At 43.4% G+C, this 140,169-nt stretch overlaps 6 protein-coding genes across 13 annotated transcripts in view; 2 read left to right on the forward strand and 4 right to left on the reverse strand.

Moving 5' to 3' along the window:
- asph (aspartate beta-hydroxylase) overlaps window positions 1–5,280 on the forward strand; it is a 28,661-nt gene extending 23,381 nt beyond the window's left edge. For 5 of the 6 annotated variants that reach the window (XM_076975909.1, XM_076975906.1, XM_076975910.1 and 2 more), the window contains 6 exons: window positions 841–894; window positions 977–1,003; window positions 1,109–1,141; window positions 1,308–1,352; window positions 2,013–2,051; window positions 3,114–5,280. In XM_076975909.1, coding sequence (XP_076832024.1) covers window positions 841–894; window positions 977–1,003; window positions 1,109–1,141; window positions 1,308–1,352; window positions 2,013–2,051; window positions 3,114–3,121 — 206 coding nt within the window. In that variant the 3' untranslated portion in view covers window positions 3,122–5,280. The remainder of the gene's footprint in view (window positions 1–840; window positions 895–976; window positions 1,004–1,108; window positions 1,142–1,307; window positions 1,353–2,012; window positions 2,052–3,113) is intronic. The other variant, XM_076975907.1, reaches the window with a different exon arrangement.
- Window positions 5,281–10,511: 5,231 nt separating this feature from the next.
- Window positions 10,512–16,986, reverse strand: LOC143478249 (uncharacterized). 2 transcript variants are annotated; one of them, XM_076977222.1, is made up of 9 exons: window positions 16,397–16,986; window positions 16,056–16,174; window positions 15,842–15,964; window positions 15,605–15,670; window positions 14,894–14,982; window positions 12,479–12,584; window positions 12,077–12,182; window positions 11,423–11,496; window positions 10,512–11,344 (listed from the first exon to the last, which is right to left on the reverse strand). In XM_076977222.1, exons 1-9 carry the CDS (start codon window positions 16,941–16,943, stop codon window positions 11,252–11,254), a joined length of 1,323 nt encoding a protein of 440 aa, XP_076833337.1. In that variant the 5' UTR covers window positions 16,944–16,986; the 3' UTR covers window positions 10,512–11,251. The 2 variants fall into 2 exon arrangements, with proteins under 2 accessions (XP_076833337.1, XP_076833338.1); XM_076977223.1 differs by lacking the exon at window positions 12,077–12,182.
- Window positions 16,987–23,305: 6,319 nt separating this feature from the next.
- LOC143478281 (uncharacterized) lies at window positions 23,306–39,230 on the forward strand. The gene is made up of 4 exons (XM_076977245.1): window positions 23,306–23,312; window positions 23,408–23,531; window positions 23,815–24,227; window positions 39,103–39,230. Exons 1-4 carry the CDS (start codon window positions 23,306–23,308, stop codon window positions 39,138–39,140), a joined length of 582 nt encoding a protein of 193 aa, XP_076833360.1. The 3' UTR covers window positions 39,141–39,230.
- Window positions 38,677–103,012, reverse strand: efna2a (ephrin-A2a). The gene is made up of 4 exons (XM_076975706.1): window positions 101,701–103,012; window positions 46,702–46,994; window positions 42,180–42,245; window positions 38,677–41,113 (listed from the first exon to the last, which is right to left on the reverse strand). The coding sequence occupies exons 1-4, from the start codon at window positions 101,808–101,810 to the stop codon at window positions 40,983–40,985; spliced, it is 600 nt and encodes a 199-aa protein (XP_076831821.1). The 5' UTR covers window positions 101,811–103,012; the 3' UTR covers window positions 38,677–40,982.
- Window positions 103,013–103,230: 218 nt separating this feature from the next.
- Window positions 103,231–118,570, reverse strand: ptbp1a (polypyrimidine tract binding protein 1a). The gene is made up of 17 exons (XM_076975705.1): window positions 118,461–118,570; window positions 118,157–118,321; window positions 117,203–117,256; window positions 116,890–116,920; window positions 114,834–114,897; window positions 114,553–114,725; window positions 114,280–114,426; window positions 113,925–114,074; window positions 113,692–113,802; window positions 109,000–109,177; window positions 108,779–108,862; window positions 108,460–108,605; window positions 107,531–107,564; window positions 106,663–106,755; window positions 106,291–106,507; window positions 105,373–105,450; window positions 103,231–105,271 (listed from the first exon to the last, which is right to left on the reverse strand). The coding sequence occupies exons 2-17, from the start codon at window positions 118,162–118,164 to the stop codon at window positions 105,139–105,141; spliced, it is 1,701 nt and encodes a 566-aa protein (XP_076831820.1). The 5' UTR covers window positions 118,165–118,321; window positions 118,461–118,570; the 3' UTR covers window positions 103,231–105,138.
- An 8,008-nt stretch (window positions 118,571–126,578) lies between these two features.
- The window catches only part of palm1b (paralemmin 1b), a 24,046-nt gene continuing 10,455 nt past the window's right edge, over window positions 126,579–140,169 (reverse strand). For both annotated transcript variants that reach the window (XM_076976816.1, XM_076976817.1), the window contains exons 4-7: window positions 130,605–130,726; window positions 129,766–129,829; window positions 128,515–128,536; window positions 126,579–128,204 (exon numbers count right to left, since the gene is read on the reverse strand). In XM_076976816.1, coding sequence (XP_076832931.1) covers window positions 127,807–128,204; window positions 128,515–128,536; window positions 129,766–129,829; window positions 130,605–130,726 — 606 coding nt within the window. In that variant the 3' untranslated portion in view covers window positions 126,579–127,806. The remainder of the gene's footprint in view (window positions 128,205–128,514; window positions 128,537–129,765; window positions 129,830–130,604; window positions 130,727–140,169) is intronic.

Raw genomic sequence — 140,169 nt, forward strand, 5'->3', positions numbered from 1 at the left:
AGATGAGTGACAAGCACATCAACAAACATTAAATACCTTAACCTAAACACATAACCTAAACACATAACCTAAACACATAACCTAATCACATAACCTAAACACATAACCTAAACACATAACAATAACTGGACAAGTTATTGAGCACATGAGCACATGTAGAATCACACCCAAAGGAAATACATATATAGACATGATTAGACGAATGCACACTCACACACACACACACACACACACACACACACACACACCCGAATGGAGGGGTCAGGGGCTGTACTATGACAGCACCTTTTAAGGAAGACCTACAAAGTGCACAGGGCTGACAGCCTAGTTCCTGTTAGGAGACGAGCAGCTGCCTTTTGAGCTAGCTGAAGTCTTGTCAAAGCTCCTTGACTAAGGCAAGCATATAAGGCATTACAATAGTCCAAATGAGACTAAACAAATGTATGGATAACTCCCTCTAAAATCTTGGAAAGGTAGAATCTGTTTAATCTTTGCAGTATTTCTCAGTTGTAGAAAACAGGTCTGAATAAGCTTCTTAACATGTATTTGATTCTCATTTACAATTCTCAGTACAACACCCAAATGATTCAATAATTAACAGAAATGGCAGCATTCATCAATATTAAGGAAAATCATTGTACATGGTATACAGTGTATCTTTGGACATAATGGTTATGTTCTTACAATCAAATATGTGTGCATTTGTCAATAACACACCACATAGCCAATAAAAGGCTTATTTAAATGTCTTAATGCCTTGGCATATCTTCTATAATAATAGATACTTAATGCCTTGGCATATCTTCTATAATAATTTGACTGTCAAATCTGTCCTGTAAGCAGAAATATTACAGAACACAGAGGCCGTCACAGGATCAGAAACAGAAGAAACAGGTGAGATTTTTTTGAGATTTTAAAGAAATGTGATGTCACTTGTGCGTGAGATTAATTTCTGCTATTTCTCCCTAACCTCCAGATGAAGAGACAGAATCACCAACAGAAGGTGAGGTGAACTCTTCTGTTTGTTTGATACTGTTAAATAAAATTAGCTTTAGAATACATTACACAGAAGAGGATATCAACACCATTGTCATTCTTTTCCTAACAGTGTTTGAAGAAGAACAACCACCTGAGGAAACAGGTAGAATATAGACCAAAAAGTGTTGGAAGTTTTTTGTAATTTATTTCAACACTATTGTTAGTTTCCTGATCTTAAAAGTAAAAATGTAGTTTTTGAAACACTGAAATGTGTAGTGGTGTTCATGTCTGCTGTCATGATGTCACTGAAATGATCTGTGATGTTACAGAAGAGGAAACTGCTGATGTAGACGATCAGGACGAGGAAGCTACAGGTTGGTCAACAAGTTATTAAGACTGTTGGTGGGGGTTCATGCATATTCATACAATATATTAAAAGCTTTAGTCAGACTTGGGTAAGTACCAAAGGTAACGCACACCAAAAAGTGCTGATTAGGAGAAAAAGGAACCACTTTTATAGAAAGTGGAGGTTTTCAGGACTCTTTTACTAAATGTACAGTTTATGTTTATTTGATAGTTAAGTGGTTTGTCCTAGTAATATAGAGCATGTGCTGACTTCTTGCCTTGCTCAGCTGAACATTGATCTATAATGAAGCCCTAACCTTTTCAGTCACTCAGATAGTTTTCCTTGATTTTTGTGCTAAAGAATAACACTTGTTTACATATTGCAGCCTGATTTCACTGTATGAAACTACTGTAAATGTAGCTACTGTTGAGTCCACGCTAAATGAACGACTGCAATTAAATAACTCGTATAAATAGCTCATATAACAGCGGCATCTCCAGTTTTGTTGAGGGATTGCAAGAATTTAAGGGTCTTTCTCACAATTTAGTGCAAGTAAATTTGGCTGTTTGGAAGACGACTGACCAGGATGGAGCTATGAGTATACATGATCTAATGTAAATGTGAAGGAACAAGCTTACATTTTGTACATGTTGTCAGTAAGGTTTTGCTTTCCATGATATTTTAACAGAACACTTTGAACAAGATGAGCCTCAGGATGACCCAACAGGTAAAGTACCATATCTGCATTAATGCCATCTGCAGTTTTTATTTGGATGTCTGAACATGTAGATGTATGATGAAGATTCCAGGGATTGAAGTACACAAGGTTTCTGGAGGGATGGAGAGAGGGAGGAAGGGAGAGAGAAATAAAGAAAAGAAAGAAGAAGGGGGAGAGAGAAAGGAGGGAGAGAGAGAAAGAGGGATGGAGGGAGAGAGAGAAAGAGGGAGGGAGGGAGAGAGAGAGTGGGAGGGAGGGAGAGGGAGAGCTATGTTGTTTGTCATGTATTACGACAATAGATAGTCATCTATTACACAACCATAAATCAAACTTAGAAAATGGTTGTATTGAGATGGTTATGTAGATAAATCGATCATTTTCATTACAGAACATTTTGGCAACACTTCTGCCCTCTTGTGGCTACTGAAATATTACACAGGTTCTTTTATTTGAGGATTCACAATATGAGTCCCAGAATGTTAGGCCACTATTTGCCAACCTACAGCGTTATAGAGCTTAATTTAAACCCAATTTAAAGGCTTTTGAGCCTCTCAATGTACTTTTACTCTTAAATTCTTAATAAATTGTCTAACTAATTGTCTAATAAATTGTCTTAATAAATTGTCTAAAATTCTTGTCTAAATTGTCTAGTGAGTAAAATCACTGTGTAAAATAAATAGCAATAGTATATAATAGTTCATTATTTATAATATATATATTTATTTATAATCATTATTATGATTAGTGAGATCATTTTAAATGTACCTGGCCACCCCCCCCCCCCCCCCCCCCTCCCCCACAATACTACATTCCCTGGAAACAGAGGAAAGTCTATGTAGCGCTTGTCAGAGCAGTCAAGCATGGTGACTTCTTCTACAAACACTGATTCATGGTTCGGTACATCTCGAGTATAAGACAGAAGCTTCTTGTATTCAGAACATATTAACATGTAACGAGTGTGCCTGGGTATAGACAAGAATGGGTTGGAGTTTTGTTTGTTTGTTTTGTTAAATTTGAGGCTTGGTATACTGCCTGAGACCTTAAATCAAATCATGTTGTGGTTTGCCACAGAAACGTAAGACTGCCGGGCTGTGTGTGGGACCGGATGCAGGCGTGCGCTTGTCTGTGGAGGAAGAACACCACGGATGAAGGCAGCATCTGGTTGTGCTTGTGTGGTTTTTTCTTTTATTACACACTCGAATATATCCAATGGGAATATGTGGTTTCTTATGTATATGTTAAGGATGTGTTTTTTTAATCCTTTAAGTTTTTTTCTCTTTTGGATCTTGCTGTATTTTATTACCCTTCACTGAGTTTGATCATGAACTCTTCCATTTCCCTCTGGTTTCTGGTCAAAGCCTTTTGTATTTGTAGAGTGGATGTCGAGCTAATCATTTTATCACCACTATGTGTGGCTTGGTTTTCAAATAGATATCCTTTCCTGTGTATACAAGCAGAGCTACATGTTGCTTTGTGTGATTTTGAATTCTGTGCTGTGGAGTCTCTTGGAATATAAAACCCTCTGTTTTAATGTGAAGGTTCTATGCAATGCTGCACTGATCTTTGAAAGTGGTTTCACTTTAAAGTTTAGTATTACCAGGATGTATTGAGGTGACTCTTCTGATGTTGCATATCAAAGGCAAATTTATGCTGGCAGGTTAACTAAGACAATTGTCGGTGTGTGTGTGTTTGTGTGTGTGTGTATGTTAAAATGCATCTTTGCTGAACAATCCTATGAGCCATGTTCCAGTTTGAATCTTTCTTTGTCCATGATCTAATTTGTACCTCCTTTAATACTGTATGTTTTGCACAGAACTAAAGCCAAGGAATGAGCATTGTTACATTTCACATTAAGTAGGAGGGCACCTATTTTACAAGTGTCTAGGGGCATTTGTAGACTTGTTATTCCCTCTTTTTTGTTTCCTTTGTACGCTTTCTGATTACTTAGATATGTGGGACAAGTTAATGACTATGGCACTGCACCTTGACTTATATAATGCGGGAGGCCAAAGATCCCAAGTACCTCTTTTAATCGAGTGTTATGTGTATATTTCAGCCACGCTAAGCAGCTCTGTTTTAAACACACACTCCAGCTGCTTTGTGTATGAAGATCTGAAAGACATTGAATAGGAAAGAGATTCTGTGATGAGAGTGAATCATTCAAAACTCAATGGATTTAATAATAGGGAGGAACCATTACTTTCTGACATATGGAAGACATGTATGTATCAACTTGTGTCAAATTATTTTTCTGTTATTCTTTGGACATGGGATATATCATTCAGAACTTTGTGTTGATTTAAATGAATTTGTTATATGTTAAGGGATGCCTGTGTGTTTTTAGTAGGGTAATCTGTAAGCCCTTGTGAATACAGTAATATTTGTAAAAAGCAGTGCTGTAAAATCCATAAGGAATTATGTCTAGTATTCTAGGAATTATGTATTTGATAACTTTAAAATATTAAGAAAGGCCTGTGTAAGTTGTTTAGTATCAACATTAATGTCATGGAAACTGTCACTACACAATGTCTCTCACTCAAAAACTGAAACGTTTGTGAGGAGTTCAGTCGTGTCAGCTGTGTAACTGATGCGTTAGCTGATTTTGTCTGCTTCGTTTGTGTAGAGTTAAGTTGTGTATACGTTATGGTCATACGAGGCCTGCCAGGATAAATATTGTTTGTTGAGACAAGCTATGATTTTCAGAATACACACAACAGTTGCAAAATAGTTTGTAGGGGATTTTTTTTTTTTCATTTAAAAAACACTAAAGGGTCTTTTCTATTCAACACTTTTAAAGGCAATGTGAATTTTTTAAGTGCTTTTACCTTTGCATAATACAAAATTACAAATAGATTTTTTAAAAGATTTTAATGCCTTTATAGTCAGATTTTTTTAATTGAAGAAACAAAGTGTTAGCTTTTCAAAGCCATAGGTTGTCAGTGGGGTTCAGCACCTTGCCGTATATGAGATGTAAAGAGAGATTTCAGCAGTAGGCCTGTCTATTGCAGCAGTAGGTTGGTCTACCTATAATAGGTTTATTGCGTTGCTGTCAATGTTTAAAACAAGAGTTTACACAAGTATGTGTTAAATTAACAGGTTTACATGCTATTCTGCTGTATAGGCTAAAATGTTTTAAGTTATTGTGATTTTAGGGACTTTTGGGTAACTGTTCACAAATCTGTAAAACACTAAAGTTTCTGTTTAAGTGCTGCAATAAAGGTTTGGACAGATACCAGTCTTTATGTCTTGAGTCATTTTTTATTTGTTTTTGAAGGAGGATTTTAACATTTAAAATAGCATATATTCAAATCATTTAGTTTTTCTCGATTGGTTTGGCTCATTTCTTGAAACCGAAATTACATTCTCGAAACTCTAAGATCATTTGGCACAACTGTCTTACAGATCAGCACAACAAAAGAGCTGACTTGCAAAAGTGTATATCTGTCCCAAAACTGTTCACCTATGCTTCAACGCTAAATTACTTTTTTATTTAAAGAGTCAGTGCCACCAAATTAGTAAAGATTGGCATGTAAATGCTTTGGCCCATTTCTCGAAACAGACTGGACATCCTCAAGCATTTGGTGCTTTTATCAAAATAACCTGGATGGATCAGCACAACACCATGGTTTGCCTTCAGAAGCCCATATCCTTTCCAAAACAATTCACCCATGTGTCAAAACTCAATTCCCTTCTCGTATGAATAGTCAGTGCTACCAAAATGCATTGACCATTTGGCATTGTGTGAGCACTTCGAGTCAAAATGGTTAGATGTGTTGTCACTATGGCAAAGGACTAACTAACAGAATACTGTATAAAACAGAAAAAAGGACTTTACAAAGGTTAATCACACATGAAACTAATGACGCCAATGGAAGTTGAACCCATTTTTATTCAAACAAAAAGTTGCTTACAATACTATAGTGTAAAAAGGAAATGTAAACATAATGCCCATAATACAATCAAATAAAAATAGTCCTGTAAATAAAGTGGGGGGTGTGGCTTCACTTCACTGGTCACTGTCCTGACCCTCCCTCACCTGGCCACCATCCTCAACCTCCTGGCCACCATCCTCAACCTCCTGGCCATCCACACGCTGCTCTCTGTCTGGCCATAAATTTTCATCCACGTCACAACGTATGACCTCCCTTGCAATGTAACGAGGGTAGAAGCAGCGTGCATGTCACAACCTCCCCCTACACTGATTCCCTGTAAGGCCTTCACATGCAGCATACATTGCATGGAGCAGGGATCTCTGGTCTTGAGGATGATGGTCATACACTCTCCATCTTCAAGTGGAAAAAAACTCTTCAGTGGGATTGAGGAAAGAAGAGTGAGGGGGCAGGAACTCCATGAGCATTCTTGGATGGGTAGCAAACCAAGCCCTGATGAGTTGACTATGGTGGAAATTCACATTGTCCCATACAATGACGTGGTGTGGTAGGTGAGGCCCTACGAGATCTCTCTCATTTTCAGGGATCAAATTGATGTAAAGGTGATCCAGGAAAAAGAGGAGCTTCTCTGTATTGTATGGGCCAAAACCGGGGATATAGGTGGCCACACTATTCTCAGAAATGGCAGCACACATAGTCAGATTGCTCCCTCGCTGGCCTGGGACATCCACTGTGGCCCGCTGGCCAATAATGTTATGGCCACATCTTCGTCCCTTGGTGAGGTTGAAGCCAGCTTCATCCACAAAAACGAAGATGTGAGGGGTCTCATTTCCCTCGAATGCCATAATTCTCTACAATATAGTGCAAAAAAATATAATCCTGTCTGTCATACAGAAGAGTCAAACACAGCTGTAACGGACACTTCCATAAGAATGTTCTATGTTCTCCACAATTTCAATATACTACTACAAACTTGGGGTACATGTAGCCCTTGTAATAGGCCTATTCAAAGGTACTGTCAGAGCCGGCCCTGACCAATGTGGTGCCCTAGGCGAGATTTTGGTTGGTGCCCCCTGCATCATCAATCATTGTGTTGATTGTGTCACTATTAAAGAAACAAATAAAAAGCAAATGACTTAAATATTACCATATAACAAGCAATAAATATAAAGGTGTTGCACAAAAAATATTTTAAAACTATTTTACATAACGTAGTGCAGAGAACAACTTTTAAATATAAATAATAAATGTAAAAAAATAAAAAACAACTACCACCAGTGCAAATCAGGGCAATTTGCCTACTGCAACATTATTATTTCAAAAGTGCATCTGCAATGAACAGAGGAGCATATGTGTGTTTTAATATATATTTATTTTAAAAACTTGCTGAGCTAAGCTAATAATAGGATTGGGCAGTATGATGACAGTGGCGGTTTTCATTAAGATCATACAGAGGGGAAAAGCCACAATGACGATTGAGTGTTAGTTGTGAGTCAAGAGAGCTGGTTTAAAAGAAAAACACAACAGCTACAGATTGGCAACATTTTGGATTTGTTTCAAATAAAAATGAGAGACAATTGGAGCACGCCCCCACGATTCTAATTCGATAATATGATTGGTTGATAAAACTGCCAATCTATAATAAAAGCTCTCAATGTAAAAGACAAGGGTAGGTGACAGATAAACAGAAGTTCCTGGGGGAGGGCCTTTCTCTCTTCTACCTAGAAACAAGAAATTTTTTTTTCCCATCACATGCACGAAAAGTGGATTTGAAAGCCGATTTATAGGGAAAATACAAATTATTGGTGAAGCGTTATTAACATATATTACATATAATAGATAAAGCATCCTTTTAAAGATCAATTAACCTTCAGAGAAGGTGTTGAAGTCCCTGACGCCAATGGTATAGTGTTAATTCACCACATATTACCATTATATTACCTGTTTTTTTGCCACCTTTCTTCCTCCACTTTTCTCCTTTTACTACCCTGGGCACCAGAGGACTTCTGCCTTTTTGACGTCTTTACAGGGAGATGTCACTCACTCTGTGGTGTCTTTTTCCCCCACAGAGAACGAGGTGCGCAGAGCGCGCGCGGGAGGGCGGGTTGGCGCGCGGGTGAGAGGTGTCGTGTGTTGTTATTATAAGAATTATTAATTTGACTAATATTATTAAATAATGAAATTATGATTATGTGGACTTTGCTTGTTTTCACATTAATTAATTGTCCATTTGTAAAAAAAAAAAAAAAAAAAACGCATGCACGCGAGCGCCCCCCTGGACAGACGGCGCCCCTAGCATTTGCCTATGTCGCCTAATGGAAGGACCGGTGTTGTGTCCGATTCAGTTCCCCCTCCAATTCATGTTTCTTGTGCTCGCGGGCGCGCGCATTCACGTAAAAATCAAACCAGCGACAGATTCCTGAAACTACGGAAGCCGAAACACAACAAGATGCTTTTAAAGTCGTATTACGAAATCGACTTTGACAGAGAACGATTTATGCGGGCATTTCCTTATTATAATGTTTTGACTATGGCAACCAAAAAGCTAACGGCATGATTTGCCCGTTTTACTAACAACAAACATGTTAAAGGGGACACGTATGGATTTTAATATTGGTAAACGTTAGTCAACTGAAGTGAATGAAACCTTTACACGCGGCTATGTAATATTACTCCGAGATTATTCTCATAAAGGAAAAAACATGTCCCTAATTCGGTTTTATTAAGTTCATATAATAGACGATGTTATGTAAGGTGGACCATTTATTTACTGATCATGAGTGGGTTTCCCGAAACGTTCGTAGCGCTAAATACTTCGTAACCTCGTATGAAACGTGTGAGGTGAAGAAGTACTTAGCGCTAAGAACGTTTCGGGAAACTCACCCCATTTAAACAAGCTTTGATTCATTTCAGTGAGTGCAAGAGACCAGCTTCTGTAGGGGGGGAACATTTTCAGATAGGCAGAATAGCTTGTCTAGATCCGTTCCCCTGTCATATTAACCTTACTGTACACAGAGAGGATCCACTACTGGTGTGAGTGAAACATGTATTCACTAATAAATAAAACAAGCTTTGATTCATTTGTGTGAGTGCGAGAGACCAGCTTCTGTAGGGGGGGAACATTTTTAGATAGGCAGAATAGCTTGTCTAAATCCGTTCCCCTGCCATATTTACATTACTGTAAACAGTCAGGATCCACAAATGGTGTGAGTGAAACAAGTATTCACTAATAAATAAAACAAGCTTTGATTCATTTGTGTGAGTGCGAGAGACCAGCTTCTGTAGGGGGGGAACATTTTCAGATAGGCAGAATAGCTTGTCTAGATCCGTTCCCCTGCCATATTTACATTACTGTAAACAGTCAGGATCCACAAATGGTGTGAGTGAAACAAGTATTCACTAATAATTAAAACAAGCTTTGATTCATTTCAGTGAGTGCAAGAGACCAGCTTCTGTAGGGGGGGAACATTTTTAGATAGGCAGAATAGCTTGTCTAAATCCGTTCCCCTGTCATATTAACCTTACTGTACACAGAGAGGATCCACTACTGGTGTGAGTGAAACATGTATTCACTAATAATTAAAACAAGCTTTGATTCATTTGTGTGAGTGCAAGAGACCAGCTTCTGTAGGGGGGGAACATTTTCAGATAGGCAGAATAGCTTGTCTAAATCCGTTCCCCTGTCATATTAACCTTACTGTACACAGAGAGGATCCACTACTGGTGTGAGTGAAACATGTATTCACTAATAATTAAAACAAGCTTTGATTCATTTGTGTGAGTGCAAGAGACCAGCTTCTGTAGGGGGGGAACATTTTCAGATAGGCAGAATAGCTTGTCTAGATCCGTTCCCCTGCCATATTTACATTACTGTAAACAGTCAGGATCCACAAATGGTGTGAGTGAAACAAGTATTCACTAATAAATAAAACAAGCTTTGATTCATTTGTGTGAGTGCGAGAGACCAGCTTCTGTAGGGGGGGAACATTTTCAGATAGGCAGAATAGCTTGTCTAGATCCGTTCCCCTGCCATATTTACATTACTGTAAACAGTCAGGATCCACAAATGGTGTGAGTGAAACAAGTATTCACTAATAAATAAAACAAGCTTTGATTCATTTGTGTGAGTGCGAGAGACCAGCTTCTGTAGGGGGGGAACATTTTCAGATAGGCAGAATAGCTTGTCTAGATCCGTTCCCCTGCCATATTTACATTACTGTAAACAGTCAGGATCCACAAATGGTGTGAGTGAAACAAGTATTCACTAATAATTAAAACAAGCTTTGATTCATTTGTGTGAGTGCAAGAGACCAGCTTCTGTAGGGGGGGAACATTTTCAGATAGGCAGAATAGCTTGTCTAGATCCGTTCCCCTGTCATATTAACCTTCCTGTACACAGGTGGAATGTCTCTCCCATTGAAAGCACAGAAAAGTATTTTTCAATACACATAGTAAGGGTAAGCATGTGTAACTAACAAATCAAGGGGGGGCAGGTGACACAAACGCAAGTTATTCAAATAATTTATTAAATAAAGGAAACAAACACTAAACAAAGGAGAGCAAACAAGTAAGGGGATGAGTAGACTGGGGAGAACATGCAAGGACTAGATAGGAAAACAACCAACTAAACCTACCAGGACAGAATATAAACATACTACAACAAACGCTTGGGATAACGTGAACACCATACGAACAGGATCAGACTACGCACGAGCATAAGGGCTAAGACATCAGTAACACAGGGAGCACCATACAAACATACAGTAAACTCACACTAGCAGTAGCACAATATCCAGAACCACTGAACACCAGACAGAAAAACGGGACAGAACAAGATAGAATATGAACTACGTACACATGGGCAGAGATACACTAACCGAGGAAACAGAGAGGGAACTACAATGGCGAAACCAAACTTACTAGGGGTAACACGGACAATGGACTAACCGAATGAACAAACAAAGAGAAACACGAACCCAAAACCAGGAAGATGAAACGGGACAGACCAGATCAGCACGTGAAAGCAGCGACAGTAAGGTACAGGTTACTGAACGAGAGGAATAAACCAGCACGGGGAGAACGGACACAGGGGAAACACAAAGACCGACACAGGGGAGTAAAACTGAGGGGAATATTTACTGTGAACAGGAAGGAGAAACGAGACGCAGGTGAAACCATTTGGGCAGGGGTGTGACAAACAGAATGGAAAACAAGGTAACAGGGCAGGGCTAGGGCAGACGACACAGGACTGGGAAGGAGGGCGGAGCTGGACATGACAGTAATTTTAATCAGTAAAACAAATTATTTACATGTTCACATTCAAATGCATGCTGTGCATACATAGTCATTGTCCAGTGGTGGATTTTTCACACAGGTGGTGTGGAACCACCTTCCACATCTGTCACAAGCAATCTGTGTAGGATATTCATTTGTTGAAAGTCATGTTCAAAATAAAACATTATTTGACATTATTTTGACATTATTACTTACCCACAAAGTTTCTGCAGTTAAGTCATCATGTGCTTCCATCTCCCCACAGAAGTGACATAGGCTGCTAATGTCATCTAATGAAATAAACAATTTTAATGTCCATATATATTTTGAATATTTGCAACACAATTCTTTTTAATTATTAATAGTTTATCTTATGAGGATGTGATTTATTTAAACTATATTTAAACATGTGCATATGAATGTGCATGAAACATTGCACATTCCTGTAACGTTGGCGGGTGAGAGCAAGGATGAGACACGGATCCTGCTTTGCAGCCAACGTAACTGCTTTATTATACACTTAACACAGCAACACACACATGACGGGCACACTAAAGACAACGACAAGCACTCGACACTGCGTTTACGCACATTAAATAGACAGACCACATAAGCCCAGAGTGATTACGAGACGAGCCACACGTGGGACGGATGAACACACGCAGACACAACCACACCCACGAGGATCCACAGACGCAGATGGCAAGACGCAGACGACGTAAACACACGCCCACAGGGAAGGGTCCGGAGCTGAAGCGTGACAATTCCAAGTATTGCCAGGTTATTAAAAATGTGTATATGTAATTCCTTCACCCTAGTCGTAATTGAAAATACATTTTTTAAACTCTGTTCCAATTTACCACCACATACCAGACTCACGCAGCAGTGTGGTTGCCATTTCCCATCTCAGTACATCTACTGAGCTGCATTCAGCTGCAAACATCATGGGCTTTGCAGCCAATACTTGCTCTGCAAACTAAATGAATTTAATGAGACTATAGGCACATTACTTAAATCAAAGTGACAAAACTGATTTGAGTTCATCCAAAAAAGTAAATAATTATCTATCTTTCTACAGATTAATGTGCAACAAGTAATTATTACTCTTCCTTTAATTCATCTTTGTTCAATTACTTACATTTTTGTCAAATAAGAAACCTAAATGTCTAAGCCAATTGTAGTCATTGAAAGCAATATTACGATGATCAAACAATGGTAATTAATTTAACAACAAGACTATTTTGGTAAATTAGCAGAAAATTCAAGGAATACCTTCAGTGCAAAAACGCCACATGATGTGCCATCTTGTTGGAGAGGATGGGGGAGTGTTTCGCACCTCCACCTTGAGACTGGCATCCCTTTTTTTCTCATGAAGGCTCTGAAATTATATAAATATATACTGCTCAAAAAAATAAAGGAACACTAGAATAACACATCATAGATCTCAAAATATTCCAGTTGAAAATCTTTATTTATTACTTAGTGGAATGCATTAAAAACAACATAACAAAAAATTATCAATGTAAATCAAATCATCCCATGGAGGTCTGGATTTGGAATCATACTCAAAATCAAATGACAGGCTGATCCAACTTCAGTGGAAATTCCTCGAGACAAGTTAAAATCTCAGTTGGAGTTAGAGTCTCATTTGTGTCTGTGGCCTCCACGTCCCTGTATGACCTCCCTATAACGTCTGGGCATGCTCCTGGTGAGGTGGTGGATGTTCTCCTGAGGAATCTCTCCCCAGACCTGGATTAAAGCATTAGTCACCTCCTGGACAGTCTGTGGTACAACGTGGCATTGGTGGATGTTGTCCCAGATGTGATCGATTGGATTCAGGTCTGAGGAACGGGCGGGCCAGTCCATAGCATCAACGCCTTTATCATGCAGAACTGCTGACACACTTCAGCCAAATGAGGCCTAGCATTGTCATGCATCAGAAGGAACCCAGGGCCCACTGCATCAGCATGATCTCACAATGGGTCTGAGGATCTTATCCCGGTACCTAATGGCAGTGTGGTTACCTCTGGCTAGCACATGGAGGTCTGTGTGGCCCTCCAAAGAAATGCCTCCCCACACCATTACTGACCCACTGCCAAACCAGTCATGCTGGAGGATGTTGCAGGCAGCAGAACGTTCTCCACGGCATCTCCAGACTCTGTCACATCTGTCACATGTGCTCAGTGTGAAGCTACTCTCATCCGTGAAGAGCACAAGGCGCCAACGGCGAATCTGCCAATCTTAGTGTTCTCCGGTAAATTGTTGGGCTGTAAGCACAAGCCCCACTTGTGGACGTCAGACCCTCATACCACCAACATGGAGTCTGTTCCTGACAGTTTGAGCAGAAACATGGATATTAGTGGCCTGCTGGAGGTCATTTTGCAGGTCTCTGGCACTGCTCCTCCTGTTCCTCCTTACACAATGGAGGAGTTAGTGGTCCTGCTGCTGGGTTGTTGCCCTCCTTCGGCACCCTCCATGTCTGCTGGTGTACTGGCCTGTCTCCTGGTATGTGCTCCATGCTGTGGACACTGTGCTGACAGCGTGATGATGTAGACATACACATCACCCATAAAGGTTGATGTATGGACATATTATGCTTATACTTACCTGTGACTAGTCTGTACTTGGTGGGCCAAAAAGAAGTTCAGGACTCAGGCTTTTACTTACCTGGACAGGTGTAACCTCTGCAGAAGAGGAGGGATGTACATAAAATGTAGAAAACGGAATTTTTTTTGTGCATATGTGAAGGAGACTCAGACAGCGAAGTCATGACATGCAAAGAAGTAATCAAAGGTGTTTATATGAATATGTATTGATTGAAATTGGAATTTTTTATATTCATTGTCCATGTATTGCCTGTTACATGAATTGAATTTTGTTGGGGAGGGGCTGATCAAGTATAAAAAGGTGCAACTGGCCTAAAGGGGATGTTTTTTACTAGCCCCAAGGGCAGGCTAGTGTAAGGCTATGTGAGATCCATATGACTTTGCAGTCATTGATCATGATGCTCATGAGTTTGTTTTATACCGTTTTATTTGTTGTTCAGTGCACACTTTGTAAATATGTAAATTTCTGTGTGGGTGTCCTATGAATAAATGTGAAAATACAATCAATCTTCAACTCTTGTATGAACAACTTATTCCTGACCACAAGACCCCTTGCCCGACACTACCCATAGAGTGCGACTCTCAACTTCTGCACACTTCAGGGGTTTTTGGCTTTATCACAGACAGACACAGCAAACCTTCTTGCCATAGTTCACATCGATGTGCCATCCTGGATGAGCTGCACTATCTGAGCAACTTCTGTGGGTTGTAGACACCACATCATGCTACCTCTACTGAGAGAACTGACAAAATGCCAAAGTGACCAAAACATCAGCCAGAAAGGATGAGACCAGAGAAAAGGTCTGTGGTCCCCACCTGCAGAACCTCCTTTATAGGGGGGGTCTTGTTAATTGTCTCTCATTTCTAACTGTTGTCTGTCCCATTTGCACAACAGCAGCTGAAATTGATTCATAGTGTTGCTTCCTAACTGAATAGGTTGGTTTCACAGAAGTGTGGTTGACTTGGAGTTACATTGTGATGTTTACGTGTTCCCTTTATTTTTTTGAGCAGTGTATTTGCAAAGTGACATTTTATACATTTAATGTTATATTATAGTGTAGTGTAATAAAGAAATATTTACCTAGTTCTCTCCAAACAATGTCTCAGCTTCAGTTTTGATTCACCCATTGAGTCAAGGAGAATGGTCTTTCTCTCATTAGGGTAGATGACCTGCAGTACAGGGTTAGTAAATGGATGATTGATGTTTCCAAAAGGAAAAAAAAGCAATCAGCATTCATTTCAAAGTAATGCCTGAAGTTTTAGAATTACTTTGGAAATAGAGTGAGTGTATAAACAGCACTTTTCTACAGTTTCTTCACAGTCATTAAGGGAAATAGGCACAGATCTACACTACACTGCATAATCAAATGCAATTGGACATATTTGACATTTGGATGACATTCCATTCTGAATCCATAGGCATTACAATGGAGTTGGCCCCTTTATTTCATTATTCTGAGAAGATTTTGGTGTTTGCCTTTGGGAATTTTTCCAATTCTTCTAGAAGAGCATTTGTAAGGTCAAACAGTGATATAGGACAAGAGGGCCTGTCTCACAATCTCCATTCTAGTTAATCTCAAAGGTGTCTGATGTGGGTCATCACAGCTCTGCCACACAACACAAGGCTAATATATAATACATTAACGTATAGAAAACAGCAAGACATAAAACAGTATATAAATAGTAACCATACAATAAAATAATAAGTTTTAACCAAGAATTAATGTGTCTCTGGACAAAAATGTGTATCTGTTATGAGAGGCTCAGTGATGCCATTACAACACATACTTACAACCAGAAACCAGTGATGGTGATCATTTACCACACCCAAGATGATCTTGTATCTTGATGGATCCCACTGTTGAAATCAAGATACTTTATTATTAATAATAATAATAATAATAATAATAATAATAATAATAATAATAATAATGTGTTAAGACACTTTTATGTATTACACTGGCTGTTTGAGAGCTTATCCTGTCATATAATTATAGTTAACTGAAACATTGATCCTCTGAACTGATACCTTGATTCTCTGAAATTTGGAATTCCAAATTGCTGTCATGGCAAAGGAATCCACAAGGAATGCTTCTTCCTCACAACACTTGTTGTGTTCTTTAACCAAAATTGTGAGATAAGCGTTGATTACCTGTTGAAAAAAAAACAAATAAGCTTTTACTACATGCCAGACATAACCACAACAGTAGAAATATCATGATTGATTCAAGAACAGTTCATACCTCACTTTCCAGTTCTTTTCCGGGGCAAAATCTCTCAATATCTGAGTAAAATATTTTGTATGGGCCTACTTTGGACAGCAGGACATAGCAATTTTTCCCAGACCAGGCTTCTTGTACAGCTATGCAGAATAACAAGATAAGTCACATGGCTTGAATCGTACAATTTATATGTCTTAAACACAAGATTTAATATATAATATAACGTTTCACCTTAGATATATATGTTCTTTTAAATATTTTAAATCATTCATAATTACCAATACCTTAACTTTATTTTGGTTCAATGCATTTTGTTACAATGCCTGTTGTTACAAGTGCAATTAACTGAAAAGTCAACTTACAGTTATGAATTCTGTCCGAAGTGTTTCTAATATCAACACCAGACTGTACTGCCTGTGCAGTGCTTTCGTCAGCTGCAGGCAACGGGCTTGATGACTCTCCTTGGACAGTAAGATCTTGATCTGCTGCAGGCAACGGGGTTGATGACTCTCCTTGGACAGTAAGGTCTTGATCTGCATCGATCAGTGAGGTAGACAGTCCTTGCAGTGCTGTGTTCTCCTCGACTGTACTTGAAGCAGAAAGGCGTGTCTGCACTTTGGAGGAGTGAATTCTGTGAGGCACATGAGGCACATCCTCTCTGTAGTGCTTGAGCAAATCAATATTGATTTTTTTAAATTCGACTCCCTTGTCATCAATAATGTCTGCACTCTTTCCCTCAATGGCAGTTACGGTGAAGGGGCCAAGCCATGATTTCTCCTGTTTGCCACCTTTTCTCTGTGGTTTTCTTGCATTGAACCTCAACACTCTGTCATCCACATAAAAATGTGGACTCTGCTGTTGTGGAATTTTCTTTTTTTCTTGTTTCCTTTGTTCTTTTTCTTTGATCATCTCATCAAAATTTTCCCTCAACTTTATGGCCCTGGAAATAGTTTCTTCACCAATAACTGATTCCATACTGTTGTCCACCTTTGTAATTTGAGAAATAGGAATAAAATACATATGTTCAAATTTTATTATTCCAATACAATCTACAAATATATAAAACATGTAGACAAGAGCTTTTGTAATAATGACAGCCACTAAAATACCTCATAGATTTCTGGGACTTCGCAAGGGTAGCGTGCCTCAACACCAAACAGCATGAAGAATGGTGAGAACTTTGTTGTTATTTGTTTTTTTGTTCTCAATCCAAACATAACTGATTGGAGATACATATCCCAAGTATCCATCCTCTCAGACGATAATTTGCACAGGGCCCTAAAGTAAACAAATGAATACAAACTAAAAGACTAAAAGTTTATAATGACTATATAATACCATTTTATTACTTATACAATAACATATATAACATATATATATATAAAGTATAACCTTTGAATTGTCCCATTCATTTTTTCAACCAACCCATTAGTCTGAGGGTGGTATGGGGCACAAAGACTTCGCTTCACTCCCAGGAAGCTGCAAATTTCCCTGTTAATCTGTTTATAAATATATAAGTTTCCAGCAATTAGTATTGTGACTCTGTGTATGTAAAAAGTATTATATGATTTATAAAAATGTAATATATAAAGATCTATTATTGTACTTGTGTTTAACCAACCTGATTAACAAATTCTGTTCCCTGATCTGTTAAAATTCTCTTTGGTGCTCCAAATCTGTAGAAGAACTGCACAATACATTCTGTGACCTTCTCTGCGGTTTTGTTAGGGAGGGCAAATGCTTCAGCCCATTTAGTGTAGTAATCAATCATTACACAAATGTACTGATTGCCACGTGCTGTCATTGACAGTTTTCCAATTAAATCCATCCCAACAAGCTCAAATGGATGCTGTACCTTAAAAATGTAATAATAAAAAAAGATTAAAAACAGCTGATATTTAAGACAAAATGAAGGAATATGTACATGTGTTGATTGCATTACACATACTGTAATGGGGATGTGACTATGTTCCTGCTTAAGTGTCACCCTCATGAACTGGCAATCCTGGCACTGTGAAACCTAACACAAAATATTATTATATTATAACACTACAACTCAATTAAAAAGAAATATATTTTTAAAAAGATGATAAATCATACCCAATTTTCGATGTCCACACCCATGCCAGGCCAAAAAAATCTTCGGGATATGGCATCCTTTGTCTTGACAATTCCACAGTGTGAGCCTATGGCACTTGCATGAAATTCTGTGAATATCTGATTGGCCTCTTCAGGACCAAGGACAACTTTTCTTTGCCTTTCCGAGCCGTCTTTCATTTTACTCACATGAAAGAGTTGGCCATCTATTAAAAAACACGCATATTGTGGACACTATACCGGACATAAAACACACAAATAAAATCTTATAAATATATAAAATATATATAGATATAAATAAAATCAAAATATAATCGTTATTTATATTTTGGGGGATACACTAATAAAACTATTAGTTTTACACACTATTCATTAAAGAAGTACCTTAGTCAGATATTTAATGTCCATTAAATCATATGCTGTCATGTTAGCATGACACATTTTATAAGGCTAATATCGATGCAAATTAGGCCGTGAAGGTGGTTAATATATCTCATTGTATTACAAAAAAATCTTACCGATGACCTCAAAGGTTGAACACCGCCTGCGAATTATGTATTTTTCGTCTTTTTTCACATTAGGCGGATAAACACCACGTGTTTTATAATTAACAATCTCGGTGTACATTGTAGGATCCATCCTGACAATTCTGACGCAGTTTTTATTCCCCTCAAAAACAGGCCAGCAAAGACTCGCCAGTAAAGATCCACAAACAAATTGACTCTTTGAATCGAGTCACAAATCTGTTTTAAGCCAACTCACTTTTTATTTTATACTGATAAGTTATTTCTATAACACATGATGCTTAGCTGTTTCACCTGTCTAAACAAGTTCCCCTCCTACAGAAATTTGTTTTATACTCATTTAAATTAATCAAAGTCTATTATTAATGAGCAACTACACTACTGCGTGAGTCTGGTATATGGTGGTGTGCATATCGATGTAGTAAATTGGTACACATAGTAAATTGGTACACAATTAAATGTATTTTGAGTTGTGATGAGGGCGAAAGAATAATGCTACATGAAAATTTTTTAAATAAACTACCTATACTTAGAATGAGCAGTGTTTAAATATAGTTTAAATAAATCACACTCTGTAACGATAACGAGGCGGACGCAAGTGCTGAGTAGATAGAGATTTATTAAGGGGAAATCCATATAGGCAGAATCGTAAGAACGGTACAGGGTCAAATTATGAGGCCAGTCTGAAACATAAACGTAACAAGCACACAAAGACATGGAAAATCATAGTAGCCACGACAGAAACAAGAGCAAAATAAAGCTATAATACAAATAACATGAAGCAGGGATTGAACTAAAAACAGGTTAAAGATACAGACCGGGCTAAAGAAATACAGACCTGTGGAAGCATCAACATGAACGAACAACCAGCATCCGAGAAAACATGAACAATGACTATGCACAGCATGCATTTGAATGTGAACATGTAAATAATTTGTTTTACTGATTAAAGTTACACATGCTTACCCTTACTATGTGTATTGAAAAATACTTTTCTGTGCTTTCAATGGGAGAGACATTCTACCTGTGTACAGTAAGGTTAATGGCAGGGGAACGGATCTAGACAAGCTATTCTGCCTATCTGAAAATGTTCCCCCCCTACAGAAGCTGGTCTCTTGCACTCACACAAATGAATCAAAGCTTGTTTTAATTATTAGTGAATACATGTTTCACTCACACCAGTAGTGGATCCTCTCTGTGTACAGTAAGGTTAATATGACAGGGGAACGGATTTAGACAAGCTATTCTGCCTATCTGAAAATGTTCCCCCCCTACAGAAGCTGGTCTCTTGCACTCACACAAATGAATCAAAGCTTGTTTTAATTATTAGTGAATACTTGTTTCACTCACACCATTTGTGGATCCTGACTGTGTACAGTAAGGTTAATATGGCAGGGGAACGGATTTAGACAAGCTATTCTGCCTATCTAAAAATGTTCCCCCCCTACAGAAGCTGGTCTCTCGCACTCACACAAATGAATCAAAGCTTGTTTTATTTATTAGTGAATACATGTTTCACTCACACCAGTAGTGGATCCTCTCTGTGTACAGTAAGGTTAATATGACAGGGGAACGGATCTAGACAAGCTATTCTGCCTATCTGAAAATGTTCCCCCCCTACAGAAGCTGGTCTCTTGCACTCACTGAAATGAATCAAAGCTTGTTTAAATGGGGTGAGTTTCCCGAAACGTTCTTAGCGCTAAGTACTTCTTCACCTCACACGTTTCATACGAGGTTACGAAGTATTTAGCGCTACGAACGTTTCGGGAAACCCACTCATGATCAGTAAATAAATGGTCCACCTTACATAACATCGTCTATTATATGAACTTAATAAAACCGAATTAGGGACATGTTTTTTCCTTTATGAGAATAATCTCGGAGTAATATTACATAGCCGCGTGTAAAGGTTTCATTCACTTCAGTTGACTAACGTTTACCAATATTAAAATCCATACGTGTCCCCTTTAACATGTTTGTTGTTAGTAAAACGGGCAAATCATGCCGTTAGCTTTTTGGTTGCCATAGTCAAAACATTATAATAAGGAAATGCCCGCATAAATCGTTCTCTGTCAAAGTCGATTTCGTAATACGACTTTAAAAGCATCTTGTTGTGTTTCGGCTTCCGTAGTTTCAGGAATCTGTCGCTGGTTTGATTTTTACGTGAATGCGCGCGCCCGCGAGCACAAGAAACATGAATTGGAGGGGGAACTGAATCGGACACAACACCGGCAAACATGACATTGTTCATTGCGCTGAGGCGCGGCGCGCGCGAAGTTACAAAATTCGAGAGGTGCACGACAGCGCGCGAGGCTGCTCTTTCCCCCGTGCAAGCAGTCGCGGCTCACGGTTTAAACCACATATGTCAAAGTCAAAGCCCGCGAGCCAGATCCGGCCCGCGAATTGATTATCTATGGCCCCCTGGATGATATTGAATTACTATTAGAACCGGCCCGCAGGCCACAGCCGCCCGATGGTGTTTTGTACGCACAAACACTACATTCCCCACAATGCAACGGTAGCCCGCGAAGTCACTGCAGCGCGAAGCGTCGCGAGGGTCCGCGCGGCGAAAATGACGTAATCGCAGTGGCTCCGCCAGCGCAATGAACGAAGTCATGTCTGCAGGGTTCATACACCTTTATAAGGTGGAATTCAAGCACTTGTACGTCACTTTAGAGGTCCATTTCAATATTTTCCAGCACGTTAAACTTAAATATGTTAAATATTTATACATATACTCGAAATAATTCGCTTTTTATTCACATTATTTAATGGTTGTTTATTTTCCCCAATCTTAACGTCTTCACGTTCTCTCATGTTTCGTCCTGGAATTACAAGAGGCTCGTATTTGTTAACCTAACACAAGAGAACTGTTCAGTCAGACAGATATTTGTTGTGAAACGAAGTAGTTACAATTTAAAACATTTTCAAGTACTTTAGCCTAAATTGCAGCACTTTTCAAACCTGCAACACAAAGCAACATTAAAATTCGGAGTCGCGCACTATGGTCACTCGCGAAAGTATAAACCTAAATCAGCAGTCAGAGCAGACATCAACGTTCAGCTATCCCCCTTCTCAAAAATGACTAAACGTAAGGTGGACACTGAGAACGGGTTTCAAGCCAGGTGGGAGGCAGAGTACATGTTCACGGAGGTAAAAGGTAAACCTGTGTGTCTTCTGTGTGTCTTCATGTGATTTTTCTTTGAAGGAAGTTTGCTTTTATCTGTTTGCCTGTTGAAAAATGTTTTCACTTGAAATTACTGACAGATCCATAAGAAAATAGTGCTTTATTCATTTAAACATTAAATAATATACACTGTGTTAGGTCTTGGTTCAATAGGCTATGTGCAATCATTTCAATATGTTTTAATAAACATTGAACCAGTCCGGCCCTCGGCTTGTAGCAAATTTGTTTTTTTGGCCCTCTGTGTTTTTGACTTTGACATCCCTGATTTAAACGATTCCTCGCCATCACAGCCAGTATTGTTATACTGTGCATAAATACCGCATTGTACCAGTACGTTTCATAACATCAATAAAAACTTCAATACTTTACCAGATTTTTTACCATTAAAGTGCAGTAGATAGATTTCTTATTTTATGTACTTTCATATTTTTTTCTTTTTCAAAATAGAAATGTGACGAATACTCCCTTTTATAACAGAATTTGTATTCTTTTGTTTTCTTTATATTTTAATTTCCCAGTAATATAAATATTCTCACTCATTCCTATTTCCATGTTTGAATATTCTCAGTCTGTGTATAGGTACATTTGTCAGCCTTTCAAGAAATAGAGTTGTTCTATTAGTAATGAAATGAAATACAATTAGATAATCTTTGTTCTCCATTTACATAATCAACATGTATTTTTTAATCATTGTGTTTTAAGTTCGAAAATGTGCATTTTTATTTCTTTACCTAATACATCACTTTAAGCCAGTATCAATAGTCATCATTCATGCACAAATCAAGCCTTGAATATATTTCTGGCTTCATAAACATGACTATCAACATGCCCCCTCATTATGTTTTACTGCCCCCCCAAGCAAAGCAGTCCAGAACCGGGGCTGCTATATATGTCTTGTCTTTGTACCAGTTGACCGCTGGTCATTATATCCTTAATTTGTTATTTAATAACCATTAAATAATGTGATAAAAAGCTAATTATTTCGAGTCCTAATAGCCTCGAATACGTTCACGAGCTAACACATCTCCACCTGTGTGTGTGGAGGCACTGTTATTGACGCATACGCTCTCCGTGTACTGCACTCATTTCCTAACCGGTAGGTGTCGCTCTCTGATCACAGATTCGTCTCCCCTTAAGGGGGGAGGGGGCAGCGAGAGAGCAGCACTGCATGCCTTTCTGAAATCTCACGTAGTTGCGGTTTATTCTCATGTAAACAAATTTGCGCGGAAACCCAATGGCCAATTATTGACATCATAATTGACATAATGTAATTATTGTGACAGGCCTATACCTTTCCTTTCACACCTTTGGCTGCCACATGAGACTGCAAGCTCTCTTGCAAGAAGTCTCCTCATCTACAGGACCATATGTTTGAGATTTGATTTGTGAAAGGTTGAAATAATGTAAAATCGACACAAACATAATATTTGAATTATAGTGGCATATAAGTGGCAGATTGTTAAATGGCCAGTGGAAATGAAGGAGTAAAAAAACACTTTCATTCCCTCTCCACATTGGGGCGTAACCTAAGGTGTTATCTGATTGTGCCTTCTCTCCTCCTCCAGGTGAGCTGTATTACCATACTCAGGCCCACTACCAGTCTTCAGTGCCCACTACACCCATCATATTCAGTTCTGCCCAGCAGCAGCAGGCCCTGCCCCCCCAGCAGGCCCCGCCCCAGCAGCACAGGTGAGAGTGCCAGCAGGTGAAGAGCTGGAAAGGTTGCCTGCTTGAGAGTGCCTCATGAACCTGGTCTCACTCTCAAAAACCATGTCCCACAGATTATAATACCAGACCCCAAATTAGGGTGGACGTGATGTCACGTAAGAGACTTTGTCCGGGGCAAGAAACGCATCTACGCCCACACCCCTTCAGCTGAGCTCAATACGAATGGCCTATGTATATGCTTACGTTACGTTAAAATGTTTGTAATTGCTCCAAATTTGACAACGTTCCCCACTCTTTTACTCAGACTGTGGTCGCAGTCCAGACCGATGATGAAAGCACGCCACCTACAGCTGGTGGTTCCTGCAAAACTGACAACAGAGCCTATCCTGTCCCAGGATCTCCAACTGGCCTCACCACTGAGCACAGTGCCTGTTGGACAAGACTCCGATTTCGGAGCGCCTGCCTCCCCGCCACCTCCTCTGATGGACCTTCCTCCAGCAGACATCCCTGCTCTTGAGCCCAAGATGGGCGACAGTATGGATGCGCCACTGCTACTTGAAGCAGTGCCCCAAGCAGAGAAGGAGCCTGTTGAGACTCCTTTGGACCCACCCCCTGCTGATGTGGAGAAGGCGGAGTCAGAGGTGGAGAGGGAACAGGAGCCCGATGAAGTCTCCATCCTTTCCTCGAGCTGCTCTGTCGACGAGAGTACTATGCACGGTAAGGCCACGTGTGGGTTACAAACAACAGAATCTGAATAGCAATTATTGCGGAGGGCTACCAGATTAATACGCATCAATCGAACAAAGGTTGTTAAGTGGGGGTTGGGGGGGGGGGGTGTTAACGAAAGGTGTGCGTGTGCGAGTGTCAATTGCTAAGCGGGAAGACCGCTAGCAACCGCGGACAATCTATAATAGTAGCAAAAACATAAACGATGCAGCGCTTTGGTGCATGGCGCTATAGTGAGCTATTTTTAAAACAAGCCCGCGGGCGACTTGTGACGTCCTCGCGGGCGACACGTTGGTGATCCCTGGCCTAGGTCATTACATGCAAAAGTGCTGAACATGCTGTCATAATCTCTAAGGCAGAGGTTACCAACAGGCGGACCGCGGTCCGGATCCGGACCGGAATGCAGTCCTGTCCGGACCCAATCTCATTCCTGATTAACTGGATACGGACCCAAATGCCATCCCAGAATAAATTGTTTAAAAATTTCTTAATTTTGATGGGAGAATAAATTTTAAACCGCAGCATTTATTTCAGCACTATTGAAAAAAACACTCCGTCACGAGTTTTACGTTCGCCCCCCCCCCCCCCCCCCCCCCCCCCCCCCCCCCGCTCAACAACTTACGTTCGCCACTCCCCCTCCCGTCCCCCGGACCGGTGGTCAGAGCTATCTGCCAAATTTGGCCCGCGGAACAATGTAGTTGATTACCCCTGCTCTAAGGCATCATTTTACTTTTTTTTGTTATACTTTGGTAATTTTATCCTAACTTGATTAAATTATTCACAGGTTTACATTCAGTTACAGTAAAAAAGGGAATTTGTGAAGGTTTAGATCAACCAATGGTCTCAACCATAGGTCAGATGTGCGTCTCATGAACCTTCACTGTAATTGGCAAACATTTATAGACGCTGAACACTGCAGTATCACAAAGTCTCATAATGGAAACACGAGGCCATGTACAGGGTGAACAGCCAAGAAGAGGCATAAGACTGTGTGGTGTAGAGGGGTAAGACTGTGTGGTGTAGAGGAGTAAGACTGTGTGGTGTAGAGGGGTAAGACTGTGTGGTGTAGAGGGGTAAGACTGTGTGGTGTAGAGGGGTAATACTGTGTGGTGTAGAGGAGTAAGACTGTGTGGTGTAGAGGGGTAAGACTGTGGTGTAAGGCTGAGGGGACAAAACAGTGAAATAAGGGCAACAATTGTGGACGATCTTTTATATGTAAGTCATGGTCTCACAATGGCTGAAGCTGGTCGCAGCTGAATATTGGAATAACAACTGTGTCTTCAATCGTTCAAACATTTCATAGAGAAAACATGTACTGTATGTAAATTCAGAAATGTGCTCTCTGCTGTAATGCTGCACTGACATAAATTCTGACGTTATTCAATTTTTTGTATTGCATTTTTGCATTCTTATATCATATAGAACATCAAAATGAGCTCATGGGGGGAGGGGGGGCAGAGGTTCCATTTTCACACCTCAACAAGATGAGGCTGTATGTGCTCAGGTTGTTTTAAATGTGTAGAGTAAGTTTCTAATTTTGCAGTTTTTCCAGTCAGTTGTCTGTATTTTTGGAATTTCAATCAGATTTGTTTTTGTCAACAAATTGCAGTGTGAACAATACAGTCAAACAATATTGCTGTACAAAATTTAACACAACACTGAAGAAACAACCAACATCAGTGGTGTCTCACAATAACAGGCAGACTATGTTAGAATATTCATTTAAATCCTAGCTACATCGTTAGATTTGGCTGTTTGACCATTTGTTATCAAAGTACAGGTCTAGCAGAGCTAGCTCAGACACAACTGTGAATTCCACGTGGCAGTTTAGATGCAATTGGTACTCATGCACTTCAAATGTTTGTGTTCTGATCCAAGGTAGGTTAAAAACAAACATGAACAGGGAATGTGGACTTCATGGACATGCTGACACTAACCTCTATGTCAGCGATGGAGATGTATTTGAACACCCTGAAACACAGCGCAACGCACTCCTGCACCTTACTGACGATACTGTCGCGGCTCTGCCAGTGTTGCCGACTCCTCAGTAAAGAGAGTAGCTATTGGTTGTCCTAAAAGTCGCTAGAAGTCGCTAAATGACGTCATCACCTAATTTGCATAATACATGTTTTTGAAGCTGTAAAGGAATAACGTTGGGAGAGAAGAAAATTAGTAAAAAAACACCCTAAATATGTTAGAACTACAAATGAACAACATCTGTTGCCTTTGAAATAGGCAGTCACTTCTCAAAAAAACTACATGACTTTAATGCTTTGTATAAATAATTTTTTACGTAAATTGCATAAATAGTTTTTTTGCTGTGTTGTTAAATGTTAGTATAAGAGTAGCAGTTAGCAGGAACTAGTTGGCATAGAAATCAACCTTACAATACAGGCAGTATGCCCGTGTATTATCTCCAATACATGGCTTTAGCCAGCCTTTAAATTCAGGATTTGATTCCCACTCTTTCCTGTATTTTTGAGAATAGAGTTTAGAGTGAGACATGATGAGCAAGTTAGCTAGATGTTAAGCTTTCACAGAGACGCACATACTGTGGAGTTAGCTAAATGTTTAAGCTAGATCATGGGTTAAAGTTCTCCGTCACTACGACGGATTTCCGTCATTTGAATTTTTTGGGGAAAAAATCCGTCAAATCATAATAAACCACACAGGCGTGCTATCTGTTTTGTGTCCGAAATATGATCCTCTCACTGGATCGTCAGCGCTGGATGGATGACGGCGGTGTCATTTGATTGACTTCCCGCCTTCTGATTTTCGGACATTACGTAGAAAAGTTACCTCCCTCCTGCCTGGGTGATTATACTTTCGCGAGTGACCGTAGCGCGCGACTCCGCACACCTGCACAAACGGCGGAGGCTACTTGGCGCGTCGCATTCTTTGCAGTGTTGTCCGAAACGATATGTGGTAGTATAAAGAAACAGCCCTCAAAAACTGGGGAGGGAACATTCACCTGACCAATTTTAATGTTGCTTTGTGTTTCAGGAAAAAAAAGTGCTGGAATTTAGGCTAAATGAACATGCTTGAAATTGTATCTACTTCGTTTCACAACAAATAGCTATCTGACTGAACAATTCTCTTGTATTACGTTAACAAATACGAGCCTCTTGTAATTCCAGGACGAAACATGAGAGAAGACGTTAAGATCGGGCGTTTTGAAAATAAACAACCCCTAAATAATGTGAATAAAACGCGAATTATTTCGAATCGTTTCGAGTATATGTATAAATATTTAACTTTATTAAGTTTAACGTGCTGGGAAATATTGAAATGGACCTTGAAAGTGACGTACAAGTGTTTTAATTCCACCTTGTAAAGGTGTATGAACCCTGCAAACATGACTTAAGCCTGGTTTATACTCGACGCGCCGCGAGCGGCGCGAGGGTCCGCGCGGCGAAAATGACGTAATCGCTGTGGCTCCGCCCGTGCGCGAGGGCCTCGCGCGCTGTCGCGGCGCGAGGTCGTGCACCTCTCGAATTTTGTAACTTCGCGCGCGCGCCGCGCTTCAGCGCGATGGACAAAGTCATGTTTGCCGGGTTCATACACCTATACAAGGTGGAATTAAAGCACTTGTACGTCACTTTAAAGATCCATTTCAATATTTCCCAGCACATTAAACTTAATTAAGTTAAATATTTATACATATAGTCGAAATGAATCGAAATAATTCGCTTTTTTATCACATTAGTTTATGGTTGTTTATTTTCAAAACGCCCAATCTTAACGTCTTCACGTTCTCTCATGTTTCGCCCTGGAATTACAAGAGGTTCGTATTTGTTAACGTATCGTTTCGGACAACACTGCAAAGCCATATTTACGTTTGATGCCTGATGTGTATATATACGGTCTCTGGTCAGGTAAAAATGTTCTTTCCCCGGTTTTGCAGGGGTTTTTTATTCTCCACTGCCGCCTATCGCCACCTATCGTTTCGGAGAACACTGCAGCGACGCTCGCGAAAGTATAAACGCCTACACCGCTCGCGCAGGGTCGCGCGAGGTGGGCGGAGTCGCGCGCTACGGTCGCTCGCGAAAGTATAAACCAGGCTTTAGTTCATTGCGCTGAAGCGCGGCGCGGGCGAAGTGAAGTTACAAAATTCGAGAGGTGCACGACCTCGCGAATCGCCAGCGCGCGAGGCTCTCGCGCACGGGTGGAGCCACCGCGATTACGCCATTTTCGGCGCGAGGGCGACTCGTATGGAAGAAAAATAGTTCCATCGGATTTTGAATTCGTATTTGAAGCACTGAATTTGTTTGCCCTTGAATTTGAAGCTCTGAATTTTTTTTGCACTGAAATTATGCATCTGAATTTTGTTGCCTTTGAATTTAATGCTTATTAAAATACAATGAAAAAAAATTCGAGCGTTAAAAAATTCAAAAGATTTTTTTTCAAGTTGCTCGAATTCGATTGGTCAAATTTGGCTCACAAAATACGCGTGCAAAATTTCGCGTGCTAAAATACGAGTTCAAAGATATTCAGAGTAAACATCCGGGACACAAAGGATGAGCAATCGATTCAAGACTCCAATCGAACCAAATCCAACCAATCACGCTCCACTGGTCACGGCGCTGTTTGAAGCCACAGGCGGAGAGAGAAAGTGAGTTATGTCGGCGCACGGGATCGGCTCCTCTTCGGTGAGTGTATTTACTCCTTTATTTGTCTATTGTGGTGTTTTTAAGATTCAGTAAGATACAGTAAACGACGTGTTGCACATCAGAGGTTTGCGCTGGACTGATCTTTTTTTAACTCGCTCTGAACTCGCTATGTAGTCAACGTAGCTGCGTATGTGTGTGTCCGTCAGTCCACACTGTGCTTTATGATATTATATTTATCATAAAATCATTACATTCGTTTATTATTTCCTTACCAGTCGAGTAGTTTACAACTGTTTTTAACTCTCCGTGGGGTAATGGTTAGTGACGAGAGCTTCGGACAAAACGGGCCTGGGTTCGATACCCGCGACTGACGAGCGATTTGTTATAATTAATATTTTTTATTCATTTATATATATACTGGACCGGCGCCAGGACATATACAGTGGGGGTGGCGGCGTGTGACGATTGTTAAGCGGGCAAGGGGGCGGTAGCAATAGTAAAATAAATGGGTCTTATTATTTAAATTGAGGGGGCGGGACACCTCGCCTGAGGGGGCGACGCCCTTTTTTGAAGTGGAAGTTTCAGAACTTGAGTGCAAGTTGTTTTGTTTTTTTTATACAAGGTATTTCAGTTTGATCATATTCCAGGATTGAAAGGTTGTGGTGAGATCTATGGGTAGCTGTAACAAGCATCTACTATGATGTTCTCCATTACCTTGAAGGAGAGGGCTCAGCATTTCCAACATCACACACATCTTCTGTTGCCACTATGTGTTCCTACCACGCCTGCAGGAAGACCTAGATACTTTTTGTAGTGGTTGGGACAATCATCCAATAAGAACAGAGAGCCACATGACCCCTAATCAACTGTGGGTGCTGGGTCATTCACATCACCCAATTCCTGCAGCAGATAGCACAGAGGTACATGCAAGTGTAATATGATTTTAACAAATAGTATGGTTTATGTATAAAGTTTGGAAGTGGCTATTTTATCCACATAAGTGTATACAACTTATTTGTAGGGAATGGAGATTCCCAATATTGAGTGGGACAACACTGGACTTCCCATTGATGACCACTCAAATATCATTGTCCCACACACAGAATGCCCACTGACAGATGAACAGATGACAGCTTTGAGAGATGCAGTTAACCCAGGAGCTGCATCCCAGTCCTCTGGCTGTGATCTTTACATTTCTGCTGTCCAGTTTTGTGAGAATTTCCTGTCTATTTGAAACAACTGGTCTGAGAATTGGAATAAAATAACATCTTTACAAAGTTAAGACCATATGAATGAAAAATTAATGGCAAATTTTGTCATCAGTTTTAGTTTGAGTAATAAAAAAAACAATAAAAAACTGAGCTGCAGCTTCATTAATTTTTTTAATTATTTACAGAGTAGGAGACATTGCAGTAAATGGATACAATCAAAAGTTGTTTGATTGCCCAATTTTGTTATTCTGATGTTTGACATAAAGGTAAAAATTATACACCACAGAAAATAAAACTAATTAAAACTCATGCTTGACTCACTTTCATTTTATTAAGAGTTGAAATTTTCAAAAATGAGTTAGTCAAATTCCCTTCTGCCTCTTTTGGAAAAAGCAAGGCCACTGTCAGGTCGTCGAGTGAGCACTGTCCACATTGGGGATTCTTTAATCCCTCGTCTAATGCCCGGTTCACACTACACGACTTTTCAGTCGCCAGGTTTTTGTGCCGTTCGCACTACACGACTGGTCGTGCTGTAATCGCGAGTCTGTCAGTTGTTGTGGCTTTCACACTACATGACTGATCGGCGACGCGGGCTCACGAATTACACGACTGGGGAACTGGGGAATCGCCGACTCATCTGGCTGCCGTCCAAAAACACGAGAAAACGAAACTCTCGCCAGAACCAGCAACACCACATAGAAGAAAAAAACAATGTACATGTACTCCACATTTTCGTTATTATTATTATTATTTTACCGTTTAAACACTCCATAGTCCCAAGTTTCCAGATTTCATCTCTCCGTTGCAGTGAACATAGATATAATCAATCGCACTATTTCTCCAGTGCTGTCACAATAACTTAAACACAGTGTTGTAGTAAAGCTGTAAGAAAGGTGAGGAGTTTGTGTGTTTACTGGGTTACTGTTTTGAAAGCATTCTTGAAAGTTTTTTACATTCTTCAGAGATATCTTCAGCGGTGCCGTGGTTCTCTCTCCGCGTTCCCATTGGCTGTAGCTAGACGCTGCTGCCGACTCTCAGTCGCCGACTGCTAGATATTAAACATGCTAGATATTAAACACGCTAGATATTAAACATGCTAGATATCTGCCGGTCGTCTGCGACGAGTCGGCGACGGCTCGGCGAGCGTCTTTCAGCAGTTCACACGAGTGATCGCCGATTTGCCTCTGACCACAGTTTCTGTCGCCGATCAGTCGGCGACTGAAAAACCAGCCTAAAATCGTGTAGTGTGAACCGGGCATTAACTGCTTGATCTGTCTTGTGACACATCCAACTACCTGTTTAGAGTAATAAACAGAAGAGAAAATGAAAAAATAAATTCCTTATCCAAAAGTAAACTCAGAGAGAAAGATTTTATACATATAATAATAATTTAAAAAAACAAATCGCTCGTCAGGCCCGTTTTGTCCGAAGCTCTCGTCACTAACCATTACCCCACGGAGACAGTTGAAAACAGCTGTAAACTACTCGACTGGTAAGGAAGTAATAAACGAATGTAATGATTTTATGATAAATATAATATCATAAAGCACAGTGTGGACTGACGGACACACACATACGCAGCTACGTTGACTACATAGCGAGTTCAGAGCGAGTTAAAAAAAGATCAGTCCAGCGCAAACCTCTGATGTGCAACACGTCGTTTACTGTATCTTAAAAACACCACAATAGACAAATAAAGGAGTAAATACACTCACCGAAGAGGAGCCGATCCCGTGCGCCGACATAACTCACTTTCTCTCTCCGCCTGTGGCTTCAAACAGCGCCGTGACCAGTGGAGCGTGATTGGTTGGATTTGGTTCGATTGGAGTCTTGAATCGATTGCTCATCCTTTGTGTCCCGGATGTTTACTCTGAATATCTTTGAACTCGTATTTTAGCACGCGAAATTTTGCACGCGTATTTTGTGAGCCAAATTTGATCAATCGAATTCGAGCAACTTGAAAAAAAATCTTTTGAATTTTTTAACGCTCGAATTTTTTTTCATTGTATTTTAATAAGCATTAAATTCAAAGGCAACAAAATTCAGATGCATAATTTCAGTGCAAAAAAAATTCAGAGCTTCAAATTCAAGGGCAAACAAATTCAGTGCTTCAAATACGAATTCAAAATCCGATGGAACTATTTTTCTTCCATAGACTCGTCAAGTATACAGGCTTTACTTTGCGTAGTGTGGGTGTTTGCTTTAACCAGGCTTTGTCGGAACAAAGGTACATACTGTACGCGAATAACGTACTGCACGCAGTTATCGTATCCTGACGCCGTCCTCCTCGGTCTCGAGCCGCATAACTGTGTATTCTTCCGCCGCGCACACCAAACACCAAGTTCCGTGTACGACGCACGACGTCGTAATAACCCGGGGATCGCCTGTACTTCAGACATCCGAAGAGCTTCAGAGGTAGATGTAAGATAAATTCAGTATTTTATCCTTATTCTGATAAAGTTAAATTTTTATCAGAAATATAAGAGTGTTTTTTTTTGAGCCGGTACAGGTGGTCAGACCGTAAGGCGTAATACAAAATCACATAATTTATGTCCTAATAAACCAACACGAAATATTTATAAAATATTTTATATATTTAAACTAACTATAATCATAATAGTTGCAATACTTTTAAACTTTATTGACATAATTTCTTTGAGTTGTCTTGTATCAGATAATTTTAATAACAGTAATAAATAAATAATGAATTAATCATGCCTACACGCCTGTTTTTATCATATTGTGTCTTAATTGTGTTAACAGAATCTTTAGGTTACAGCGTTTTCTCAGAATATTAATAGAAATGTAGTTTTTTTTATTTCACCATAATGATTACCTGAATTATTTATTAATTAATTTAAAGATTAATCATTAAATATTCATTTGTTCATTCATTTTGAATATTATACTGTCATGTCCATACTATAAAGTGACTACATTTCAAATTTTATTTGAATTTGTAGTGAAATATAGAAGTTATGGTTATTTATACTGAAGAATCTCTCCACCGATCACAGACTTTTCTTCGTTTAGCTTTAATAGTCGAAGAAAAAAGGCGCATTTCTTCCATTTAAAATGTCAACTTTTTTATTTCTAAGCCAGTTTAACATGGATGGTGTTGTTCTGTTTGTATTTAAAAGCTCCATCCAGTGGTGCAATTTAATTTGCCATTTTTGGACATTAAATTTTTTTGTAAGATAAACCAGGTAATCTTACTGCTTATGTTTTTGCGATAGTGAATCTGATAAAAACAAGAGAGCTTCATACCATTTTAAAACTCACCAGGATTCACTAAATTTGACTTGATCTTTAAACAATGTTCTGGAAGAGGACCCCCAGATAACTCCATTATAAAAACATTTATGTACATTTATAGCTCAGGTGTTGCATTTTGTCGCTTCATAGATTCTCTCTTCTCTCATTACACAGGCTATTTAGATAAATATACTTTATAAATGTGTTTATTGTGTAGAATTAGACAAAAGAGGCTACACCACATTTTCAGTAATTGCTGGCATTGTCTTTTGCCAGGAAAAATTTTCAGTCAAATGAAAATTTCTTGCTTTAACCCATGAGCTAGATGTTTAGCTTTCACAGAGACTCACATACTGTGGAGAGTTAGCTAAATGTTTAAGCTAGATGTTAAGCTTTCACAGAGATGCACTGTGGACGAGTCGAGTGACCGGCTACGTGGTGAATGAGGTGAAGAATGACTGAGACTGTGTGAGTTAAATGCAGTGATTTCTTTTCGTGTCTTACTAATGACTAAACCATTTATATTTACATCCCCGTCGGCGGTAGCTTTGGGCATGCGCAGTTCATGTCCAAAAGTCTCCAATAACAACACAAAAAGTCGCTAGATTTGTCGCTAGTCGCTTTTTACTACAAAAAGTCGCTATAGGGTCTGAAAAGTCGCTAAATATAGCGACAAAGTCGCTAAGTTGGCAACACTGGGGATACTGAGTAGGTAGGGGATGGCTATGCAGACACGCTCTTCTTTTCATCCTTCCTGTCACGTTGAGGACCCTGGCCCCTCCCTTTTGGGCGTGTGTTTACGTTGTCCACGTGCATCGTCTGCGTCTGTGTATCTCTGTGGGTGTGGTTATGTCTTGTGATAATCCGTCTCACCTGTGGCTCGTCTCGTAATCACGCGGGGCTAATGTGGTTTGTCTATTTAATGTGCGCTCGCGCAGTGTCCTATGCTCGTCGTTGTCTAAAGTATACACGTTGCTGTGTTTTTCATGTTCTTCGTACGCTATATGCGCTATATGTAATTAAAATAAAAGTGACATCTGTCACAACAAAGGGATCCGTGTCTCGTCCTTCGCTACGCTCCCAGCGTCACACTTCCAGCAGCTCAATTATTTTCATTAGTCCAACTCACAATTTGTCCGTTGTTGCACTGATGCAAAATTATGCATTTAAAAAAAGATTTAAAATTGCATCCAAATAAAATTTTCATTTTAAATTTGGCTGAACTCACAATTTCAATTAAATGTAACAAATGTTTTTTTATATGGAATGGACTCTTCTTATTATGTTTTATTTACTAATGCCCCAAATCATTTTTAAGAGTGTACTGGAGAGAAAGACCTAAAGAGAGAGAAAAGGGTCAAACAGATCAATGCTGCTACTGTGCTGAACACGATCTTCTCAGCAGATTTGTAAAGAGCCATGCCTGACATTAACAAGAAGTGCGCCGCTCACTTAGGTTTTGTCTTTAGAACATAATACTTGTTTTAGTTTACTATTTCCACACAATAGACAAATTATTCGTTTGGTCTTGCCGATATATAGATGTCCATCAGCGCCCTCACAATATCTGCATGCCTTCTGCGCGCAACGACCCAGTAGAGGATGATGTTGGCACACACTCTGATGAATTCAATGTACATCCGTATGTCCAGTCACACATGAGCGCTCTGCAAAATTAATGAAGTCCAGTATAAAGGAATCAAATTCCTCTGCTGTAGCATTACGCAGGATAGTCCCGAGCATTGTATACCAATCAATCAATCAAATTTTATTTATATAGCGCTTTTTACAACAGTTGTTGTCACAAAGCAGCTTTACAAGTGCCGAGTCCTAGCCCCCAGTGAGCAAGCCAAGGGCGACAGTGGCAAGGAAAAACTCCTTAGTTTTTTTTACATGAGGAAGAAACCTTGAGAGGAACCAAGACTCAGGGGGGGAACCCATCCTCCTCTGGCCGACACCGGTCACCATGACAACAACAACAACAATTTAGAGAGCGAGACAGAAAAAAAAGAAAAGGAAAAGATGTGAGTGATAAAGTCAATCTTGGTTTAGATTTATAAACATGAGTTCTTTATGTAATTCCTGTTTAGTCCTATCCATCATCCTTTATCCATCATCCACACTGGTTAGTCAGGGCAGTGGGTTGATCCTCCATCATATCTGGTTAGGCAGGAGGTGGCCGGCCCAGGATGGATCTCTGGAAAGGCTCGTCTCTCCTCATCTCAGTGTTCCTCGAGTAGGCGGGCAGCCATGTGGAGAAGATAAAACAGGGAAATTAGCTCTGTATAAGGACATATACAGGACATATGAGATTATAAACATTTCTGGAGTGTGGCAGCAACTCCGGCATTAAGTTAAATTATTACAGCCTAGCGAAAAAGGCAGAACCAGAAGGTAACATAGACTTGGGAGCATTCTAAGACAATGGCATCCGTCCACTGCACTGTCAACAAACTTGAGTGACCTCGAGCAGTGACAGGATGACAGCACCAGCGCCCCAGTCTACCATAAAACCCTTCGTCTATGAACCCCTGGATCTGTACCTTTATCTAAGGGGAGATATTAATTATCAAACGCTAAACTAAATAAGTGGGTTTTCCTAAACTTAAAGATTGTGACTGTGTCAGAGTCCCGGACGCATTTTGGAAGGTTGTTCCAAAACTGGGGGGCCTTACAAAAAAAGGCTCTTCCTCCTGCTGTTACCTTATTAATTTTTGGAACTAATAAGAGGCCAGCACCCTGTGATCTTAGTGGACGTGGGGGTTCATAATAGGAAATAAGTTCCTGGAGGTATTCAGGAGCAAGCCCATGCAGTGCTTTATAAGTCAATAAAAGAATTTTAAAACCAATACGGAATTTAACTGGGAGCCAATGCAGGGCTTATAGGACTGGTCATGGCCGGAGTGGGCCACTTTTTCAGCCCGGGGGTTTCATCCCCAAATCCGGCCCAAAATTATTTTTCCATCCCAATCGGCCCAAACTAGAGATTGACATGAGCCGGCCCATCGGGAATCCTCCCGAATCTCCCGATTAGCGTCTCCGGCTCTGGGACTGGTCTGATGTGATGAAATTTTCTAGTTCTGGTCAGAACTCTGGCTGCAGCATTTTGAACCATTTGAAGTTTATTTAGATTCCTATTTGAGCATCCTGACAGTAGTGAGTTACAGTAGTCTAATCTGGAGCTAACAAAGGCGTGCATCAATTTTTCTGCATCATCCTGTGATAATGCATTTCTTAATTTAGCAATGTTGCGGAGATGTAGAAAAGCTATCCTAGTAGTATTATCTTGTTAGGGCACACGAAACATTAAATAGCACTAGTATAGTGTAGAGTACATAATTAAATAGCACTAGTATAGTGTAGAGTACAGGGAATGGAATTACATTACTCATAAGTGAAGATTAATGTCTGTCCCAGTAGTTCCTGGACAGAGCACAATGTTGCTGTACGTTGTTCAACGCGTTAAGCCTCTAGCTTAATTAAATCATGATTATTATACCAATATGATTCTCAATGTAATTACCATAACTTGGCTTCAAATAGCAAGCCAATACAGTGTTCTCATTATATGCCAATAGATTTTACAGGTAAAAATCATATTCTGCCATTTAAGCTTTGCCCTAATTAATGAAGGTCCTACTGTGCACTTGCATGTTTAGAGGAAACACCACTGCTGTATGTGGAAGTGTTGCTGACATCTGGCCCTGCTCTCCTGGGTCACACTGGCTCTCCTGAGACGTGTAAAGGGCTTGAGACAGAGGAGAGGAGGTTCATCCCTCCATCCTAATGCGGGTAGTGTGGCTGTGTTCTTGGTTTGAACCTGAGAACGTTCCCCGCATTTTGGGATCTTAGGAAATAGACGCTTCTTTTTCTCATTCAGCTAATTAAGAGAGTAAGAGCTCAACATGTTCTCCGCATTGTCTCAAATGTCTTTTAAACTTTCATCAAACATTGTCAGAGCTTTGGTCAACAGACTAGTCTTTACTTAATAACATTTAATAACACTTACTAACATTTGCACCATGGAGCCAGACTCACAGATGTGGATGGAGCTGTGTTGACAGACTTCAGCATTGTTGTCTTACCACATCTGATTTTCAGCAGAACTCATCTTCAGCCCATGGACAATCTTTAGGACATTAGCTAGGTTACTGAATGATGCTACTTGTTTTAGAGTGTCCCATATCAGTTTTATATTATTTTCCAACCTGAATTGAATTGCCAAAAACGTTTCAGTAGTTAATGGTTTTTTGTTTTGAGTGGGCGCTCGAGACCACCACCCGCGTGTGAATCACTCTTCTGCACACGGGTACAAATTACTTTGAGACAGACTGCATAAAAATGTGTTCCATTAAAGCGAAGTTTAGAAAGTATTTGGAAGTTCGTGCCAAAGGTAATCAGAAAGAGCCATTCATATTTACGCTACTATCTACGCTACAACGACATATTTAACTTTGGGTCGATAGTGGCATTTAGAATAGGTTATTTAGTGCATTATAAGGAGCCATAGTTTTCAAAGCCATGTTTTCGAGTTGCAATCACAAGGGGGCAGTAAATGTCTTTTACATGACACAGGGAACTCTCTCTCTCTCTCTCTCTCTTTCGCTCTCTCTCTCTCTCTCTCTCTCTCTCTCTCTCTCTCTCACACACACACACACACCACATCACAACGCATGTTTTGGGTGCATTTAAGAATAGCTCTAATATAATGTCAACCTGAAATAGAAACAGCTGTGTCAAGGTCCCCCTTAAACAAGAACAGTAGTAGCACACACAGGCATGTTTAATTTGCTTTATAGACAGACACTAACATCTCAAGCACAAAGCTGAGAGACTCTTCTCCCGTATTCAAACCCTCACTCACAGGATAACAGATCTACCTGGAGGTGTTTTACGAGGTCTCCAGCTATGTCACTCCACGCTGACCACCTGGATAAAGAGTTTCTACAGCGCTGCCCCTCCAGGAGACGGCCCCATACATTCCTTGCCCATGTATTTTTTATTACAGTCTACCCTGCATAAAATATTCAGACAGGACCTTCACATTCTCTGGGGCCAGACCATGATCTCTCATCTAGCAGCTCAGTGAACAGGTCGACCACAAGAGTGATTCAAACACACTTTACCTACATCAAAGCCGCTGACTGAGGGTTGAGTCATTCAATATCATGAAGCTTACAGCTGAAACGGAAATGTCAATGTGCAAATACTTTAAAAGTAACTTATTCTAATACATTATTTTCAAGTTGCAAGCTCTCATTACTAGCAGCAATTGTGTTTTGGATTGATATGTTTTGTAACATTACACTTTGATACTGAAACTTAATCAGGGTGGCATTCTAAGATTCTCATGAATATGTTTAATTCAAGGCTAGATAAAAGGTTAAAAACAAGAACATACAACATAATACGGGAAATGAAATCATATATGATGTGGAGAAAATGACAAACAAAACACAGACCTTTACAGTACAGCTCATTAAAACAAAAGCAAGTTTTCATATGCAGAACAACATAAAAGTTAATGGCAAATATATTTTATGGAGCCTTGGGCCAGTCCTGGCTAAGCATGATGTATAAATAAATTGAAGAGATCTAAAACCATGCGTATCCCTTTACATTATCTAAAACCACGCGTATACCTGATCTCGCGTCCCGAGTTGACAGTTCAACGATGTTAATGATTGCCTGACTTCACCATTTACAGCATTCTACAACATACACGAGTCCTGGCATCTTGTAGACAAAACGTTTTATTTTCATTCTCTCCATTTCTGTACTTTACTGCAGATCGACAAAACAGGTTGGCTGTACAAAATGTCACATGAGAAAGAGGACACCACTCTGATCAACGTGGACACTTCACCTTTTTACATACTGAATCGTTGGACAGGAGCACAATGGAGTGTGAGGGGGAGGACGTCTTCACCGCCTGCTGACTCACTGCTGGATCGTCAGTCAAGACACTAAAACCCATTCCCCATATCACATGAATAATTGATGCTGCTTTTAAATGCTACAAAAATAACATGAAATAGAATACAAAAAAATCCCTCTCCATTTTCCCCCGGTGATTCTGGCGCAGTCTCATTACTTCAGCGATTTTCACATTAAATGGAGACATGTCCCTGGTCTCTTCCTCAAACACAATCAGGTTTGGTCAGCATCTTCCTGGCTGCCGTGGAGCCCAGGGTGTGGTGGGAGAAGGACGAGGCTGTGTGGGGCTGTGTGGGGCTGAGTGGGGCTGTGTGGGGCTGTGTGGGGCTGAGTGGGGCTGTGTTGGGCTGTGTGAGGCTGTGTTGGGCTGTGTTGGGATGAGTGGGGCTGTGTTGGGCTGTGTGGGGCTGTGTTGGGCTGTGTGAGGCTGTGTTGGGCTGTGTTGGGATGAGTGGGGCTGTGTTGAGATGAGATGGGCTGTTTGGGGCTGAGTGGGGCTAAGTGGGGCTGTGTGGGGCTGTGTTGGGCTGTGTTGGGATGAGTGGGGCTGTGTGGGGCTGTGTTGGGCTGTGTGAGGCTGAGTGGGGCTGTGTTGGGCTGTGTTGGGCTGTGTTGGGATGAGTGGGGCTGTGTGAGGCTGTGTGGGGCTGTGTTGGGATGAGTGGGGCTGTGTGAGGCTGTGTTGGGCTGTGTGGGGCTGTGTGAGGCTGTGTTGGGCTGTGTGGGGCTGTGTTGGGCTGTGTGGGGCTGTGTTGGGCTGTGTGGGGCTGTGTTGGGCTGTGTTGGGCTGAGTGGGGCTGTGTTGAGATGAGTGGGGCTGTGTGAGGCTGTGTTGGGCTGTGTGGGGCTGTGTTGGGCTGTGTTGGGCTGTGTTGGGATGAGTCATGCTGGGGTCTGTACTGATCACACACCCTCCCAGTCCCCCCCGGGTTCCTGCAGCTCAGGCCTTCACGGCTGTTGCGGGACCGTAAGGAGGGATGACGTCGTGCTGCATCCAATGAAATCTTTTATCAGTAAAATCAGGGCTGACAGCAGCATGGCTAGAATGTCTGAGAGGATTCGTTCATTTTTCCACCGATAAAAATATATAATTGTTATTGTAACAAGATCAGTTTTATTCCTTCACAGTGTTTCACATGCATGTGAATAGTCTACAGCTATTTGTATAGGTGCTGGTTCATCAAAAGAAGGTTTCTTCCATTCCTTCAACTGCTAATGCAGAGAAAAATGTAAAAATATGTCCTTTGGTGTCATTTGTCATAGGGAGACAGTGTGTCAGGTGAACAGGGTCCCAGGATGCAATGACATCAGAAGAGAACCTTCCTAGCAACCTAAATCACAACATACGTTTTTTGGAAATGTCATGTCCTTGCTGGATCCTGGATAATAAACTGACACATGAAAATGGGCTTTGATTACATAAAAAATGCCGACCAAATGCCAAAGTCATGTTCCTCAACGGGGTCCATCACCATCCAAACATCATCAGAGCTGCAGACTCAACCAGTAGGTCACCAGTCACCAGTCGTGAGTTTGAGAGGGGAGCAGCATCTCTGTCCCCCACAGGGTCCCCGCCAGCAGAGAGCTCTGGCCCGCGTCCACCTGTCTGCTTGCATGGCTCTGCCTGTGTTGGCCCGTGGGCCAGGAGGCTGGCTGAGAAGGTTTCCCTGAGGGGTGGAGGGAGCAGAGGCAGGCGGGGGGCAGGCGGGGGGGTGCAGACCCTGCTGCACCTCCTACAGACGGGGCAACAACAAGGCCAGCATGCCGGCCAGCAGGGGCGGCCCAGTGGTGCCGGGACCCTCGGCCCAACCGCTGGGGCTCCGGTCCGTCAGGAATGGCTCTGGAGACTCGTAGACGGAGCCATCTGAAACACAGGAGCAGAAAGAGACAGAACCAGGAGGGGAAGCACTGGAAACACATTGGAGCTGGGGGTGGGGGTGGAACTGGGGTGGGGGGGGTGGAGCTGGGGGTGGGGTGGAGCTGGGGGTGGGGGTGGAACTGGGGTGGGGGTGGAGCTGGGGGTGGGGTGGAGCTGGGGGTGGGGGGGGTGGAGCTGGGGGTGGGGGTGGAGCTGGGGTGGGGGTGGAGCTGGGGGTGGGGTGGGGGTGGAGCTGGGGGTGGGGTGGAGCTGGGGCTGGAGCTGGGGGTGGGGTGGAGCTGGGGCTGGAGCTGGGGATGGAGGTGGAGCTGGGGGTGGGGTGGAGCTGGGGGTGGGGGTGGAACTGGGGTGGGGGTGGAGCTGGGGGTGTGGTGGGGGTGGAGCTGGGGCTGGGGTGGAGGTGGGGGGGGGCAGATCGCTGACCTAATTAGAGTTTAATTACTGAGGCGGAGGATCTTGTACACAGCTCACTCCAGCACTGCACACAATATTGCTGTAGATCCTGAGGTTCTGTGAGATGTGTGCTGAAGCGTTTAAAAGGCCATCATGAGGGATTTTTCTCTTTGTGTGTTGTGTGTGTGTGTGTGTGTGTGTGTGTGTATTGGGGGGGGGGGGGGGGGTTGTTCCATTTCATTGACCAGGCACTGGCAGACACATCATTAGACACTCAAGGCAGCTGCGGAGAGGTGGAAATGTGTAGGTGTTTAAGAACTGAACTGAACCCCCAGTGGCCACAAGTTAACAAAGTGTTTTCAGGCAAAATAAATCCTTAATGAGAAATCACTCATCATGTCTTGGATGCTTTGTGAATACATTTGAGGTGCATGTGTGGTGAGCATAGATATTTATATAGATATCTTATTTAGATAAGTATTTCCTATATACATACAAATACATGCAACATATGATAAACATGCAGGATATTAGAGCTGTTCATGTGTCAGCCTGCTGTATCTATTAGCAGGTCAGAATATACACATACTGTTTTAGGATTATTTAAATGTTTATTCATGGTGAGCGAGTCAGTCAAGGAGCTGAAACAGTAACTTACTTGTTGGCTTGACGTAAACCTTTAGTTTCAAACACGGTTTTCCGGCATGGTTGGGATGTGGAGAGGCTGAGAGGAGAGAGGGGAAAACAATCAAAAATTAGAACTAGAAAAGTTAGAAGTAATGACTTTTAATGAATCTATATCCTGACTCCAGAGTGGGTGCTCAGAGTTTCTTAAGACTGAGAGTCTGTTTGACCTCCTGACGTCCAAATCAAGAAGGAAGTGTGATATTTGCTCTTTCAGGAGGAAATTGCTCTGACCTTCTCTGACTCGTTTACAATGGCCTGTCACGCACGGTGTTCCCATAGCAAATTACTCCCCAGAGCAGCCGCTGACCCGAGAGCCCGGAGCAGATTGCCCCTGTTGAGTGGACCAGGTCTTGCCCATTATGTGCCAACAGTCCAGTTGAGTATCAACAGGGCTCATATGCTCCCACGCAACAGACATAACAGTTCACTCCACGACTTTGCCGCCTTGCAGTTTTAAGTGTTGCCAGGCAGGTGCTGTGAGATGGATTTGGCAAAGCTGACAAACAGAGGAATGAATATTTATATGCCCGCTGTCAGGCTATGGCAGTAAAACTCACAGCCGGTGCATCCTTGTGTTTCTCATGCTCAGATTGGCTCCCTTGCCAAAACCATTTCTGCTCAGGCCATGTACCCACACCCCCCACCCCCGACCCCCCAAAACAAAAACAATCACCCCCTCCCCCCGGGGTCATTGTGCATTCCTGCCGTGCATCACCACAGCAGGTCCTAGTTCATTGAAGATCACCCAACCTCGACCGACGGCAGCTGTGTGGGAGACGCCTGTCAAGATGTCATCGCGGCCAATCAATACTGGCGGAGAGACGTGGAGATGGGGGTAAAGTCTACTCGCCACTGATGGACGTGCTCTTTTATCAGCACACAATCGAAGGGCGGGTCCATCTTCCACCCTGATAACCTCTCCAATGCATCGCTACTCAACCCGCCCAACACCGATCCCCCGGGGACTGTAGCAGTGCGGCTGGTGTCCTAACGTGCTGTGTAGGACCTCCGCTGCTGATGAATGGAGGTCTGTGGGGAGGGAGCTGAGGGGCTGAATCTACAGCCTTCACAACGTCAGGCCCGGCAAGGACCTGACGCCAGGCATTAAAAAACAGTTTGCTGGGAACAGAGTGCAGGCGGCTGCTGAAGGCTATCTCTGAACTTTTTGTCCGCTCTGTTGTCGTTGTCTTTGTCTCTTGCTTTTGAAAGGAGACGAGACTGTGAGACTTGGATGATAAGCAGCACAACACAGTACCGGTCTAATGGGGGGGGGGGGGGGGGGGGTCACCTCTCAACTGCAAACTGGCTTTTAGAGTCTGAGCTGTCACTCAAGTGGAGACCCGACACTGAGAGCCTGTAGGATATGCGTCCGCGTGTCTGGGAAAAGCTTGTCCCACGGCTTTGAAAATGTAGAGGTGGGATTGTGGATACAGTGACTTCAGAGCTACTGCCCTCCATACTGTACCCAGAACTCAGGGATGGTGACTACCCCCCTCTGCACCTCCCGTGTCATGAATCATAATTGTCGTCTAAAGTGGGGGTTTGCTTGACATTCTGTATTATGTCTGAGTACCACGCAGTCCTGTCCTGAGAAGCTCAGAGCAAATATTTCAGTTATATGTCTCCTTCTGTTGTACATGTGTGGAGGAGTTGAAGAGTCTTTAGATAGGACATTAACCCCAGTCATTAACAGACAACAGAATGTCACAGCTGAAATGACTTCGAGGTTAATGGAGATATGATTGCTGAAACTGTTTGTACCACTCTGTAATAAAGCTATAAAGCTCTGAACCTTATTACGACCTGACAACCTGTCTGTGTTTCTGTCTTGCTCTAAGACTGTTTCTCATTCCAGTAGTTAATTCCTCCCTTCTTGCATCAGGCTGTGACCTTGCTGTGCTATTTGTGTTGCTTGACTGAAACTGCAGTCTGAATATACATTCGACGTCTGATTATTGCAGTAGAGTACTGGACATGGATAAAAGAAAACCCCAAAATGCTAACAGGACTAGAATCAAGTGTAAACTTATAATCCACATGAACTTACTGGCCAGTCATTATGAGAGAAGTGATCTCCATTCATTATGAGTGATCTCCAGTCATTGTTAGAGAAGTGATCCATATTCAGTATGAGTATTCTATTCATTATTATGAGTTAGGAGTTTTGTTTTAAAACCAGGTGAATGTGTTTTGTGCTCCAATAGACCCAATTCAAACCACTCAGTAACTGGCGGCCCATTTCACGCACTGAGGCAGGTGTGTTAGGGCACTGAGAACATGAAGATGTGGTGTGTGAGATCCCCAGGGAGAGTACTGGGAACAGTTGCTGCGAGTTTTATTTACACAGCCTGACAGCCTTCATTTTATTTACAGAGCCTGACAGAACGTTGAGCTTGACAAACGTCTGTCAAAGGAGTCCAGGACTGCTACTGTCCCGTGTGGCTCACACCTAAAATCACTACTGTTCTCTCCAGGATTTCTGCCATATTGAAAACGAATCCAAACCCAAGTCCAAAATGACCGTGGTACGGACGACGTTAAAGTACCAGCCACTTCATTGTAAATGGCTACAAAACACCTGCAAAGCAATGAATCTCATAGATGAACTGTGCATTTTACAGAATATAATCTAATGTGCAGCGTGCAGGCTTGTTTTCATGCCCAGTTTGTCAGACACTCTATCGCACTTATTAATGCTCATATTCTGACCACAGGCTCCACAAGTGATGGGGAGATATAAGCACAGCAGCTCCATGCTGGAGTCACTGATGTACTGAAGTATCGCTGGACTTCTAGTGTGGTTCAGAGGCTGTTGGCCGGGGAGATGGGTGCCTGCAAAACTACACTCATCTGACACGCTGTCACTGACACTGCTCCTGTCGTCAGAAACTGACCATTAAGATGTACATCACAGCAGCTAACAGCACATGTGCAAGGTGTCTAATTAAGAAAAAATCTCAAATAAAGTGTTTGTGAGATATTTGTACATCTGTAAAGTAGTGTGAGCCCCCCCCCCCCCCCCCCCCATCCTTATTTATAGTCTTAACACAGAAGGTCAAATTACCTTTTCTACTTTAGTCATGAAAGTGATATTCCAGTTCAGTATCAAACTGACTACAAAATACAGCGTCTCCCATATAAATGTCCAACAGGGCCGTGTTCAAAAATACCTCCTGATATTCTGATTCCTACCAGCCTACATGAAATTTAACATCAAGCAAATCTGGATCACATCTTGCACTGAGAATACAGAGGCTCTCCGCTGCACTGCTGAGGACCGTTAAAGATTCTGCCGACTTCTCAGCCTCCTCCCCCCAGCCTCTCAGACTCCTCCCCCAGCCTCTCAGACTCCTCCCCCAGCCTTTCAGACTCCTCCTTCCAAGCCTCTCAGACTCCTCCCCAGCCTCTCAGACTCCTCCCCCAGCCTCTCAGACTCCTCCCCCAGCCTCTCCTTCGTTGATAGTCTCCCATTGCTTTATCCCATCATTCTGATGTTATCTACATTATTGATTTCTCTATATGAGTTATGGTATTGATTTCATCATAAGAATGTCCTCACTCACTACCTTTCTGTTTTTATGTTTTTTGAAGCTCCCCCCACCCCCCCTCTCTCTCTCTTATTTGCTAAGCTCTCACATCTGGCGTTAACATACATCCTGCATCCTGGTTGATCCGATTATAATTGGACAGCGCTAAGTACATGTGTGAATAGAGTCCAGCATGTCAGAGAAGCATTGTGATAAGATTACTCAAACATTTGGATATGATCTAGGATGCATCTAACCACATGATATCTGTAGTGTGAGAGCAGAAGAGAACCAATCATACTACACGATTCTCCACCAGGCTACTTTATCATGGCAATGCCTATGGTTAGAGTGTTAGCAAAAAAAGGCTTATCTCCATTTAGGCCAGGAACTCTACATGAGCAAGTATCTGCAGGACAGTTTTATCTGCAAACAAATGCAGAAGAAGACGATGTGAGATGTACGTGCAACATCTTCCCCCAGCAGACACGACGTCTGAAATCACAAGTGGTTACTGGAGATGCTTTCAAAATGGCAGTTGGAAACAGCCAAGCATTTTGGGTGTCCATTTGTGATTAGATGGCCCTACACAGAAGATAAAGGTGTGAACACTGATGCCTGCTCACAGTTCCCAGACCACAGCATCAGTGTTTTCTGAGCAGTTCAGGCTGACGTATTCACACCTGTGAGGATGTTGGTGGAGGTGATGTTGGTTAGGTGATGTTTGTTAGGTGATGTTTGCTGGCCTACAGGGCAGGAGTCTCAGTCAGGCTGCATAAAGAACTTCTGTAAGATTAAACGATCTGGGCCTTTTATTTTTTGACTCCCTGCCTTTTCCACAGATGCCCTACACAACCAGTAACACCCTGGTACTTTCATACACAGCAGTATGATTGCCAACTGCAACTCATCACATGTAAATTAGATAGAAATTATTTTGTCCATTGACAATAATTGAGCTCTTACAGATGTAGTAGTACTCGTGCCCAGGGCGGAACTCGAAGCCCAGCGAGAAGGGTGTGAAGAGTTGGAATTTCTCTGAGAAGCGGAGTGGCCCCTCCGGGCTCTGTGGGCGGTTGCATTCCCAGCGTTTAAAGCCCCTCATCCTGTGCTCGCACGCCATGTAGCCGTCGTGGTTGACCATGAAGAGGATGTAGCGCTCCATCCGTCCGTGGGGCTGTGCGCTCTCGTAGTACGGGCAGTAGACGTCCAGGTAGTCATTGATGCTGACCGCCACAGTGTATTCGCCATGCCAGAACCTGCCGTTGGGCACAGAGCGCACATCAGAACAGCACAGGCTATGGTCCAATAAGCAATCTATGAGACAAATTAAGCATGACTTCATAATGTCATGATAGACCTGTTACAGACAGTCATATAATGGACTGAAAAGTCAGCATTTTCATTTGATCTCCTGTCACATCGTATGGCTGTGATTCGCCACATTGTAAACACCAAAGGAGATGAGCAAGAAATGACTGGCAAGACAACAGAGTGATATGAAGAAAACAGGCCCAGTCCACAGTGCTCGCATGGTAATTATGCAGCCTGGCAAAGGGAAGCCGAGCCCTGCGACAATCGAACAGAGCTGTGGAAGAGCTTCAAGTGGGAGGCTGAAAGGAGGGGGAGGTTCAAGGCTGATTGGAGCTTTGTGCACATTTACAGCAGCAATGTGGGTGCAGTGCAGAATAGAGATAAAATGTCTATCAGCTCTTAATAAGTGACAAATAACCCTGAGTTAGAGGTAGGCGCTCCTCTCCCAAACCCAAATCTCTATCATTTTCTGATACACCATTTGCACAGTATAATATAAAACATGAAACGTGAAACATTTCCAGCAGCTCAAAACACGTGTTTCAGCTTCCAGATTCAGATTCAGAATCACCAATATGGTTTCAGAGGTATCAACCATCTGGACACATACAAAATATAGCAACAGAAAGATACATTGGGAAAGATACCATCAGTTCACATAGATGTTGTGCAGAGTGCTAGTTGGGTGAGCTCTGTGATGAGGTTTGATTTTGTTCCCTCTGAGCACATCTGTTCATTTGTAAAGGTGGAGTGATCTGTGTGCTGCCTGGCTGTGTTCAGGATGGGGGCTCCCACTATGACGAGAACACACTGATGGCTGTATGATTGATTTCTAGGGCTGATGATGTTGGAAGGTGCTTGTGGAAATCAATTACAATTTCCACATCGTTTAGGAGAATTGAGTCAGGTGGACTTTTAGCACTGCAGGTGATGAACTACCTCAGCTTACCTTCCCGTTGCTGTCTGAATTTTGATCATGGAGTTACATTACTGGTAATAATACTAGGTTGAGCTGGGAGTAATATTGGGGATACTGGGAGTAGAATATGAGGAAGACCCAGCACACTTGGGCTAGTAGATAAGCATTCTGACAGGTAAGAGTACATATTGTTTCCTCCTTGTCAAAAAATAGAAAATTTATCTACAGAGTTTGCGAGTTTCAGAGTTTGCCTTGCAATAGTTCAAAATCCACCGACTCGATTCTGCCATGGGCTCCAGTCTCTGATTACCTGTTAGCACAAGTCTGCAGTATCTGTGTGCGTTGGGGGGGAGGAGGGAGCAGCTGGCTGTGGTGTGGGGCAACAGTAGTCACACAGGTCGGCTATCTTTATCTTTTTTGGGAGCAGGACAATAACAGATGATTTGGCGCTATGGGGAGCAGAGGCTGAAAGGCGTGTGAAACACTGTGAAGGGGCCACACGGTGTCTTAGCTCAGGGCTCTGGCGTGTGGGGAGAATGAGTAAGGGCTAGCCTAGCCGTCGCTAATCTGTCTGGAGAGTAGCCCGCGGGGGGGGGGGGGGGGGGGGGGTGGGCTTTCATTCATTCTGGCTGATGAAAGATTAACAGTTAATGGGTGTTGGTGGGGGCAAAATAATTTCTTTATTTCATTTTTTAAATGTTTATATTTTTAATGCTTTGTCATTCAGCTGATGTTTCTGCATTGCTGGCTGGCTGGCACAGCGTAACATCTTGAGTTGGGTGAGGTTTCTGCCTTGTTCAAACACAGCGGCAGGGGTCATGACCTGGGACCAGTGATGGTGGGGGCATGTCGTTGAGAAGTGGGACATCACAGCTCAGAATCTCCACATTTGGAGTTTTCAGCTGCTGGATCACTGTAAGCAGGTTCTGCTGATATGTGGGTAATATCTGATCATGGGCAGCTGTGCCCTCTTTGGTGGGCATTTGCAGCTGGGTTTGAGTGGTTAAAAATCTACATTTACACTAACTGAATTGTCATGATCGTTTTCCATTAGTACATTTTAATCTGGTGCTATTTTCTGGCACAGATTCAAGTGATAAAGAGATAAGACTTTTTTCATACTTTGAAAAAAATCACATGATACATCACTGAATGCCAAAAAGGTCCTTAGTAAAATGAATTCCACATCACAATGATTGTGTGCTCACAATGCAGTAACCAGCCACATATTCAATCTGAGAGATCCTTTCTGGTCGCCACATAAATCACAATTTCATATTGTATTGTACATTTCATCCCAGCTTTGATGCACACGGGAGAAATCGGCTTCAAAGGCTTCTGAGCTTTGCATCCCATCTTCTCTCCATATCGTGAGTTTCATGAGAATTCTGCTGCATGAGGAATGAAGGGAGGAACAGAGGAAGGAGAAAAAGATGGAGGGGAGGAGGAGGAGAGGAGAGGAGAAGGTTGAGTGAATCAGTTTCAAAGTCGGCGTGACCTAGGATGTTCTGGGATGACAGAGACCCATATGTGCGTTCTGCTTTCTACTACATCAGGCATAAAGTGCCCAGAGTGGGGCAGTAAACTCACGACTGCTTCACCACACAGTGCATATTGGTGCCCTGTGGCTGGGTTTGAATCTCAGTTAAGTCATGTGCCACCCGTACTGGGATATAATGGTCCCGGAGAAACAGTACAAATGGCCTGTCATTCTGTCATGCCTGTCATGGTCAGTCATTCTGCCAGAGGTTATTTTCTCTGCTTCTGACCTCTGACCTCATTCTCTCTGCCCCCAACCGTAGCAGTCAACAATGCTTTCTGCCTTCACAGTGTGCAGCTCTTTGGAGACATAAATTAATTAAATTCAAAACCAAAATTTTTTTTTTTATTACAAAAAAGGAGACCAACAGAAACACAATCTCATGCCACGTCAATCTCTTGACACTATATATACTGTAAGAGCCCTCTGAGAGGGCCTCTAATAACCCGCCACATCTGCTTACACATCAAGGGAAACACACAGAAGTAAACCCGCTTCAGGGCAGGACAGTGACAGATACACCCGCTTCAGGGCAGGACAGTGACATATACACCTGCTTCAGGGCAGGACAGTGACAGATACACCCGCTTCAGTGCAGGACAGTGACAGATACACCCGCTTCAGGGCAGGACAGTGACAGATACACCCGTCTCAGTGCAGGACAGTGACAGATACACCCGCTTCAGTGCAGGACAGTGACAGATACACCCGCTTCAGGGCAGGACAGTCACAGATACACCCGCTTCAGGGCAGGACAGTCACAGATACACCTGCTTCAGTGCAGGACAGTCACAGATACACCCGCTTCAGTGCAGGACAGTCACAGATACACCCGCCTCAGTGCAGGACAGTCACAGATACACCCGCTTCAGTGCAGGACAGTCACAGATACACCCGCTTCAGTGCAGGACAGTCACAGATACACCCGCTTCAGTGCAGGACAGTCACAGATACACCCGCCTCAGTGCAGGACAGTCACAGATACACCCGCTTCAGTGCAGGACAGTCACAGATACACCCGCCTCAGTGCAGGACAGTCACAGATACACCCTCTTCAGTGCAGGACAGTCACAGATACACCCGCTTCAGTGCAGGACAGTGACAGATACACCCGCTTCAGTGCAGGACAGTCACAGATACACCCGCTTCAGGGCAGGACAGTCACAGATACACCCGCTTCAGTGCAGGACAGTCACAGATACACCCGCTTCAGTGCAGGACAGTCACAGATACACCCGCCTCAGTGCAGGACAGTCACAGATACACCCGCTTCAGTGCAGGACAGTCACAGATACACCCGCTTCAGTGCAGGACAGTCACAGATACACCCGCCTCAGTGCAGGACAGTCACAGATACACCCGCTTCAGTGCAGGACAGTCACAGATACACCCGCCTCAGTGCAGGACAGTCACAGATACACCCTCTTCAGTGCAGGACAGTCACAGATACACCCGCTTCAGTGCAGGACAGTCACAGATACACCCGCCTCAGTGCAGGACAGTCACAGATACACCCGCTTCAGTGCAGGACAGTCACAGATACACCTGCTTCAGTGCAGGACAGTCACAGATACACCTGCCTCAGTGCAGGACAGTCACAGATACACCTGCCTCAGTGCAGGACAGTCACAGATACACCCGCTTCAGTGCAGGACAGTCACAGATACACCCGCTTCAGTGCAGGACAGTCACAGATACACCCGCTTCAGTGCAGGACAGTCACAGATACACCCGCTTCAGTGCAGGACAGTCACAGATACACCCGCCTCAGTGCAGGACAGTCACAGATACACCCGCTTCAGTGCAGGACAGTCACAGATACACCTGCCTCAGTGCAGGACAGTCACAGATACACCCGCTTCAGTGCAGGACAGTCACAGATACACCCGCTTCAGTGCAGGACAGTCACAGATACACCCGCTTCAGTGCAGGACAGTCACAGATACACCCGCTTCAGTGCAGGACAGTCACAGATACACCCGCCTCAAGACAAACAAGACAAGACAAACTGGCATCGGGGAGAATTCCTTTCCTCGCCAGCCAGCAGCTGCCTGTGGGAAAGTTCTGGTCCTCCCAGTGTTAACGGTTCCTTCATTAGGACCTGATCACACGCGTGTGCGTGTGCGTGTGCGTGTGCGTGTGCGGACACCAGCTCACACCACTGTTGAAGGAACGCAATTATGCATGTATGCATAATTCAGAGGAACACAACCATAAACATACATGTGTGAGGACACCAGTGCACAAATCCCACACTTACACACATGAGCACACGCACTTACCTATGTACCACTCAAATGTGCAGATATTCGATTGTCTCCTGCTCTCTCTCTCTCTCACACACACAAACACACTCCTCTTGATGCCATAAAAGCAGAGTTTAATCACTTCCTCTCTGTGGAACGTCTCCTGTCGTGTCTTGGTGCAGCTCCCACAGGTCCTAAGCGTCGACACTTGTTGGACTTTAGTGGCTCCAGCGTGGTTCCGTTGTCTTGGATTCATTCATCATCAGGCACGTTTACATTACACAGACAAATGCACCTTATTTCCCTTTAAACACGCCACTGAGATTCAGCAGCCCAGTCATCTGTATAAACAACAACCAAGAATTCATCTTCTCTAAATTTGGATATATTGAGGGGTAGTATAAACCATGATGTGAATTCTTTTTTTCAAATTGCTTATGGATGAATTAAACAGTAGATCTGTTCCCAAACACCAGCAGCAATGTGTGTGTGTGTGTGTGTGTGTGTGTGTGTGTGTGTGTGTGTGTGTGTGTGTGTGTGTGTGTGTGTGTGTGTGTGTGTGTGTGTGTGTGTATCACACACAGGTCCCTAGTCTTCCTGGAACTCATTCCTCTTTAGTGTTTGAACTGGAGGATACTGTCCCCGTCTCCCCAGCCTATCAGGAGTGTGTTTATGGTGGGTGGTGAAATATGGATTTGAGGCAGACTTCCATAACCTTCATCAGTAACCACACTGATTTGTTACAGCTCTGAGCGCAGGATTGTGCAATCAACGCTTTTCTCACAAACAAGCCCAAATTGTATTGTTGTTCAGACAGACCTAACATCACAGGCAGCAGTGGAATCTTAAACAGAGAGAAACCCATGCACAGAAAGATCAAAGACCAGCGTCCCGTTCTGTCTCCGTCTGGCCCTCTTTCACTCTCATTTTCTCTCTCTATTGTTTTCTCTCCTCTGCCCTCTCTCTCTCTCTCTCTCTCTCTCTCTCAGCCCATCTAAAGGAGCGAGGTGCAGAATTGTAAACAAACACACTGGTTCCTCTCAGCTTGACTCCTCTTATTCACCTGCTGTCGTCTTCACATACGTCTCCCCTCCGTCTCCCCTCCGTCTCCCCTCCGTCTCCCCTCCGTCTCCCCTTTGTCTCCCCTCCGTCTCCCCTTTGTCTCCCCTCCGTCTCCCCTTTGTCTCCCTTTGTCTTCCCAGCTTTCATATTGAATATATCCGCACTCAGACATACGGACCTGTTTTTACTCTAAAGGCCACACACACACACACACACACACACACACACACACACACACTCATATACTAAAATATATGTAGAGCACAGAAGCAAAGACATTCCTTTATAAATGCGTTACTTTGTGAGTGCATTTTAAATGTTAGAAATGAGCTCTGAATACACTCCTGAATATACAGATACACAAGTAAATGTTGAAATGTGAAGTACAGTTATATGTATATGTACTGGTGAAGTATTTTACCACAGATTCAAAGGAACTTGTTATTTTGCTTATCTTAATACAGCAAGAACGTGTGCACAGCCTCACACCGGCATGTGAACGATGAACAACACGGATCACAACACGGATCACAACACCATTTTACCGTCCTCAGGACACACATCCTTCAGGGCAGAGAAATACATGAATTCTCAGACATGTGCTCATGGACCCCTGTACACACACACACACACACACACACACACACACACACACACACACACACACACACACACACACACACACACACACACCACACACACATACACACACTCACACACACACACACAAACTCACTCATATTCTCTCTCTCTCTCTCTCTCTCTCTCTCTCTCTCTCTCTCTCTCTCTCTCTCTCTCTCTCTCTCTCTCTCATGAACAGTATCTGGCACTAATCCCAGTGCATTACCTCCTCCCTTTACGAACTCTTATGCTACACGCTGCAGTAAAATGTAGATGGCGGCTTGTGAGCAGAAGAATCTGGAGAATCTCCAGCGATGCTCATTGTGTGCTTGCCACAAACCTTTAGCCACCGTGCCAGCCCTTCAACACACAGCGAGCTTTCAGACCATACGGAGGAGCGCCAGGCAGCCAAGATGTGGCGAACGCGAAGCTCCCGGGCAAAGCTCCTCCACCACAGATAAAAGAGAGGAGAAAAGGCACTTATCACATCAGCTATCAGCTGCCCACATCTGATGTGAGGGCTTGGGAACCAGCTATGGGGGAGGGGGTGTGCTGAAACTGCCAAAATCAGAGAGAGAGAGAGAGAGAGAGAGAGAGAGAGAGAGAGAGAGAGAGAGAGAGAGAGAGAGAAATGTGTATGAGATGGAGAGAGAGAGAGAGAGACAAAAGAAGCAGAGAAAGAATGAGAGAGAGAAAGAGAGAGGGGGAGAGAGAGAGAGAAAGGAGAGAGAGAGAGAGAGAAAGAGAGAGGGAGGGAGAGAGAGAGAGAGAGAGAGAGAGTCAACACTGGATGAGTTTTCTGAATGGTAGACACGCTAGAGCGGAGCTGCCAGCTCCAGTCACGTCACCTCTCTTGTTGTTTCCAGGGTCTTCTTGCTGGAACAGTAAATATAGGCCAAACATATAGAGAACCAGCCACGCAACAACAGAGTACAATTAAACGTCTGTACTGGATGTGGTAAAAAGAGACGTACTTCATTCAAAATCTTCCTGGAAATGAGCAGAATAATCCCAGGGAGCTGAGATTATCTAATCTATTATGTGGATTTGATGAGGGGCCAAAAGAGAAGAAACGCCTCAATCATTTCTGCTCTGGCAATAATGGGCAGAGTGATTAATCAGGAGGCACGGGCTGCTTCACAAGACTGCGGTGTGATGGATGACATTTGGGCCGTGAAGCAGCCCGCAGTTACAGCGGCAGAAGGATGCTGCCTGTTGGGCCCCTGGGAAGGTAGAGCCGGGCCGCTGTGATGGAGCCGGTCTCCCCGGGCCCAGCGAGGCTCGTTACCCAGCCTGGGACACAGCAGGGACCCGGCTGCTGCTCGCTGGGCAGAAATAGCCCGACTGGATGGCGGGCGCAGGCGTCCCATGTGACACAGCAGGACCTAACACAGCGCACCACACCGCCCACCATTTACTCACACCTGCAGATAAGGGGAAAATGACACGAGCGTGGGGGCGTTTCCACGGGCGCATCGGCCCCGCCCCCGAGCCCTGAACGATTTAAATATGAAATCATAAGGTTTTGTGTGTGGCATCGTAATCCAGGATATTCTGATGCTCTTCAGGTATCACGACCGGCACAAAACACATCAGGTGTTTCTGGCTGGAATTTAGGAGTGAAAGGGAGTGGCGTAGAAAGCATCGTACTGTTCAACCACAATGTGGGTTATAGCAAAGGATGGGGGGGGGGGGGGGGGGGGGGCAATTATTACCCTGTTTGTGATTAAATTACTTTGAGCAGTACATGACAACACTTGTAGTATTAGCAGCATTATTCCAGAGCTCAGGGCTGGACCTCAGGGATCTCCCACAGGGAGATATGAGCAGAAACAAGGTTAAATGTTCTGCTAAAGGGAAAAAAGCTCCAAAAATATTAAAGCTCCGTGTGATAAATCGAGGGCGGTCGAACTGCACAGCCATTAAACTGCGAGGCGGAGGTGTCCTCCTGTGCTGAGACCTTTTCATTTCAGCTCCAGGACTTATACAACTGTCCTCACCGGGAGAAATGGTGCTGGAGTTTCCTTCACACCACAGAACATCAGACTGTTGGAGACACTTAGCATTATTCACAGATGTCTGCAGTAATGTATGCTGCTAGTTTAAAAACATGGGGTGTCTCCTCCAGATTCTGCTACCCCCACGCCCCACTGTTGGGTAACTGAGGTGTGGTGGAGGTGAGGGTCCCACTGACAAAGCTAAATAGGGTGAAGCAGAAAAGCTTTAAAAAATCTATACATTTGGAAAGGGTGGATGGGAGTGACGGAGCTCATTCCAGCACCCGCCTCCACCCGCCTCCACCCGCCCGAGAGGGAGAAGCAGCAGTGTGTGTCTCTCTGCTCACCGAGATCTAATGGTGCAGGACAGCTGTCCGCCGGAGGGACTCGCCGCTTCTGCTGCGTGACGGGCCTGACGATGAGGCCTTCTGAGAAGTGGGCCCAGAACCGCTGCGCAGATTTCACGCCCGTGTCCCAAAATGGGCACCGGGCGCTTTCATTCCGCTACCAGGGCCAGGCAAGAGACAGAGAGATAGAGATGGAGGGAGGAGAGGAGGGAGGAGAGGAGGGGGAGAGACAGCGTCCCACCAACCAGGGACAAACATCCAATGAGGTCGGCCGTCCGCCCACAGTGCTGCCGGCTTGCTCGAGGCTTCCTGCACAGAGTGGGAGTCCGAGAAACCAAAATGGCAGAGGAAGACTACGGCAGCGGAGGGAGATAACGCTCAGAGCTCAGAGCACACCTGCACCGGCCCGCACAAGGCACCACTGCCATCTATTTATTTCATTTTTAAAAGTGGAAAAAATAAACAAAATTTACTTGAACCGATATTACGTTTTGCAGCAAAGTTCATATAAAAACAGAAACGTCGTCTCTGCTGCTGTCGAAAGGTGAATATAGGTACGTTGATAAATAAAACATCATTCTATAGACAGCACATCTGTCCTGAATGACAAATACATTTGAAGCTGTTTGAAGTGAAGGTCAGAGCAGGTGGATTGATCCTGTAATTGCACTGGTGACTTCCAAACATTAACATCTGTTGCATTTTTCAGAGAATGAATCAATCGCGGTGCCGTGAGGGAGGAGTCCCATCCTGTCAGACCTGATCCAGCCATCCTCCGTCTCGTGCTAAATTCACGGTGAAAAATGGTTTGGTCCTAACCTCACCCAAATACGTCTTCTCACCTGCCAGGACGAGACAGCCAATGACGTCTGCTGTAAATGTGAACGAGCTAAACTGCCCTCCGTGCCGCCACAAGACAGAACGCCCTCGACTCAGAGCAGATGACACTGCGGATGATACAAAAGGCCTAAAAGTTTGCTTGTTTCTTCGTTTTCTCTTCATTGCCTCTGCATTGACTCACCCTAATCAGGTGTTCTGGCGCTGCCTCATTGCTGGAATGCACGACTGGGCCGAGACAGAACGGTCAATTTAACAGGCCACACGCCGCTTCAACTGAACTACTGCCAAAAGTGACCAGAATGCTGAGCTGAAAAACTCCAACAGCCAACAGAAACCAAAATGCAATATTTTACATGTTGTATATATATTTTTTCCCAATTACACAATTTTTACCAAAAACACAATGGATTATTATCACTAAAATTGTTCTGTAAAAATGACAATTACAGAACAGACAGACAGACGTGATAGTTTTAGGCCGTAGCACACAGTGCTGTTCCTTCAAATGTCATGAAGTCTCACAGAAATAATTCTGCATTTATTCTCTTGGTGTAAATACAGATACATGAGGGACACCAATTATAGAGGAGAGAGTGGTTACCCTTGGGTTTAGTTCTGTGTGTGTGTGTGTGTGTGTGTGTGTGTGTGTGTAAGGCTCTGTAACCAGTTCATTCTGAAGTGGCTGTTTCTCTTATTTAAACGAGGCAGCTATTTTTCTCCTCTGCTGACCAAACCTTGACCCTCAGACAGCCTGTGGAAATAGGTACGTTCTCTGGGGACATGCAGCTCCAGCAGCCTCATTTTAAAGCAAATGAGCAAATCGCTACCTGCTGCAGATGTGCTGCTCCCTCCCTGTGTGCTGGAATCAGATCAGGAGTGAGTGAATCAGATCAGGGGTGTGTGAATCAGATCAGGGGTGTGTGAATCAGATCAGGGGTGTGTGAATCAGATCAGGGGTGTGTGAATCAGATCAGGGGTGAGTGAATCAGATCAGGGGTGAGTGAATCAGATCAGGAGTGTGTGAATCAGATCAGGGGTGAGTGAATCAGATCAGGGGTGAGTGAATCAGATCAGGAGTGAGTGAATCAGGTCAGGGGTGAGTGAATCAGATCAGGGGTGAGTGAATCAGATCAGGGGTGAGTGAATCAGATCAGGAGTGTGTGAATCAGATCAGGGGTGAGTGAATCAGGTCAGGGGTGAGTGAATCAGATCAGGGGTGAGTGAATCAGATCAGGGGTGAGTGAATCAGATCAGGAGTGAGTGAATCAGATCAGGGGTGAGTGAATCAGATCAGGGGTGAGTGAATCAGATCAGGAGTGAGTGAATCAGATCAGGGGTGAGTGAATCAGATCAGGGGTGAGTGAATCAGATCAGGGGTGAGTGAATCAGATCAGGGGTGTGTGAATCAGATCAGGGGTGAGTGAATCAGATCAGGGGTGAGTGAATCAGATCAGGGGTGAGTGAATCAGATCAGGGGTGAGTGAATCAGATCAGGAGTGTGTGAATCAGATCAGGGGTGAGTGAATCAGATCAGGGGTGAGTGAATCAGATCAGGAGTGAGTGAATCAGATCAGGGGTGAGTGAATCAGATCAGGGGTGAGTGAATCAGATCAGGGGTGAGTGAATCAGATCAGGGGTGTGTGAATCAGATCAGGGGTGTGTGTATCAGATCAGGGGTGTGTGAATCAGATCAGGGGTGTGTGTATCAGATCAGGGGTGTGTGCTAACAGCCTTGTGTCTGCTCCTGGTGGTTAGGAGCAGTGCTACTGCTAACTGGGTGGTGCGTGTTAATAGCGTGTTAATAGCGTGTTAATAGCTGGTTGTGGTCATGTTCCAACCCTGCGCTAGCTTCACTGATGCTGGCTCGATCTGCACCAGAGAAATTAAATGACCTTCTCTCTTCCGAGAGGAGAATTTTTATTCCAAATGCAGCCAAATAGCTTTTGTTGCGATGTCGGAATCCATATTACATACTTCATACGGACTCAAAAATAACTCTCCGTTAAAAAAAATAAATAAATAGATAAATAAATAAAAAAACTTTGCTGAGTAAAATTCTTTTGCCAAAAGCTTGACTGGTAAGAGCTGAGTTTCCAGCGGGTGCCTATAAGCGAGGCGAATATAAGGGGACATGGTGGGGTTTTTGCCCTGTCAATCATCTTTGTTCCACATTTGTGCATGACGGTGGTACCTGCTCTTCACACAACTCCACACAACTCCACACAATGCCACACAACTCCACACAACTCCACACTGCTGTTGCATCATATCCACACATCATTGCAGAAGTCAAGCTGCTAGAATCACAACAACTTATAATATGGATAAAGCTCAATATTGCAAATATGTTGCTAATACTTGGTTGGTGCTATGCTTGGCAATGCAGCTTTTTAAATCCATGATAGCTAGAAACTGACCTACTTTATTTTAACCAAAATGCTTTACATTTTATAAAATGTGAATTACAAAGTTTAAGGCCAGTTTCCTAGTATTTAGTTCACGACTAGGTTTAGAAAACAGCCTAGTGAGGATTTGTCACATTTACATATTGTGACTGCAATATCAGTAAGGTCAATACTGCATTAATGATTAACAAACATTACACTACGCATTACAAGCAACAAATGATAAAAATGATCAAATTGGGAGGAACATGCATTAATAGTATGAATATATCTGTCAGCTTCAAATTACAGCCTTTTAATATTTAAACTACTGTGTTTCTCTCAGTGAGCAGCTGTCCCAGTAGCTTGTTCAGACGCTACTGCTACTGAACGCAGACTGAGCTGCTGTCCCTGATGTCAAGGTCTGGAGACAGATTCACTGGACGGACCAATATGTGCCATGTGTAATATAAAGAGAACAAACAAACAAACATCCACCTTATCAAATGTTTATTCTTACGGGAAAGTAAAATGAAGAAAACTATAGATGTACCAAGACTGGTTTATATGGTAAATACAGTCTTCCGTCTCCCAGACATAGAGCTTACGATGAAGCGGCACTTTCTGACAAAAATCTGTGCAGAAGGAATGACATGATGGGTCTTAATTAAAGAATGTCTAGGGGCATCAGCTCAAAATGAAAGATGTGAATGTTTGATGTTTGCTCCTGGACCTCAGGGGAATAGCAGTCAAAGAGGTGACTACACTACAAACGCCATGGCATAAACTTTCATATTAACTTCAATCAAGGTCAGTGAGTCACAGGAGCGCTTCAGTAAAAAACGCTGAACAAATATTTATGATTTCATATTAGTTGTCATGCAGGCGGTGACTTCAGCACACTCCTGGAGAAAACACAGAGGGTGAAGCTGCACTCTGCAGAGAAGTTTGAGCAAAAAGTCTTTATCCAGACTATAAAGGTGATCTCATTGGAAGGAAATACAGAAAAGAGTTTTTGCATTCTTGCCCGTTTTATCCACAAAATAAGATGTTGGGCAGCAGGCTAAGCATTCAGACTAAATTATTCACTGACTCCAAACTGTTGCTTCTGGCCTTATGCATATTTAATAATTCTTTTTGAAGTTCATTAATTAGCATTGCTGGCTCTGCTGTTTTCCATATCCCACTTCCCTTCCTCCGATCCTGTGGCATCAGTTAATTAGAACCACAGAGGGGGAGATTCTGCCCATCCTGGTAGACCGTCTCAGACAGCGCTACAGCAGAACACCGCTCCGGGGTGATGATACTGTAAACACACCTGTGAGGACCAGGAAGCCAAATGTAAATTCCTGTGACAGATTGCAATGTAAGCATACTGCCCATAGAATTCAATAAAAACAAAGGAGCTGCTTTATGCTTAGAGCTATTTAAAACACTAATGCCAAAAGCGGAAGCAATCCCTAATTTGATTTTGGTATCTGAAACATGGTACGTGTTTCCTTTTATGAGTGCATTCCAAAAGGATTCTCATTCTCTATGAGTCTGATTGGCTAGACAAGGAAATTAAACCTGATTGGACCATTGTAGCCTGGTTTAGCGACAAAGTAAACAGTCCTTTAATAAACTGTCTGAAATATCAAGTTAACCTCTCTCATTATTCAACCTTCTTTATGCACCCCTGCAGCAAGTTGGATAAGAACTTGACTGAGGTCTCAGTAGCAGCAATAACAGAATGAAGCCCTTCAGCATTAGTTCAGCATATCTTGAAGACCAGCCTGAGATTGGACGAGAACCCTCCGCTTTGCTGTGGCTCCTGGGCCGTTTAGAACCTGCTCCACTAAGCCAGTACAACCCCTCAATTCACTTTATGCTGCAGGACTGGCGTAGACGTCCCAGAAATGATCTTGGCACATCACCATGATGTCACTCCATCAGCTTCCTGAAGCGTACGAGCATATTCTGGGCTCGGATGTATCTTCTCTTCTATTTACAGACAAAATCGTAATTACAGAGGACACCGATTACAAAGGATGGTCAGGTGACTATTAGGGAAGAGGAGGAGCAGACATATCTTTCACTTACTGGGGGGATGGATCTTTCATACCCGAGATCTCTGATCGACTGCTAATGAGCTTGCAGTGACAGAGAAGGAGAGAGAGGGCGCGCTGGCGTGGCCTATAAATACCACTGGTAAAAGCTCAGCTGTCATGTTGCATTGATCTGCCCACCCAGCTGCCACGCTGCTGTACCTGCGAGATCCTGGACGCAGCAGGAGACCCGACCACAGCGCGGGCGGGAAAGACGGCGTGAGAAATCAGGAAGGCTCAGCCCACCCGAAAAACCGCTCTCGCAATTCTGCAGGCCATCTACGGATGATTACAACGTCTTAAATAAAACGGCAGGAAAAGCACATTAAGTAACCGTGCTGCCGTCACATGGGAGCGGGGTCTTAATTTCAGTATTTTCAAAAGGGTTCGTTTGAAATGTCACTCAGTGAGGCGGATGGTGCTGGATAGAGCACGCCGTGGATTTTAAAAGAGCAACAACATCTGAGTGACGGGAAAGACATGAAAACAACTGTGTGAAGGGAGACGACGAACCCTGCAGGTGCCGAGCAAACCCACAGAGGCCAGCGTCCTCGAGCAGGCGGTCGGGATCACACGTTAGTGCTCCGGACACGACCCCAGCAAATGGTGCTAATGATATCTTTCCAGCGACTACACTGAGATCAATGCCCCCCCAAGCAGGTGGCCATGGAGAAGGAAAAGAGTCACTTTAACAGATGGCTTGCAGTTTGTCACATCGATTGACTCCAATATCACTGGCACTGGGCTGGCAGTGAACTTTGAGCTGTGGCCAGCTACTTACTGGGGTTGAAGATTGGTATTACTCTCACATCCACTTATTTTCATCCTACTACGGCTCTTTCTAATAATACCCCCCACCCCCCACCGCACTACCCCTCTCCAACCCACCACCCCGACCCCTTGACTATCTTCTATTTTTCATGCACTTCAAGTGTATTCAGCTCCACACGAGGTGCAGATGAGAGACAGTTACTTCTGTTCCTGTTACCACAGGCAACAGACTTAAATGGGAGCACAAATATGCATTTTATTCATTGGGGACATGGACTACAAAACTGGGAAGGATGATTTGTGCCGGTTGCCCTGTTGCTTACAGCTATAACACTGAATCTGTATCTGGTGTTTAGGATCAACACATTGTTTACTGGCTCACAGCCGCAGAAAATGAAACTTTCAACCATAAAATTAATTCCACTAAATAATTTCTGCAAGATTTTCATGAAACATATGTGAGTATACAAGATTTTCCTTTGCCTTAACAAAAGTCAGTAACTACTGCATCAAAAAGTAAAATAAAAAAACAAAAATATATAATTATGATTAATCATGCTGCACAGGCATCCATTTGCACGACTAATCAAAACCCTCATAAAGAACATTTTCATATTCCACTCTGATGTAACGCTAAATGTCACTCAGCTCTGTAAGATGTGAAAATTATGCTCCAGAATGATATTCAGCTCCAAACTTCAATCAGCTACCTGAGGCAAGACTCTCGCCTGTCTCTCCAAATGAGTGAGTAGACCTTCTCATCGCCGGCAATTCAGTATTTGCATCAGGTGGAAGGCACAGAAAGAATATTTACTGGGGTTACATAACAGGGACAAATGCACTTAAAGAGTGTTTGACCTTGAGGGGATGGCAGTGCCCTGTTCCACTATAGCAAACTGGGGGACAAGCACAGCTTGTCTCAGGGCAGGACGTCGGAGTGGCCAGGACGTCGGAGTGGCCAGGACGTCGGAGTGGCCAGGACGTCGGAGTGGCCAGGACGTTGGGGGAGGGAACAGGCGGGCTGCCTAGAGCCCTCGGTGGGAGTCGTGCCTGTTTCTCCATCTCCCTCTCGAGCCCTGTCGGTCTGTCCCGACCTCTCTGTCCTGCCCTTTACCTTCTTTAACATGTCCGTCGTGGGTGATGTATTCGTGGGGTGCTCCTGTTGCCTTGTAGTGCCTGTGGCTAAGCGGAGATCAGACGGGGGGATCTGTCTGTCTCTCTCCTGCCAACACTGGCATGCCGCCTCTTTCTGGCTCCCACCGCTGTGTGTTATGTAAACACACTCCACTCCCTCTCCATGTGCTGGGGGGGGGGGGGGTGGGGTGGGGTGGGGGGGGGGGGTTCCCACTCCTCACCACATCAAAGCCGCCCGGGATTCATGTCATCACTGGTAGAGTGTTAATTGTTGTGCAGGTTAAATGTGCTGGTAAGACACACACAGGTCAGCTGTCCTCTGCGCTTGAAGATCAGATGACTTGGCTGCTTCGTTTTTTTTTTTTCCGGCTGAAGTTTTTGCTAACTGAAGCCAGCTTTGTTGAAGCAGCTTTGATTCGCTTCCCTTGTGAGGCTCATCACTTGATCTTAGGCAACCTTCAGGAAGTTCCTCCAGCTTGACAGCTCTGCTCTAGTCCCAGTGCTCCGGGCCTTCACCACTGCACACAAAGTTTACTGGCAAATCACCATCTGTCGGAAAACGGCCGCCAAAAATGAGAAATGGACCGATCCATCATTGGGCCACTACCTCGCATATATACCCCGAATATTGTGCTCAAGTAAGTGGCCTATTTTTAATCTAGACAGGAAGTGCTCATTAAGTGGATAAACAGACACACCACCACTGCGCTGTCATCCTCGGCCTGGTCAGGATGCAGCCAGGACAGTCCGGGACGTCTAAACCCACTGGATCTGCTCCCCTCGTTTGTCCATCTCACCAACATCTCAGGCACCAGAGACAACAACCCATTAATACACGACAGGAGATCTTGGTTGAATGGAAGCAGGAATGAGTAGAACTGCTTGAGCATGAAGTGCAGTGTGTTATATTCACACCACAACATGGAGCTCACAAACAGAAGCAGCCATGTTGTCTTCTCTTTAGTGGAGCAGAATGACACCCAGACATACCCAGAGCGATTTGATTGGGTGGCACGACTATGGCACATTATTCACCTCAGGGTGACAATGTTGCTTTGACAATATTGGAAAATGGAGTCAGGATTGTGAGTCCATCATGCCCTTTCAACTGGCCAATCAAAGACACCACAGAGATGCGACTTTGTGACATTTACCTTCTCCTACTATCACATGATACACATTTCCTCAGCTGCACCTTGAAATTAATACCGAATAAGGTCATTGTGGAACATCTGGGCTTAGTCAGCCATAGAGTCCCGAGTCTATAGTCTCTACAGTGTATATTAGTCTGAGCAGTCTGTCCAATATAATGGGAACAAGACTAGAAATGATCAATCTGACTCTGAATCTGTTTTTCAGTTGAGATGGGTGGTTTATATCTGTCTGACTTCGTAGGTGATCTACACTGAAACCACCATCTTCCTTGAAAGTCAAATTAGCCTACAAAGGTAACTGCTAGGTTTCACAGTACGTTTGATACTGCCTTCAGGTTGGAGTGTGTGGAGGCAATTTACCCAGAACGGACAAGATGTGGGAGCTTGAACCTTGATGTCCAGCAACAAAAACGTTTCATTATAAAGTAATCCCAGCTTTTACTGATTGAACATACTGGATGATTTAAAACAAAATTCAAAAAAGTCAAAAAAGTCAAATGTAAGTCAAATGTATTTATATAGTGCTTTTTACAACACAGCTTTACAATCGTAGAGGTCCAGATCTCTAATGAGCAAACCAGAGGTGGCAGTTGTGAGGAAAAGACACCACAGCCATTACACACGTGATGAATCAGTGAGGAAACACAACAAAAACCCTAAATCTTCCCCCACATACAACACACAGGCGACATTAACAACATAAAACTATATTACAGTACAACACATGCAGGACAAGCTCCTGCCCCTGGACCCAACGCCCGTCCCTGGTGGTGCCCAGTGCTTTCCATGTGAGCTGGGTGCCAGTCTCTCACCAGCACCCTGGCTGCTCCTCGCCTCCTTCAGCTGTTCACCAGGGGCCAATTAAGAGGCTCCCTGGGTACAGTCTCTGTCCCCGAGCACCGCTCTCCCTCCCACACCTCACACCACCGTCAACAACAACGCCAAATGCAACACAACTGCAACACTTGTCTCGCTCTCCCAATCACAGCCACGCCAAGGACGAGGAGTTCTGGAGACGCGGCCTGCAGCACCACGCTGGGTAATTTGAGACCTCGGTGGGGACGTGTGTGCTGAATCCTCCCTGCCTCTTCCTCTCAGCTGTCATTGTTTGACGCTTCCTCTACAGTGAAAAGTTTGGCTCGCATTACCGAGTGAACAGATTTGCTGAGCCATGATGAGGCCTTAAGGGTGCAGTGTCTTAGGGAGAGAACCTGAAAGCAGAGCAACCCAAATGAGAGGAACCTCCATCGCGAGAGGAACCTCCATCGTGAGAGGAACCTCCATCGCAAGAGGAACCTCCATCGTGAGAGGAACCTCCATCACGAGAGGAACCTCCATCGTGAGAGGAACCTCCATCGCGAGCCTCTCTGATTGTGGCAAACCATGAGAAAAATCTTTTATTAGGAAAAAAAAAGTATACTTGCATGTATGAATTACAGAAAACCTCATGTACTACCTGCAGAGATACACAAGGAATATTCATACACTGTAATATTCATTTGTAGTCAAGTTTGTGTCAGCATAACAGTGCTGTTTTCTGCAGGAATCTTTAGGGAATCTTTGATAACAACCCAGAGAAAATAATAGAATGGAGCAATGAAACAGAGGCAAGAAAAACGTTCTCACAGACAGGAGCTTGGCTGGCCTGAACACATCGTACATTTGATCATCGTTATGCTTAACGTTGCCAACTGTGCCACAACTTATTTATTTATTATTATTATCAGCAATGTTCTGTTTTTTTCTTAAGTTTTGTTGCCCGAGCCAAATATAACCAAGTTTTTTAACCAAATTTAATTCATAATTATAATTCCTTGTATAATCCCCCCCAAAGGGTGTAAGGCGTATCCTTTCAGAGCTGTTATATGTGCAGAGGTAGTGATGAGCTGAGGTGGACTGCACTGAAGGGTTTCTCTCATCCTTGGTGCATGACAGACTGTTGTGTTGTAGGTAGTCACAAAGCTGTAGGATCAGATGATGAAACTAATTGTTATTGAATGCCCCACTGGAGCTCATTAGCACTGCTGAACGACAGTGTGTCATATCTCTGTCATTACCGCTCTGGGGTTCAGTGTCCCTACATACATGTAGCATTTCTGATGGCCAGTATTGCCGTTTCAAAGGTGCATTATCATTAAAACCAGAACTGATTATCACACTTTTAAAACTCATGTTAAATAGTAGCCGACATCAACCAAAGTGTAAGAATAGAAATTATTATTTATTTTGCTTACTGGTTTTTTTCTTTTGGGAACTCAATACAGTGAATGTTGTGCTGGTAAAACCCTCATTGACTCCCCCATTAGCTGGGGGTGACCAGACGGAGGGGTTTTTTTTGTTTCTGGGTGATTTTGTTTTCTGAATGAGAGATAGAAATTCTGAGAATGAGCTTGTTTGTGCGTTTGATTTCATCCACGTCCATGAATCCAGTAGAACTCATGAGAAGAACATATCTTTGTGTCAATAAAAACATGGCCGCACCAACTCCTGATATTTATTTTTTCTTATTTTTGTTGTTTACCTTAAGAACTTGTTTTTTTGTTCTTAGCTTGTGACGGCGTGATAATTTGATCACTATAATTCACTTCATGTTTTTATTTTGTGTATTTTACACTGAATAGATGTACATGGGTAAGAATTATGATAGGCCTATATGGTTTTCTGATAAAAAAAAAACATCAACATCTTGACAGCGCCACATCTGCCGGGTTCTCCACGTCATGTCAGAGCCCAGTTCCTGCTAGCTGTGTTCACTGTGGTCTTCCCCACGCACGGCTCAGCACACGCCGCGAACGTCCCTACACGCTACAGAAACACGTCTTTCTGTATTACTGATTGATAATGTTCTGGCTATCAAGCAGTTTTACAAGGGCTGAGGCTTCTTCTTCCTTTTGATTTAAAGTTGTACAAAAGCATTTACAAAACTGAACACAGTCGCTTTTAATTAAAGGGACTGATGAGAATCTCCAACGGCTCTTACTCATTTTTTATAAAACACATACGCAAAGTATATTCTTCAATAATTAAACTGGACTTTCATGAGAATTGTATTGCAGTTTAAGTCTTAAGTGTGTGCATTTGAAGATACATTTATTTTTATTACTATACGTCATATTTCTGTTTAAGTCAGTATCATAACTCTGCAGTAAACCTTTACCATCATGGCCAGCTAAGCAGTTCTTGTCTTGAGGATGCAGTGGACCGTAAAACATTTATATTAGCCTATTTTTACCATTTATTTAATTCATTATTAAGACAATCCCCTAACATTATAGGAGCAGATTTTGTGGTTTACTGTATTAGCTCCACTCACCAAATTCTCCACCGAGTAATGAAGAGAAAGCCCACAGTTCTACAGAACCACCTCGTCTCCACATCTGTACAGACGATGTTATGTTATGTTATGTTATGATATGTTGTTATGTTATGATATGTTATGTTATGTTATGATATGATATGTTATGTTATGTTATGTTATGATATGTTATGATATGTTATGTTATGTTATGATATGTTATGATATGTTATGGTTGTGTGACATGAGGCATTCCTGATATGCCCAAGGCAACTGGGTGTATAAAGTTCATCTGTTGTTAGAGTGAAAACATCACATTAATCCAGAGGGTTTTTGAAAGGGAGGGCGGGGAGGGGTGGGGGGGGGGGTAAATGGAGGTGAGTGTTATGGGGGTTATGGCAGATGAGGGGGGTAAATGGAGATGAGTGTTACAGAGGGGGTTTGCATCTCTCCTCAAATTAAGCCCTGAATATAGTTCTGGCTTTCAAAATATGATGAAAGACGTGGTCACCCATAATGTCTCCCTGTCAAAGCAGTCTAGAACCAGGCCAGCAGTGCCAACAATACATTTCAGCCTTATAAGAGGACTATCACAATACTTCGAAAGAGAGGGAAATTTTATGGCTTGTCTAACTTGCTAATAGCTCGTCAGTAAATTAAACTGAAGTTTCAGTGTTACCTACTCTTGTAAAAACACATTGTCCATCATGTTGCCTCCTTGTTTACCTCAGCTTCAGGACTATCTGAATATATATTAAGAATGAATTCTGGTTAAGTTTCAGTTAGCTTGTTCTTGAGGTGTAACACTAGGTAGACCAGTTCATTTCAGTATAACCATTCTGGGGCAGTCATGATCTGGTGGTAGGGAACTGGTCTTGTGACCGGAGGGTCGTGGATTTGATTCCCAGACCTGAGGCCATGACTGAGGTGCCCTTGAGCAAGGCACCTAACCCCAACTGCTCCCCGGGCGCCGGGCTAGGGCTGCCCACCGCTCTGGGCACGTGTGATCCACAGCCCCCTAGTAATCACTAGTGTGTGTGTGTGTTCTAACTGCACAGATGGGTTAAAAGCGGAGGACAAATTTCGATTGTGGTGAAAAAAATTGACAATTGACAAATATGGCACATTTAAATATTTTCAATGTGACAGCATTGTTTGAAGTTCAGTGAACAGTTGAACTCTTATTAAGTCTTGACTCAATTAGCCTCCATTGCTGAAATAGGAAAACACTGCTATTGAATTTGCTGTCTTCAGCATTATCATTATATCCTGAAACACCTGCAAATGAGCCTATTATAGCAAGACTTTTAGAAAACAACTCGCACAAGCAGATTCAGCTCTTCCCTCTGTGCTTGATTTGTGATAAATATCACATCCTTAGCATCCACACTGGGATTCAAGTCTTCATATGAGCTCGTCCCAGCCACTGGGCAACAGTTGAACAGGTACTTTAGCTTCTACATTTAAAAACATGGATCTGCACTTCAGTTTAGAGTGTTTTCATGCCTGAGAAACCACCAAAAAGAGACCCAGCAGACTACGTTATGACGGCTTTAAGCAACAGTATCAGTACCGGACAATAACAATAATACCAAAATAACTTTGACCCCTGTAAAAATAACACATTATGTGGTTTAGTAACCCAACCAGTATATTTTGTTTCCTTAAAGTCTGACAATCATTTTGAGTTTGTTAGTTCCAAGACAATCAGTCAGAGATTCTAATGTAAATTAAAATAGCTCACAATTAAAATGATGCAGCAGGAATGCGGGATCACACTGTACACAAATTCCCACAGTTCAACACACTGTACACAAATTCCCACAGTTCAACACACTGTACACAAATTCCCACAATTCAACACACTGTACACACGTTCCCACAGTTCTTCACACTGTACACACATTCCCACAGTTCAACACACTGTACACACATTCCCACAGTTCAACACACTGTACACACATTCCCACAGTTCAACACACTGTACACAAATTCCCACAGTTCAACACACTGTACACACGTTCCCACAGTTCAACACACTGTACACACATTCCCACAGTTCAACACACTGTACACACATTCCCACAGTTCAACACACTGTACACACGTTCCCACAGTTCATCACACTGTACACACATTCCCACAGTTCAACACACTGTACACAAATTCCCACAGTTCAACACACTGTACACACGTTCCCACAGTTCAACACACTGTACACACATTCCCACAGTTCAACACACTGTACACACGTTCCCACAGTTCATCACACTGTACACACATTCCCACAGTTCAGCACACTGTACACACGTTCCCACAGTTCATCACACTGTACACACATTCCCACAGTTCAGCACACTGTACACACGTTCCCACAGTTCAACACACTGTACACACGTTCCCACAGTTCAACACACTGTACACACATTCCCACAGTTCATCACACTGTACACACATTCCCACAGTTCAACACACTGTACACACATTCCCACAGTTCAACACACTGTACACACGTTCAGCACACATTGCTGTAGCTGCTTTGGATTCTGAAGGCATCTTGGCACATAACCTGTTATCATAGGTATGGCCTATGATATTATTATAGTGCTACGTAGTGGCCTACATGACTCTGATGTCACCAAACACGGAACATGTCTTGAAGGGTGAAGTCACTGTTTCCCGACACACGATGCATTATGCTGTTGTATCGCATCATGTGTAATCACACACAGAGGAACTAGACTGTGTCTAAAAACAGGAAGAAGCTACAGAGCAGATTTGAGTGCCTCAATGTTACAGTACTTCCCAAACCTAAACCTAATCTTAAAACTGTTTAAAAATGCTAACCTATCCTTTAGACAGTGCAGCACACAATGGAATTTTGGTTTGTTTTGGAATGCTGCAAGTAATATTAATTAATTAATTATTATTATTAATATTAATAACAAGTTTAGAAAAATAGCCTATCAATTCAATTTAAAGCTAACCTATTCTTTAACTATTTCCTGCTTTTAAAAAAGGCCTTTTGAAGTTTTGATTTTTAAAACTGTGGCATTCAAGAAGCTAAAATCCATTCTGATTTGAATATGAAAAAACTCCCAAAATATCAAACAGCTTAGTTAAAAATGCATAATTAATTATGCATGCTTACGTGATTCCCTGATACCTCTAACTAAATATTTAATTTCATTACACAAGAAGAGGATGTGTGTACAGATCAGATACTAAACAAATATTTCCCCACTTTCTCTGACTGTGACTGCAGTACTGAGAGTCCTAACTGTTTTACTCCAGATGTCCTTTGGAGGTTCACTTGACTTTTGTATTCACATTTATATGACTATCCCTATTCAAATTCAGGCGTTTTAAAATGACACTTGTAATAAGTTGCCCGAGTCACATTGAAACCCCTCACGCAATCAGTCAGAGCACACGGACCATTAAACTTCAACAAACAGGAGGAGAGAGAGAGCCAGAGGAGGACAGCAAAGAGAGATTCTTGAAGACAAATGGTCAGGTGGGACTAGTATCTGTACCTCCACAGCTCCCATTCTCTCTCTCTCTCTCTCTCTCTCTCTCTCTCTCTCCATCTCTCTCTCGCTCTCTTCCTCTCTCTCTCTCTCTCTCTCCATCTCTCTCTCGCTCTCTTCCTCTCTCTCTCTCTCTCTCCATCTCTCTCTCGCTCTCTTCCTCTCTTCCTCTCTCTCTCTCTCTCTCTCTCGCTCTCTTCCTCTCTCTCTCTCTCTCGCTCTCTTCCTCTCTCTCTCTCTCTCCATCTCTCTCTCGCTCTCTTCCTCTCTCTCTCTCCATCTCTCTCTCGCTCTCTTCCTCTCTCTCTCTCTCTCCATCTCTCTCTCGCTCTCTTCCTCTCTTCCTCTCTCTCTCTCTCTCTCTCTCTTCCTCTCTCTGTCTGCTGATTTTCAAGAACGGAGGGGGAGAACATATCCCAGAAACGAGGGCTTCCCTATGTTGAGTCTTCCAGCTCTCCACACATCAAAATGGCTCCTTTCAGCAGAAGCTACAATCTGCAATAAATGACAAAGCATAATAAATCCCATGACACCGAGCGGCTGCGTTGAGTGAGGGGGTTGAGGTGCGGCTGCGTTGAGTGGGAACTCTATCGTGGCGTTCGCCCGCTTGGATGGAGCCCACATGCGCTTTCAGCAAGGGGCTGGCAGGATGAGAAACACAGGGCAGTGGCGGATCAAAGCAGCCATATGGTGATGTTGGGAGAGTGTAATTACACTAATTCAGCCGGCGGTCCCCAAAGCGCCTCTTCCCTTCACGTGGCATCATGCGCCTTCTTTCATGTTTTTGCTGCATTATGTTCTTAATGATGTCTAACAAGATGGCTCTGTATCAGAGAAGATTAGTATGAGTTGTTTCTTCTCTTCTCATTTTGCACTGGCTACACCCTGTCTGGACGCCACAGCTGTCTTTGGTGGGGTTTGGAAGACGTCCCCTGGTGTGAGTTGTCACAGTTCCGATGTGTTTTAGCTAATCAACATTACATTTGATTAGAGGAAAATGTAACGGGGCACAGGTGGGACATTGTTCAAGCACAAACACTGGTACACTGGTCATATTAAACTGCCACCTTTGTGAAAAAGGGTCTGTCCCTGTGAGGTCCATGAGAAGGAACACTGATGGGTGTTCTGGGTGTCTTATCACACGGGGTCCAGTTGTTCTCACTTCTGACAGACCTACTTTGTAGGCAATGAAGCTGCAACCCTGACGCTTGTTCTTTGTTGAAATGGCCAACAAATGAGTGGATGCGTTTTTCTCACATCTGCACGAATGACACGACTGCTAATAGAGCAGACCAGGCATCTCCAGGCATCTCCAGGCAAAGTTGTCATATGTGCCAGACCTCAACCTCCTTCAGCTTCATGCAAATACTGCAGCTCAGATTTTAGGGAGAGAGAGAGAGAGAGAGAGAGAGAGAGAGAGAGAGAGAGAGAGAGAGAGAGAGAGAGAGAGATGGAGAAGAGGAAGAGGAGGTAGCAAGAGATTCTTAAAGGGAAATAGTGATGTGGGATCTATTTCTGCGTGAGTCTCTTAACTCCCACTCTCCAGCTCTCAGAAATAAGGGGGTGAAGCGTATCCAAGCAGTCAGGACAGCAGGAGCTGCTCTGTGGTTTGTCTTCTAGCTCTGCAAACAATAACACCTTTAGCAGTTCATTAAATAAAACTGGGCTGACAGAGGGTCTTTGATTGGTGAATAACCAACCTTTGGATGAAATCACAGAACAAGCCTCAAATATTAGTTTAGAACACCATGCATTAGGCAGAGGGATTAGGATTAGGGTCTGGGTGTGGATTAGGGTGTGGATCTGGGTGTGAATCTGGGTGTGGATCTGGGTGTGGATTAGGGTGTGGATTAGGGTGTGGATCTGGTTGTGGATCTGGGTGTGGATTAGGGTGTGGATTAGGGTGTGGATCTGGGTGTGGATTAGGGTGTGGGTGATTAAGGTGGTGGTAGGTTCAAGGGATTTTACATGAAGGATTTGGTTGGTTAAATCTGCATGTAACCTAAACAAAGTAGCATTTCAATATGGTCCGTGCTGGAGAGATCCTTAAGCCGTCTGTTATATGCCTGAACATTAATCATCCCCACACAGAAAGACCTCTCAGCAGGGCTTATGTGCACTAGTGGGAACACAGCCAAAAGACCAAACAACACAAAAAACAGGTGTGACTGTACCAGCTGCCAGAGGAAGAAAGCCCATTAGTGATGGCGCCGGTAGCACGGGTCTGCACCGAACTTAACGCCACAATGACTCGTGTGTTTTCACACTCTCCCTCGAAAACCCCCAAAACTTCAGAAAGATCAAAGGTCAGAAGAGACTGTGGACTGTCAGACAGTAGGAAACAAATCTGCCTATTTCCTTATTAATACATCCAGGTTTGTTTTAGTATCACTTAATGAAATAATGTGTGAAATGCTTGATAATAAAGTGACAAAACTATTGGGTTCACAGTAATTACTGATAAAGGTATCAAAGGACATGAGCAACAAATGAGACTGCATAGACAACAGCTTGAATTCATGGGATAATTTGAATTTTGTAATGGTACAGTAAATAAAGCAATAAAGCACTATTCTGTCCTCGCATAAGCGTTCTAGACCATGCTAGACAGATAGCTGACAAAAAAAGACTTCAGGCGTTGCGTGCGTTTTCATCTTTTATGTAAAACTGGGAAAATAAATATAAACATATACATCAATATTTTGCACAGCTTAAATTGTATGGCCTTTAAATAAACACATGAATTAAACAAAGGTGTGTGAACCTTGTCAGCTAAACATAATGCAGATTTACCCATTCCTGCTCACACAATCACCTACAGAAGCCTGTTAGCAATCTATGCATTACTTAACATTAGCTTGCCTGACTAGCTGTTAAAGCAGCTAGAAACATATTCGGCCGAGTTACGGCTAACACAGAATTATACATAGCAACACAACATCTCAATTGTTCCTCCTCAAAACAACGTTCCCATATAATAACAATAGTCAACTTACGGACAAAGATACTCCAAGGCTTAAACACGCTGGAAACACTGTCTCTCTGTGCTGCGGACGATCATGCTCGACTGACTGACGTTCAGCAAAATGAAACCTAACTCAAAATCTGACCACAAGGGGGTAGTAAATCAACAAAATATAATCACAGGCCTTTCTAAATGAACATTTCTCAGTATCACAGTACACTCCCCGTCTGGTATATTAATAAATATATCACTCTTATTTAAACATTTGTTTCAGACAAAAGTACTATCACATCAGTAACAGGCCTAAGATATGTTTTAACAGTTCCTTGTTTTGCGATGCTAATCTCAACTTTTCTCACTCTGTTGTCCTCACTAGGAATGGCCTTGACTACAATACCAATTGGCCACTCATTGCGTTTTACTTGATTGTCTTTCAATAGAACAACATCACCTTGTTTGACATTTTGTTTCTCTCCCTTCCACTTTCGTCTTGTCTGCAGTGTAGCAAGATACTCTTGCCTCCATCTTTTCCAAAAGCAACCCGCGAGACCTTGCACTTGCCGCCACTGCGCTTTGTAAAGGTCCTTGAGTTCAAAGTCTCCAGGTGGTGTTGGAATGGTACCAGCCTTCTGCGTTAGAAGCATTGCAGGAGAGAGAACTTCAGGTGCTTCAGGATCGTTTGAAACAGGAACTAACGGTCTGGCGTTCATTATGGCCATGACCTCTGCCATAAGCGTGACCAGAACCTCATGTGTGAGTCGGGTGGTTGAGGTTTGCAGTAACAAGCCATCAAGGATGTGTCGAACGAGCCCGATCATCCTCTCCCACACTCCTCCCATGTGAGATGAATGCGGGGCGTTGAATGTCCAGGTGCAGCTTTGGTCTCTTAGATAGCCTTTGATCTCTGGGTCTTGAATGTCGATTTGCAACTCTTTACAAGCGCCAATGAAGTTTGTCCCTTGGTCCGACCGTAAGTGCTTGACAGGTCCTCTGATCGACAGGAAACGACGTAAGGCATTTATAAAACTCGAAGTCGACATTGCCTCTATGACCTCTATATGGACGGCCCTGGTGCTCAGACAGGTAAACATTACAGCCCACCTTTTACAGTCAACATTACTTGCCCTTGTGCGGTGGAACTTGACATTCCAAGGTCCAAAAACGTCTAGGCCTACATGAGTGAAAGGCGGGTCAACCGCAAGCCTGCTGGAGGGCAAACTGGCCATTTTCTGCACTTCTAAGCGACCTCTAAGTCTCCTACATGTGACACATTTGTGGAGTGTGCTGGAAATGAGTCTCTTGCCACCAACAATCCATAGTCCTGCTGAGCGCAGAGCACCTTCAGTGAACTGCCTGCCTTGGTGAGCTACTTGGTTGTGGTAATGTCTAACTAAGAGAGTGGCTACATGATGATTACCTGGAATTATCAGGGGGTGTTTCTCCACATCTAAAAGATCTGCTGCCTGTATGCGTCCTCCAACCCTTAACAAGCCACCATCAACAAGGGGGTCGAGTTTTCCAAGAGGACTGCGCGAGATGTCTTTTCCCCTTTTAAGGCTTTCAATCACCTCCTTGTAAGTCTCAGTTTGAACGCACTGAATGATTGCTGTTTTTGCTTGTGAGATTTCTGTAGTACTTGCAAGATTGCAACTGTGCCAACCTTTACAAGTGCTTGAAGCTTTAGAGAACGACTTTGCAACGTGAATGAGGGATTTGATTGCTCTTACCAGAGACTTCCAGCTTGAGAAACGTGCAAATCTGTGAGACCCAAGCTCCTTTTCCTCTATTTTCGTTGCTAAGGAAACCACTTGAGGACGAATCTCAACATCCGTTGTGGGTTCCACAAGGTCAAAGGTCTCTTCGCTCTGCGCTGGATCTCTTGGCTCGGTCTCAGATAGTGTGAGAAACCGAGGCCCAGAGAGCCAGGTGGTCTGTTGCAGTTGGGCTGCTAATACAGGTCTCGTCCCATGATCTGCAGGGTTCTGGCCAGTAGTGACATAATGCCACTGGTCTGGTTTGGTAATCCTGCGAATCTGAGCAACTCTGTTGGCCACATACACGTAGAATCTCCGGGTGACATTATGAATGTAGCCTAGAACTACTCGGCTGTCCGTGTAGAAGTCCACTGCATCAAACTGAATGTCGCTTTCCTCCATAATCACTTGAGTCAACTCCACTGCTAATACCGCTGCGCATAATTCTAAGCGTGGAATAGTGTGCGCAGATGAGGGTGCTAACTTTGATTTCCCCGTGATAAATCCAACATGACATTGGCTACCAGTGTCAATAACCCTGAGGTATGCTACAGCTGCTATTGCTGTTGTCGAAGCATCTGAGAAGATGCATAGCTCCCTTCTCTGAGCATGTGATGATGAAACTGGAACAAATGGTCTGTGGATCTGGAGATGCTCGAGAGCGGTAAGTGAGTCAATCCACCTTAACCACTCTGCCTCCCGGTCCACTGGTAAGGGCTCATCCCAATCTTGCTGTCCAACCGTTAACTCTCTGTACAATGCCTTTCCCTGGATTGTAACTGGAGAAGCAAATCCAAGGGGATCATAGAGGCTGTTGACAACAGAAAGTATTCCTCTGCGGGTAAAGGGTTTGTTGTCTTTAGCAACTCGAAAGGTGAAACAGTCATTTTCCAGGTTCCAGCCAACTCCGAGGCTTCGCTGAAGAGGTAGAGGGTCAACATCCAAATCCAAATCTTTGAGATCCGCTGCTCTTTCTTCTGGCGGAAATGCATACATCACATGACTGACGTTCGAGGCTATTTTGTGAAGCCTTATATTTGACTCTGCCATCATGCTTCTTGCTCGTGTTAAGAGCTCAATGGCTTCGCTTTCACTGCACACAGAGGCCAGTCCATCATCCACATAGAAATTGCGCAAGATGAACTGCTTTGTGTTGAAGCCATACTCTTCTTCCCCAAGTTCAGCTGCCCGTCTTAGGCCGTAGATCGCAATAGCCGGGGAAGGACTGTTCCCAAAAACTGGCACCTTCATGCGAAACTCCATGATTTCTTTGCTAAGGTCATTATCTTGGAACCACAGAAACCGGAGATAATTTCTGTGGCTTTGCTTGACTCTGAAGCAGTAAAACATTTGCTCCACATCTACAGTGACCGCAACTTGTTCCTGCCGAAAGCGCAATAGAACCCCGAGCAGCGTGTTGTTTAAGTCAGGCCCCCTAAGTAGAATGTCATTTAGGGAAATACCTTTGAATGAGGCGCTTGAGTCGAAAACAACTCGTATTTTGCCTGGTTTTTGGGGGTGGTACACTCCGAATGTTGGTAGGTACCAGCATTCTTCCCCTGGTTCGAGTGGTGGTGCCTCTTCTGCCTGGTCATTATCAAAAATTTTCTGCATAAATTCAATGAATTGCTCTTTCATGTCTTTTCTTTTCTCTAGTGTCCGTAACAGAACAGTGAGTCGCTTTAAGGCCTGTTCTCTGTTGTTGGGAAGTAGAGGGCGTGGTGTACGGAAAGGTAGTGGCGCCACCCAGTGATTGTTATCATCCATATAAACTTCTTTGTCCATAATTTCAAGAAAAATCTTGTCCTCAATGGACAAAGCTGTTTTGTCATCATCAGGATTTCTTTGGAAAACACTAAGTCCCAGGTTGTCTGTCAGTTTGAGTGGAGCTGTTTGTAAGATGTCAGATGCGTCTGTAGTTTGCTGGATGGGAGCACTAAACTTCTCTTTCACGTGTATTGTGCTAGGACAAGGCTCAAGAAAGGAAGTGCGCCCATTGTTTAGCACATTAGTTTTGTAGACGTTCACCTTTGTTCGTTTGTGCACCCCTCCAAGGCACACCTCTCCTACAATGACCCAGCCCAAATCTAGCCGCTGGGCATATGGTGTGTTGTGTGGACCATTGTACTGTTCGCGTACTTTGTGCACACTCAGGACATCTCTCCCCAATAAGAGAAGGATGGGCGTTTCTGGCTCAATCGGTGGTATTTCACCTGCAACAAGAGCTAGGTGAGGGAAATGTTGCACAATGTCAGGCGTAGGAATTTCTGTGCGATCATCTGGCATAGTATTGCATTCTAAAAGAGGTGGGAGTGGTACATGAGTCTTTCCATCTAGAGACGAGACAACAAAATTGTGAGCTTTCCTCCCGATTGCCTCCTTTATTCCTGCACAAGTCCTTAGAGTGTAAGTAGAGGAGACTGCATTAATGCCAAATAGGTCAAAGAAGGCTGACTTTGCAAGAGATCGGTTGCTCTGGTCATCTAAGACCACATACATTTTTTGGACTTTGTTGGGCTCATTAACAGGGTACACGTTCACTAAGGAGATTTTTGAACATGACCTGAGTCCATGGGATGTGTCACAGATTTCTGTACATTTTGAAATAACTTCCGGAGATGGGCAATTTTCTTGCTCCCCGCCATGCTCTTGCCGTGTCGTTTCAACCTCGGTAACCCAAGGAGCTGGGCCAGGATGTAAAGCAGTAAGGTGCTTGTCGCTATTGCACTCTTTGCACTTCACGGCAACTTTACAGTCTTTGGCCAAGTGCTTAGTGGATGCGCAACAACGATAACAGATAGAGTTTTCTCTTAGATAAGCTTTTCTGTCGTCTAAGTGTTTGACTCTAAACCCCCGACATTTTGCCAAGGGGTGCGGCTTACTGTGAATAGGACACCGCTCTGCTGGCTCCTCTATTTTCTTTAGTGAGGTACTATTGTGGAGCGCAGGTGCAACTGCAACTTCAGTTTTTTTTCACTGACACTGTTTTGTAATTGTTGTGTCCTAGCGGTTTCTCTGGCTTTACATGGGTCATAGTACTGTATGTAGAGAACATAAAACTTGGATCATTACGGGTTTTTGCTTGACTGCTTATAAAACTTACAAAGTAGCTGAAGGGTGGAAAGGGAACATTATGTTCTTCCTTGTACTTAGAGCCCTGTGTAATCCAGCGTTCTTGTAAGCCATAGGGAAGCTTTTCCACGATTGGGTTAACCCCCCTAGCTGTGTCAAGATAGGCTAAACCTGGTAATTTTCCACCTGACTTAGCTGCCTGAACCTCCATTAAAATATCCCCCAGTTCCCTAAGACGCTGGTTGTCTTTGTTAGATATTTTTGGAAAGGTCTCTAGCTTTAGCAGAAGTGCGTTCTCTATGATCTCAGGGGAGCCATATGTATCATCTAGCCTTTGCCACACCATAGCGACACCTGATGTTGGATTGTGCACATGGACTGACCTGATTCGCATGGCTTGTGGAGATGAGTTTGGACCGAGCCACTTTATCAGTAGGTCAAGTTCCTCTCGTGCTGTTAAGTTGAGCTCTTCAGTAATGTCTTGGAAGGACGTTTTCCAGGCCCAGTAGTTTTCTGGACGGTCATCAAATTTCAGTAGCCCAGAGCTTACCATCTCTCTTCTTACAAGATATTTGGTGAGATCCGTTATTTGTGCTGGTTCACACGGGTAATCTCTTAGACTGGATGAGTGCGACATTGGAGCAGGAACCCAAGGTGAGTAGCCTCTGTTTTGTGCACCAGGCATTCCCTCGTCTTTAATGCAGAGCTTAGATAAACGGGGCTCCTGATCATGAATTGGATACCACTGAATTGGATCGGGGCGTGCTCGTTCTGCGCTCATGGGTGTGGCAGGTGATTCCTGTGAGACCGGAGCTTGCTGCTGAGCGTTTGGTGTCACATAGTGGGCCTGCACATACTCATTTGTGCGTTGAGTACGATCCTCAGGATATATTTGGGTTATTCCTTCCAGTGAGTTTGGCTCAATTTCTGCTGCGGCTTCATAGACTGCTGCTTCTGCTGAGGCTGCTTTAGCGCTCCTATTTACTTTTAGGACATACAGGTTTGCTTCCAACTCTGCTTTGCGCTGTTCTGCTTCAGCTAACATTTTTTGATTTTCAGCTTCAATGCGGGCCTTTTCTTTCATCATCTCCGCTTCTTGAGCTGCATACTTGGCTTCTACCAGGGCCGCCTCTGCTTTAGCTTTTGCCTTGGTAGCTGCTGCACTGGCTGAGGACCTACTTGATCTCCCAGATGACTTGGACCCTGCAACTTGTGACATGGCCTCATAATCTTCTGTTCGGTCTGCTTGCCTTCGTTGGTCCATGATGTTCTTATCGTGGTCGCAGTGTGTGGTCGACAGTGGTTCTGGTTCTGGCCCGCTGTGTAACTGTCCTTTTACTATTCTGTCCTCGCATAAGCGTTCTAGACCATGCTAGACAGATAGCTGACAAAAAAAGACTTCAGGCGTTGCGTGCGTTTTCATCTTTTATGTAAAACTGGGAAAATAAATATAAACATATACATCAATATTTTGCACAGCTTAAATTGTATGGCCTTTAAATAAACACATGAATTAAACAAAGGTGTGTGAACCTTGTCAGCTAAACATAATGCAGATTTACCCATTCCTGCTCACACAATCACCTACAGAAGCCTGTTAGCAATCTATGCATTACTTAACATTAGCTTGCCTGACTAGCTGTTAAAGCAGCTAGAAACATATTCGGCCGAGTTACGGCTAACACAGAATTATACATAGCAACACAACATCTCAATTGTTCCTCCTCAAAACAACGTTCCCATATAATAACAATAGTCAACTTACGGACAAAGATACTCCAAGGCTTAAACACGCTGGAAACACTGTCTCTCTGTGCTGCGGACGATCATGCTCGACTGACTGACGTTCAGCAAAATGAAACCTAACTCAAAATCTGACCACAAGGGGGTAGTAAATCAACAAAATATAATCACAGGCCTTTCTAAATGAACATTTCTCAGTATCACAGTACAAGCACAATATACTTATTTCACAACCAACAGGCAGCACGATCCTCACAGAAGAACTGTATCAGTCTGAGGAATTAGAGCAGCATAGTGTTAGCAAGGAGATTAAACAGGATTTTATTAATAACTCTTGTACTGTCAAGACACCCTGGTGGAATTACTGTAAGTCTCCAAGTACATTTTGTAGGGTGGGCTAATTATCTAGAATAGGTTTGCTGTCAGAAGCTCACAGTCTACATTTCTTCGTGTTTCCACCTGAGTGACAGTAGATTCGTAATTGGGGGTGGAGTTTAACAATTACAGGCGGCTTAAAATACTTCGGTGATTAACGGCTGCTGTTGTTTGAAGCTGGTTCAGGTAATTCTCTTGGGCTGTAAAGTTTACCTTGAGAGAAGGAGCAGAGGAAGAGCTTTTTAAGTTTAGTTTATGCACTCTTGGGACTGTGTGTGTGTTGTGTGTGTGTGTGTGTGTGTGTGTGTGTGTGTATGTGTGTGTGTGTGTGTGTTGTGTATGTGTGTGTGTGTTGTGTATGTGGGTTGCCTGCTTGTCTTGGGCTGATGCAGCTCTCCACCCCCACCTGGTTCTTCTTCCTATCAGTCAGATAAAACTGCGTTCTCTGCTGTCATGAGGCACAGAGGCACATGTACCCAGAACAAAGTGTAAAGTGATTCCACTATGTGCCTTTATTAAATTGTGCTGATTAGAGGACCTGACCTCTATTGTTATTGTTGCTACATCTGTTTATTAAGATTAGTGCTGAGTCAGGCATAGAGTTCAGCTCAGGTCAGAATTTCAGCCACAGCATTTTAAGCACTTTAAAGCCAAAGTTTAATGAGTTTCTGTTTTGGTGCTACATAGGTGGGGAAATATAGGCATAGTTGTATAGGTTGATACGTTGATATGTTGATATAAGTTGATACGGTTACCCCAGAATATGGTTACCCCATGATACGGTTACCCCAGGATACGGTTACCCCATGCAATCCCATCATACATCAGAATGAGAGGGAAATGGAAAACCTTGGATGCTTAAAGAAAAACTTTATGCGCATCCTAAGATTAATGTTTGGCATTAGAGTGTTAGTGACATTTATATACCCTGCAACAGAATATTTTATTAAATGAACTAATTTTTGACATAATCTGTTTACTGTACATCTCTCTGGCTGGGCAGTGTTTTTGACTGTCATGTATCAAGAATAGTCTTTTCTTAATTTTTTCTTTCAAACATTAAGAATGTGCAATATGCACACAATTTTTTTTTTTTTTTTGAAAACTTTTCAAAATACTTTGGCTTTTTTTTGGCTTTGGCACGTCATTGACTCATGCTAAACATTTCATTTATATGTTAATAGTATAATGCTGGAGTTTAAAATGTTATGTTTACATTTTTACAAGCATATGCATATAAGCACATATGTTTTGCTTTACCTGTCACGCTACAGCCCCTGACCCCTCCCCTTTGGGCGTGTGTTTATGTTGTCTACGTCTAGTCGTCTGCGTCTGTGTATCTTCGTGGGTGTGGTTGTGTGTGAGTGTTCATCAGTCTCACCTGTGGCTCGTCTCGTCATCACGTGGGGTTTATGTGGTTTGTCTATTTAATGTGCGTTCGTGCAGTGTCCTGTGCTTGTCGTTGTCAGAGTCGATCACGTTTACATGTATAAGTGTTTCACAAGCGCTGTATTCGCTTTTCATGTGTTAAATAAAGTGTCGTTTGTACCGCAAGATAGGACTCCATGCCTCGTCCTAATCTCGCACCCCAGTGTCACATTACCACTTTTTACAAACAAGGACTTGATCTTGGACAGACCATTATGTTTATATTTTTAACATGCAAATGTGCACTTTTTCCTTTCATTTTCCCCAGTAAGGAAGGAATTTATTTCATATGTATTTGTTTTTGAAATGTGTGAAATGTTTGAAAATATATCGAACTTGTTTTCAACATTCTGTCTTGTGATTTTGTAAATGCATCACACTCTTGTGTACATACAGTAAACTTTAAGAATACTTTGAGTATATTTCAAGTACATAAATAGCTACAAGTAATATGCCAAGCAAACAAAGTAAACTAGTGAAATACAATGGCAGTATATTGATAAGTGTAGTGTGGTATAATTTAAGCATACGAGAGGGATATACCAAGTACATTGATAGCTTATAGATGAGTATACTAGTTTTATACTATAAAGTGTACTTTCGAAAACCTAAAATGAACTTTAAAGTATACTTTTATAAACTAGAAATGTTCCAATTTAGTCCGAAAAAGTATTAAATTGGTATACTTTCTAGTACACAAAGTGTATGGTCTGTAGTATAATTGCTATACTTATACTGAAGTATACTTAATAAAATGAACTTTAAGTATACTACTTTTTGCTAAGGGACCCTTATGCCACACCACATAATGACTCCCAAACCACTAATTACTCTGCAGAAAGTGAGAGTGAACCACTCGGAGGGAACAGAAAAAACACTGTGGCCATGGGCTCATGATCAGTCAAAAGTCAGAAGAATGTGTCAAAAAAAGAGAACCTTCTCACTGAGAAAATACTTGGCAAGCTGCCATGGAAGACCAGAAGAAAGGCCTGAGATGTTAGTCAACTTGATGTTTTAATGCATGGTGCCAAAAGGGCTTTGCAACTTTCATGTGTGCAATCAGCTGCTAGGTGACTGATCTAAACGCTCCTCCAGAAAAGCTGGCACAGGAGAAAGTAGAGAAGCATTATGGTCTCACAGACATGAGAAACACGGAGTGTGTCTCCCTGTCTCAAGGCCAATGGATTGTTTACACCAGAACATTTCATTTTAATTCATTTTTTTATTTATTTCACGTCTCAAGTGGATTTTTTTGGAGGGGAGAGATTCTTGTGGCCCCCTTGCAATGATCCAGAAATTCAGTGCCAAGTCCCGAACCCTTCAGAACCAAGCAGACAAGAGCACGGAGCCAAGATTATATCAGTTAGAGACTAACCCAGGCGGGGAGTTGGGGAGTGGAGCAGCACACAGGGCCACACGCTCTTTTAAGTTTGAGTCTTTGTGAGACAGCTCAACAGCTCCTCAACATGAAGGGAGATGACAGCAGCATCAGTGACTCAACCTCCAGATGAGGGTTGTAGGGGTCCTGTTGATCTGTGAGTTAAACATGTTTGTTTTAAAAATACTGAGCTATATATGCAATATATCTCCAAAGGTACCTAAAAACAGGTGTGATTCAGTGTACATTTGGGACAAAGTGAAATGTTTGGCGAATAAACAACATTACAAAACACGATCAAGGGGAGTTGGTAGATGGTGATGGAGTTGGTAGGGGTGATGGAGTTGGTAGATGGTGATGGAGTTGGTAGGGGGTGATGGAGTTGGTAGATGATGATGGAGTTGGTAGGGGGTGATGGAGTTGGTAGAGGGTGATGGAGTTGGTAGATGGTGATGGAGTTGGTAGAGGGTGATGGAGTTGGTAGAGGGTGATGGAGTTGGTAGATGGTGATGGAGTTGGTAGATGGTGATAGAGTTGGTAGCTGGTTACTGGGATACAATAATAATAATAATAATGCCTTCATTTCTCAATGAAGATGAATGTTGGCACTACAAGTAAGAGGTGCTGGAGTGTAGGTCAGATCTCCTGCCATAGAGCTTCATTAAGGAACAGTGAGAAGAGTCCTGTGGGTTTTGGTTTGGGATTGTTGCCCTTAAAGTGACCAGCTGCATTATTATGGCTGTAGACTGCAGCGTCAGGACCTTCCTCTAGAATATTTAGATAAATGGCAGTCATGTCATGCCAAGTTGTTCCGGGCTTGCACAAGGCCATTTTTCAACTGTCGGCACTGTCTTTTATGTTTTTGCACCTTGACAAAGGGGTTTGGAAAGTTAACCCACAGTGAAAAAGGTTCCATTTATCTCCTACAGAAGTCCCCTGCTGATACCATGTTTGAAACAGTATAGGTTCAAACCATTACTCATTTGTTATTTGTGTGTATGTGTGTATTTGTGTGCAACACAACACTGGTGTACTGCAATGTCTTGTTAGGTTTCGTTGAGCATGTACACATTCCTGTAGTATTCAGTTAAAACCTTGATGCTGCATGTTTGTGGGTCTCCAGTGATTTTGAGTAGAATGGGGTGGAGAGGTGAAGACCAGAGGTGTTTTCCCTCTGTTAGATTCTATGGGCTCTAAACAGGCCTACAAATATGATGGAAGTCTATACACAGCAGGGAGAAAGGAGGTTGAAACAAAAACCCCCAAATCCGTGTCCAATTCTCTCACTCTCACTTACATTACACACACACACACACACACACACACACACACACACACACACACACACACACACACACACACACACACACACACACACACACACACACACACACACACACACACACACACACACACACACACAGTTTCTCCTATGCCCCTAAGTTCTAACACACATTACATGAGAAATGGGCAAAAGGGAGATTTATTGTCCGGTGTAATCCTGGTTACTGGCCTCTTTCAGTGTGTGACAGAAATAGGGAAGAGCAGCGATCAGCACTGGACCCTCTGCTCCCTCCCGACCCCCTGCTTTGTGCTGTTGCCAGGGGAACCCGGGCCTGCAGGGAGTGTGAAGCTGCCTCTCAGAGTCTGATGCAGGAAGAGGCCCCTTCATCCATCTCAGCCTCAATACACTCTCCACACAACACTCTCCACACAACACGCAGCGAGAATTCTCTCACCCCCTGATCCCTCCACGTGTCCATTAGCAGAGGTGAGTACATGCATCACTGCCCCTACAGCCCCCCCCCCCCCCCCCCCCCCACCAGAACAGAGGGGGCGGGGGAACCTGATGGAGCAGCGCTGTTGTGCAGCTCGCTGCGAGAGTGTAACGGAGACGCTCCCCGGAGAAACCAGACCATCTAGTAGCATCTCCAGCTCTGTGGCAGAAAAGCAATACCCCCCCCCCCTCCCCGATCACGCCCTCTTAATCGATATGTTTGCTGTTTTATTAATAACTACAGAGCGACGGGCGAACCAGGTCAGCATTTCGTCCGACAGTGTGCATGAAGGTAAAAAGCTCTTTCCTCCTCCTTGACCCTCTAAGTGCTTTTGCAAATCAGCTGCTTTGAGCTCTGGGTATTTAATCAAATTTTGCAGGGCTGCCACTATTTCTATAACAAATGTACCTTGCGGTCTCATGGCACCAATGAAAGATTTAAGCAAGGCTAAAAAGAGGAGATCCCCTCACACCCCCCCCCCCCCCCCATTCCACCCCTCCTTATCCAAAACTCAGAGGCGGCATTGCACCACTCAACGGGTTGAGGGGACGTTTGGGTTGAGTGAGGGAACGTTTGGGTTGAGTGAGAGGATGTATGTGTTGAGTGAGAGGACGTTTGGGTTGAGTGAGGGGACGTTTGGGTTGAGTGAGAGGACGTTTGTGTTGAGTGAGGGGACGTTTGGGTTGAGTGAGAGGATGTTTGGGTTGAGTGAGAGGACGTATGTGTTGAGTGAGAGGACGTTTGGGTTGAGTGAGGGAACGTTTGGGTTGAGTGAGAGGACATATGTGTTGAGTGAGAGGACGTTTGGGTTGAGTGAGGGGACGTTTGGGTTGAGTGAGAGGACGTTTGTGTTGAGTGAGGGGACGTTTGGCTTGAGTGAGAGGATGTTTGGGTTGAGTGAGAGGACGTATGTGTTGAGTGAGAGGACGTTTGGGTTGAGTGAGGGAATGTTTGGGTTGAGTGAGAGGACATATGTGTTGAGTGAGAGGACGTTTGGGTTGAGTGAGAGGACGTTTGGGTTGAGTGAGAGGACGTTTGGGTTGAGTGAGGGAACGTTTGGGTTGAGTGAGAGGACGTATGTGTTGAGTCAGAGGATGTTTGGGTTGAGTGAGAGGACATATGTGTTGAGTGAGAGGACGTTTGGGTTGAGTGAGAGGATGTTTGGGTTGAGTGAGAGGACGTTTGTGTTGAGTGAGGGGACGTTTGGCTTGAGTGAGGGAATGTTTGGGTTGAGTGAGAGGACGTATGTGTTGAGTGAGAGGACGTTTGGGTTGAGTGAGGGAATGTTTGGGTTGAGTGAGAGGACATATGTGTTGAGTGAGAGGACGTTTGGGTTGAGTGAGAGGACGTTTGGGTTGAGTGAGAGGACATATGTGTTGAGTGAGAGGACGTTTGGGTTGAGTGAGGGAACGTTTGGGTTGAGTGAGAGGACGTATGTGTTGAGTCAGAGGATGTTTGGGTTGAGTGAGAGGACATATGTGTTGAGTGAGAGGACGTTTGGGTTGAGTGAGAGGATGTTTGGGTTGAGTGAGAGGACGTTTGTGTTGAGTCAGAGGATGTTTGGGTTGAGTGAGAGGACGTATGTGTTGAGTGAGAGGACGTTTGGGTTGAGTGAGGGAACGTTTGGGTTGAGTGAGAGGACATATGTGTTGAGTGAGAGGACGTTTGGGTTGAGTGAGGGGACGTTTGGGTTGAGTGAGAGGACGTATGTGTTGAGTGAGAGGATGTTTATGTTGAGTGAGGGGACGTTTGTGTTGAGTGAGAGGACGTTTGGGTTGAGTGAGAGGACATATGTGTTGAGTGAGAGGACGTTTGGGTTGAGTGAGAGGACGTATGTGTTGAGTGAGAGGACGTTTGGGTTGAGTGAGAGGACATATGTGTTGAGTGAGAGGACGTTTGGGTTGAGTGAGAGGACGTTTGGGTTGAGTGAGGGGACGTTTGGGTTGAGTGAGGGGACGTTTGTGTTGAGTGAGGAGATTTTTGTGTTAAATCGACCTGCTCGCTCTCATCAAGCTCCTCATTCTTGGCTTATTGATGCTGAGTGAAGAAGCTCATTACTCCGCCCCCTTTTGATAAATGCCATGAATCAGCAGTAACACCATGGTTCACATCTCCAATTATTTCCACACTCTCTCCCTGCACCGAATTCATCATCATTGAGCATCATTTCAACAGGAAAGCAGCTAAAATCACCGGTACTTGAATAGTAATCTATGCTTCTGTGTATATTCTGCACACTTCCTGAGATGCCACGTGTAATATATTTTGCTAGTATAAAGTTTATGTGAAAGGTCTTGAGACCATCCTGACAGTCACCTCAGCACGGTCAAGGTACACATGAAAATGGAAACTCTCATCTTATAACAGTGAAGCTGACCCTGCTGTTTCACCACAGATGATTTCTGGAATTTGCTGACATGAGAACTCTCTTTAATTCAGGACAGTCGATTGTTATTTTCTGCAGAAATAGTGATGGATTGATTTTGTTAAGGGAGTTTCTCAGATCCCCTTTATGTGGTTGAACAGGATAAGCGCAGGAGATGGTTAGTCCACTAACACCTTGTTAGACGGAGCACCCAGGAGACTTATCAATCTCACTCAGCCTGAGAGAGCAGAGAAGTCACTTCATCTTGGGATTCACAGAGTGCAAAACCTGCCTTGGGCACAACACTATCAAACTTTCTAGGATTATCAAAGAGATTTTCATAGTAATTTCATGATGTAATTTATAATGCATCATTTACATTTTTTCTTTTGCACTAGACAACAGAACAAGTCAAGGCATTCCCATAACTAGAGAAGCTAACGAATCTATATTAATGGCTATAATGTGCATTATGTGTATTTGGGGATGTAAATATCAAAATGAAACGTAAAACTGCACTGAAGGAGAACAGTACTGTACTACAGCTGACATGCTGTAATGCTACTGCAGCACTGGAGAGTGAGGATGATAGAATCCTGTTCACAGTTTGGCTAAACCTCCAACCAGCAAACACGCGTAAACAGATGGAACCATCTACAAAAGGGCAGCTGACCGTTTAACATCCTGTCTGAATTCTGACATACAGGCCACGATGTGCAATCCATCGGCGAAATCCGCCCACGCTTGCTTCCAGCCTTCATGGTGAAGAGATCGTGAGGAAGAGCTAAAGCCAGCGGATTCTCTCCAAGGCGCCATTTGCTGCCGGGAGCTTCAGCGTGTCACCCCGAGCTGGCGTAATAACCCATGTCACGAAAATGGGCTGAAATTGCAGGCGAGAGCACTGTGCGCATTAAGGGTCCATTTATGATAATATGGGAAGACGTTCAGCGGGAGGAGATCGCTGGAATGGAACGAGAGTCTGAGGGCCGAGCAAGAGGAGGAGGAGGAAGAGGAGGAGGTGGCCTGGGACCGGACATAATACGGCCCTTAGCTGTGTGCTGTGGCGTACGACTCTGGCTCAGATTAGCCACGAGTGAATCTGTCCAACTAGTCCATAACGAGACGCTAACATTGTGGACTCAGAGAACAAACCCTGTGCTTTTAAAAGTGACTTTATGGCTTCAAACTGGCATAATGACTGGAGGGTTTTAAATGACTGCAGGGTTTTAAATGACACGCTGGAAAACACTTTAATCTTCCATGTAGGGGTTTGTAAAGCGTGATTGGGAGACCGCTTCAGCAATCCCTTCATCGATGGAAAATAATGACATGGATAATTAGAGAAATATTTGTCAAGTTTCAGCATGTACCACGATGCACCATCATCAGAGGGCAATTTAACAGACCCTCTTTCTCTCAACAACTCACTGTGAATCTAAACTTTCCCCTGTAGTTAAATCAAATTACCTGTGATCACACACGGTGTGAATCAACAAACATTATCTTGTCAAAGTTAACGGAAGGCAGATGAAGGCTCATTTGCAGCAGGGCGGCGTCGATATGGCACATTTGCTCTGTGGTATAGATGCCTGGAGGAAGCTCTGATCTTACTGCTCTTAAAGCGCCAGGATTGACCTCCAGTTACATCACAGCTACTGTAGGCTGTAGAGAAACTAACAGCAAACACATGCAGCAGGTGGGCGGGGCTCCAAACCAAGCTGACCAATCCCAGGACTCAGCTGCTGGGGTGACTGGGAACAGAGATCTCTGGGATTGGTGTTTAGATTAAAGACAATTCATTATTTTTTTGTCTTTTCGAACAGCTTCTTTGGCTTCTGAAGTCAGACACCTAACCCTATGATATCGCATTAGGGCTGCACTATAATGCTTGCTAATGGTTACTGTTATAGTTGCCTGTGCAATACTGAAATCAGAGACGCCTGCAACATGAAAATGAGCTTATATATATATATATATATATATATTTTTTTTTCAGGCTTGTATTGTGTGCTGTGCACATCTTGACCAGTGTCAGACATTTTCAGGGATGTTTTGATGATAGTAATAAATAAAAGTAATAAAAATATGGTGAAAATAATGCAGGCTGGACCATTTTATTTATTGTATTTTATTACATTGCAAGCCATATTGCAATCATAATCAGGCCCGTTGACAGTCTTGATGGGGCCCGGGACAAGAACATTTAATGTGCCCCCCCACGCGCTGTCGAGGTCGTGCACCTCTCGAATTTTGTAACTTCAGCGTAATGAACAAAGTCATGTTTGCAGGGTTCATACACCTTTAAAAGGTGGAATTAAAGCACTTGTACGTCACTTTAAAGGTCCATTTCAATATTTCCCAGCACGTTAAACTTAATAAAGTTAAATATTTATACATATACTCGAAATGAACTCGAAATGATTCGAAATAATTCGCTTTTCATCACATTATTTAATGGTTGTTTATTTTCAAAACGCCCAATCTTAACGTCTTCACGTTCTCTCATGTTTCATCCTGGAATTACAAGAGGCTCGTATTTGTTAACGTAATACAAGAGAAATGTTCAGTCATACAGATATTTGTTGTGAAATGAAGTTTCAAGTACTTTAGCCTAAATTCCAGCACTTTTCAAACCTGGAACACAATGCAACATTAAAATTCGTCAGGTAAATGTTTTTCCTTTCTTTTCTGCGCTCCAGATTTCTGTTTACTTTAACTATCCACCACTATATTTCCCGCTGTTGGGCCAGTACCAGCCGGCTACGGTCGGTGCTGGATCAAACCATTTTTCAGTGGGAGGCGGGGGTGTATGCACTTTATGGAAAATGTGCAGATAGGTAAAAAAGCATATATATTTTAGCCATTGAGCTTATTTTGAGTACAGAATTTTATATTAATGAAAGATTTCAAGATTATTTAAAATTATAGACTTTAAATAAAAAATAAATTGCTGGGCTCTTTGATGGGCCCCCCTGGCCCTGGGGCCCGGGACAACAGACCCGGTTGTCCCCCCCTGTCGACGGGGCTGATCATAATTAAGCACAATATAGTATCTTCACCCATGCAGTCCAATGATGTAATATATACAGCTCTACCCATTAGCATAGGTTCCACTGTGAGCATGAAGCCTCTGTGTTAGTTAAGATTGGTGTAGCTATTTTGTTTGTTGCAGAAAATTTTATTTATTAATGTTTTAGCTGAGGAAGGTAAATAATGTCTTACTTATTGCAATACTATGAAGCCACTGTGGAAATGTTACTTTGTTAACACTGTCTTAAAAAAACTTTAAAAGAAAATTTTTTACCAAATTAAACATTTTAACAAATGAAAAAATAAATGTTTTAATTAAAAGATTTTTAAGGCAAAAACTGACTTAGCTCATTTAATTCGCCTTAAATCAATTTAATTAAACATTAGTAAACATTTCCCTACCTCAATGTAGCCATTAATTAATTGTAAATAAATGTAAATTAAATCATAAATATTGCCATCTGTTGATTACTTTCGGAGAATAAAGTAATATTGCTACATTCAGTGGCTTGAAAAGTACTTTATGCATGTAAAGACAAAAACGTTAAAGCAATTTATATGGCAAAATGGTAAATTTCTACTGAATAAGAGTCTGTGAAGGCCTTGGTGCCAGTCCTTCTCTGTAGTTTAACTGTGTTAGCGGGGGACCTTCTCTGTAGTTTAACTGTATTAGCGATGGACCTTCTCTGTAGTTTAACTGTGTTAGCGGTGGACCTTCTCTGTAGTTTAACTGTGTTAGCGGGGGACCTTCTCTGTAGTTTAACTGTATTAGCGATGGACCTTCTCTGTAGTTTAACTGTGTTAGCGGTGGACCTTCTCTGTAGTTTAACTGTGTTAGTGGTTGGCCTTCTCTGTAGTTTAACTGTGTTAGCGATTGGCCTTCCCCGTAGTTTAACTGTGTTAGCGGTGGGCCTTCTCTGTAGTTTAACTGTGTCAGAGGTTGTCCTTCTCTGTAGTTTAACTGTGCTAGCGGTTGGCCTTCCCTGTAGTTTAACTGTGTTAGTGGTTGGCCTTCTCTGTAGTTTAACTGTGTTAGCGGTTGGCATTCTCTGTAGTTTAACTGTGTTAGTGGTTGGCCTTCCCTGTAGTTTAACTGTGTTAGCGGTTGGCCTTCTCTGTAGTTTAACTTTGTTAGCGGTTGGCCTTCTCTGTAGTTTAACTGTGTTAGCGGTTGGCCTTCTCTACAGTCTAACTCTGCATGTGTGTTGGCCAGAACTGGAGAATGCAGCTTCTTGCCTGGAAACAGACACAGCAAAAGCTTTTGCAAAGTAAACTTCCATTTTGAAACTCTCCACTGTGCCCATTAAAAATAAACTAGGTATAAACGTTCCAGGAAACGTCCTTGTAAATCTGCTGCTGGTTTGAACTGGTTTTCTTTCTTACTTTTTTTTTTTTTTTTGCAATATGAATTCTGAAATTGTGTCAAGGCGATGTAGTCACCCATCATGGGAGAAATTTAGTCTCTGCATTTTCATTCCCCGGAGAAAAGGCTGATAAAAAATAAATAAATAAACAGAAGCAGGCAGGCTCCAGAGTTGTGGTGTGGGCACTCTCGCTGTTCTGACAGCATCACACAGCATCTGTACTAAACCTGTCACAATATCGTACGTTATCCCTCAGACGGTCATGTTAAGATTTTGATGACTTTCAATCTGAATGTTTAGCATGTGTCTTTAAACTCTTAAGATCTAGAAAGTTAGAACAGGTATAAAAAAGGAAAACAAAGTGGGAAAGAAGGTGAGATGGAAATAAAAGAAGAGATAGAGAGAGGGGCAGAGATGTAGAGAGGGGAAAAGATGGAGAGAAAGAGCTGGAGAGGCAAATTCCAAATTCCCCTTTTTTCTCTCTTTGTCCCTTCCTCCGCAGACGGAGTAACACTTGTACCACATACAGAAATAAGGCAAGAAAGGAGAAATGAATTATTTATACAGGCCTGTCTTTCAGAATTAAGGTGAACACCATGAGATTCTTCCAAGGTGAACATGGTGGAACTGGGCAGTTCAGAGCTACTATACTGACTAACACACACACACACACACACACACACACACACACACACACACACTCACACACACACACACACACACACACAAACGCACACACACACACACACACACACACAAACGCAAACACACACACGCACGCACACACACGCACACACACACAAACGCAAACACACACACGCACGCACACACACCAACACACACACACACACACACGCATACCAACACACACACACACACACACACACACACAGATATCGTCTATACAATAAGGTTGAGTACACACATAAACAGGAAATACCTTTCATACGTTACCAGGAACAATATGATACAGATTATATCTGCTATTTTAAACTAGATATTTGGTGGGGTGGTAATGAGAAACCTTTATATGTATGAGTATGAGAATGTGTTACCATGCATGACTACTAATGCCAAACTCCAAACAGTTAGTCACAGCAGGAGATTTAGTATCTGTGTCACTGCGAGTCTGTGGCACTACAAACCGAGTGGTATCCTGTCCTCACTCACAACAGGGACGGTTCTTTGCCTGAAGTTTTGCCAGAGGAACTCTTTCTGAAGGCCAGAATCTTTATTAAGTTTTTCAAGTTAAGGCAAATTATTCGTTAACTACTGTGAATCACAAAACGAAATGGGTGAATGAGGAATAAGAGTCTAGACATGCTGCTCAGAAGTGATCACTGCTGCCAGACACGAGGACATTTCTCTGAGCAAACGCAAGACAGTGTGGCACATTAGTCTGACTGCCGCAATTTACTGCAGTAATCTGGTTCAGTAATGGTAATAATTATACCAAACATTATTACACATTAGCGTCTGGCTTTTCACTACAGAATATCACAACTCCAGTAAATCTACAGGACGTGAGTCCTTTAGACTGTAAGTGTACATGAGCCTTCAACCCAATTTGCTGCTAATGTGTATAGTAGCTCCTACCAACAGAGTGCCACATACATCTGGATAGATAATATGCCACAGACATGCACATTTGTGTCTCTTAGATGCAGGAAGTGGTCAGCCTCTCAGAAGACTAGGAGACAGCAGCTTCTCACTTAGCAAAGAAAAGATTTAAATTCACTTAAGAGTTGCTGGATTAATAAAACGTACACTAATCGGTACATTGGTCACTAAAAGATAACGGGAGAGCAATTCTCTGAAGACTATTAATGATCATCACTGTAATTAATCTCTGTGTGTGTGTGTGTGTGTGTGTGTGAGACAGTGTGTGAGTGTGTGTGTATATGTGAGACAGTGTGTGAGTGTGTGTGTGTGTGTATGTGTGTGTGTGAGACAGTGTGTGAGTGTGTGTGTGTGTGTGTGAGACAGTGTGTGAGTGTGTGTGTGTGTGTGTGAGACAGTGTGTGTGTATGTGTGTGTGTGAGTCCTTTGCCCTCAGGGTCCATCCTTCTCCTCAGCCAGCACTATAAGCTGCACTTGTGACTGATATGAGCAGGACAGCTACGTTCTCCCGCTGAGGAACACCAGCACAGACCTAAAAAGATGCTTCTTCTGTTTCAGTGGCTCTGGCAAACAGACTCCACATTTCCTTAGTTAAAAATTAATAAAAATATTATTACTTTCAGCTACTCTTTTTAACATATTTAGTTCCACAGACTGAAGCAAAATAAGCACGTTATGCCCTTCTGGTCACTGCGATCACGTTCACTGTCTCTTCTCAGCCTGTTTGGCTGAGGCGAAAAACAAAGTTGCGCCCACACCCAAGGCCTCCACCCGCACATACGCCTCCACCCGCACATACGCCTCCACCCGCACATACGCCTCCACCCGCACATATGCCTCCACCCACACATACGCCTCCACCCGCACATACGCCTCCACCCACACATACGCCTCCACCCGCACATACGCTTCCACCCACACATACGCCTCCACCCACACATACGCCTCCACCCACACATACACCTCCACCCGCACATACGCCTCCACCCACACATACGCCTCCACCCACACATACGCCTCCACCCGCACATAGGCCTCCACCCGCACATACGCCTCCACCCACACATACGCCTCCACCCACACATACGCCTCCACCCGCACATACGCCTCCACCCACACATACGCCTCCACCCACACATACGCCTCCACCCACACATACGCCTCCACCCACACATAGGCCTCCACCCACACATACGCCTCCACCCGCACATACGCCTCCACCCGCACATACGCCTCCACCCACACATACGCCTCCACCCACACATACACCTCCACCCGCACATACGCCTCCACCCACACATACGCCTCCACCCGCACATACGCCTCCACCCACACATACGCCTCCACACATACGCCTCCACCCACACATACGCCTCCACACATACGCCTCCACCCACACATAGGCCTCCACCCACACATACGCCTCCACCCATACGCCTCCACCCACACATAGGCCTCCACCCACACATACGCCTCCACCCACACATAGGCCTCCACCCACACATACGCCTCCACCCGCACATACGCCTCCACCCGCACATACGCCTCCACCCACACATACGCCTCCACCCATACGCCTCCACCCACACATAGGCCTCCACCCACACATACGCCTCCACCCGCACATACACCTCCACCCACACATACGCCTCCACCCACACATACGCCTCCACCCACTCCACCTCTCCAATCTTACACCATTTAAAGTAATCGCCCAAAGCTGCTGGAGGATTAGCTCACACTCCAGCACAGAGCCAGCTGTGCTCAGAAAATATAACAGCGAAAAAGCAGATAATCCAGAAAAACAGTCAACAGCAACAATAAACACACTGGGATGAGAAAGACTTCATTCATAAATCTACCAAGCTGAATGTTTCTAGCATATGAAAAACATCTAGAACACTAACTGCTCCTTAATGGGGTGTGTGCTCCACTGGTGTGTTTTGCACAAATGAAGAACCTTGAAACTAGCGCTGCATAGCAATATGTTTGATATGAGAGTTTCTCCTGCTATCTTAGAGCAGGAAACATCTCCCAGATCAGATGTTAGTCCATGTTTCAAGGGAAGGGTTACACCACCAAGACCATGGGGCTCAGGGCTGGACTGTCCATGTGGTTACATATCTCTAATTATCTCTCTATCTACATTGCTTCTCGGAAAGCAAACGCAGGCAATAACATTCAGCGTAATTGGTGTGTTTTTAATCACCGTGGAAAAATGCATTTGTAAATAAGCAAACGAGTCAATATACAATGTGTAAGATGGAGTGTAATAGAGGTCTTATCCAGGCAGCCCTCCTTACTGGCTCGCGACTGCCGCTTCTGGCTAGAACTCATGGGGGTATGTGGGGATTCTTCGCTTGGACAGGAGATTCAATCAATAACCAATCTGTTGGAGTTTTATTCTGTGACAACACTCTTAATTAAGAGCCACTGCGGGCGTGTGTGTGAGGGGCTGGGCACTCAGGGGAAGGTGTGTTGATGGTGCCCATGTGGTCTCCAGCACACACACACGCCCCCGGGGCTGCTGGGAGACTCCAGGAATGTGCCGCTGATCAAGGACGTCTGCAGGAACTAAATCAGCCACGCAGAACGTCAGCAAGCCAAAAGTCCCGCGAACGTACACGCCATAAAATATGGAGCACTCAAATACGGCGATCCTAATCAGTGTGTTTGTCTTTGTGTCTGTATTTGTCCAACTATATTAAAACAGATTGGGAAAAAATGGGGGAGAAAGTATTTTTTAAAACCCATGAAGACTTGCAGCACAAGACTTGCTGAAGCCAAATATGTTCACATAAGTTCTGAGCTTGGTCTCTGTGTGACATGTACACTTGTATGGGTGAGACACACAGCGGGATCAGGGCCTTGAGCCGTGTGCTTCTGTACAACTGACGCTCATTCTGATTTACAGGTGAAGGAACCGTGTGAGAAGCACACAGTGCTGGTCCAGATACAATGGCACTCAAGTCTTTATTCACATCTCACGGTGCTACGGGCCATCAAAACGATGCCCAGCCTGAAAAGCACGGCAGCACAATCCTTCAAACAGCTTCAAGAAACAAGAGCAGTCTTCTCCAGCAAGACACCACACGTGTGCTACAAGCAGGGTAGGAAGCACTCCAATCAGAAAATGCAGAGCTGAAATACTCACATGCATTAGCTTCTCCCATCCAAAGACATGTGGGCAAACATTTAGTGTAAAGGTTTGTAGTTTCTTATAGATTCTGACATTGTTTTAGTAGACACAGAGGAAAGAAAGACTGGTATATACTGGTTTATATACTGGTTTATGGCAGTCAGAGCCTCCTGGACTAAAAGCTGCACCCTGAGCGATTTTTATATCTTGCGAGCTTTACTTTGATGTGCTTGGATACCTGTGGGCCACGAGTCTTGATGCTCATGCTTTTCGTTTCTTGTTATGTGTAGATGTGTTCGATGTGTATCAATGTGCAGCTCTCCTGCCTCAGTAGCTACACATGCAAAATGTCTCCAGCACACAGTGCAACAATCGCATCCTGGGTGTGAGTGACAGGAAGGTTGGGAATATTAACATAGAAAATGTGCTACTACTGATCCCATGTAACCATAGACCACCATGCGTATTGCATATAAACTGTTAAAACTGACGCTGTTTTGTTAAGTTCATCCGTTTTGTCTAGACTTGTCTAGTTCCTCACCACCAGTCCACAAGGGTTACAAGTCACATCATTGGTGACTCCTGCTTTAATAGCCCAAATTCAGCCCCAGACACTAAGCAGTGCAGTGGGCCCTTCAGGACGGGAACCTGAGAGTTCTCAAACACCCTATGAGCTCAGAGGAACTGTGCGTTCAATACAATGTAGTTAAATATATACAAAGAACACCAGATGGGAGAAAATCTAGAGCACACATGGTTAACATATTCACTCACAGGCTTTGTGAGTAGCACAAAAATAAAATAAACCAAAAAAATAAACAAAAACATCCCACAACACCTTGACAGGTCTCCAAAGAAAAACAGTCAAACAGAAATGCTAATTTGTACTTTGTTGTTTTTAAATAATCAAATGATGGCATGACATATATTTGTAGAGTGAACTGTTTAGCATGTATAAACCTAACAGCTTTGATACCAAATAGTTTGTCATTAGAAATCCCTGACTAAATATTTTGAAGAGACACCCTCTCCTAAACGTATCAAAGTTGTGCTGTATCCAGTGAATTCTGAAAACACTCCCAGTGAAATGGGGCACAAACTATATGACATATACTGCCTTGTTGTGAGTTCTTGTTTCCTGAAGAGGCCGTTTCCAGAATATAACTCATGAAAGCGCTGGCCCAGCAGACTCGGGCCACGTCCCGTCTATCAGGAAGAGACTAAGCAGCAGCATGACAACTTCTTCAAATTCCATTTTCACTTGGTCACGCAGGCAGGCTGGTGTTGGGGAGCAGGACGCTCAGACCAGCTGGTGTTGGGGAGCAGGACACTCAGACCAGCTGGTGTTGGGGAGCAGGACGCTCAGACCAGCTGGTGTTGGGGAGCAGGACGCTCAGACCAGCTGGTGTTGGGGAGCAGGACGCTCAGACCAGCTGGTGTTGGGGAGCAGGACGCTCAGACCAGCTGGTGTTGGGGAGCAGGACGCTCAGACCAGCTGGTGTTGGGGAGCAGGACGCTCAGACCAGCTGGTGTTGGGGAGCAGGACGCTCAGACCAGCGTGCCGCTACTCTTTTACCCAGTTCATCTAATAGAAGGAAATTTGATATCACTCTGATACACATACACACAGTAGACAAATCAGGTTTCCTATTTCAGCAGAGAGTGCAGGACAAACAGAGGCAGCAGGAAATAAATGCGTTTAATTCTGAAATAAGCTCACTGCACACCACGTAAGAGAATCGCTTCATGGGACTGACTAACCAGAAAGCAAAGGGTATTAAATCCCAGTCATAAATTTATCATTGTTCTGTATCCGCTCTTTTCAACAAGAGCTCAAATGCACAAGGCAAGTATTTCAGACGTCTTACATCAGATGCAGCTGTACATCATCAAATCATTACACAGAAGAGAGTGTGCAATTTCATCTGAAACTAGCAATCTGATGAAAGATTACACTTAATTATACTCAGTCTTGAATAACAGTAATTTGATATAACAACACGACTTGCTTAACTTCTTGCAAATATATAATAGCGTGATGTATGTCTCATTCAGGCCTGGCTGCGTCGATAATGGCAGTGACTGTTCAAAATGAAGTGGCACACGTAACCTTCAAGATCTCAGTTTTGGCAAAGACGAGCAGAGAGCACAAAACCAGGTCAATAAGTAAATATATAAATAAAAGCAGCAGCACGCGGCAGAGTCTCTAGGAGGTGGAAGAAAAGCTTTTCTTTTTCTGTCCTGGGAATAATGACAGCAGCTACGGATACACCTCCGAGGGAGCCTGGATTCCTGCACCTCACTGTCTCTCCAAACAACCAGACCCAAAGAACAAGCCTTACTCAACCAGCTGCAGCACACACACACAGAGAGAGTGAGAGAGAGGGGGAGATAGAGAGAGAAAGAGAGAGAGAGGGAGATAGAGAGAGATAGAGAGAGGGAGAGAGAAAGAGAGTGAGATGAGCTAGGAGTTCTGTTAAGAACCTCAAAGCCTCTGAGAAAAGAAGCTCTTTTGAAGGATAAACCTCGGGATTAGATTAGTCCACCCTGTAGGGTTCCGAGGCTGGTCATCTCCCTTTGTCGTGTGGACCCGAGAGGTGGGTCATATTGGCATTGAGGGCATGTCCAGCCTCTGTTTAATGCCACTTTCAATAGCAGAACCCTAACAGAGGGCTTAGAAGAAGAAGGCAAAAAGAAAATATGAATCATGCGAGGCTCAGAAAGCTGAAGGTGAATATTGCTCCACAAGGTTCTGCTTCAGTGGAACCTACAACACGGGTGTGAGAGGAACAGCCAGGCCAGTGGGGCCCCAGCTGTACGCATGACCCAACACGAGTGTGAGAGGAACAGCAGGCCAGTGGGGCCCCAGCTGTACGCATGACCCAACACAGGTGTGAGAGGAACAGCAGGCCAGTGGGGCCCCAGCTGTACGCATGACCCAACACAGGTGTGAGAGGAACAGCAGGCCAGTGGGGCCCCAGCTGTACGCATGACCCAACACGGGTGTGAGAGGAACAGCCAGGCCAGTGGGGCCCCAGCTGTACGCATGACCCAACACGGGTGTGAGAAGAACAGCCAGGCCAGTGGGGCCCCAGCTGTACGCATGACCCAACACAGGTGTGAGAGGAACAGCCAGGCCAGTGGGGCCCCAGCTGTACGCATGACCCAACACGGGTGTGAGAAGAACAGCCAGGCCAGTGGGACAGTGTGGACTGCTCCTTTCACAAGAACCAGTGATGCCAGGAATGGGCTTTGAGAGTACGAAGGTGGCAGAGATCTCAGCAGCTTTGTGTTCAGATCAACAAATAAAACCAGAATGCTTTTAGGACGTCTGCTGGCCATGTATGTTTGAACAGGCTGTAATGTGTCACAGGCTGTACGAATCACCTAGAGACAAACCCACAATCCTGATCTCCCTCAAACTCGACTGTACATTATCAGCAGTTAATCAGATTCACACATTTACCACCTGAACATTCATTTGTCTCATTTATATAAACACTTCAGTAAGAGCACACGGGGCATTTGCTTATCTAGGTGTAAACCATGATTCAGACTAATGGAATATTTCTCTGCAACATGTTTGATGCCAAAACCAACCTGAAACCCCAGTGTTCTATCGAGCTGGATTTAATTGTGGGCAGGGAGCTTGAAAAGAGCCTCTTAAATTTTAGAAGCCTCGGGAGACTGATGCTATACTACAAGACAACGACCTCTTAACTTTACTAATGCAGCCGTGTGGGCTCCTTCCATGTTTATTTAGCTGGCCAGGATCTACACCTGAAGAACCAGCTGTCAGAAGCCATTAGAATGACGTCCTCTTTCTACATCACTGTGAGAATACGGTACACAGGTACACCTAAAACACAAGGAGGGCATTCTATTTCACATTCTCCACAGACACAAACTGTCCAGATGTTCACAGATGTTTGGCTGATGTTATTGTGTTCCTCGACAAGAATAAAAGCAAAACAAACAAATTAAAACTCAAATACAGAGTGAGCTAAAAAAAAAAGAAGACCTGGATGAAAAGGGCTCAGGGCCTTCGTCTGATATCGTACCGTACTTCGTCTGATATCGTACCGTACTTCGTCTGATATCGTACCGTACTTCGTCTGATTTGGTGCCACCAAAAAAGCAGCTCAGAAAATGTTGTAGAAAGACTTCATGTTAAGATCAAAGTAAGAACTGTTGGCCCTCAGAATTTCACATTTGGGTCACTGTGTAATCATGACAACTACTGATAAATCTGTTCTAGTTGAAGAGGTGACTACAAGCTCCGATTAAATGTGCGCCATCAAAACAGAAAGGTTTTGTTCTACACACGTCTTTGCACTGTTGAAGTGAAATCATACGACTTTCACCATGTAAACCTTGAGACAAAAAATAAAGCATTTACGTTTTTTCATTATTGACCATATTCACCGTAATATTATATATAACATCATGTAAGCTGTAATAAGTGTGTGTAATAATACATAATATACACATAATAAATGTGTGTTATGTAACCAAGTAGACCCCCAGACCCATGACGGCTGTAAAACAGACTAAGAGTTTTCTTAGAGTTTTCTATTATAATTTTTTAACCGAACACAATAAAAACTGTCTGAACAGCAAATGTCAAAGTAAGACAACGACCAGACGATGTGTGTGCAAAAGGCAGGGTCACTTTTACTAGTCCCGGGTGGACACATCTGATCGGGCTGGTACCTGGAGTTGGAGCTGTTCCAGTACACGGCGTGTCTGTCTGTGATGATCTTGTCGTCCGCCCAAACCGACACCCAACACACAGCCATAAACACCATTACTGGCACCTCCATTTGAGACGTAGATGTAGCACTTTCTTGAACTTGACACGAATATTCTTGTAATAGATGCTGGACATTTATTTCTTACAGAACCCTGTTTGTAAATGTAGCCATAACGAGCAGGCAGTGGTCCGGTATCGGTTCTCTTCTCTGATTAAGCAGGTTGTGAGGCGCATCTTAAACAGCCCGTTTCATGATAGAGAGGACACATAAACTAGCCGAAATGCTCTTTTGCACGCTGTGATTGAGGGTAAACTGCAGGTATAACGTCCTCCGTGGTGGTGAAGTGTGTAAGATGCTGCACGACGGTCCCACCGCGCACAAGTTCCTCGCGCCACACGCGTGTCCCGCGCGCCGTAGCGCGAGCGCAGGTGAAGTCCAGCGTGCAGGTCTACCAGGTGCTTCACGTGTGGTCGTGTGCGTTAATCAGTCCAGGTTAAAGTACTCGCACGTTTGAAGAAGAGCTCGTCGGTCTGTATCCACGTAGTCCAGCATTTACACGCGTGACTGCACATCCCAGTTCACTCTCTCGTCGAGGATCAGAACTAGTACTGCACGTCTCAGAGCGCTGGCTCAGCCTGAACACCGAGGTCCAGGAGAAACCTTCATCACACCATCACGCTCTTCTCCACATCTACACACCGCCGGAATATATGGCTCCAGTTCGGCCAGCATCCAAAGTACCGAGAGCAAAGGCGGCTGCTCCCGAGGTCTGAACCTCTCACACCAACCGTGATCAATGTTCACATGAACGTTTCACACGTCTGGTCTACATTTATTTATTGGTGACGCAACCTTTAAAAATAAAACATGCATCCAAAGAACTCTGTAGGACTAATGATCCGGATCGGTTGTTCTCTACCAACACTCCCGTTATTAACAGCTTTCATCTGAAGGATGTAAGTGCTTCTCACGTTAGGTCCCAAGTGGTTTTAATGCACAGGTTACCGTACAGACTAACGGATCGTCTACAGACGATGGGAATATACTTTAATAATGATCAAGAGCGCCACCTGCTGTAAGCACAAGCTTGTTTCTCCAATTTAAGGTGTGATCCTTCCCAAAGATCCAAAACGCAATTTGAACTTCGTTGAACATATTAAAGCATTAAAATAAAAAAAGGAAAAACATACTTCCCAATAATTCTGCCCAATTATCCATTTCCACAATATTTATAGTTTACTGCAGGGTTATGCAGATCAACACCCCAGAAACATTTAACTTCACATTTAAGAAAAAATCCCAAAAACAAACACAAAAATATTTTACTATCTGCAGAAACCACAGCCAGCATATATGAACACATAAACGGGGTGAAATCTGCTTGAGGCACAGAAGAGTAAATGAACCATGTGACAGGTCAAACAGGGGAAGGAGAAGTGGTTATGGAACACCAACAAGCTTAACAAAAACACAGACACTAAAGACAAGATAAAAGTGAAGATAGATTTATTGAAAGCAGAAAATAAAGTATCAAAGGATGTTTTCTTCAGAGGGGCACTTACATGTACTGACACTTCTGGAATATCTTTAATATTCGGTGCAAAAAAATTAAAATAAAAAACTCCACAAAGAGCAAAACTCTTGTTGCCGCCTTTATCAAAATATACATAAAGCACTGATCCCCATTTAGGAGAGCCAGGGAGGACATAAGCTCACAGAAGTATGTACAGCTACACCTGCTCACCACCCAACCAACTTGGTCTCATTTTACTATTCCAAAGAAAATCACTTTTTAATTTGTTCATTTATTTTTCAAAAAGGCCACATGGTGGAGCTCTATATTTTAAGACTGTTTTGGTCTCATTTCAAGTCATAACCTTCTCTCACTCCAAGAGCAAATGAGGCTGCTTCAATTGAGCAGACGAGGATAGGAAAGAAACACCCTGCCTGGAAAAATACTCAAACGCTGTCTCAAGTAAAACTATCCCATCTGAAATTTAAAAGCAGGACACAGTCCTGATTTCCCTAAAAGGGAAAATAGCACAGAAATGAACAAATGTTTCTACTTAATTGTCCTGAAAAGTCCATGCCTAATGGGAATGTTTGAGGTTTAAGACTCATTTAGTCTGCCAGACCAGGGTAGGACATACAGCTGGATCCCAAACTCCACAACTCTCACACTCTTCACTTTCACAAAAACTCAATTTACAGAGTTTATAAATGCCAAAACTGATCAGTTCACATCGGATACATTTTTTAAACTATTTTAAGACATTTAGCTTTTTAGTGCCAGCAGGCTCACGTAAGGGGGAATAACATTTGCTACATAAGCAAAAAGGGGCCTGAAAAGTTCAGTTCAAGGGTGAACAGGCACAGGCGATCCATGAAAATCATTCACTATCATCTACATTGTCAAAGGGCAACCAATGTGCCTTTTTCGCCTTAAAGTTGGACACAGCGCCCAGATAAAGGCTGTGGAGCTGGTCATAAGGCCTGCTGTGGGAGGCTAGTGTGCATCAGAGCAACTCTAGGGCCGAGGACCTGGTGTCCAGACTGTGGAGGTGAAGCTAAGGCACCGTGTGCTGGGACAATGCCCAAATACATCTGATACAGTATAGAAATGATACAAAAACGTGTGCATCTATAAAAGGCAAATGGAATGACACTAGAGGGATACATTTTACATAAAGACGAGGAACTTCATATATAGAGTAACTATCATATGAAAGCCTTATAAAATATGAACAGGATTTCAAATCAGTTGTGTGAAACTGATTTCTTTAACCTGTAGAATAGTTAAATCAGTCCATGTACAAATCAGACCCCTCCCTCCAACTGAAATTAACATGTAAATTCCATGTGTATGTATATATACACACCCTCACCAGCCCTTTATCAGGGAGAGCACTAAGGCCAAACAGAAGATGCATTTTAAACACCATTTAAGGCACAGCAAGGAAAGGGGGTGTAACCACAAAAGTGATACAAAACAGAGTTCAGGTGCACAAACCCGAAACCGTGTTGGTTCTCTCAGAGGCACACAGTAGAAACTAGGCAGCATCTATGACCCAAAACAAGACTGTTTCACAGAAGCGCCACAGAGCACAACTGGGTCTGCACCAGTGCCTGTGTCTACAACGTCTAAGGGCGAAAAAACAAAACACCACGAGAAAAAAAAAAAAAAAAAAAAAGTTTTTCTGGGTTTTTTTCTGGTCTACAAGTTCAAAGTGGCATCATTGACAAGCATACTTGTGAATAAAGATATAAGGTAAGGAATGATCAAGTGTGTTTGTGGAAAATCCACAGCATTATAAGTTGTGGAAGGCTTAAGTTTGGTCTAAAGTGACGGTCTTTCCTCACACTCCTCTCCACATTTACAAGCCTGTGACAAAGCCCTTCAGATGGTTGACTTGGAGAAGGACACTCTAAGGTGATGGTTCTCCCCCAGGTCATGATTATGAAACTCGATAAGTGACGTGATGGCCTCTTCTACAGTGCCCATCTGAATGAGTGCCATCTTGTGATCTTTCCTAAAAGACAAAGGCAAATAAAACAATTACAAACAAACAAGAACACTAAGACAAATAAAGCTATGAAGAACCTAACAGAAGAGGAGTTAATGGAAACCTACTGGAAAAACTTGAAGGCCTTAACGGTCGCCCCTGAACTCCGAAACAGGCCTTTAAGATCATCTTCGCCAACTGAAGGTCTAGTGAGACACAGACATGTTCCATTAGCACAGGGTGCAGCTTCCTAAGCTGCTAGAGACCAACTGGTGAACAGAATTGGTGGCTTATCTGTGCAATCGACTTGTCATTTGTTCTGGCTAATGCAGAAAACTGACTAATTCTCAGTCACCACCAGGTTATATTTACACTTCACCACACGAGGGCGACAGCAGCACACACGCAGCCCCACACGAACAGCACGGTGACCATTGGCCCCACACACAAACAGCACGGTGACCATTGGCCCCACACACAAACAGCACGGTGACCATTGGCCCCACACACAAACAGCACGGTGACCATTGGCCCCACACACAAACAGCACGGTGACCATTGGCCCCACACACAAACAGCACGGTGACCATTGGCCCCACACACAAACAGCACGGTGACCATTGGCCCCACACACAAACAGCACGGTGACCATTGGCCCCACACACAAACAGCACGGTGACTATTGGCCACACACAAACAGCACGGTGACTATTGGCCACACACTGACAACTTAAAGGTGCCTTAATTATTCTTCATTTGTATGAAGAATATGCATGAAGTGTATGAAGTGTAGTGCACTTGTTTTAACTTGGGAAAAGTAAAAATACGGCTCTATATCTGGAGTTTGGCAAAAAGAAAAGGTTCGTCCTATAATGTACACATTTTCATTAGAAGAGAATGGAACAAAAATGTCAGTTTGCCTTTATTTATTCTTGTTTATAAAGAAAGAAAATGGGCATCAGTCAAATTGGCCATTGATGCATAAAAGAAAAGATACACCCCCCGTGAAGCAGCCAGGAGGACAGCAGCGAGTGCGGAGGACTCACGGGATGTTGGAGAGGTGCAGGGTGGATGAGGGGGGGAAGATGTTGGAGTAGTTCTTGGAGCCTGGCTTCTTGAAGCGGTGCAGGGGGGAGCTGCTGTAGTCCTTGGTGAGGCCCTGGTCCTCGTGGCCCTCACGGGGCAGCTGAACCGTGGTGTGTTTGGACAGCGTGATGCGCAGGGACCTGCCGTGGAGCTTCTGACCGTTCAGGTAACTCATGGCTAAGGGCACAAAAACATGTCGCTATGAAGCTGCTCGATTAGAAAAGAAAATGCAAAAAAAAAAACATCAATAGCACCTGCGTTTACAAGAACATGCCGAGGGAAGTCAAGCTAGACGGTGAAACGGAACAAGACGAACGCGGAGGTGTCCATACCCAACTGGGCTTGTGTGCCATCTGCCATCTGGACCAAGGCGTTCTCCTTCTTGTTAAAGAGGATCTTCACTCTCATGACATCACCATACACGCCTTCAAAAAGAAACATGTTAAGGCATTCCTCAATGCAACAACTACACTCACATTTCAACAGTGCTTCAAAATTCTTCAAGTGTTCAAATCTAACCATATCAGTTCAATCACTTTAGAGTTTGTATTGTAGTACAACATGCACTAACGCACATCTACATGTAGCATCGATTCCCTGAACTGAGTCTGACCAAGCATTCTGAAAGTTACTCCATCACCTGCTTCTATATCTCTTTGAAAGCCACCCAAACTACACTACTAAAACTACAGATAATTAAACTACTGTTTTATTCCGTAAACAAAGCTACTATATCTGCCTGTAGCAGAGAATGATCAGTCGTATGGTATCTGATTAATGAAACATGCCAAACCAAATCAAGAGAAGTTCATGCAAGTCCCTAAAGATGGCTAGAGTGGGCATGTTAGAAATGAGCAAAAAGATGCAACACCTCATTCCCAGATTGTCACCAGCTTCAGGCTGAAGTTAGGAAGGTACCGAACCACAGTCAGTATGGGAGTCTGCACGTGGCCTTTAGAGCGCACGCACTAGCGTAGCACGTGGCCTTTAGAGCGCACGCACTAGCGTAGCACGTGGCCATTAGAGCGCACGCACTAGCGTAGCATGGGCTAAAATGCTGCACCTTGTTGCCATCTCAACATGGAAATGCAAAAATACAGTATTTACACACAAATAAAATGCTCATTTTAGACTGAACAGTTAAAAATATGAAAAAACACAAAAGGGTAATTAAAAAAGAAGATGCCAATGATAACATACCGAAAAGAATAAAGAGGCATTGGGGTGTAACGCTCTTTAGAGACAGCAGAGGAAGGCAGCGGAGGAAGAAGGACAGGTAAAGATCGCAGGACAGGTTGGACATGTCCACAGCGAGGCAGTTCCACAATGGCCAAAAAACGGTGGTGGTAGGATCATGAAGATAGGTGACGGGGGCGGGGCATAGAAGAGGAGTCACCACGGTAACAATGAAATGTTTGGGGTTGGTTGTTGTCATTTGCGGATATGTTTTGAAGGTATATCCAAAATTGAAATGAAGGGGGTGGTATTTGGAGGGGAGGGGGGCAAAACAAAAAAAACCGTGCAGTCAGTTGGTAAAAGGAGAATCCAGATGAAGATAACAGAAGGGGGGGGGGAGAAATGAAACAGGGAAGTAAAAAAACAAGGTCAGTATACACAAAGAAATGTAGTGTTCCAGTCAGCAGAACTTGCTAAAATTAAATGCCTTTCACTAGAGGAACACTAAGAAAAAGAGAGGAGAAAGGATTAACAATGAAATACAGAAAAAGGCAAGGAGACAATATAAATCACAGCTCTAAAGAAAGACTATAAATGAAAATGCATCAGGTGACTGGAGACAGGAGTTAATAAATGTTCAGAAATAGCCGCCAGACACCTGTCTCTGTCCGCAAGGTTCTTTCTTTGAGTTAAGGTAAAATGTCATATGGATCAAATACCTCCAGTGTCTATCACACATGGTATGAAATGGGTCAGAAACAGCTGGTACAAAGTCAAGGTTAACAAGTGAAGTTTTCAATAAAATCCATTAGGTTTCCTTTAAGGAGGCATCAGCTAACTGCTTAACTAAAACCTGATTTAAGTGCCAATCTATGTTGGAAGTGCAATTCTCCTTGGGGTTGTTGGTGCAGGGTTAATAATGTGAGACAGGTGTGAGACGGAGGGAGACTGACCTCTGGGTTCAGGCTGCTGACCAGCAGGACACTGTGTCCCGCGCCACTCAGGCCGCTCAGCCCCAGACGTCCCGCTGCCGCGGCTACCGCGCTGGGGACGCCCAGAGACGCCAGAGCACCGGCCGGCATGCCCGGCAGGGACAGACCTGGGGACAGGGAGACAACACGGGGGGACACTATGGGGGATTTTTCCACTTAACACACACAACGCAAGGTTCAACAGCCGTGAATTCAGCAGCTTGTTTGTAAGCGGTACACACTGCAGCACTGGGTCAGTGATGGTGCTGATACCACAGCTACTGTGTTAATGAACCTTTACCTGCTGCCTGTTGGATGGCGAAGGCAGGTGTGAAGCCGTGAGCACTGGCGTAGGGGGACGCCGAGATGAGACCAGGAGCCGCTGCTGCAAAAGCCAAGAGAGGGCAGGAGAGAGAGGGGTCACCCAAAAGGTCAAGCACGCTGGAGAAGTGAAAGGCGTGCTTCTCCAAGAACAGGCCGAGTTCTTCAGAGCAGCAGCAGTATGAGCAGCGGTGCCCTTACTGAAGGCGGTGGCGGCCATGGCCTGGGGCTCCAGCGAGGGCTGGTCTCCCGAGGGCAGGTCTGGACGCGTGTAGTCTCTGCTCTTATCGTTGTTGTACTTGACGTTCAGGCTGGTGAGCTTGGAGAAGCTGATGCGCAGGGTGCAGCAGGCGTTGTAGATGTTCTGACCATCTAGAGACTACAGAGAAGTGCAGCCAAGTGAGCAGACGCGTCTACCTACAGGCTGGACACGTGTCTATCTTTAAACAGACCCCCATCTCAAAAGGGGTTTGTCTACTGGACTACAGAGAAGCAGGAGAGACTGTGCATGGCCTGGTCTACGTTTAACCTCACAGGAAAGCTGCCAATTTATGACTGTCTTGAATATCAGTATTATATACGGTTAGAAATTATCCACATAAAACAGGTGTAAACGAACTTGCACACATTTAAATAAAATTTGCACAAATCACTTGGAGGTGGTCTGATACATTAGTCATGGTTTAATTGTGGATGCACATAGTTTGCTGCAGAACTTAAATTAAATACTTAATAGCTGGTCCTGCCCGCAAAAAACATCTGTGGCCTGTAGTGGCATTTGCTACAGATGTAACAAGGGTCACCGATGTATTAATTAGCTTAACCAGTCATTAGAACTGTATAAAGAAATCCATGATGGCATGCAAAATTTGTGGTAGCAACTATATTTTGCATAGCATTACTGTGTAGAAGATGATTTGCATATAATATAGCAATTCTTTTTCAGAGTGACTAACTGGAGACATTTTGGCAACCAAGTATAAATGCACATGGCTAAATTCTTATTGATATGCAACCCACACATTAATCTTATAAAATGACTAGGGGTGGGAATCTCCAAGCACTCTACGATTCGATTACGATTCAGAGGTCTGCGATTCGATTATAAAACGATTATTGATGCATCTTGGTAGTAGCAATCCATGATGAATTAACTTCAATTTTATTTCCATTTTAAAACTCCCATTTTATTTTATATTTAATCAAACGAAAGCAATATGGAAAGTACAAGGCCACACTCCAGAGAATTGAACAAAGAAATACAAACTGAAAAAGTGCAGCTGTAGCAGCATGTTTGCAGTAAATTAACAAATTTCAGCAAATGCCAACTCTTAACCAACATTATGTGCAAACAACAAACAAATATGTGGTACCAAAACCACAGCTTCCACACACGAGTAGAATGATGTGCTAGCAGCTGACTTAAAACAATATCCTGAGAATAGAACTCCTCAGACAAAATCAGAAATTTACCAAAATCACAAAACTTTTCATACACATTCAGAATTCTGTGTCATCAGCTTTAATTAAAAAATTGATTGTACACTTCAGCATATTTTGAATAGCTAATAACTTAGACACATTCCTTATATAAAAATAAAGATTCCAAGAATTCCAACTAAATATCGAAAAATAATCTCCTAGACGGGACGCTGTATCTCTGCTCCAATGTGTGCAGCAGGGCGCGAAAGACGTTAGGATTGGGCGTTTTGAAAATAAACCATTAAATAATGCAATAAAGCGAATTATTTCGAGTATATGTATAAATATTTAACTAAATTAAGTTTAACGTGCTGGGAAATATAGAAATGGACTTTGAAAGTGCCGTACAAGTGCTTTAATTCCACCTTGTAAAGGTGTATGAACCCTACAAACTAGGGCTGAACGATTTTGGAAAATAATGTAATTGCTATTTTTTATCTATAAATCGTGATTGCGATTTAAAATGCGATTTTTTCCAGTTTTCAGGAAACTCAGTTTCGGCATTTTTTTATACAGCTCAGATACAGGGTTGGCAACTTTTCAAGATCGCTTGGAGTGAGACTTGAACCTGGAGTGGGTGGCGAACGTAATTTGTCGAGGGGGGGGGGGGGGATTATTATTATATCGCGATCGATCGATCGCCTGTGGTTGGCGCCAGAGCGAACTAGTAACTTTTCAGTCTAAGACGCTCAATGCGTGAGAGTTGCCAACCCTGCAGGTATAGCAACTTGGCTAAAATATGTAAAATATGTGCGTGAGGGCATTTGGTAGCGCATATCCAGTGTGTTTAACAAAGCCATGAAGCCGGGCTTGTTCACTATATTAACGGGCATCATGTCTTTCAACTCCGTTACTGCCCGAGTTACTTCATCGTGCCGCTTCCAATTACATCCATAAAGAGTTACACTTTCAAACGGTTCGGTCAGTGAACTAGGGTTGGCACCTAGGTCTGACAAAAAACAAGGGCACTGTCATACTGACACAAAGGGGGGGGCTAACGTAAAATGTTACCGGAGGGGTTTAAAATAGACACCGCGAGAAAAAAAAACAGATTTAAAGTGTGCAGATACAGTCTGAATCGTGGTTTTAACTAACCTAATTTTTTTGCCGGGACCGAATATTAAAAAGAAGAAAAACCGGGACAAACCGGGACAGCCAGGGAAAACCGGGACAGGTGGCAACACTACAATGAACCCTGTCTGCTGGACAGCGGTCAAGCTATCCGCGCTTTTGTGATTCATCCGTGCTTTAAATCTTATTGCGCCTATATGCGTGATTTTACGGTATGTCGCTGCTCACCGCATACTAAAGCTGTATAAGCGCAGAGAAACACTTTGGCGTATTTGAAGACGCAGCACTGGTCGTTGGCATTTTAGCCTTACAAATCATACGAGGCTTTGTGGTGTTTTTTTAAATGCTGAAGGTTTGTAGTGTTACCTCGCGTCGTAGCAACAGTAGCAAGACACGTTTTGCAGGGTACCTGACGTTGAGCAGCATCTTTTTTAAAGCCAAAGTAATTTCACACAACTGATGTGCTGCCCCTCTTTGGTATTAGACTTTCAGTTGTGTCAGCTTCTGTCGAGCCTGAAGCCATTGTGCAACAAGTTAAAGTGCGCTGTGTTAACTTCATTTCTCCACCTCCCTGCCTCCTGCTCGGGTTTGCTCCGTTCGTCCTCGGCTCGGCTCGCTCCCAAGTCACGTGACCAGTTTAAATTGCAGCCTGTGCGATTAGAGAATCACGTTTTAAAATATCGCGAGAATATCGCAAATAGGGCTGGGTATCGATTCAAATTCCAAGAATCGATCCGATTCCGAAGATTAAAAAACGATTTGTTTCGATTTAATCCGATTTAATCGATTCGATCCAATTCGGGGTTTAGTGTTATTAAAAATGTATTTGAGCTGTTTCCTGACTATGTACAAAAGCAACATGTTAAAACTAGTATTATATCGATATTAATCAGCAAATAGTTACTGGTAGTTGGTAGTTACTAATGGCTGGAAGACTGGTGAAAAGGGTCATCATAAATCTACCTTCAAGAAAGGTAATCCAGGACAATAAACAGAGGACATCTTTGAGGTGTCTATATCTGCAACAGTGGACTCCTACTGGGACACTAACCAGTGCATTATTATTATGATTGAAATAATTAAGAATTCACCCAAAAGCTGTTGCTACCAAATGCATTTTTATTTTAAAAGTGCTCACACTTAATAAACTGAAAGTATAAAATGTAAACGTGTATTTTTCTTTAAAGTGCGAATATAAGAACAGAACCGTCACGTTACGGTCCCCGACCCCTCCCTTTTGGGCGTGTGTTAACGTTGTCTGCGTCTAATCGTCTGTCGTCTCCGTGGGTACGGGTGCATCTTGTGATAAGTCTCACCCAGAGACCGTATATACAGTCACTGGTCTCACCTCTGGCTCGTCTCGTCATCACTGGGGGTTTGTGTGGTTTGTCTATTTAATGTGCGTTCGCGCAGCGTCCTGTGCTCGTCTTGTTTGAGTCACACATGTTCTATGTAAACGTGTTTTATGTGCGCTGTCTGCGCTTCGGTAAATGTAATAAACGTAACGATTTGGAAAGTGCAAAGGATTCTGTGTCCATCGCCTTGTGCCCAACGTTACAAGAACATTTCCAACTTTTTTAAACTGTAAAAACACTGGGTAAACTGTCAGTAACATGGACTAACTGTAAATAGTCACTGACACTGGATAAACTGTCCTTCTGTTTTTAGATAGCCGATTTGACTATTGTCGTTACCGTCACTGTCCGACGCCATGTTGTTTTACAGTTAGTTAGACCGAGCGCGCCTGCGTGAATTCAGTGACGAGGCGGGGGTAAAAGTTCACTAAAAAAATCGATCTTTGGACGTACTAATCGATTATCGATTATGATAATCATATGCGAATCGATTCTGAATCGTAAAATCGATTTTTTCAACACAGGCCTAATCGCAAATGCAATTATTCGTTCAGCCCTACTACAAACATGACTTTGTTCATTGCGCTGAGGCACGGCGCGCGCAAAGTTACAAAATTCGAGAGGTGCACAACCTCATGAATCGACAGCGCGCGAGACCCTCGCACACGGGCGGAGCCACCGCGATTACACTCGCGACACGTCAAGTATAAAACCAGGCTTTAGTAAGTTATAGTGTCGGCTGGATTTGCCGCTCTTCTTGCGTCTTTGTTATGTGCGCAGCTAACGTCTAGACAATCGATTGTTGTCATTTGTGAATCGATTCTGAATCGTCCACGTTGCGCATCGAGATGCATCTAACAATCGAAAATTTCCCGCACCCCTAAAAATGACCAGGTGCTATTAGAGTCTATGGTGCACAGGGTCAGATTCGCCCATCGGGGGGGGAGGCCATGGCCAACGTGGGCTTTGCGGTGGCTGAACTCACCAGCTTGGCGTGCTGAGCAGTCATGACATCAGAGTACTGCACAAGAGCCTGGAACTGGCTGTTCTTGGTGAAGGTTATTATCTTCAGCACAGTGCCAAACTTGGAAAAGATCTACAAGACCACAAAACCAATTAGACCTCAATTAGTCACATTATTGTTTTACAAAGACATTAAATATTGATGCGCGTTGTCCAACAACCACGGTCTGAGTAAAGCTGATCAGAACTACATACCTGGTGCAGAACATCCAGGGTGACTGGGTAGAAGAGGTTCTCCACGATGACCCTGAGCACAGGGCTTCCTGGACCACCACCATCCACGCTGCCCATAGACATCCCGCCCGTCTGGACCGCATTCACCGCCTGCAACGCTGCCTGCGCTCTCTACAGGAAGGGTGGAGATCGCTGACCAAGACAACCTGGCTCATTTCATCTACATATTCATGAATGACTAATGGGATCAATGGTGTCTACTTAGGAAGGAAACCAGAACATTTGGCGAGTTCCCTGATCAAACAAGGAACACAAGTCATCAAGCAGTCAAGCTTGTTATCAGCAAGTTCTCAAGCTGAGTAGACACTTGACTCACCACTTGGTTGGGCGAGTTATCTGTCTTCAGCTCCTTGTGATTGGAGTACTGCATGAAGACCGGGTGGTTTCTGATGACGGGCGTGACGGAAGAGTAGTAGCTCACCATCGTCTGAGCGGACTCTTCCGTGTTCATCTCCAGGAAAGCCTACATACAAAGAAACTTTCAAAACGCTTGACTTTCACAAGGAGGTGATGAGAATGGTGTTAAACATCTTATGTGTGCATGAGGTGTTAACGTCTGGTTGATGCAGTAGAGCTGGAGACCACACACCTGATTCTTCCCCTTGAGCATCAGCAGGTTGGTCACCTTGCCGAAGGGCAGCCCCAAGGAGATCACTTCTGCTTCGTTGATGTCGTTGGGTAATTTACGTACGTGGACGACTCGAGATGGAATGCCTGGGCTCCTGATGTCACCTTTGAACTTTTTGCTGTCATTACCATTTGCTGAAAGGTCAATTTCATTTCATAGATGTTAGTAAACAACGCAGAGTAATCTGCAGTACAAATATGACCAAATGAGTTTAGTCCTGGCAGGCCTGCGTAACCACATACCTGCTCCGCTCATGATATATGGACCGTTAGACATGCAGGAGGAAAAGAGTTCGTCAGATCCCCGCTGGAGTTAAAGCAGAATGGGAATAAAATTCATAAGAGCCTCTCAAATGGTCTTAACTTATTATAGGGTTAATGAAGCAAAGAAAATACAGTTTCCACTTTCAAGTACCCTGGATGAATGGTACGGATCAATCGTAAAACTGAATGTGAAACCAATAAATGTAAAGGAGTTTGATATTTAAGGAAATTTGGATTGGTCCCTTGAACCTAGCGTTAAGATGAACTAATTAGAAAATCATCAGGTCATAGCCTGTGAACAATTATTGCACGAAGTAACAGTTAAGAGAACTACCAGTAAACAAGGTTAGAAGGAAATTAGATTCTCAGAGTTCATGTACAGCACAAGGTTTTACAGGCGAGTCTGTAAGTTAAATGTCCCTATAGAACATAGTGGAATGGTAGCTGTTTGAAAAGTAGTCCTAAACATCATCTTGGCGCCTAAAGGACCGTCTTTGTTTACCAGTGGCTAGAGAAGAGCTCACACCATTGTTTACTTTTAAAAAGCACAACAAAGAGACAAAGAGGCAGCCGTGTACTGCAACACGACCACAAAGACCTCGCTGTGGGCCAGGCTGTGGCTCAGTGGTCGGCCCAGCGCTTGAAGAGCAAATCATTCAGCATCACTCTCTTAATAGAGCACTTCAATATGGCAAGATTCTGCTCAAGTGGTCATGTGCTGGATAAGCTAAAGTCTTTACGCTCTACTGCCACAATGTGTGTTCTGTTCCAGTCAAAAGGACAGCACTGTTAGCACAGCAGAACCGGACTTCTCACTAGTGCAGCCTCCAACACTTAATAGTCCCAAATGCTACCACACCCTGGAAGCAATATGTACATCTCCCAATCTTTCATTGTGATTTGTTGCTTAGCAAAGAAGAAAAATGCCAGATTCTGATGTAGCACAACACAGAGGGAGCTCTCAGGACTACAAATAGGACAGAACCAGATGGTTGTGGTGTCTTTCAAATTAAAAATATTAACATGTGTTTGTGTGTATATATAAATACAGTAATGGTCTCAGAATGGAGACTACTGCATTCTTCAGGCCTCATCATCAGCACATCACCAGTCGGGATAATCCCGACACCCCCGCCTTGTCCTGCTGTAAATGGCCATTGTTCCACACAAGCTGTCCACCCACTACCGGCATTTCCTTCCTCTATTTTTATGTTGCTCAGCATTCACTTGAGGAGTTAGTAGATGACGGTAAAGGAAACATATCCCAGAGTTACGTCTCCTACGCCAGCCTGTAGAAACGGAGGATCTGCAGGTGTCAGCTTGTTTACATCCTGTGAGGAAGTGTACGCTCCCCAGGGCTGGGCACGGCTGCTGCTGGTCCCAGGGACCCGCCAAGCAGGAATGCAGCTTCTAAGATTGCAGGCCTAGTGCTCACACACAGCTAGCACAGTCTTCAACAAGACTAGTGATGAGATCACTCCTTAAGACATGAGGCCCTGGAGACACAAACACTATGCATTCCCACTATATTGAGGAACTGCCCAGCCTTTAGAACGAGTGGGAAGAAAACACATCTGAACACAGCCTGAACTCAGCTAAATGCTACACTACTCTAAGCACATGTAGGCAACACTGGTCAAAGGGTCTACGTATTGTTTCTTCCATCCTGACGCTTGTCAACACTCAACAATTACAAGGGCAAAATGTAATGCCTTGTGCATTCCTGTAACCTCAGGGTGATTGTTTAAACATCAGGTAGCCTTTGACCAGAATAATTACAAAGATCAGCAGGCGGTAGATACTAGTTACAGACTCAATGTCCTCCAAGGCTGAGAAAGAGACATGAAGCCTTTCTGAAAAGAGGATAATAAAAATACCCAAAGAAAGCCTACTGTGATTCAGTCAACAGAGTCCATTTCAAAAGTCATGATCAACTAACTGAATAAGAAACAAAAGTATAGTGACAAAAGACTAGCATGATTATTTTTACAGACGCAAAGAGAAAGTAAATTAAAGGACAGTAGAACAAACATACCTTTGTGCCAACTGTTATATCATGGACACTTCTGTGGGAGTGGAAAAAGTTACACTTCAGTCAGAAGTTTAGGAGTAAACCATCCATATCACATAACTCATAAGAATGAACAACTACCAATAACTGGGCAGTTCTTTTGTGCTTTTCAAATGGTATGTGACTGTCGACCACTGCTTTAGCTACTTTAATTTTAACACAAACATGATAACGTGGATTTAATGTAAGTATTGTGTTTGGTGTCATTTTCTGTAATCAGCAGGTGACTGCAATCCCACAAGATTACTTTGGCATTACTGATGCAAGAACATCTTACTCTATTTCAGTGGCGTAGCTGGATCCCAGAGGATACAAGTCCGTGTCCAAACGTCTATGAAGGGATGAAACCCAAAACCAACTTCAATGTAGAATAAATTAATATAAATCAATAGCATCTTTAAAAGCGAAACCTAGTCTCGGAATGGAGGCTTTAGGTTCAACAGTACACGGACCGCACGATATGATGGACCAACGGCAAGTTCGGCCAACTTTTTGCAAGAAATGTTCTTTTCTCGGTAGGTAGTTAATTTAGTTAGGTTAATTTATTTAGTTTAGTTAATTTAGTTAGGTTAATTTATTTAGCTTAGTTAATTTAGTCAGCCAGGTTAATGCACATGGCAGTAACAGCTCCACTTCAGGTTCGGGCAGTTATGAAGTACTGAAGAGAGACAGACAGGTATGACCACTAAAACAACTTAATGAACATCAACTAAAGACATGAGCGAGTCGGGTTAAGTGGTTATGATAGAGTTTAGTGGTTTTGAGCTGAGGCGACCTGTGGGGGGAGAAGGTGGTGAGGTAAACGGGGTTTTACTGCCTGCTAGCACCAAGCTAACAGCAACAATGCGGAAACGGAGTCACGCGATGGAGAAAGTAGGCTAGCTCGAGTTAGCTAGAGGAACCGCGGAAGAACCGGTCAAGTTCGGGTAATCTGAGCACGGCTTGGGCGTTGTTGGGGTATAGTTCACCCGGCTGGACCGTTTGACCACCGTTAGCGGGTAGGCGGTTAGGGTGGTGGGTGTTAGGGTGGTGGGTGGTGGAGCTCAACAGGTCGCTGGTTCAACTACCAGCCAACACACACGGACCAACCAAACGGTTCAAACGAAATTACCACTCGAGTTTAGTCAATATTAATTTTCATTTAATGACTTTATAAATTAGGCTTAATGCACTAACAATAGAAAAGTGGTTTTCTCACACATAAATGTCGCGGAACATGTTTCCGACTTACCCGTCCATGGCACTACACGAAACTACAGGTCGGCGTAGTCGGGCAGCGCAGCCTCGCTAGAATGTCTTATAACCTCACAAAATGGCGGCGGGAGCCACGGCGTCCTCTGATTGGTCAAATGTCTTGGGAAAGCCGAATATAGGCGGGAGCTCAGAGAAGCGTCGGCTACGTGATTGGATCAAATCGTTTTCAATCTTAAAAGGCGGTCTAAACTTTAGACCAAACTTCACCAGAACATCCTGACAGTCGGATGTAGTTCCAGATTAAATATCGAAAGATCTTTTAACGACCGATGGCACCTCACCTGTTCACATGTTGCTGGTGTGACCTGTCATCTTGGTACCTGTTGTAAGGGAATCTGTGATTTACTGTCTGCGACCCTCAATCAGAACTCTGGCATGTTGTTCACTCCCTGATCTGTGTGGCTGCTCCTCAGTTAGAACACACTCTCTCTCTCTCTCTCTCTCTCTCTCTCTCTCTCTCTCTCTCTCTCTCTCTCTCTCTCTCTCTCTCTCTCTCTCTCTCTCTCTCTCTCTCTCTCTCTCTCTCTCTCTCTCTCTCTCTCTCTCTCGTTCAAGTTGCTTTATTGACATGACAAATTCACATTTGTATTGTCAAAGCATTCATATATAAAAATGATAAATAAATAAGTAAATTAAAAAAAATAATAAAAAAAAAATTGTACATCAATGTAAACATAAAGTATCAATATGCATGTATATCCATAACATAGAACAATGAAAAGATACATACAGAACTGTTAATTAATAAATGTAATAATTGAACTGCTAATAAATAAATTTGATAATAATTAAAATACATATGCAGTATCATACAAAGGGGAATATATATATAACCTCTGGACAGACTACATATAGATAAACTCTTCTGGTGTTTCACTCACTGTCCCGGAGTTTGTTACATTCCTGTACGTATCTGGCTGCCGTGGAGGTTGATGGACCCTCTCCTAATATGATGGCCAGTTTCTCATAATCGGTCATCAGTCTGAAGCTGCTCACCTGATTTTCAAACTGACTGAAATATTTATGTCTGATTTCTTCATATTTGGGGCATTTTAGAAGGAAGTGCACCTCTGTCTCTAACTCACCTGTCCTGCAGTGACCACACACTCTCTGGTCTCTGGGGATCCAGGACTGTTTAAAGCGGCCGCTCTCGATGGCCAGGCTGTGGTCACTCAGTCTGTATCTGGTGAGGATCTGTCTCTGCTTCGTATCTCGGACAGTGAGGAGATATATGGCCAGGGTGTATTCACGTTTTAGGGTCAGAAAGCAGTTTAGTCTAGTTTGGGTTTGAGTTTGGGTTCTCCAATGTTCCAGATAAGTGTTTTTACGCTGTTTAATAATTTGGGAGACTCTGATTGGTGTTTGGGAAGCAGTGCTGGTCAGAGAGTTGGGGTTATTAGAGGTCAGTCTCTGGACCAGCTGACACATGGGACTCTTTTCAGGGTTCAGCTCTTGGGACTGGAGAGCCTGAAAGTGCAGGCTTGTTGTGTCACTTGATTTTAGGTGCATATAAAATTTAAGTACTCTTTTTTCAATATTAATGATTAAGGGAAATCTGCCTAATTCGGCCCTGCATGCATTAGTTGGGGTTTTTCTTTGGACGTGTAAGATCATTCTACAGAATTCTGCATGCAGGGTTTCAGTGGGATTCTTGTCCCATCTAGTGTAGTCATGATGACTGAGTGGACCCCATACTTCACTACCGTACAGCGCAATGGGCAGAATTATACTGTCAAAGATCTTTAGCCAGATTGGAATTGGGATGTGGATGTTGGCGAATTTGTTTTTAATGGAGTAGAGGGCTCTACAGGCCTTCTCTTTCAGTGCATCCACTGCCAGACCAAAGCCTCCTGAGGCGCTGATTCTGAGCCCCAGGTAATTATAGGAGAGGGTGTGATCTAGGGCGGTGTCTCCTAGATAGAAAATGTGTCTGCCTTCCTGAGATCTGGCTTTCTTTTGGAAGATCATGACTTTAGATTTATCAGGGTTGACTGTCAGGGCCCAGGTCTGACAGTACTCCTCCAGCAGGTCCAGGTGCCGCTGAAGCCCCTGTTCTGTAGGCGACAGCAGTAGCAGGTCATCTGCGTAGAGGAGGAATTTAACTTCCGCTCCGTTTAGTGTCAGGCCGGGGTTTGCAGATTGCTCCAGTAACACTGCTAGATCATTTATATAAAGATATTAAAGAGAGTTGGAGACAAGCTGCAACCCTGCCTGACACCACGCCCCTGAGTGAAGACCTCCGTCATTTTATTGCCAATTTTTACTCCACATTTATTACTGACATACATCGATTTAATGATGTCATAGACTTTACCCCCTACACCATTTTGTAGAACTTTATAGTATAGTCCTTCTTGCCAGATTGAATCAAATGCTTTTTTGAAATCTATAAAACATGCAAAAACTTTAGTGTGATCTTTTGTATGTAGATGTTGGTGGATTAGGGTGTGTAGGGTGTAAATGTGGTCAGTAGTGCGGTGATTTGGTAAAAAACCAATCTGTCCTTTACTCAAGACACTGTGTTCAGTAAGGAAGGCCTGTATCCGGGCGTTAATGATACAGCAGAACACCTTCCCCAGGTTACTGCTCACACAGACGCCTCGGTAGTTGTTGGGGTCAAATTTGTCTCCACTCTTGTAGATCGGGGAAATAAGCCCCCTGCTCCAGATCTCAGGAAAGTAGCCGGATTGGAGAATGGTGTTAAACAATCTGAGCAGAGCCTGTTGCAGCTGAGGACTGCTGCATTTCAGCATCTCTGTCCGGATGCTGTCGGGTCCACAGGCTTTTCTGGATTGAAGTTTTTTAATTTGGGTGTTTAGTTCTTCCTGTGAAATTTGGTGGTCTCTCTCTCTCTCTCTCTCTCTCTCTCTCTCTCAATTCAAGGTGCTTTATTGGCATGACAAATATTGCTTCATTTGTATTGCCAAAGCCTGAACACTTACAACACTAGTAACACTAGATAAAAGTTGGGCTCACAACTCTAAACATTGCAAAATTGTTAAACAACAGGTAAAATAAATATATACATACACATAAATACATTTCCCTAATTAAATAATAAAATCAGAAGTTGAAATCAAATAATACACACATAAGGAGGTAAGAAGGGGAACCACATGTATATTTACATACATCAAAGACGTGTGTGTGTGTATGCGTATATGTGTGTATGTGTGTGCGTGTATGTGTGATCACTCACTGTCCCTCTCACGGTGGCAGGCCATGACGTATTGTGCTGCGAGTGTGCAGCAGTCTCTGTGCTCTCCTAGTAGGTAGGGGAGTTTCTCTAGATCAGATAGGCTGTTGAATGCGGGGTGTTTCTTGATGAATTTTATGTAAAATTTGTTTCGAATATCAGTGATTTTTTGGCATTCTGTCAGGAAATGCAGCTCTGTTTCAATTTTACCTATCTTGCACTGTTGGCAAGTTCTGTTTTCCTGGGGCACCCAGGATCTTCTGTGCCTGCCAGTCTCTATAGCCAGGTTGTGCTGGCTGAGTCTGTACCTCGTCAGGGTGGTTCTCAGTTTCAAATCAGTCACTGTGCTCAGGTACTCTGCCACAGTGTACTGTCTCTTTAGGGCCAGATAACATTGCATTCTACTTTGTGATTTTTTCTGATTTTCCCAGTGTTCTATGTATGTTTCTCTCAGATTAGCTGTAATTTGGTTGGTTCTGATCAGATTGGTTTTGATTTCCTGGTCCTGAATCTGGTGAGTGTTAGTGTGTGACTGTGTGTTAGCGAGTGTTAGTGTGTAGTTCAGGACCAGCTGAGTGAGGGGATCTTTGTTCTCTTTGCTCAACTCCTGGTACTGCAGGGCTTTATAAAGGTATGAGTGTGGGTCACTGTGCTTCAGGTGCGTCCAGAATTTGATTGCCCTTTTTTGTATTTTTATCAGTGATGGGTATTGGCCTAATTCTGCTCTGCATGCGTTGTTGGTGGTATTCCGTTGTTGGTGATATTTTTATAGAATTCTGCATGCAGAGTCTCTGTTGGATGTTTGTCCCATTTGTCAAATTGTTGATTTGTAAGCAGACCCCACACCTTGCAGCCATAAAGGGCAATTGGTTCAATTACAGATTCAAAAATTTTTAACCAAATTTTGATTGGAATTTCTGCTGAGATTTGTCGTTTTATGGCGTAAAAAGCCCTGCGAGCTTTACCTCTCAGTTCATTCACTGCCTGATTAAAACTTCCTGAAGAACTGATTTTGATGCCTAAATAATTATAGGTTGAGGAGTGGCTAATTTCCTCTGAGCCTAATCTAAATCTACATGTGTATTTTGATCCCTGAGATCTGGGTCCTTTCTGGAATATTACTATACTTGTCTTCTTGAGGTTTACTGCCAGGGCCCAGTTCTGTCAGGACTGCTCCAGCAGGTCCAGGTTCTGTGAGTACTGCTCCAGGGCCCAGTTCTGGCAGTACTGCTCCAGCAGGTCCAGGTTCTGCTGTAGACCTGCTCAGTGGGGGACAGCAGAACCAGGTCGTCTGCATAGAGCAGGAATTTGATCTCTGAGTCGTGCAGAGTGAGACCAGGAGCTGTGGATTGTTGTAATATTTTTGCCAATTCATTAATATAGATATTAAATAGTGTTGGGCTTAAACAGCAGCCCTGTCTCACTCCGCGCTCCTGAGAGAAGGAGTTTGTTTGTTTATTGCCTATTTTTATTCCGCACCTATTTCCTGTGTACATTGATTTAATAAGATCATATGTTTTACCCCCTATACCACTTTCAAGAAGTTTGTAAAATAATCCCTGGTGCCAAATAGAATCAAAAGCCTTTTTAAAGTCTATAAAGCATGCAAAAAATTTGTTTTTATTTTGAGCAACGTATTTATCAATTAGAGTGTGTAGGGTGTAAATATGATCAGTGGTGCGGTAATTTGGTAAGAAGACACTGTGATACTCAAGAGATACTCAAGACACTGTGCTTCATAAGGAAGTTTAAAAGTCTATTATTTATGATGCTACACAGCAGCTTCCCCAGATTACTGTTCACACAGACGCCTCGGTCATTATTAGGATCGAATTTGTCTCCGTTCTTAAAGATTGGTGTTATTAGACCATGGTTCCAAATCTCAGGGAAGTAACCTACACTCAGAACCAGATTAAATGATTTTAGAATGGCCAACTGAAATTTTGAACTCGTGTGTTTCAGCATCTCATTTAGGATGCCATCAGGTCCAGGTGTCTTACTTGATTTCAGTGTTTTAATTTTATCTTTAAGCTCCTGCTCAGTAATTGGGAAGTCTAGGGGGTTTTGGGTATCTTTAATAGCCAATTCTAGTTCTTCATGCTTTCTGTTTATGTCACGTTGTTTAGAATTTGGGTCCAATTGTATCTTCTTAAAAAGTGTTTGGAAGTGATTTGTCCAGATGTCTGCATTCTGAATGGCCAATTCTTCATGATCTTTCTTTCTCAGGTTGTTCCAATTTTTCCAGAATTGGTTTGTTCTGATTGACTCCTCAATTAGTGTCAGTTGCTTGTAGGTGTATTGAGCTTTTTTTGTTCTGAGTGTATGTTTATATTGCTTAAGAGTTTCACAGTGAAGAAGGCGTATATGTGCGTTATTTGGCTCTCTGATTGGATTATTTCCTTAATTCTTTTCGCATGTGTTGGCACTCTTGGTCAAACCATTCATCTTCTTTTTTGAGTTTTGGTTTTGATTGGGTTTTCATTGTCAATTTGGCCTTTTCTGCTGTTTTATCAAAAATCCAATTTAGATTTTTTACTGCCAGCTTCACTCCTTCTTTACTGTGAGTGTATGTGGTGTCCAGAAAGATGTTTAGAAGTGTTTGAATTTGTGGGTCTCTGATTGCTTTCTAGAATTCTTCTGAGCTGTTTTGGGCCCATCTGTATGATCTTCTGATGTTATACAGCTTACTGGGCTGTGTAGGTGGAGTGTTGTTAGTCTCTGTCCTTTTAATGAACACAGTAATTTGGCTGTGGTCAGACAGAGGAGTTAGTGGCTTAACAATGAATGCACTGAGAGATAAAAGGTCTAAATCTGTTATCATGTAGTCTACTGTACTGTTCCCAAGAGGTGAGCAAAACGTGTACCTTCCTAAGGAGTCCCCTCGTAACCTACCATTGACGATGTACAGACTCAGACTTTGACAGAGCTGCAAGAGGTTTTTGCCGTTTTTGTTGACCACTTGATCCATATTGCTTCTGTGGGCATAAGGAAGGTTGTTATTGTACAGAATTTTGAGTTTATAAAATCAGGCTGTGTTCCAGTTCTTGCATTTAAGTCCCCACAGATGAGCACATTTCCCTGGGCCTGGAAATGGCTCACCTCTCTCTCTAGTTCAGGGAACATTTCTTCTGAGTAGTAAGGGGATTCTACGGGAGGAATGTATATGGCACAGAGGAATATGTCTTTCTTAGAAGCCATGAGTGTTTTTTTTTATTTTAAACCAGATACAATATTTTCCAATTTTCATTGTTTGTATGCAGTTGTGTAGTATTTCTCTGTACCATATGATTATTCCTCCTGAGTCCCTGCCCTGACGCACTGAGTTCAGCTTTTGGGAGGGTATGATAATTTCTCTATAGCCACTGGGACAGTGAGTGGTCATATCAGTCCTACACCATGTCTCTTGTAATATAAGGATGTCAGTGTCCTTGATATCGTGTTTAAAATCTTTGTTTAGACTTTTTAATCCAAAGGCTGATGAATTTAGGCCTTGGATGTTCCACATGCTGACACTCTCTCTCTCTCTCTCTCTCTCTCTGTATTTACCCCTAGATCCAGTCTACTGTACCTCCTCTCCCGATAAGGGGAACACTAATCATACATGTTTTTTTATTACCCAATTGTGTCGACACCTCTTCTTTACACTCTTTCCTGACACCTGTGTGTTGTGAATTTGTTCTCGGGGTACCAGCTACGGAACCTGTCTATCGTAATCCTGTCCAAAGGACGTCACAAGAAAACCTTAATACCTGTTACCTGTCATCTCAGTAGCTAAGTACCTTTCCATCTCAGTATCTAGTACATTGGTAAATGGGTCATTTTTGTTGTTGATTTCATAGTAAGCTAGAGGCTACTATTTGTAGATCCAATGATGTAAAGTAAGAAACCATTTAGAAAATTATCTAATAGCTGTCACGGTGAGGCGGCCCCCTACCGGTCGCCTCCGTCCATAGCGGCTGTGTTGTTGTTGTTTTGTGATGTCGTGTACGCCCCTCAGGTGGGCGGAGCCCGTGATCCGTTCCCACCTGATGGTCGTTTGTCTGTCTATATATGTCTTGTCGTCGTACCAGTTGACCGCTGGTCATTATATCCTTAATTTGGAGATAGTGCACGGGTTTTAGGTTTGCACACTTTCTATTAAACCATCATTTTTCCCTGAGACTTGGCGTGATCGCTTCCTTTTCGTTGCTCACCCCCGCCCGTCACAATAGCCTTTTGTGCTGACTCTGTGCTAGTGGATTGAGCATGTGGATTAGACGAATGAAGCAAGATCACTGAGATGTTATAACAGCAACAATTCAGAGACAGCATTTAAATAAATAAATACATGAATAAATAAGTAAGTAAATGAAAAAAAAAACTATGTGCAATATGTGAAATCAAGCAATTACTGCAGACAGGGGACAAGACACACAAGAGTAATTTAGTTTTTTCACCTGAAGCTGGTCAGGGGTTAAGTTACAAGAAGTATGTGAACACAGTACATCAAGACAGAAGAGGTAGACCAAAAATGTTTAGACACCTTGTTCCAGTGGTTTAGTTTGGAGTGATTCTGCTGCGTTTGTTTCGTTAGACTCTGTTACGATGTAACTTCACAGTGATTATTATTATTGTATTATCATAAAATTATTATGATTATATTACATAAAAATGTAAATAACAAAGGAATGTTGTACCCCCAAAAATGTTTGAAAGTGTGAAGTGGGGGTGCAGTGACCAAAATATGAATAAATAACAGGACCTATGTTACCTTCTGAACCAGGACTCTTCTGAAAATTAATAAAAAATATTAATCTCTAAACTTTTACAATTTACATAAAAAAATGTTAATTTTGGACAAACACAGTGGAACCAACAGCCAAATCTCCAACCATAGTAAACCATTTTTTATTTGTATTATTCCTGAATCAAACACTTAGACTATAACAGGCACTGGACATACCAAGGGAGCACCTAAAGGTCATGCCATCGGTTGATATCCACAGAACGACGCCTACTGTCCCACACAAAACAACTGAAGCATTTCATAACTAAAACATCACGATGACAGAAACTGCACGTTTAGAAAGTCTTCACTTTTGGAATATGAAAAAAATATTTTAGAGCCCTGACTTTGAACAGTTCTGATGAGAAGGCAATTCCACTTGGACATCAGTGGATATGAGGTTCATTTATTGGACACAATCTATGTGAAAAATGAGAAAGTGGTTGTGATGCCATTTACTATAAACATACAGCAACTGAAAGCACTGCACACCAAACATCAATAAAGCCACAAATCCACATTCTAAACAGCTGTATGGGCCACCGTTCTAAACAGCTGTATGGGCCACCGTTCTAAACAACTGTATGGGCCACTGTTCTAAACAGCTGTATGGGCCACCGTTCTAACACACATTTCTGTGAGGGGACGCATTGTTAGAGAACAAACGTTAGGTGTTTGAGTAAATGGTCTTTTTAATTTGGTAATTTTGTACTTATTGCTACAAAACAAAACTGGTCTTGCTTATTTAAAATGTACTGATTGATCAGGAGTTTGGTTTGAACTGTGATTAGCACTGGAATATGAAACAATCTGAGTTTGATTAGCACTGGAATATGAAACAATCTGAGTTTGATTAGCACTGGAATATGAAGCGGTGTCAGAACAGAGTGTCAGGACGGCCTTTTATTTCCTCTCTGGATAAACCACGTCAACTTGCAGTATGAACAGTCATAAATACATCAAGTATATTGACACATATTTTGCTCTACCATGATGTGTGATTGTGAACTACAGTCTATGTACCTGTCCTCACAGTGGTCTGAGATGATAAAAATAAACAAACAAACAATACTTATATTAAAAAAGCATAATAACTTTGCAATATGACAATATAATAATTTGATCTCATCAATAAAGTAACATTTTAGAAACACTATTATGAGAGATAAATAGCTAAATATTTATAGAGAGATGCTGTATTTGTGTCCTTCCTATTTTGCTTAAAATGAGACAAGTGAAAGGACACCAAACGCTGTCCACCAGGTGGGATCTGGAACTCGCTTCTTCTTTCTGTCCCTCCATGAGCACTGAACATCATAAGGATACATAATGAAAATATATGTTTATATATATATGTATATATAGAAATGTCAAGACAGAAATATAGAAAAATATTAATAGAAATAAAAAAGAAATACATACTGGACAACAATTGTTTTTCTGTAATATACACACAGTAAAAGCACCAGGATTGAATGAACTCATACAGTGATTGTTTGACTCCACTCTATCTCAGCAGGTGCAGATCTGGACTCAAATGAACACTGTATGAGTTGATCAGATCAGGTGACTTGGCTGTGCAGTGCGAACATCTCAGGGCGTCACGCTCGGCGCCGCGCTGTTGTCGGGTCGCGTTTTTCAGCTAAGACAAAGTCCGAACCCAAGATCACATGACCGTGCAACACTTGCACGGCTGCTTCTCTTTCTTCTTCTCCTCCTCTTCCTCCATCTTGCCCTCGTCCTGGGTCTTCTCCGGGCTGGAGGCCGTGCCGTTCAGGGGGGTTTGCTCCTCCTTGGCTCCCTCGGCCAGCGCTTTGCTTTCTCCATCTTCGATGACCACAAACTCAGCTTTCACTGCGTTGTCTACGCCCAGAACCTTCTTGGTCTCGTCTTCACTCTCCACGTTCTTGTAGCCCATGAACACCATGGTGACTGGGTGCTCTGTGCTGGCGTTCTCGATGGCTGCGTCTGGGTTGGTGCACTGCAGCTTGGCCTCCATGCCTGTTACCTGTTTCTTGGTGGCTTGCTCATTGTTGGGGCTGGGCTTGTGAAGACCATTCTCCACTAAAGTGGAAAGAGAAAATGATACCGTAAAGTATATTAAACTGATCTGGATTATAGATAATTGTGAAAGATCTACTGCTTTTAAGGAGTTTTGTTTATGAGTCAGCATAGAATGAAAAAAATCATAAAGAAGGAGAATTATATTGAATAATGTTGCTCATTTTGAAAAGAGACTAGCTTGTTACACCAGTTGAATGGCATGGTAGCTAGCAAACAAACTGTTAGATGCCTTGAATAAAGTCCCTTTTTACTTTGTCATAAAACTTTAAGCAGAGCTGAAACTTGAGAACATGAAATGTGAAATGCTCACTTTCTCCAGGGCCAGCAGATGCCTGAAAGAGAAGATCCAAGACTGGGTATTACAACACTTTTACAGTACTCCTCCATAGTGTACAGGGTTAGGCACTTTTACAGTATTCTTCCATAGTGTACAGGGTTAGGCACTTTTACAGTACTCTTCCATAGTGTACAGGGTTAGGCACTTTTACAGTACTCCTCCATAGTGTAAAGGGAAGGCACTTTTACAGTACTCCTCCATAGTGTACAGGGTTAGGCACTTTTACAGTACTCTTCCATAGTGTACAGGGTTAGGCACTTTTACAGTACTCTTCCATAGTGTACAGGGTTAGGCACTTTTACAGTACTCCTCCATAGTGTACAGGGAAGGCACTTTTACAGTACTCTTCCATAATTTACAGGGTTAGGCACTTTTACAGTACTCCTCTGTAGTGTACAGGGTTAGGCACTTTTACAGTACTCCTCCGTAGTGTACAAGGTTAGGCACTTTTACAGTACTCTTCCGTAGTGTACAGGGAAGGCACTTTTACAGTACTCATCCGTAGTGTACAGGGAAGGCACTTTTACAGTACTCTTCCATAGTGTACAGGGAAGGCACTTTTACAGTACTCTTCCAAAGTGTACAGGGTTAGGCACTTTTACAGTACTCCTCCATAGTGTACAGGGAAGGCACTTTTACAGTACTCTTCCATAGTGTACAGGGTTAGGCACTTTTACAGTACTCCTCCATAGTGTACAGGGTTAGGCACTTTTACAGTACTCCTCCATAGTGTACAGGGTTAGGCACTTTTACAGTACTCTTCCGTAGTGTACAGGGAAGGCACTTTTACAGTACTCTTCCGTAGTGTACAGGGAAGGCACTTTTACAGTACTCTTCCATAGTGTACAGGGTTAGGCACTTTTACAGTACTCTTCCATAGTGTACAGGGAAGGCACTTTTACAGTACTCTTCCATAGTGTACAGGGAAGGCACTTTTACAGTACTCTTCCATAGTGTAGAGGGTTAGGCAGTTAGGCTGTGAAACAAAGACTTTTGACAGAATGCTAATCGCTGGATCCAATAACTCACACATTAATCTAGTAACACTTAAATTGGTAATGTTTGTCTCTTGTTGGATAATCCAACAATAATTGTATTACTTTTTTAATAAATGTATTTTATTCAATAAAATGTACTTTACTCTATTTCTGGTTTGTCTTTGGTATAATTCACGTATTCAATGCTAATGTCCTGGTTGTCATGGCGTAATCTAGTAGCACTCACATGGCCGTGTTGGTCTCCAGGAGCAGAAGCCCCAGTCTCCAGTTCATCTATGGCCTGCTCCAGCCTGACACACAAACACATGTGCTTTATTTTGAGATTACACATAGAGGTGCGGTTACATATATAGAGAGACACACAAGGCACGTTTGCATTTCACATTTCATATACAAAGGCAACTGAGGGTGCTTTATATAAACAAGAATATGTAATGAACCCATGAATGCACATAGCTCAGAATGTTGTTTTAAAATACAAACAAATACCCTTCTGATGACTCAATATTAGAAAGTATTTTTAATCTGGTATCTACTTTAGTGTGACATATCAGGTTATATCAGGATGAATCATATGTTGTGGCAGGAGCACGACAAGCCACACACACAGAATCAGAACCACAAACCTAATCCTTACTAAGACATCAAAACATTAAGTCCGCTGATTCTTTCATCTTATGCTGCAAGAAACACAAAGCTGAAATGAAATGTTGATTTGAGGCTGATATTTTGAGCTCTGTCTGGAGTAGACACCACCAACTCCACCAACTCCATCAACACCACCAACTCCACCAACTCCAAAACTGAGTGGGTGGAGTCGGACTGGCAGTAATCATTACGAAGACGTGAGAGATTCTAGTCTTGTCATGCTTTTGTGGTCAATTATTCACTAGAAAATTATGAAGTATGAATTAAACAATGCTGATTCCAGCTCCACTGAAGAAACTGTTTGATATTCTTAAAGATAAGATGGAAGGCTCCAACAACATTCAGCCTTTGAGATTTCTTTAAAAGTGAATTCTGATGAAAGATAAATGAAAGTTCCAGCTATGAGGCTCTCTCTACCTGAGGATGGATTCCTCCAGTCCTTTAGTTTTGGCTTCATCCTCCTGCAGCTGTTTCTGTACTTCATTCTCTCCACTGGAGGGCGCTCCATCCAGAAGCCATCGCTCTCTCAGTGCCTTCGACTTTATACAGAGAAAACAGCAACAGAGTGGAATCAAGAACTTCACATATCTTCTCCACATTTTTTCATCTAACACTCTCAATTGGATCACACACACACACACTCTCTCTCTCTCTCTCTCTTTCTCTCTCTCTCTCTCACACACACACACACACACACACACACACACACACACACACACACACACACACACACACACACACACACACACACACACAGACAAATCACAATACTCTGCATAACGTTTGCATTTACATTTACATTTATGGCATTTAGCAGACGCTCTTATCCAGAGCGACTTACAAAAGTGCTACGTAGTTGCTTGGAATCTCCAAGGTAGTATAGATAGTCCTAAACACAAGGTACTCTAAGCTGGAAAAACCACTAGATGAAAGTCATATGATACCTAACAATTATGCCAAGTCATTATTATACCTGAATATACACATCACCTGAGGAAAAAGACAGTAAGCAATTCCTATAACCCAATTATGCACAATACCTGAGAAAAAGACAGTAAGCAATACCTATAACTAGGGCTGTGACGATAACCGCATTACCGCAATACCGCGGTTATGTAGTGCCTACCGCGGTGTTGAGCTCATTACCACGGTTTATCTATTTATTTATCTATAAAAGGAATCGTTTCCATTGCAAAAAAAACACGGAAAAAACATTTTCATTGCGATCGCTGTGTACACGAGAGGAACAGTCCATTAAATAAATGGGGTTTGGGTGATGGAGGTGTGTGCTGGATTTTTGTGCGCGATTACCGTATTTTCCGGAGTATAAGCCACTACTTTTTCCCCCACGATTTTGAACCATGCGGTTTATAATGGGCTGCAGCTTTTCTGTAGATGTTTCTTCACCCATCAGGTGGTAGGACAAAGTTGAAAAAAGTTGTAAAATGTCATTATTTTCTCAAAATAATGACTTAGTATCTCGAAATAATGAGATAGCAATTTACTTAATAATGAGAAAAAAAAAATATATGTGCTGTTTTTTTTTTATTTTAGGTGGCGGGAATGGGCTTCCATAGAATTCTATGGAAACAAAAATGGATTCCCTCTTCTGTCAAACATTGCCAGAAAATATATGACCGTTTGCGCGACGAGCACTCCATCAGAGTATGTATTCAGCACAGCAGGCAACATTACCACCTCGTTTAGATTGTCCCTTAAACCGGACAAAATGAACATGTTGGTTTGTCTTGCAAGGAACATGAAGACAGAAAAATAAGATATTTATAATATTATTATATTATACGCCTGGTGCCCCATGAACCACCTGCAAGACCGTGTTGCGTAATCTGCGGGGGACCACACTTTGAGTAACGCAGCGCTGGCCCACCGGGTCCACCCAAACCCGACACAGGACGCCGCTCACGAGCTTCAAGCTACCCCAATTAGACCGCAGCAATTTGGCAATGGGACCCAGAACCGTGATATCAGCCCAGTCAGGCACCGGACTCTAATGCCTGAATTGCCCACTCAACTTCCGGGTCTGCTCGCTGTATTACACCAAATTGGTCGAACGGCACACAAGGGACGTCACCCAGCCCAGGCTCGGTGCGTGTAATCACAGCGCAACACCCGATATCCCCGGAGTTTGTTTCAGCGCACAGACAGTACCTACACAATGCACAATTTGGAAGTCAAACTCCTGCAGCCTGGCCAACCACCTCACAAGTTGGCCCTCTGGTTCGCGGAAACGCATCAACCATTGCAAGGATGCGTGGTCGGAGCGCAGCAGAAACTGCCCGCCGTACACATAAGGACGGAAGTGTTCCAGGCCTGCAACCACGGCTAACAGCTCCCTGCGGGTAACGCAGTAATTATGTTCGGACTTATCCAGGCGCCGGCTGAAATATGAGACGACGCGTTCAACCCCGTCCTGTACTTGTGACAACACCGCTCCCAAACCGTGGTCACTTGCGTCCGTATCTACTATAAAGCATTCTTCCATCCTAGGGTATGCGAGAACTGGCGCACTACACAGCTGTTGTTTTAGCATGCAAAAGGCTCTCTCTGTCTCAGCCGACCAGCGAAATCTCACACCGCCCTTAGTTAAGTTATGTAGCGGAGATGCAATTTTTAATGAAACGGCGGTAGTACGACGCGAGTCCCAGGAAGCTGCGTACCTGCTTGACACTACTCGGAGTGGGCCACTTGCGAATCGCCTCTGTTTTCTTCGGGTCCGTTTCGATCCCTGCCCTGCTCACTACGTGCCCCAAGAAGTGCACCCGATTCTGCAGCAGGTTGCACTTAGCAGGGTTGCACTTCAGCTTTAGGTTTGCTGCACGGATCAACCCCAATACGAGCTCCAAATTTGACAGCGCCGACTCTAAATCAGATGCGTGAACCAAAACTTCATCCAGATAAACCACATACGTAGTCTTCGGGACCCCGTTAAGGACGCACTCCATCAACCGTTCGAACGTTGCTGGAGTGTTACACAACTCAAATGGTAGGACGGTGAACTGCCATAACCCAGGTCCTATTGTGAAAGCAGTCTTCTCTCTGTCAGGCTCTGCCAGAGGCACCTGCCAGTATCCGCTGCACAGATCCAGCGAGCTAAACCACGCCGAACCAGACAGTAATTCTAGCGAATCATCGACGCGCGGTAATGGATACGAATCTACTTTCGTTACCGCGTTAAGCTGTCTATAATCCACGCAGAAACGCCAAGACCCATCCTTTTTCTTTGCTAGTACGACGGGTGAGGCCCACGGGCTCGTGGAAGGCTCGATCACGCCCATCTCAGCCATCTCGTGCAGCTGTCGTTCTGCAGCCGCGCGCTTCGCAAATGGTAATCGATTAGCATCGGCCATGACGATTTTGTGTTCCACCAACCACGTCCTCGTGCAGTCTCGCTCCGAACTAGCAAAGGTGTCCCTGAAACACTCCCCCCCGGTAACGGTGGCTAGACAAGCCCGTTCGTTTGGCATACTAGGTTGGTAAATCATAGTATCTGGTAAAACATCGGGGCGCAACAATGAAACCGAAGAGCCGGTATCAATAAGGGCTCTTACCATGGTTTCACCTAAGCCGCAGTCAACATACTGTCCGCCGTGTCAGAGGAAATGCGAGGTAAACACAGAGGGCAATGTGTCGTTATCGGGGGCCAACCCGTCCCTCTTTGGGCGGCCCCATTCCCGTTTCCCGGCGCCTCGCACTGAGATGACTTTTGCCCACATTGACTGCAGTGCCAGCACACCACAAAACCGCCAGGGGGGGCACGAGCTCACCTCGTCCCGGAGCTGATTTGTTGGGGTGCCCTCCAGGGGCTAGCGCATCCAGACAGGATCAACTCCGCTCCCTCGGCTTCGCACACTGCCGCCTCCAGCAAAACCGGATCAGCCAAGCGGATGTGTGTTTGAAGCTCGCAAGGTTCCAATGCGTTCAGGAACTGACCGAGCGCTAGCTGGAGTTGGACCTCACGTGGGCAGAAAAATTTCGGAAGCCAGGACTGAGATCCATTCCCCGTGTCCGCGACGCCGGCCAGGCAGGAGTTGTCTAGCGGCCGCTTCCGGTGGTTGGCGACCGAAGCGAGCTCGCAGTACGGATTTCAGCACTTGCAGGTCGTGGCGATCCTCGGGTGGTAGTTCGACCAGCACGCTCAGTGCCGCGTCCTGCAGAGCCAGGCACAAGTGAGCTGCTGTTTCACTCCCGGACCATCCCGCGAGCTTCGCCACTATGTCTAACTGCGCTTCGAAGCCCGCCCAGTCGGTGTTCCCGTCGAAACACGGCAGGCGTAGAGCGCGGCTATGTGTGCGCAGGCGATGGGCGCTGTCGTTGATGCTGCGTTGGGTACTTCCCTGCCTCTCTCACGATGTAGTGCCCCCTCTGGCATCCTAGGTTGGCATAACTGGTCTCCGCTGGCCCGTCCCCATGCCTCATCCGGCCTTTCGCATGGGTCATCACCGTCTGATTTCCTCCGTCAACCGGTCTCGGAGGCCCACTTCTGACACCAATTGTAGCGTGTCGGTAGGAGTAAGAGTGCCAGACAGTTTTTGTGTGTTCATCTCAACTCTTTATTGACTACTTTATGGACAGTAAGGGAAGAGTCACACAGTCACTCAACGTTTTTGTTGTAGCTTTCACATAAACCGTTCAAACCAGGTCGCTTCCAACATGACATGAACACGGTGAGCCTAACAGTGCTAAAATAAACACAAGTTACTGTATGGAACAGACACGTATGACCAAAACACATAATAAAACCACATAATAACATAATCCATCACATTTAAATGAAGAACATTCACTCTTTTAGCGTACCCCTTCCTGCCGCAAGTGCTCATGGGAGGTAGCGTACTCCATGCTCCACCCCTATACACCAGTGGCCACAATATTATGGCCATAATTTTGCGTACGACGAATTAAGTATTTGTTAATTTAAAAGTGCATGTTTTTATTTATAAACTATAATTTATTCATTTTATTTTAAATGAAGGGGGGGGGGGGGGGGTTAACCGCGTTACCGCGGTTATACGTTGCTCTTTCACCGCAGTAAGAAAAAATCCATACCGTCACAGCCCTACCTATAACAAACACCTGAGGAAAGAGATGATAAAGCACAGTAGATAATTATGTACAGACACACCCCCCTCCATGTGACCCCACCCCACACATAGACACACCCCCCTCCATGTAACCCCACCCCACACACAGACACACACCCCTCCATGTGACCATTCATTAATAACATATGTGACCAGATTCAGCCCATTCAAACCCATGCAGAAACCTGGATGCAGATCAGAGCTTTGGAGACTGAACGTTATAGATCCAATGTCCTCATGTACACCACCTCATGTACACTACCTCATGTACACTACCTCATGTACACTACACTACCTCATGTACACTACCTCATGTACACTACCTCATGTACACCACCTCATGTACACTACCTCATGTACACTACACTACCTCATGTACACCACCTCATGTACACCACCTCATGTACACTACCTCATGTACACCACCTCATGTACACTACCTCATGTACACTACCTCATGTACACTACCTCATGTACACCACCTCATGTACACCACCTCATGTACACCACCTCATGTACACTACCTCATGTACACTACCTCATGTACACCACCTCATGTACACCACCTCATGTACACCACCTCATGTACACTACCTCATGTACACCACCTCATGTACACTACCTCATGTACACTACCTCATGTACACTACCTCATGTACACCACCTCATGTACACTACCTCATGTACACTACCTCATGTACACTACACTACCTCATGTACACCACCTCATGTACACCACCTCATGTACACCACCTCATGTACACCACCTCATGTACACCACCTCATGTACACTACCTCATGTACACTACCTCATGTACACCACCTCATGTACACCACCTCATGTACACCACCTCATGTACACTACCTCATGTACACTACCTCATGTACACCACCTCATGTACACTACCTCATGTACACTACCTCATGTACACCACCTCATGTACACTACCTCATGTACACTACCTCATGTACACTACCTCATGTACACTACACCACCTCATGTACACCACCTCATGTACACTACCTCATGTACACCACCTCATGTACACCACCTCATGTACACTACCTCATGTACACCACCTCATGTACACCACCTCATGTACACCACCTCATGTACACCACCTCATGTACACTACCTCATGTACACCACCTCATGTACACTACCTCATGTACACCACCTCATGTACACCACCTCATGTACACTACCTCATGTACACTACCTCATGTACACCACCTCATGTACACTACCTCATGTACACCACCTCATGTACTAGAGCTGGGCGATTAATCGATATTATCTATTAATTCGAATTTACAGTTAAGGACGATGTGTTTTTAAGAAAATCGATTTTCTGAGATTAAATTTTCACCACCGACGCTGCACTGTGGGCTCCCGTAGTTCAGTGAGTTTAGCACCTCCCACCCATCCACCCTCAACACACACACACACACACACACACACAAACATGACGGCGGAACTTGTGTCCAAGAAAAGAGCAACTAGCTCCTTGATCTGGAGTTGGTTCGGTTTTGCGGCGTCAGACGTAGACGTAGTCCTCGCTGTAAGGTGTTTGAAACCGATAGAGGGAGAGAGCGAAGAGTGCTATTGTTCAGTTGCGCTGTCAATAAAGCTTCCCTCCGCGGGATATTTTGGATTAAGCAGTTTCTGCCTCGGTCACCGAACCCGCTTCAATGGATTATACTTTCGCGAGTGACCGTAGCGCGCGGCTCCGCGCACCTCGCGAGTGTATAAAATGGAGACAAATTAAGTATTATATCGCGATCCATTCTTAGTGTTGACTTGTAACTCCCGCGGTAGCCCAACTCAAAAGTAGCCCAAAAAACCACACCCCGCGACCCCAGAATTTTTACCCGTGGCTGGATTTTCAAACAAGCCCAATTTGGTGTGAAAACGCGAACCTGCCAACTATGGTAGTATAAACTGTGGTATAGGGGTGCACGATATGGACTAGAATTGCGATGTGCGATAACATTGTTGGATATCCCGATATCGATGTGAACCACGATAAATTAAGATTAAAATACAGAAATGTAGTGTCTCTCTGAACAGCAGCACGTTAATTTGTTTTGTTTTTTACTGTGTAATGAATCCAGAATAATTCCAAATATTTTGCAGGTTTATTCAACAATAGATTCAATCTAGGTTTATACTTTCAGGAGTGAGCGACTCCGCACACCTCGTTAACCTCCGCGAACGGCGGAAGCGTTTAATCTTGCCGTGTCACATTCTTTGCAGTGTTGTCTGAAACGATATGTAGGCCTAGTAGTATAAAAAAAACACCCAATACAGGGGAATGAACTTTTACCTGACCAATTTTAATGTTGCTTTGTGTTTCAGGTTTGAAAAGTGCTGGAATTTAGGCTAAAGTATTTGAAAAGGCTTGAAATTGTAACTACTTTGTTTCACAACAAATATCTGTCTGACTGAACAATTCTCTTGTATTACGTTAACAAATACGAGCCTCTTGTAATTCCAGGACGAAACATGAGAGAATGTGAAGACGTTAAGATTGGGCGTTTTGAAAATAAATATCCATTAAACAATGTGATAAAAAAGCGAATTATTTCGAATCATTTAGAGTATATGTATAAATATTTAATTCAATAACGTGCTGGGAATTATTGAAATGGACCTTGAAAATGACGTACAAGTGCTTGAATTCTACCTTGTATAGGTGTATGAACCCTGCAAACATGACTGTTCTCATTGCGCCGAGACGCGGCGCGCGCGAACTTTAAATAAATAATAACATTAAATAATGTGATAAAAAAGCGAATTATTTCGAATCATTTAGAGTATATGTATAAATATTTAATTCAATAACGTGCTGGGAATTATTGAAATGGACCTTGAAAGTGACATACAAGTGCTTGAATTCCACCTTGTATAGGTGTATGAACCCTGCAAACATGACTGTTCTCATTGCGCCGAGACGCGGCGCGCGCGAACTTTAAATAAATAATAACATTAAATAATGTGATAAAAAAGCGATTTATTTCGAATCATTTAGAGTATATGTATAAATATTTAATTCAATAACGTGCTGGGAATTATTGAAATGGACCTTGAAAGTGACGTACAAGTGCTTGAATTCCACCTTGTATAGGTGTATGAACCCTGCAAACATGACTGTTCTCATTGCGCCGAGACGCGGCGCGCGCGAACTTACAAAATTCGAGAGGTGCACGACCTCGTGAATCGACAGCGCGCGAGGCAATTGCACACGGGCGAAGCCACCGCGATTACGTTATTTTCGTCTCCCGGACCCTCGCGCCGCATCAAGTGTAAACCAGGCTTAAACCAAATCGCGTGTCTGATGAGCGTGTTCACCTCACTCCAGGGTTGCCAGGTCCTACAAAAGTTTTCCGCACAAAATCTGCGAGTGTAAGTTGTCGGCGGGGGGGGGGGGGGGGGGGGGGGGGGGGGGGGTTGGGGGGGGGGGTGTTGCGAGTGTGAACTGGAGACAAATTAAGTATTATATCGCGATCGATTCTTAGTGTTGACTTGTAACTTCCGCAGTAGCCCAACTCAAAAGTAGCCCAAAAACCGCACCCCGCGGCCCCAGAATTTTTACCCGCGGCTGGATTTTCAAACAAGCCCAATTTGGCGTGAAAACCGCGAACCTGGCAACTCTGCCTCACTCTGCCTCTTGCCTACTTACGTCACGTGATCATAGTCTGCAGCGCGAATAGCTCCCTCTATTGCTGGACGAGGATAACGCAATTTGAGTTTGCTGTTATTCAAGGAGTTATCGTGGCTCTTTCGATGTGTTTATCGTGAAACTTCACATCGCGATAACGATAAAAATACGATTAATCGTGCAGCCCTACTGTGGTAGTATAAAGAAACCCCTCAAAAACAGTGGAAGGAACATTTACCTGACGAATTTTAATGTTACATTGTGTTTCAGGTTTGAAAAGTGCTGGAATTTAGGCAAAAGTGAGGGGAGCCCTGTTCTTAATCAGAATGTAGACAGCATGACTGTCAGTATGCAACATGCAAGAATTGTTAAATTGTATTTGTTTTCCATTTTATTAAAGGGCACCAAATTATTTATATCTATTTATTTTTTGAGGGTGTGTTTTATTTATTTATTTTAAGTTTGAGGTTGCATTGTGTCAATGCTTAAACTATGTTGGAGAAAGCCTTCTAAAAGTTACTGAATGTTCTCACTTGTTTACAATTGTTTTTTGCTTGTTTCTGGTTGCACTTTAACCCCAAAGGTGAAATTTAAGTGAAAAATAAATTAAAACTTTTTTTACCATTCCTTTATCATCTGTAGTTTTTTAGTAGAGGAAAATAAATCTATTAAAATCGAAAATTGGATTTTTAAAAAAATTATCGAAGATTTTTTTGGAGGGCCATATCGCCCAGCTCTATCATGTACACTACCTCATGTACACCACCTCATGTACACTACACTACCTCATGTACACTACCTCATGTACACCACCTCATGTACACCACCTCATGTACACTACACTACCTCATGTACACCACCTCATGTACACTACACTACCTCATGTACACTACCTCATGTACACTACACTACCTCATGTACACTACCTCATGTACACCACCTCATGTACACCACCTCATGTACACTACACCCCCTCATGTACACCACCTCATGTACACTACACTACCTCATGTACACTACCTCATGTACACCACCTCATGTACACCACCTCATGTACACTACCTCATGTACACCACCTCATGTACACCACCTCATGTACACCACCTCATGTACACTACCTCATGTACACCACCTCATGTACACCACCTCATGTACACCACCCTTCTCTGGCTATCTAGGCCATTTATTAGCTCTTAGAGCTTCGGGTGCACATGACCA

The sequence above is a fragment of the Brachyhypopomus gauderio genome, chromosome 16, assembly GCF_052324685.1.
Source record: "Brachyhypopomus gauderio isolate BG-103 chromosome 16, BGAUD_0.2, whole genome shotgun sequence".
NCBI lineage: Eukaryota > Metazoa > Chordata > Actinopteri > Gymnotiformes > Hypopomidae > Brachyhypopomus > Brachyhypopomus gauderio.

Coding starts and splice junctions, on each gene's coding strand:
- LOC143478281 (XM_076977245.1), top strand. Junction 23,532..23,814: donor GCCCCGCCCCAGCAGCACAG/GTGAGAGTGCCA, acceptor TCTTTTACTCAG/ACTGTGGTCGCAGTCCAGAC. Junction 24,228..39,102: donor CGACGAGAGTACTATGCACG/GTAAGGCCACGT, acceptor ACTTTACTGCAG/ATCGACAAAACAGGTTGGCT.
- ptbp1a (XM_076975705.1), bottom strand. Junction 108,863..108,999: donor CATGGCCGCCACCGCCTTCA/GTAAGGGCACCG, acceptor TGGCTTTTGCAG/CAGCGGCTCCTGGTCTCATC. Junction 106,508..106,662: donor TGGCACACAAGCCCAGTTGG/GTATGGACACCT, acceptor TTGTGCCCTTAG/CCATGAGTTACCTGAACGGT.
- efna2a (XM_076975706.1), bottom strand. CDS start 101,810: ATGGAGGTGCCAGTAATGGTGTTTATGGCTGTGTGTTGGGTGTCGGTT. Junction 46,995..101,700: donor TGGAACAGCTCCAACTCCAG/GTACCAGCCCGA, acceptor GCCCAACGGCAG/GTTCTGGCATGGCGAATACA. Junction 42,246..46,701: donor GCACGAGTACTACTACATCT/GTAAGAGCTCAA, acceptor CTCTCCTCTCAG/CCTCTCCACATCCCAACCAT.
- LOC143478249 (XM_076977222.1), bottom strand. CDS start 16,943: ATGATCAAAGAAAAAGAACAAAGGAAACAAGAAAAAAAGAAAATTCCA. Junction 14,983..15,604: donor ACCATCACTGGTTTCTGGTT/GTAAGTATGTGT, acceptor CCTGTACTGCAG/GTCATCTACCCTAATGAGAG. Junction 12,183..12,478: donor GTGGCGTTTTTGCACTGAAG/GTATTCCTTGAA, acceptor AAATTCATTTAG/TTTGCAGAGCAAGTATTGGC.